Source organism: Triplophysa dalaica, chromosome 19 (assembly GCF_015846415.1).
Source record: "Triplophysa dalaica isolate WHDGS20190420 chromosome 19, ASM1584641v1, whole genome shotgun sequence".
Lineage (NCBI taxonomy): Eukaryota > Metazoa > Chordata > Actinopteri > Cypriniformes > Nemacheilidae > Triplophysa > Triplophysa dalaica.
In genome coordinates, this window is record NC_079560.1 from 15,283,058 (window position 1) to 15,386,846 (window position 103,789).

Consider the following 103,789-nt stretch of genomic DNA (forward strand, 5'->3'; position numbering starts at 1 on the left):
CCCTCTTCTGAATATCAGTTGAATACATTTACTCACAGCCACCACAGTGAAAATGTTTTCAAACACAGCTTTGTAAAGTGAAAAGGTAACATCTGTCTTTGGATGCCACGGTCACCTCCATCTTGTTTTGTTTTTTATGTCTCTTTGTTATTTACTCAGTCAGACTGGGAAATGAGCTCAGATACCACAAAGTAAAGGAGAACACCCAATGCTCCCAGTGTTTTATGTGACAGTCTAAACTGTGGGCAGCTGTTCAGACAAAGGATCTGAGTAGGATCAAGAACATTACAGCAAATGTAATTCAGTGTAAACAGTCCATGACAGAGACAATTGTTTCCAGCTTGGAGGTACAGTATACTGTAACAAAACTCTGTCGCGATGCCACGCGGGGGCCGCCGGAGTTATCCGGTGGGCAGTGTGCCCTAGGGGGACAAACCCTACTCACAACATATCAGAGAACAGCATCAATGAACTAGACCAGTGTTTACTTCTAATTCTGCTGATTGGTGTTAAAGGGCATGACTGAGCTAGAAACTTTAGACTGTTTTCAGGGTCATTTGGTTTCAGGAAACAGAGACGTTTGTGTGCAATGTGTGTCCTCTTGACTATTGACTAGTATTTACATAAACTAACTCAAAATAAATAGTAGATTTGACTTGAAAACAAATAAAGAGATTAAAAACATTTGCAAAAACAGTTCAAATGTTGTTTTTATGTTATCATTATATTATTGTTTAAGTTATCACGGTAAAAAACATAATATTTCTATTTTTTTAAGATTTTCCAGGTATAAACTATCATTCTGTGGATGTTTTATGTATTTATGTATAAAGCATGTAAAATTACAGAAAAATAACGCAAACTCACGAAATTCTACAAGAAACATTATTTTATATATATATTTTATTTTACGGTTTGTTTTTTGCGTCAAAGCATCCAGAAAATGTTCCAAGAAATGTTACGGTGTAGCTGCATTTGTTAAGTTATAATTACTTAATTAAAATAACACAACTGCAGTTTAATTGATATTAGAATGCACAACAAAAAAATATGATTTTTGGAAACTAACTCTTCAAATAAAACCTTACAGTAAATTTAAAACAAATTCAGCAGAAAACACAAAAATAGCATTCAACTGTAACATTCAACACTAAATATTTCAAGTGTAACAGGGTTGGAACAAAGCAGACATAAAAAAAGGTTGCGAATTACAACCCAATAATATAGATTTTTCTTTTAATTTATATGTTAGATTTTCATATTTGCATAAAACTAGAATTTAACTGAAAACTATTTATGTACACACTTGACTTCATTTACTTTCATTTGTAGGCTAACAGTGACGGAGTTTAAGTATCTCATTCTTCCTAAAATTTCTTAAAAAACCTGCTTTTGGGAGGAATTGTTATTGCTTATGCGTTCTATTATAGCTTTGAAGATATGGACATCACAAGCAAAATTTTCAATTTCCTTCGCATTTAATCGCTCTAAAGGACAATAGAGATACAAATGATTTTTTTTGTGACTTTTTCTTTTATATGGGCTCTATAACAGAGGCTGCAAACAAACACACATGTATATTTAAATGTCTTATTTATTGGAAATGCAGGGGTCCAGGTCTACTTGTTAGGTTTTATGAACGATAATGGATAGGGTTTGTTTATTCAGCTGACGTTCTCATGGCAGATGTGGTCCAAATCACAGTGCACGGTCACGGACATGCGGTATGTTCTCCAGCTCTCTACTGTAACAAAACAAAGCTGGAAAATGCATGAAACAATGCACAATTTCCCATTGTTCTTTGTATGCATAGCCATATGGAAACAATTCCCTTAAATTCTGTGGGCCAGTTTGTGTGTCTGTATTCTGTTAAAATGCAATGCAAATGACGAAATTTGTGTCTTGTGAGTGCACAGTTATGCCATATTGACGTTTTGCCCTTTTATTGGCAGGTTTGCAGTTACTCTTTTCTCTTGCAATTTTTTCACTGTTTATGTTTTCTTTATGTCATTTCTGACCACAAGCAGACCTAAAGGTTTCTTCCCAAGCAGTGTACATTATGTACACCCATATGCTACAATTCAAACGTTAAGGGTCTTTTTATTTAACCTTCCAAACTAAAGTCGTTTGCCGGAAAGTTTGAGATTATGTGGAGAAACATTTCATCATGCATATTCATTTCTTTCATACCAATAATGTATGGCTTAGAGAAAAATAAAGAAAAAGCAGCCAATAAGAGCCCAAAATAGATGAAAAGTTAGAACTGAATAAATCGGCATCTCAGGCTGAGGGATCAAAAAGCTTTTTGATAAAACAACAAGAGTAGATTTTTACAACTTCTAGGGTGACAACACTGAAGATGAAGCTTTGATTTATGTTGGATTATTGTAGTCACATCATAGTTATTTGTGTTATTGAAGATGGAAATGATTAATGTGCTTTGTGTAAATCAAAATACCATAGTGTAAGTATTTATTTAAAACAAGGGCTAAAATAGATGGTAAATATGTATGTATGTGTCATGGGTCAAATTTTATTATGTGAAACTGAATAATCAGCAGGGACTTGACAGTGGCATGGAACGGTTGTATGGATATTTGAGGTGCCATAGTGCCCTCTGTTGGGGAGTTTAACCCCTGTGAACAATTTAGACCTCACAGCAACTGAACCCTTATAAACCAATACAATTTGAGTGAAATTAAGAGCTTTTAAGCTTTTTTATTTGTTGGATGGTTACCCTTAAAGTGGTTACCCTAAAAGTAATAAGAAAAATTAAGAACTAATCTGATCTGAGCTATTTAATTGTTTCTCGAAAGTGGCATCATTGAGTCAAAATCTAATGATACTCCTTTTGACAATACAAAACTGAAAGATTATTTCATTCATATGATGCATAATTGCATAATGTGGCTATTGTATTTCAGAACAATAAAATGTCAAAGATTTAAACCACCTTATTCAGTAAAAAGTTGTTAAAACAATTCTTAGAATGTTTAAATGCATGTATTACATTATTTAAGTAACGATTAGATAATATAAATAAATTGTATTCAGTAAACAAATTGTATTTCGATAATTATATTTGCAGTCACATAAATAATTGAGAGAACTTGTCAAAATTTATGTATTTCCAGTTATTCTGAATTTACTATTGAAACATGTTTAAGTAAAATTATCATTTTCGTTTCAAAGTGACAACGTTTACATTCACATTTAGTCATTTGGCAGACGCTTTGACTTACAGTGCACTTATTACAGGGACAATCCCCCTGGAGCAACATGGAGTAAAGTGTCTTGCTCAAGGACAAACTGGTGGTGGCTGCTGGGATCGAACCAGCAACCTTTGATTTACCAGTTCAGTGGTTTAACCCACTAGACCACCATCTCCATTTCTCCCAAATTCCAAATAATATTATTTATTATTATATATTTGTAGAAAATTGAAACAGGACAAACAGACACAAAAAACAAGTTCACATTCATGTTTAAACAGCACGAATCTAATGTTTGTTTTCAACGTATTTTAGGATCAGTAAAAAAAATGAATGCATGATGGAATTCATAATTCGTCGATGCATCTGTCAGTCCTTCACATTGCTGTTGGTTGACTTTATGTCATTACTGAGGTTTGTTTCTGTTGAAATGCAACAAAACACTGGAATTGACACAAAGCATGCAAAAATACTAATTAAAGGAAATAGTGATCTAATTCATTTTTTCTTTTAATTTATTTATTTATTTTGTCATCCGTTCATTTTTACATGACTGTATTTCTTGTGCAAAAAGGTCTACCAAGTTGTAAACCGATGATGATTTTGGTTACCAATAAAAGTGAAGTATACTATAAGGTCTTTACGTTAAACACAGTTTAACATTGAACAATTGAACATTTTTTAACATTTCACAGAATTAAAAAACTCGATGTTAGTACAAAGTTGATCTAAAAAAAACTTAAAGGATTGAGGTTCAAGTAGTAAAGGAATCTGTTACAGTAAACTGGAACGTGGCTGTAAATGCTCACGCATTTTCTCAGACATTGGGCTTCACGTCTAGCATGCTTGCCAAGGACATTATCACTTTACCCCTCCCTATGGCCACACCACTCCTGCATACTTTATTAACAGCCACAAAATAGCCTCAGCTGTCAATCTCTGCCACTTCTGTTAGTTAAACTGATGAGATGGTTTCTGAGTGTTCCTGATTTCCTGTTCTTTTCATTTCAGTACACAATGGCCTCTCAGCTCCCAGGAGTGCTAGACTTTGAGAATGTTAAGTGCCGTCTTGTGTCTGTTGTCACTCCGGACAATCAATGTAGTTTGGCTTGTTTGATTGTCATCAGGTTAATGATTTATTTATACAATGTGTTTATGTGAAAGGTTGCCTTTTTCATCTCAATCTAAATCCATCTTTAAAATCTCAGCATTTCACCGGAATTCACACAGGACACAGGCTCTTGAGAAATGGACCCTGTATTGGAGATGACATCAGGAAGCCAGTGGTCTTATCTACGCTGATGTCTGCTGTCTATCACATAGACAAGTATGATGGATCTAGGATGGCAAAGTGCTGCAGGATAAGCAGACTTCCAAGGACGCCTCTTTTTTGCCATTTGGACTACGACAGATCGCAGTGTTTTCTCAATGCGTTGATGTTTTTGTCTGCAGTTGTTGCACTTGTTTGTCCTCACAGTGAAGGGAGGACTGGAAATGTGCATTAGGTTTTGACAGAGACATTGCTTATAGCCAAAAGACAAGTTAAAAGACGGAACTACTTTCTAGCAACTCACAGCGCAATGCTACTTTAGCCACAAACCCTGTTTTCCCAAGAAAGAAAATCGTATTGTTGTTTTTAAATTGTCAAAGAATGTGAATTTTATTCATTCATTAATTTTTCTGTCATCATTTAACCCCAAATTAACGGGTCCAGTGTCATGGTCAAACCATCCATCCATCCATCTATTTTCTACCGCTTATCCGAACTACCTCGGGTCACGGGGAGCCTGCGCCTATCTCAGGAGTCATCGGGCATCAAGGCAGGATACACCCTGGATGGAGTGCCAACCCATCGCAGGGCACACACACTCACTCATTTCATGGTCAAACATTCATCAAAATATCTTCTGTGTTCTGCAGAAAAAAGTCAAATGAGTAATTTTTCAATGCAATACAATTAAAGGCAAACAAATTAAATTAAATCTCAATATATTTGTCAGATAAACAGTACTACACAAGATAGAACTTGTTGTCAAATATAGGTGTATTAAAGGATAATGATGACAGATAGACACAAATATGTATAATTGTATATGATATTATATACAAATATAACCATTACTGTTGTTCTGTTACCAACATTCTTCAAAATATCTTATTCTGTGTTCAGCAGCAGAAATGCATGCAGGTTTAAATTATGTCAAGAGAGTGAGTAAATGATTCAAGAATAAATGCTTATTTTTATTGGATCCTTCACAGGCTTCAGGATTTGTCCTTGATTTAAGATTTGTTAGAATCTCTTAAAAACCACGTTTCCCATGATTCCGTGCAGGACGTCATGGCCGCGTCTGCGCATCCCCTGACGCACAATACGCGTCACCGTAGCAACGGGCCGATCTGATCCGCTGTTTTCCGCTCGGCTGTGTCGATCAGCGTTTGAGAGGCGGAAGGGGGGATTCTGTTATTATCGGTAACAGATATCCGAGTCGACCTGCGGACCGGGCGACGCGACATTGAGGCGGAGAGGCCCTGCTAAAGCGCCAGGATGTTGAATATGTGGAAAGTCAGAGAGCTGGTGGACAAAGCGTGAGTATTTTGCTTTCTAAAGAGCTCGCGCGTCGGTGCGGAGGCCCGTTAGTTCTGTAGGTGCGGAGCCTGTGACGTCACACCCTCAGCTGATCGCGAGCTCTGCACGATTATATTTAATACCTTTACCGTACCCTTAACGATAGCATCTTCATTTTAAATTTTGCTTATTGAACAAACAAATAAACAATTTCCACATTGTCCCGGGTGGGTTTCTTTTTGGGAGGTGTCTCAAAACCCATTTGGTCTGCCTAACGATATCTAGAGATCATCTTTGTGCATTGCAGGCGCGTGAGGCATTATCGGATCTTATAGCCTTACCCGCCAAAACTATACGCGCAAATCAATGATAAGAAACGCCGACTAGGTCAACAGTACACTAGGGTGTGTGAGAAGGGGTTTCAAAAACACTTTGGTCTGTTCTCAACTGTGGTGTCCCGCTAAAACGTTGCACCAGCTACACGCAAACAATGAGGCTCACTGCCAGTGTTTTCGTATTGTGCAGGACAGTTTGTGTCCAGTTGCTTTATTTGTGTGTGCGTGTATAATGTGGTAAGTGTTGTCAGTGAAATGTTGTTCAGTTACAACAGCTCGCAGGGCCCGTTATTGATGCTAGCTAATTAGCCTGTTAGCCTATCCCAAGTCACCATGCTAAAGTTGTACATCAGGAATTATTAACGGCATCACTTTACTTTCTCGTGTTAGTGTCATCACATGAACTCTCCGTGATATAAGAAAAAGACAACTGACTGTAAACCCTAATATTGCCTTATAAAATTACCACAGTATTATTTGTAGGCCTTGTTTTGACTCCAGTGTTCTTCACTTCATTGGTGGTCTTTTCACTCCATCCATCTTTCAGTCCAACATGTTTAAAAACGCTCTTTTGGTAAAAGGTGCAACCTAAATATTTCTCAACAACATCAATATCAGTTTGATTTGTACTAATCCCAAATTAAATTGTTACAGTCTCCAGTAAGTTAATATAATGCACATTAGATGGTCCTGCACAAACCCACAAAATAAATTTAGAAGAATGTTGGTAACCGAACAGCATTGCACCCCATTGACTTTCATGATATGAACAAAAATCATTCAAAATATATTATTTTGTGTTCTACAGAAGAAAGAGTCATATCGTCTCATCGGAATATAAAGTTTTAAGGTTCTACCTGCAGTTTTGAGATGAGAAGCTTCACACAAATTGTTGCATTGCATTTGATTTTGTACATAAAACCTTTGTTTTGAAGTACCAAAATGTACACAAAGCATAGAAAAAGCATCACATATCGTAAATAAGTTGTCAATAACAATGTGTGTATCGCTTAATAGACGAACCTTATATTTCCAAGGCTACAAAATACACGTTTTGACAACATGTTTATTTTTGGATAAACTATCCCTTTATTGGTTTGCTTATCTATAGCCAAATTGATATTTGACTGATGTTAAAGCCACAATATGTAAATTTGGACCGCTAGACGGTGCACTTTCAAAACAGCAACAAAAGCGCAGCTATATGCTGTATAACCACTTCTGCATTTGCATGTTGCCGAAGTTTCTCTAACCGGAAACTGAGGGTATTGCGGAGCGCCGGATATTAATATAAAGTCATTTATATGCGACCAATACAAGGGAGACAAGGGACTGGCCATTATTTTAAATATTTAAAATTTCTCTGGATTTGCACATTCTTGGGATCATTAAGGAAAATGTAAGTACACAACTGCATGAAATATTTCACATTGAGCGAGTGATTTGGGGTCATTTCGCAGTAAAATTCTTGCATATTGTGGCTTTAACATTACTTTTTTTATCGTGTATGTGGAGGTTTTGGCTTACAGGGACTTTGTTGAAATTTCTGCTGTAACATTCTTGCAACTCATTGTTCATGAATTCCAATGAACGCAGTTTATAAAGTGTAAAGGTTGTATAAAGTGTAAAGGCCAGTGAACATTTTAACTTGCCTGTCACTTATTCTTTTTACCCCGTTGTGTTAGTTTGTCCCATTCAGTGACACATTTGTGTGTGATTGCTACTTCCCTTCATCAATGCTGGCATTATACTTGAGAAGCGTTGATTCAAGTGAAGTAACTTTTTGCAAATTAAGTCTGTAATGCAATTAAATACACAGTGAAATCCAATTCAAAATCCAATTTACTCAAACATTTGAAGGCATACAGAAATTTGGTTGTTTACTGACAGGTTTTTGTGTGAACATTTTCCAATGATACACAAATGATCTGAGCCCTCCTGCGCAAGTGGCCATTCCACATGTTAATAGTTAAAGTTAGTTGTGCTTACCTGACATTTATGTACAATTTATGTGATGTAAATATCAAATTCTAAAACAATGGCAAATGTTGTACTAACGCAGGCTGCATTTGACTAGGGTACCTTAGTTCACATAGGGAGGAAAATGATTTCTTTCTTTCATGGTATCAAGTAGGCTTCAGAGTCTCTGCTCCTCTGCGTGCCTGTTGCACAAAACAAGTCCTGAAGTCGAGTTACTGTAATGGATGCCACAACTGAAGGCATGAAAGCATGCATGAATTCAGCTGAAAGGATTGGTGGATATTGATATAGTTGCCCTTCTCATAGGCATTCAGTGTCTTATGTTGGGTTTCCCGTCTTCGTATTTTCCTTCAGTTAGCAGTGGCATCCAAGGTAATAAATAAAAGAAGAATCTCAAGTTCATTACACTTGTAAGCTTGGCGCAGCACGTGAGATAGTTATTTCTGCAGTTGAATATTGATTGATTTGAATTCAGGTAGAACTGCGTAAATTTACTGTGATTTTAGTTAGGTTACTTACTGCATTTCAGTAAACGAAATGTTAGGGATTTCTTACACCATATTAGCTTGTCAACTGAGCTATGTTAATTGTCTATGTGAATGCACCAGATGGATGAAAGTAGTTAGTAGAATTGTTACCAGTATAATTTCACATAGTCAAAATAATACTATCATCTCCTAGAGCAGGGGTAGGCAATTCATTTTCCTAAGGGACCAAATGAGAAACTGGCATGGTTGTAGAGGGCCGGACCAATACACTTAACTCAGTTCTGCCCATTACACATATCCAAAAACTATACGCTCACAAGGTCACGTCACATTTTTTTTTTATTTTGGGGTGAACTATCCTTTTTATGTCATTATTTCCATGTCGACATGTCATGCTTGTCTCGTGACCCACCGCAACATCAGCTCTGTACAGTATAGTTCTCAGCCTCACACGTCATGCCCACGGACAGTTGGCTTAAAGTCAGATGCATAAGGAACACATTTATGGAAACACTTCAGCATGTTCAAAGTCCTCATCTGATTGGTTGAATTTCACAGGATTTCCGGGAGACGTGCCTGTGCGTTCTTTAACGGTCCGCCTGGAACCTGTCGTGTTTACAATGGTTGCAATAGGAATTCATCACAATCGACTAAATGCTTAATTTTTTTAAGCATGCGAGGTTTACAGCATAAGCGTATAAACATTCTTGTTGCTGTTAACTTTTGACACGTTCGTACACTGGTCTGTTACTGTGGGGATATTTCCACACATCTAAACATGAAGAGGCACAAAATGAAATGTGAAAGGTTACTTTACCTGTCAGTCATATGGGCGCTTGGCCAAAAAAAGCGGCGAAAGGTATACGGTAAACGGTATGAGATAAATAATGTATTTGGTTGTCTAAACACCTTTTTATAATGATCTTTAATCAAACACGATGGGTGTTTACAATGCAATGGTCGAGCCTGTACATCTGCACTTACTTTATTGCTTACAGTTTGTAATGTCTTCAGGTTATTGAATTTTTTTTAGAAGTTAAAATTTTGTTAAACTTAAGAAAATCCCTCTGTGATTTATGGACCACATCATCTTGTTGAATGTGTCAGATTATGTTGCCGTAGATATGGGTTTGCTCTTTTGTTTAGCAGTCAGGAGGAACTTTATTTTTATGGTGGCATCAAGATTCCAACCACTTTACTTTACAGATACAAATAATAAATGAGGCTTTAATCCCCCCAGACTAAATCCAAGTGTCTTTTTAGCAAAAACAAAAACGTTTTTCCATTTTTTTGGTGGATTTATTTACAGAACTGCAATTTAATATGCATTACTATGTGTTCAGAGGTGCATAATGAAGTGTTATGTTGTTAATCATTTCCATATCTACATACACCGCGGGTCCCCTTACATGGAAGTCACTATGGTGTTTCTACAGTAGCCCTAAACGGACAAACTGCTTTACAGAGTGCGTTTTGTAAATACGGTATCTCCCTCGGCAAAGAAACAAAAACATGATGACATCTTAGTTCTGTGTCAGCCACCGTAGTGCTTCGGAAGGGGGAGCAGTGGAGTGAGCCATTGGTTGCAATATGCAGCCTCACCACAAACTTTTCTAAATTCTACAACTGACCTTTACGTTGAAAAAAGGATCACAATATATCGATACATGATCAGTATTAGTACAGCCTAACCCTTGAGTTTGGTTTTTTTGGAATGTAGTGGTCCTGCGAACTTGACGGCCAGCTGAACAGATCCACCAATCCTTACTTACTTATACACACCAATACTTAGTGTAAAGTCAACAACAGTCAATATATCTATCTGTTGCTTCCTTTTGTAACACTTTGCTCTAGTGAGTGACATTTTGAGTTCTCCCAGAAACCTCAAAAATCTCCAGCCTCACTGAATTTCCAGTACCTCTTTTATGTACTTTTTTTTTTTTTTTCAAGAAGGACCCAGTGGTAGCCCCAACTTGGAATCACCCATCTCCATAATTCCCTTCTCCTGGGATTTTATTCCTTAGCAAACTTTCCCTTGTCCAGGTATTGTGCCTTTCATCTGTTTGCTGGTGCTTACGTTCCCTCTCCATCATACTTATTATAAACCACCACCATTCTTATCCTCATCTCCATCGCAAAGCTTCATCCAGACCTTTGCTTCCCTCTGAAGCTCTAGGTAGTCTTTTTAGTCTGAGGTGGCGGAGCAGAGAAGCTGAAACCACTCGGAGAGCTTTCATGTTAGGCTTCTTGAGTGTGTTGCAGGCTTTTTTTGCAGGCCATAGCTCCACACTGAATGTGTAAGTACGCCCATCCATTGCCAATGAAAAACAGCTAAGAAAAAGAAGTGGAGAGTAAATCTCGGCAGGCCCATAGAACAAAGAGGCTGCGGATGCAAAAGATGGCACGACGCCCCTACGCCTGTCTGTGCCCCCTTCTCTTTGTGTGGAAGAAAGCTTGCCTCTTCTTCTTTTGTCTTTCCTGCATATTGAATATTCTATTGGAATATGCGTTGCGCGGTACACAGTGCTGTACGTGTGTGTGGAATGTATTTATGTCGGTGTGGCTGCTCACAGACCGTTTGCTCACATAAACCGACATCATTAATTATTCAGTTGTATGAGGTTTTCCCTGTAATCTTGGGCCAACTTTGCAGCGCAGTTTCATACGTGCTCTAGAAATGCAGCGATTGTTGTAAACTCTTGTCTTTGAAATCTACTGTCAATAACCTTAACTTTTTGGATCTTACCTAACATGTATGTTCGTGACCAAGATAGTAAATGAGGTGTATGTTTAGCTGAAGTTTTTAAGGAAATATTGCTGTTTAAATTTTTATTCAATAATTTTTTTATTTTTACTTACTTTACTTTATTTAACTTACTAACATTGTAACTTTATAAAGTAGGTAGAATTTGATTTTTTTTATGTTCGATTTTATTACTTCGTGCACTTAGCCAGTGTGGTGTGATTTGCAACTGCGTACAACTGATGTGCAGTCGTCATCACTGTACTGGCCACAATGCAGACATAAAAACTGAAAAAATATAATTTATTTGAGTATTATTTGAAAAAACTTGAACTAAACACAAATTAGAATTGAAATAAATTAATTAAATCTATAAAGTAATTCGGAAGGTAAATAGAATGGCAAATGCTTGTATTTTAATTAAAATATTTTTTTAAATAATTTGAACATGAATGTATAATTTTAAAATATAAATTGAAAGACAAATTTTAAATATTAATAAAACTACCATACAATTAAAACAAAAAAACTTGCTGTTGACGTCTCGAATTTTGGTAACAACGTTGCAATCAGAAAATTAATGTAAAAATAGACTCTCATATAATACTCAGTTTGACCATGTGAAATTCAGCATCTTCTTTACCAACCATTTGTTGCTTAAAAAGTACCCTAATTGTGAATACCAGTGTAACACTTGTTCTTCCTTTTAAAGATAAGCCCTACTCCCTTTAAGTCAGGGGCGGTGGAATCAGAGTGGCAAATGAACGGTTATTCAAACAAGATTTAAAAATAAATTATAAATATTATGTTTGCATGATGTCCACCGAGGCGAGGCATACGGCATGTTTTTTTTTTCAATTGTTTCAAATAGAAATGCCTTGTTTTTTGAAAACGCGAGTAGCTGGCGTTTTTTTTACGCTCAGCGCCGGTGTTCTGACAATTTATACTAACCTTTCAAATTTTGCTACTCCATACAAAACAGGACTAAACCCTCCCTCAACCCTTACACCTAAGTTACCCAATCACAACACGAGGGTAGCAAAATTCAATAGTTAGCAAAAATCGACAGAACACCGCTGCTCTGCGTTTTTCCCACGCTCAGCGCCGGTGTTCGACCAGGCGCCCAGAGTTGAAAAATGCTCAACTTGGGGCAGAATGCTGTTTCAGCAGCTCAAAAGCGCCCCGATGGACACAGCCTTTAAGGGGCTGCATGTTTTTTTAACTGAATAAAAAACTAAAGATATTGACCCGTGTCCTGTTTACTATCATGTGTCATGCACGTTCATGGTGACATAACATGAATGCCCACGCACCAGGGTTCAATAGAATCAAGCTGAGACACAAACCAATGCTGAGAGGGGCGTCAGAACAATCGCACTCTGATACACACACATCACATACTACAGTGTTTTATTCAGTGTTACCGATATTAGCCAATGCGAGCTGCCAGTCTTCCTGCTGCTATCTTAGTCACGTTGTTCTTTTAACCTTAGAAATTTCCGTGCTCCACTATTGTACTTTCTTTCGGACATTTTGCCGCTATGTGGTCTAGCATCAGCAGTCATGTAAATAAAAATGATTGACATGTTTTCGCCTGCAGCTGATTGGACAGATGTGACCCAAATGTCACATCTATCCAATCACCGGCTTATTATAACGGGCCAATGAGGGTCTATTTTTTGTTCCCATTTACATCAATATAAAAAATAAAAAAAATAAAAAATCTTGACAATCAGAGGCCTCTAAACAGGTGGGGCCCCTAGGCTGCAGCCTAGGCATGCCTGTGCATTAAACCGAACCTGCTTTTAGTCTAACCATAAACTCTTTTCTGCCAAGATCTCATCCTCCGAAACTATTAATAAACAACATTCTCTGTAATAATAGGTCATATGTCTTAAAGTTGACATTTTGGCAAGCTTCTTGTTTTCTTTATCTGATACTTACACACGGTTAGTCTACGTGATTTAACAATGTCTGAGGTATTATACCAAAATCTGACGAGAGATCATTTCCAGATACACCGATTTCTTCCAGTTTAAAACACAGACACATTTACTGTGATGAAGCTGTTTGTAAAATGTCAGTGTGCCTTTTTATAGAAGAGTGCTAGTTAGGCAATGTAACATCCTTCCTTGCCAGCTGCCACACAATTAGATCCATCTTTTTACTCATCTACACCATATGTGGAGCATTGGCCCTTTGTCTGAATTGCCTGAATAACATCAGCAAGTTTGAAGTCTTACTTTGGAAAGTGTTTACATTTGTATTTGCTCTACCATTAACTCGAGCTGATCTTTCGAAAAGAGCAAAAACTCGATAGTTGCACAGCTGAGCTGGATTTGTTTCCTAGTCCTGTTGACATAGCTAAGCCAGTTGTGCTGAAGTCACTGATTTGGCTCAGACGTCCTCTCTTCGAGTGATTGTGAATCAGCTGTGCTGTCTTCCCAGACCACCTGCTTTCACGATCCAGCGGGGTGCATGTCGCCCACCTGCCAGCATTTCTGTTTTTATCACATTTCAACCCAACAAACTGCCAGTAATAACTTAGAAAAATTATATTTATCTCTTTCTATTTTGGGAATGAAATGTAGAGAAGGAAGCCTCTTTTTCACTTTAATAATGATTAAGAACAATCCCTCGCAAGCTGTTATTTCTGTCATGACAACTCTCGGAGGGTTAAGCATGGTAGTGTTCATGACATATACATGTTTTTGGTCTTGCAGGAATTAGGGCTGGATGATATGGCCAAAATTAATATTGCAATATTTTTCTTCATTTGGGTATAATTCCAATAACGATATGAATAATATTTCCAAAAGCAAAATGTAAGATATAATTGGAGAGTAAAATGCTGATCAAAATCATTGTAGATGCCAGGATTGTGTAAAGCTACATAATAAATATGATTAAAATATAACCTTTTAATTATCAAATATAAGAACCATGTTACCAATTAAAGAGAGAATAACTTTTCTAAACATAATTCCATAACTTCAAAATGTGCTTTAAAGCATATGGGGATATCTTCAATTCTCTACTGGGGCACAGACCTCCCATTACTTCAAACTTTTTTCTTGAAAGCCTGCTTTTGACATATTCATCTAAATTAATAATCTTAATTTATTAAAGTGGCCATGACTCAGACAGTTTTTGCATAGACAGTATTTACAGAATAGCATCTTAGTCTTAAATTTGATCACATTTATAAAAGACAAATACAGCGGTAAGATTATTTCCGAAAACATTTGACATATTTAAAACAACTCAAGGGTCAGTAAATGATGACAGAATTTGTATTTTTGGTTGAACTGTCCCTTTAAGTCTGCTTTTCAAACTGTTTTTCATGCCTCTGTCAGTTCTCAGAAGTGATTTGACATTAACAGGGTTGTTAAAATCAGTTAAACAATAAGCAGTATTTGTCATTTGTTTTCTTATGCGGTCGGTCAGTTGTCATTGGGAGTCATAGCCCCACGATTCATTTTAGTCAACTGACCAGAAAAGATTTTCAGTTTCTCACTTTTTCCCCATTTGATTAAGACTGAATGACTAGTTCTGCAATCCTAAATAAAGGCACATTGTGTCCTTGTCTTATCCTGCTACGCTTCCTCACATCTTAGGTTTTGAGGAAAGCATGATAGGAATTACATGAAAGGTTAATGATGCATCCTTCTATGCTTTGAAAGTCGACATGAAGTACATTTGGGAAATGTCCTGTGTTGCAATCTCTTTCAAAACTTTCAAACTAAAGGCTGTTTTGATTTTTTTCAAATAATAAAACCAAGTAAATAAAACAGGCAAAAGTAGATTAAATGGCAAAAAAAGATATACTTAAAATAAACTGCAACCTAAGACTGGTGTTGTTTGACATTTCAAACTGTTTTTCAAATATGAAATTTTATACAGAAGATTAGTGCTGAACTGAACCATCATCGCCTCTTTCTCACACAGGGCTGCATCTGAACACATTTAAACCTTGGCAGTCCATTTACCCCAGTCAGTACAAAAAACAGACCAGAAGTTACAGTCTTAAGAGTCACGCTCAATAAATATAACGAATTTTTGAATGCTTTGCCTGTGGTGATTTTTTGTGGTCATTACTGTTGTTTATTCCTGTTTTTTTTTTTTCATTCTCAGCACCAACGTTGTAATGAACTACTCTGAAATAGAGTCCAAGGTTCGAGAAGCCACCAATGATGACCCATGGGGCCCGTCCGGTCAGCTGATGGGGGAGATTGCCAAGTAAGTACTTATTCTCAGCTGTTCTTCAATGATTTTCCTAAGAATGACCCAAAAGGGCATTGTGTAGGGTAGTTGCTTCAGAAATTTATTTTGATCTCATTATTGATAACTTACCAGCATTGCATCAGGCCTGAGATTTGAGATCTTCCTCTGACAGCTTTGAATTTCCTTTCTAGAAAAAAGTGCCATAAGATACACTTTATTAAAATCTGTTTCATTGCCATCTCTGAACATCCTGCAGGACAGGTTAAGAAGGTTTATCGCATTAAAATTATAAGCAGCATAGCAACTTGACTTTTCCCTTCATTCATCCAATAGATCCACATTCATGTATGAGCAGTTTCCTGAGGTCATGAACATGCTCTGGACCAGAATGCTCAAAGATAACAAGAAGAACTGGAGAAGAGTTTACAAGGTACAGTTTACTGCTCATCTAACATCACCTTCAACTTTATTCGTGTTTGGTTTTTCCATGTCAATTTCATTTCAAATTACACATCAAAGCTGTCTTTCTTAACCTCAGATGTTCAAATTTGGAAGTGGAAAAACAATACTTTAAAAATGATTTAATATTGTGTTGTCAAAGTTGACAAGCACATTTTATACTTTTTTTTGGTTATATACAGTATTTGCAAAACCCAGTGATAAACATAAAGTGTGACAGATAATAAGGATTTAAGGCAAAAATAAAAATATACAATAAATTTATCTCCGTAAATAAATGAATATCTCTGTAAACCGTCTTGGTTACGTATGTAACCTCAGTTCCCTGATGGAGGGAACGAGACGTTGTGTCGAGAACGACAGATGGGGTTCGCCCTTGAGAACCAATCAACTCTGACTACTATAGAAAAGGCCAATGAAATTTGGCGAATGCAATTTGCATGCCGGGCTCCGCCCCCGGAAATCCGGTATAAAAGGAGGCCGGCGTGCAGCATTCACTTACCTTTGTTCTGAAGAGCCTGAGACCTCTCAAACTGCAGCAGAATACGATACGTGTTCGTGGCATAAGGGACACAACGTCTCGTTCCCTCCATCAGGGAACTGAGGTTACATACGTAACCAAGACGTTCCCTTTCTGTCGGTCTCTCGACGTTGTGTCGAGAACGACAGATGGGGTTGCCTCTGGAAAACGCTACAACGCTGTATCGCGTCACAATCTCTAGCGAAGCGACGGTAACAAGCCTGGGCGTGTCATCTCGAAGCTTTCGTGAGACTGTAACCTTCCAGTGTGGTGGTCGGGGGGTTCCAGAGCTTTCTTGGAGAAAGATGGGTACAGCCCTGACCGGTAACTTTCACGGACGGGGCCTTAGCTCTCTATAGGCGAGAGGCCGTCCAGATCAGTTTACACCGGGTAAGCGCGACTCTTAATCAGAGAAGCGCTACAGAGGCCACCTCCTACCCGTGGGGAGGAATATGGTGGATATAGGTATGGTCTCGTCCTTGGAGGAGAACGCATGGAACGTGCGGACTGAGTAGTTAACCGCGAGGTGGAGGCCCACCTGGGGAAGCTCATGGGTTACCAGGAGTGGGAACCATTCTCATGAGGATACATCAGACGGAACAGCCCACGGAGGGGGTGTTACAGACGTCCGGTAGCACTAGGTCCGGTTAGAGCTATCTGTGATAGCTCACATGGTATCCCGGCCTAAGGGGGAAGGCTGCTCTGCCCAGCCAGCCCCCAGGGGGTGCTTGTTTGGTGATGGATGGAATGCCTATTCTTAACCAGTGTCTGGGTAAGAAGGGAGGCTGGTGAGGTACCAGTTTCTTAGCGATGTGTTCGGGTAAGAAGAAAAGGTAAATAGCACACTGACCCAACCTGTTAGAGGGTGGAAAGGTGCTTTCGCAGGCATACGCCCCCCCGGATGCAAGTCCTACATGTCGCCACGCAGGACGTGGGCTGACACCGGGTTTACGCGAAGGTTGTTAACCCTTGCGAAGGTGTTTGGGCATAGCCCAACCCGCAGCTCTACAGATGTCTGCTAGAGAGGCGCTTCTGCCAGTGTCCAGGAGGTGGCTAAACTCCGTGTGGAGTGAGCCCTCACTGCCAATGGGCATGGGAGATTCTGAGATCGGAATGCCGTCGTAACGGCGTCCACGACCCAGTGCGCCAGCCTCTGTTTGGAGACAGATTTCCCCTTCTGCTGTCCTCCAACAGACACGGAGCTGGTCAGAGCTTCAGAGCTCTGCGTGCGGTCCAGTACGTACTGGACACAACACTAATCGGGTTGGGTCTTCCTCCCCTATGGGGAGCGCCTGCAAGTTCAACACTTGGCCCCGGAGGGAGTAGTGGGAACTTCTTGGGCACGCATCCGGGCCTGGGTCTCAAGATAACGTGAGAGTTTCCAGGGCCGAGTTTAAGGCAATCCAGGGACACGGAGGATGCTCGGTGGTCCCCTACCCTCTTGAAGGAAGTGAGCGCCGTCAGGAGGGCCGTCTTACTCTATGAGGAAGATCGGAACCTCCGAGGGGCTCTTTGGGGGGCCCTGAGGCTCCCCAGGACCACTTAGGGTCCCAAGAGGGTATGGAGCGGAGATGAGGCGGATTCCGCCCTCTCGCTGCTTAGGAACCTGGTGACCAGGTCGTGTTGCCCTAGAAACTTTCCACCGACTGAGTCGTGATGAGTGGCAATAGCGACTACATACACTTTCAGTGTGGAAGGGAGATGTTAGTCTCCAGTCTCGTGAGGAGGGGAACACAATCCTGATCAAGCACCTCAGTGGGTCTTTCTCGTTGAGAAAGACACCAGGACGAGAAGAGGCACCGTCTAGAGGCGTGTAATCGCCTAGTAGATGGGGCCCTAGCCTGGGTGATGGTCTCAGCCGTATAGGGGGAGTAGCCATCTTAGGATCTTCTCGTCCCGTCTAGAGACCAGACATGGGTGTTCCAGAGGTCTGATCTGGGATGCCAGAACGTGTCCTTCCCCTGAGAGAGCAGGTCCTCTGTCAGGGGAATGGTTCAGGGGGAGTCGCTGTCCAGAGCATCGGCTCTGAGGCCAAGTGCGGTTAGACCGGTGTGGTGTAACCAATAACACTTGGTGCTCCTGCTCCCTGACCTTGCACAGAGTCTGTACAAGAAGGCTCCTGGGGGGAAGGTGTGCTTCGGCCCATCCCGCGGCCAGCTGTGCGCAAGGATATCCGTGCCGAGGGCAGGGACTATCAAGCGGGCAAATGGTGGTGTTACGGGAGGTGAACAGGTTTTACCTGGGCCTACCCGAACAGCCTCCAAATGAGCTGGACTGCACGGGGGTGGAGTCGCCACTCTCCACGAGGCATAAACTGGCGAGAAAGCACGTCGGCTGTCTAGTTCAGTTTGCCCGGGGTGTGTGGCCTGCAGGGAACGAGTCACCTGTTGACTCCACCGGAGGAGGCGTCGAGCAAGTTGTGTTTAGCTGCTGTGTGCGAACGCCACCCTGACGATCTGTATTCGCTACAGCTATAGTGCTGTCCTCGGAACAGCACGTGCATGTCTCGCACGAGAGGCCGTAGCCTGCTCAGTGCAAGTAGCATAGCCCACAACTCTTGGCAATTGATATGCCAGCGCAGGCGGGGGTTCGTCCAACACCCCACCTGCGTGCCCGTTGCACACTACACCGCACCCCTGCAGGGAGACTTCAGTCGTCACCACGACCTGCCTCATAACCTGCTCAGAGGGACCTGAGTCCGTCGAAAAAGTCATAAAGACTAGGGGTTATGGTGCGTCGGCATCAGGGCGGCATCACCATGCGCCTGCTGCCGGTGTGCCACGCTCTCCTCGGAACTCGACTCTGAAACCAGTGTTGGAGCGGTGTCATGTGCATCAACTCGAGGGGTATTAACCCGCGAGGACGCCATGTGTCCCAGGAGCCTCTGAATTGTTTCAGGGGGACCGCTGTCTGCCTAAAATGTTCATTTCAGACAGTTCAACACTGGTTGGGCACAACTGCGGACAGGTGTGCCGACATGGTGACAGAGCTGAGTTCCATACCGAGAAAGAGGATGCTCTGCACTGGGGAGAGCTTGCCCCTCTCTTGGTTGACCTGGAGTCCCAATCGACCTAGGTGCCAGGGGGCACCAGGTCCCTTTGTGTGCATAACAGATCTCGCGAGTGTGCCAAGATAGGCCAGTCGCTGAGATAGTTTAGTACCCGCTCGCCTTCCTCCTCTCAGGGAGAAAGGGCGGTCAGGGACAGACCGAAAGGGAGGACTCTGTACTGATATGCCCGCCTCTCGCACGCGAACCGTGGGAACGGCCGGTGTCGAGGAGGATCGAGACATGAAAGTAAGCGTCCTTCAGGTCGATTGCCACGAACCAATCCTGACACCTCATAGATGTCAGGACGCGCCTCTGTGTGAGCACCCTGAATGGCAGCTTGTGAAGGTGCTCTGTTCAGGGTACGCAGCCTTTGGGGGCAACCCGCCGTCTTTCTTGGGAACGATGAAGTGCGGGTGGTGACCCACTGAACATCTTGGTTTTGAGGGACGAACTCGATGCCTGTTTTGCCAGAAGGGTGGTGACCTCTACCCGAAGTACGGAGGCGTCCCTGCCTCTGACAGAGGGAGAGATGATGCCCCGAAACTTGGGTGAGTCTCTGGCGAACTGGATCGAGTAACCAAGACGGACCGCCCTCATTAGCCAGCGAGACAGTGTGGGCAGCTCTCGAGCTCCCAGGGACTGTGACAGGGTGACCAAGGGGACGGTCTGCTTCATCATTCCCACGGGGGGTGGTTCGTCGGCTGGCGGAGCTAACCATGTCGCGGGGAGTCCCCGGAGGGAAGGTTTTTGCTCCGCCTGTTTACCTGCCTGGCGGGACAACGGCACGCACTGTCGGTTTGAGAGTGGTGACGGCTGTCGTATGTGTACGACCTCACGCCTCGCCAGGGTGTGAGGTCGGTTCGCCGAGCACAGTCCAGTGGAGTGTGCGATCGGCTGCAAGTAAACCCGGGGAGAACAGAAAACTCAGTGAGTAAGTGGGCGCCAAGCCCTAACAAGGGCCCGGCTTTGGTGACGAGGCAGGAGTCGTCCCGTACCGACCGATCAGAGCCGTGGCTGTGAAGGTTCGGGCCCGATGTTGTTCTCCCTGGGGTCTTCCCGTCAGTGTCCCTTCTCGCGAGGAGGTTGCTGACGGGGTGGAGGTTTCCCCCTCGACCTCTGCTTCCGGGGTGCCGCCTGTGGGGGCACAGGAACCGGAGCCGATGTCGAAAGGGTCCTGGGTTGCAGGGAAGCAGACGTCACGTGAGATCTCGGAGGCCTGTAGGCGGCCGAGTCGCGGCGTGAAAAAAATGTGGTTAATTGCCACTGTCTGCTTCGCCGTCAAAAAACTGCTGAGCGCAGTCCTCGACGGTGTTACCAACAACCCACCCTGCGAGATGAGTGCATCAAGAAAGCGGACTTCCTTGCTGTCACTCTTCTGCACAAGGTATAGCCGGGGGTGTCTCTCCTGGACCACTACCGTGGACATCGTCCGACCCAGGGCCCGTGCCGCCGCCTTAGTCGCCCGTAGAGCGCTGTCAGCGGTGGCACGGAGATCCTGCATTATACCCGGGTCGGCCTTACCCTCGTGGAGCCCTCTCAACGCCCTGGCCTGGCGGACCTGCAGGATGGCCAAGGCATAGAGAGAGGAGGCAGCCTGGCCCGCAACATCGCAAGCTTTCGACACCAGTGATGCCGAAGTCTTACGTGCTTTGGACGGTAGGAGTGGTCGATCCCCCCCCAGGTGGTAGCCGTCCGCGGCACAGGTGCACCGCAGGCGGACGTTCCACCCGGGGGATCTCGACGCAGTCCTTGGCTGCCTCACCATCGAGGGAAGTAAGGGAGCCGGAGCTGGTTTCACTGGAACGGTCCGTGAGTGGAGCGTTCCAAGTTTTACACAGCTCCTCATGCACCTCCGGGAAAAACATGGCACCCGGGGTGGGCGCGGTTTGCACCGCGCACCGACCTCGGGAACCACGCATCCCCGGGTTAGCACGGATGACATCACTTCTGCTTCCTCCTGAACTCGACCGCTGGGGGTGGAGTTTGGATTCGGCAGAGTCGGATGCCAGTCTCCCTCCGATGCTGCGAGCGACATCTCATCTACGTCACACATCGTTTCCGAGTGTGTGCGTGAGGATCCGGACGGTATGCCACCGCCGGTTGGGGAACGTTCAGAAGAGCGAATCGGGGTGCGATCGGCCCGTGAGCACTTGGCTGGCGGGTTTACGTTCGCAGAGTTCCCCGTATCACTAACGCTGCTAACGTGGGTGGTCATCGGGGCCGTAGCCACAGATGTCACAGCCCGGGTAGCAGACGAAATGGTGGCTGGTTCCCGTAGGAAGACAGCCACCCGTGACCGCAACTTCTGAATGACAATCTGCCCGCAGTGCAGGCAGATGTGTCAACAAACGCTGCTTCAGTGTGCTGGACGCCCAGACACCTAATGCAGCGATCGTGTCCATCCCCCTCCTCGATGAGGGTGCCGCACCCAAGAGAACAGCGGGACATGCCGCGCTGGAGAATGCTCAGTCAGTCCTGAAAAGGACTTTTAGAAAAAATCTCTAACACCTCCGGAACCGCCGAGACGCCCAGGGGAAGGTCGCTGCAGGAAGGGACGATCCGCTGTAACACGTCGTAGCACCAGCGTGTAGTTGTAGAGGATTGAATCCTGAGTTGTACTCATGAGCGATGGCTCTGAAGAACAAAAGGTAAGTGAATGCTGCACGCCGGCCTCCTTTTATACCGGATTTCCGGGGGCGGAGCCCGGCATGCAAATTGCATTCGCCAAATTTCATTGGCCTTTTCTATAGTAGTCAGAGTTGATTGGTTCTCAAGGGCGAACCCCATCTGTCGTTCTCGACACAACGTCGAGAGACCGACAGAAAGGGAAATACATTTACCGAGATACAAGGTTTCAGAAGGACAGCAGTGATTTGCTGATACAAATATCTAGTGAACTGGTATATGCCGAAATATACAGTTTAATTCATGCAGGAAAACGAGATGTCTTTTTAATATGTTAATAAAATAAATAGCCTGATTATTGCATATTTTTAATAACATTTATCAAAATTTGAAATTGAGATGTTTTTTTCACCAGTCTCCCTTCTATATGTCTAGACCTTGTTACTATTAGCGTACCTCATCAGAAACGGGTCGGAGCGGGTGGTCACCAGTGCCAGAGAACATATCTATGACCTGCGGTCTTTGGAAAATTATCATTTTGTAGGTAAGTTTAAAAAGAGGGTATTAACAGCTTAAAAAAAACACAAACAGGATTGCTTATTAATTTGTAAAAGGTTGTTAAGTCTTGATGTTCAATCGGTGTGTAAATGGACGAATATCAGCAAAAAGATTTTAATAGTGTGGCAGTGGATGGGAGTTTTCACTTGTATTTGTTGTAACACTGTCATTTCAGCTGTAATTAAAAGGCAAATGTGTGCATATGGTTCTTAGCTGCTACAAATGTGCAGTTTTTATAATGAGGGAAATATTTGACATCTTGCTGCAGATTCATAAAGCAAATCTGTAAGCATCTGTATGTGATCTGTTGTAGCCTGCGGTGCTAGCCAGATGGCATTTCAGTGTTTAATATCGAATAGCACCAGAAACATGTAATGATTTTCAGACATTCTTGACATGTTGCTCATACTTTTCAAGAGACTCAGCATTTCCAATTCATACTTGGCCAGACCGTGTTTTTTGTGTTGCATTAAATCCCAGTAAATAAAAAAAATTGGGAATGAAGAAAGGGGTTTTGATGTTTTCAGAATTATAACAAAGGGAAAAAGATGTATAAGATGTAAATATTTTAGCTGACTTTTTTCCTTTTTTGGTAGATGAAAATGGAAAGGACCAGGGCATCAATGTACGGCAGAAGGTCAAAGAAATGGTAGAGTTTGTCCAGGATGATGACCGGTTACGTGAGGAGAGGAAAAAAGCCAAGAAGAACAAGGACAAATACATCGGAGTGTCTTCAGACAGCATGGGCGGCTTCAAACAAAGTAACTGTAAGTGATAACATAACGCAGATTTAGTTCAGACATGACTCTATTATGATGTGTTTGCGTTGTCATATATGGTCGATATGCAATTTAATGTCAGCTAAAGAGAAGTACACAAAATGCTTCCGGTTGTTTCATCATTTGGAAAGACGTGTCGATCGTGAGCCCACCTGTGTAGGCTTTATGTGTGTCATAAGTCAACTATAAGGGTCACGCGGCACTGATGTTTCCCGCTACCATTGCAAACGCGCACAGTTCAGATCGTCTATCGGCCTAACCCTAATTTATTTAATATATGCATTATTCACTTAAATTACATTTTGGAATTGAGATGACAAGAGGTAGCATATTCATTAATCAGCCAAACAGCCATATACAGTAATTTTTGTATGTCTGTAATCGTGGTGACTGGTCCACTCGGTAAGTTTTTTTTTGTGCTTTAACCAAATCACACACAAATTCCCTTTAGTGACAGGTCACCTTTCGGGGTGTTTTTCATCTGTAGAAACTGTAATTTAAACCAAAAACTGAGATACTTTGTTTCACTAGACGTCCCACAGGGATTTGTCTTAGACCCTCTGAAGATGTTTCACAGCGTTCAGCGATCCAACAAATTCCCAACGGATTCGCTTCTTCCCACAGCTGATCTTTTGATTAGAGCTGTTTTGATTTCAGGGCCATCACTTTTTCAACTTTGCTCGCTGCCTCATTGGGTGATGCTCATAATCACTTTCATGCAGAAATAATCAGATCTCTGCTTTTTGTAATGCAACATGTTGTCTCTCAGATCTGTCTAATCAAGAGAAGATGCCATGTCCCTTGTCATGTCATTAGTGTTGTTGCTCAACTTGTGTTGAGAAGTCAAGAGATTGCTCTTGGTTTCTGCTTTGATTTAAGTCACATTTGATTTGGTGCTCTGATTTGTCACTTTATTATCTGAACTACAGTTTTGAACTGCCAATTAACGCTGCCGTGCCAACGGTGGATTTCTGTTGCAAAAGATATCAGAGGGGGCGGAGATCTCTTTTATTTAGTTGAGTTTTTTGTAAGGTGTGTTTTCCAAATTTTCGGATTGTTTACCAACATATGATCAAACCTCATCAAGTCCGTTGCAAGTGCTTTAGATAACCTGCCTATTACACCCTAACCACCTGCAATCTATAGCAACTTTTTCACTGGTATAGCGCCTTGTCATTAAACTTGTTACTATATATACTGAAATAAGTTATTGCTATTCTCGTCATAGTAGAAACTTTTTATGCAGACAAGGCAAATTCTCGAGTGGTTTTTATATTCATAAGTCAGCACTGTTTGCCTGCTCTTAGAAAAATCCCTTTTGGGAATCAGGTGACCGATTTCTTTCGCGGATCAGGTGCCTGATCACTTATGTTAATCATCAGGTGCTGAATCATTCAAGACTGTACATACTAATATTTGATGCTATTGGTGGGGTTATTCATTGTCAATTTTCACCCTTTTATGTTTAATCTGCACAATAAATGAAGTGACTGATTTAAATTTACATACACTTTTTCAGCTGGAGAGAAATTTGACTCTGAATCCAAGAACAAATGGGACGAGGAATGGGACAAGAACAAAAGCACCTTCCCCTTTAGTGAAAAGCTCGGTGAGATAAGCGACAAAATTGGCAACACCATTGATGACACCATCAACAAATTCCGTAAAAAGGAGAGGGATGACTCGCCTGACAGAGTCAGGTAAATTCACGTGTCCTTTCTGATATTGAGTTTCTCAGTCCATAGAATTAAGCTTCATCTAAATAATAAATGAAAATAACGGCTCATATTTTTAGCACATTGATATTGTATCTTTATGTAAATCTATCTATCTATCTCTGTTTGTTTGTTTATTTATTTACTTAAATTTATTAAAGGCATGGATGTTTTTTCTCTTTTTTTTTGTGCTACAGCTAATGTATTCATTTTATGTTACTGTGTTGCTTCACCCTGTAGTGACAATGAAGAAGACAAAGTTTCACGGAACGGTCGACCTGCAAAGTCAGAATTCAAAGATGATGAGGAGACGGTAACAACAAAGAGCGTCCAGATAACACAGACCACAGATACTAGCACCACACGCAAACGCGGCGGAGTCCCGTCCAAAACCGTCGATCTGGGTGCTGCTGCTCACTACACTGGTGACAAAAGCAGCCCGGATCATGACATCACAAAGGTGCAATACATATCCTTTGGAGAACCAGAAGTCACTTTTTTTAATTCGAGCAACTTTAGGAGATAATGTTAAACAGGATATTTCAATACCTTACAATATACAATATACACAGTTATGTCAATTTTGGGCTGAACCTCATATCTCCATTTTCATGATTCAATTTTTTTTAATAAATCATTTATTTTGATCGCCTTCATGTTTGTGGAGGAAATGGACACAGTGTTATTTTCCATTCATCCATAAACTATAAACGGGCCATGTTTCAATCATTAAAGATCGTCATGCAGAATTTAAACGATAAAAAAATCTTTGAAAAAACTTAATTTAATTATAGATAAAGAAAGTGTTTTTAATTTCTTTTAAAGTGGCAGTTTTGGAAATACAAGCTTTCCAACTGACGGTCTTAAAAAAAAAGTTTTCCTAAAACTATACTATATAAGACATTCTTATATTTGATCTTCTTTGCAACAATACCTGATTTCTTTAACTTTATTCAAAATGAATCCCTTTAACTCAAATATGTCAAGTGACTTTTATCATCCAGCCTTGATATGCTTTTCCAAAACATGTCTTAGTTTATTTGCCTTATGTCTCTTAGATATGTCATATGTAGAGAAAATCTATTTATTTATTATCTGTCTACAATTTTTTTCCGTACTCATTGCTCAAGGTGATATCTTGGCATTGGCAGTTTGTAAACCCGAAAACATTTTCAAGTCTTCTTAACTGATTATGATTTGCTGCCTCCATGTGGTAGAAATGAATTGGAACATTATTATTTTCTGTTTTCAGGAGTCGGACAACCAGTCATCCAGCACAGGACTTGCTGATCTGTTGATGGTGGATTCTGCCTCAGGTCAGCCAGTGTTCAAAGGTAAATACATTCTCCACATTAACAGTATGTACTATTTGGATTCTAATAACTTTGATGCTCAAACATTTTTTTTAAGTGCATCTGAATAGGTTACATGCGTCTCCATGCATTCTTATTGAATAGACCTAATGAGAAGTATAAATGTAAAAGAAAGTTTATGTAACTTGTGATGTTTTGATGACAAAGATCATGAACACATTGTGGAGGATCATACTTGAGAGGTGTCGTCAGAACAGTCTAAGTGCCCCAGATGGGTATGGATTTGAGTGTTTATGGAATAGAGAGAGGGATGCACAGATGCTACTGTCCATCCGTATCTTGTCACCGGCCTAACAGCTGTGCTGTGTCCATGAGAATCAGTCAGGAAGTCATGAGCTGTCACGTCCTTATCGTGGGTGTTTATATACGCAGGGTCAGAAATAAACTTTATGCCACACATGGTCATAAAACTGTATTTTGCATCTTTTTCTTTGCATACTGTGTCACTCAATATAAATGAAAAGAACCGGTTTCTGTTTCTCTGTAAAACTTCACCCGTCACAAACATTTAGCACCCCATCTTGATATTGTTCCTCAATTTTGTGGATTAACGCATCAAATATTTTACATATGTTTCCCCCCAGTGAAGTTCTGGAGATGTTATACTGTGTTCACACATGTAAGTCATCATGGATGAATTTGTTAGTAGACTTATGGCTTTCATTACTCTGGTTAAAGTATCGTTCTTACAGTTTGGCCTTGAAGGCTTCATTTTGTAGTTTCTAAGACAGCTACTGGCCAAGTCAATCTGTTAAACTTGTGGCACTCAGCAAATGTAATTTTTGAAACCTGTGTGTAAAGTATGCATATGGCAAGGTGCATCTGAGTTCTATGTTTGCATCAGGTGTTATAAATGTTTGCACCCACTTATAAACACTATTGTATATAATGATTTTAGGATCTCTAACTTAATGGGATAGTTCATCGGAAAATGAAAATTCTTACATCATTTACTCACCCTCATGTTCTTTTAAACCTGTATACATTTCTTTCTTCCAAATGTCTTTCTCTGTATTTATTGAAACAATGTTAGCAATTTTTAGTTCTGGGGCATCAGCTACTACAATGGTAGGACTTTTATTCTGTTGAACAAAAAATTATATATTTTGAAGAATTTAGGAAAACAAATTGTTCTCGGGCACCTCTGACTACCATTTAATTCTTCCTACTATGATGGTCAATGATGTCCCGGAACTGAAAATTACTAAAATTCTTTCAAATATCTTTCTTTGTATACAAGAATGAAATTACATGAGTGTGAGTAAATGTTTTGGATGAACCATCCCTTTAATGTAGTATTCATTCGTTTTTGGAAAGCTGTAATGTCATTTGATTTAATGACTCTGAAAATGGTTAAACCAAGTTAAAAGTTATATATTTTTAAACTTTTTAGAAAATATGTATACAATCAATGTGAATGAAACAGCTTTTGAGTTTCAACAAAATCAAACCTCAGGAGTGACAAAGTCTTCCAACAACAATGTGAAAGACTGACAGCATGACAAGCATATAAAAACTGTGATAAAAATCAAGGTCATCACATTAAAAATATTTTGGATGTTTTCCTAAATACATGTAATATTGTATTGCTTAAAAGTGAATATGAACTTGTTTTCTCAGAATGAAACAAAAAAGATCGGTTTACCTATACACATATCTATAATATATACATTTAGAATGTACATTTACTAAATACTTGTTGGTAAAATAGCCAATTTATGGTAATTTTTTTAAATACATGAACATGTCCCGACATCATGTCATTGAGCCATAAATAATCTGATGCACTGTGGATTTCTCAATATCCTGGTTATTATTATCACATTTGGATAATTGCTTTCATAGGAGTGCAAATTTGTCATCTAACCTTGTTGATGGTTTGCAGGTGGAAGCTCAGACCTCATCGGTGACTTCGCAGATTTTTCATCACCTGCCGCCTCTGCTATTCTCCCTTCAGCAGCTGGTACGTGTGAACAACCGCACGTCACACTTCATGCACAATGCTAATGTGCCAAAGGAGCCAAATTGAAGCCTTGCCAGTCGGGTTGAATTGAGAGAATTGAATTGAATTGTGTATTTCTCATGCAAAATGTATAGTTCATTTAATGCTCGAAAGATGATCTGATACTGGCCAGTCTCTGTGGAATAAATAATGTTAATTAAATATTAATAATCATTAATTATCATTATTAGTTTCTCTAGTTAAATATTATGTCAAACTTCGTTACTTTTTCACAATTTTTTTACAATCTCCAACCACTTGTACCACCTAGATGTTTTCAACTTCTGCCCTCACAAAAAAACATTCAGAAATAGAAAACATGTTCACAATGGAAAAGATGTTTTCTAGGATTTTTTTATGTAAATCACATTTTATTGTCATTTCAAAAAGTCGCTCATTTGGTGCTTGGGTGTTGGATCTGCACTTTTCTATTTTGGATTTCCAGAATACTAATATTATTGCAGACTTTCCAGAGGGAAATGGGTAGGCTTAGGTAAACCCTATCACGTTCTTCAGCGGTCTGGTGTCCTCGTGTTCTCGCTCTGCGTCATTAATAACAGTCAAAGTCCTGTTCAAATACTCAAGAACAGAGACCGCATGAAAATACCCAGGTGTGTTCTCGATATCAAGGAGGCATCGAATGCAGCCTTGCACGCATACCTGCTTGAAGTCCCAGAAGTCACTGCGGTGCGTCCATCCAAGTTTGTTCTTCCGAGGCTGCCTCGCAGGACTTTTTCACAAGAACACAGGTCCGTTCTATGCGTTCTTGGAATAGAAAAACGGCAATGGTCTTCTCTCTGTGGGCCTTAGATTAATGCTGTAGATGGGCAGTTGGACAACAGTTCTGTTGACTTGTCTGATGTACGATTGGAGTAGCAGCGTACACACGAAACAGTGAAATATTGATGAGCGACTGAGGCGTCCAGATGGAGCGGCTACCTGCTGAGTGTTATGAGCACAGACACACGTCAGCTCCCATCATACATGCCCCATCTGCCCTGACAGAGACACACTCTTTAAAAGAGCTGTGTGTGTGTGGATCCAATAATAAGAGCTCATGGACAGTCATGAAGAAACGGGCTGTAACCTTGTAGGAACTGACACAAGTCAATAACAAATGTATCTTTGTGGTATTGTAACGTCCAGTGTCACAAAAAAGATTGTGCATTTTATGATGGCCAAAGATTAACAGATAAGCACATCGACATTTTCTAAAGAAACTTTAATTTTATACAATTCTTTTGATGTTGGGGCACATGCGTGTGTTCATTGGCTTATACAACAGCTTCAAACTATCTTGTCCTATACGATTTTAGATCCACAACTGTTGTTTGTAACACATATCCAATGTATTGTTTTGTTGACGGTTGTCTGTATTTTCCAGGTTCCGTGTCCACTGGCAATGGGGAGTTTGGTGACTGGAACGCCTTCTCCTCCACCAGTCCCCCTGCCTCCAATGCCCAGCCTGCAGTCTCAAACCTGTTCATTGATGTCAACATCCCGCCTGCCCCAACATCCAACCAACCGCCTTCCGCTGACCTCTTTGACCTGATGGCCAGCAACAACAGCAGTCTCAGTGCGTCCCAAAGCATGACCTTCAACATGTGCTCGCAGACTGCAGCCATGTCCAGATCGCAGGTAAACTGCCCCCTCCTACAATTATTTAACAATTATTCATATAATTAAGTTTAAATTATTTTCAGAGTTGTTATCTTTGTCATTTTTGATTAATAGTGATGTTGTTTTCATTCGGGTAACTAATGTGTTCTTTATATTTACTAACCATCTTCAGAATCATGTCACAGTACAGTGAAGGAACTCAATGTAACTGCGTTAAACAAAAAACTGGATATTACAGCAATTTATTGATTTCTCTTTTATTTGCAGACAATAGGTGGTCCATTATTGCACCAGCAGATGGGGCTACAGAAATCAGGAGGAAGGGTTTCCATGCCCGCAACCTGGTCAGACCCGAGCGTGAACATTAGCCTGGATTTCCTTTCTGCAGGCTTGAACCCACCAAAGCCCTCACAGCCCACACTCAATACAATGATGCAGCAAGGTAAAAAACATTTTAAGGGAACAGCTCACAAAAAATGAAAATTCTATTTTCTTTTACTCACCTTCAAGTTCTTCCAAATCTGTATACTTTTCTTAGTACTGATTTGGGAAAAATGCTAGTCACGAAACAGTTCTTGGCCACAATTGACTACCATCATATAACTATATATAACTATGACATGCTGTTAACAGCAATAATCTCATGTAATCTAAAGAATTAATTTGTTTCTTATCTAGGTGTTCAACCGCCATTAAACATGGTAACCCAGAATTTTTCCGGAATCACACTTAATACCCAGCCATCGGCAGCTACTGCCATAGCAGGAATGAACCCCATGATGCCCGCAGGAGGAGCGTTGGGCATGGGAATGCCCCCTACCATGGCAACAGGCGCTATGGGAATGGGGTCTGTGGCCATCGGAGGCATGCCTGCCAATCAAGGACTAATAGGTATAAATATGAACATGGCACCCACTGGAATCGGCCTACAAGGTGTGCCCAGCATGGGTATTGGTCAAGGTATGAATCCCGCCCTGGTGCAACCTAAACAAGATGCCTTCGCAAATTTCGGCAACTTCGAAAAATGAAGGATGATCCAATTCCAGGGGGTTACCGGTCCAAATACACCTTCGCAAAGAAGGAGCTGCATCCAGTAATATGGACAAAACGGACAAAACGAGCCAGTGACACAACACTTCAATCATTTGTCCTTATACATTAACAGATAACCAGAAAAAAACCAGAATCAACTTTTCATTCCTGTTGGGTTGGTAATCGAAGGGCGGATTTTTTTTGTAAATGGAGCATAGCATATTATATACTTTAAAATACGGCTGTATACAGTTTGGTACGTTTTCCCACTGTCTAGAAACTACATTTTTGGTCACGGCCCCCTTTCATCATTTCAAATACGATTGCGTTCAGAAATTACCTCATAATTTGAATTATTCATGCTGTGATTTTAAGACTTCTAGTGGTTGACGTTGTAAATATCTTGGTATGCAGAAAATAAATTATTTTACTCTGTTCTCAGATGGTATGAAATGGGACAGATTACCACAGGTCCTTAATATTCATTTGTTTTTATTGTTTGGTTGAGTTGTTACCGTTTGTCTGAGTCACTCCTTAAAATCCGTTACCACTCCAACTTCTTTTTTCACTGAAATGAACTTTCCTCTGGCATCATTCTGTAGATATAGTTTCTGATTTTTTGTGTAGCAAGACCGAGAATGAAAACGTGTCTGAAAGTGCAACGGCTGCCTTTTAATAAAAATGATGGATGTTAAGGTTTTAAATGTTCTTGTAAACAGAAGCGTCACTCTGAAACTCATTTGGAATCTCAGAAGATGTGTTCGATGAAAAGCGCACGATGAATGATAGGGCAGAAGATACAAAGGTGCACTTAATGCTAAGATAACTGTGAGTAAAGCTGAAAACAGCACGCACAACTGCGTGCATTGGCAGTAGCAGGAGTGATGTCACACATTTCCAGTAACTACTTGAATTGGCTTTAATGATGCCTCATAATAATTGTCATATCTGTTATTGTTTTCTTGCATGAATGAAGTGTCTTACTTTAATGATGAAGCATTGTTGCGGATCAGTGTTACATTCAGTCACTGGATTGGGTGATGGCTCAATGAAGGCATTGTGAACCCCAAATGAAGTTTACTGTCACTTTTCTTTTAGTTTTGTCCATTTTTCCCATATGCTGCTTCAAACGAACACTAACAGGGGGCCCTCCATCAGGCACCGGGGCATTACGTCCAAAACGACCAAATCTTTATTTTAATACTGTTTAGATTTGTTCCATAGTGGTTTAGTTTCCTATTTTAATACGTAACATTATACAGAGAGATCCTGTGCATATATACTGTGTGTTAGGCACGGGTGAATGATTGAGGAAACTTACTAGTTTATGCAAATGTAAAGAGAATCATACGATCAAGCGCCTCTTTCATTATATGTTCTTCTCAGATTTAATTCTGTTGATTTTATTGTACTCGAACACTTTGTTTACCATTAAACAATTTCATCAAAAAACTGTGAACGGAGACTTTTATCTGATGGTGTTTTGAGTTTGATGGGCAGAAATTCACTCCTACTGACTTGTCTATAATTCAAGGCTGGGAAATGATTTTTTTGCTTCTCTATCCTTAAATCTGTCATTTTCAGAGTAGAATTGTACTCTGTTTACCAATTCGACTCTTTGATGTGTTGTCTTCTGTCTCCCTCTTGTGGATATTTGGGTGGACCTCACTTTAAAAGGTAAACGTTTTTTTTATTTGGTTTTATTTAATCCAAAACGAGCCAAATGACGGGCGAATAAGCTACAATGTGAATTAAAACGTTTTAAAAATATAAGAGGACCTTTTAACAATTCACGATTTCCCAGCCAGTTCTATGTCAATTGTGTCTCGTGCTCTTGTTTGTTTTTGTTTTCTTTCAGAGCTCGCGCGTCATAACTGCCGTTACTATAACAGAGTTGAGACAAATGGATAGACCTCCCAAAAAGAGGGCTTTGGCTTTGTTCTACTCTGAACAAGGTACCACCGACACGTTAGAAAATAATCCGAAGAAATCCGATTGTCGTGTCGGGACCAGTGCCGTCCTAAATCAGCATGACGTCAGCGGTAATAACAGTTGTGAAAAGTACAACGCAAGCGACACGTTTCTAACGCCGGACGGTTGGATTGAAAACAGGGGTGCGGGTGACAGTATCACATGTCCACCTGTTCCTTCAGTTCAAGATCAGACAGGTAATTCAGAAGATGTATCAGGACGTGTCACTTTTAGACTTTTTTTTTAAAACAATAAGTTGCATTAAATTGGGAAGTAACAAGCCGAGGATTTAACTTTTAAAGTGAGCGCTCCCAAAACAATTGTTACATTTCACATTATTTCAAACACGTGTAAACGTCATTTGTGGAACACAAGGAAATAAAATTGTATTAAATGAACGATGGGACACATCTTTTCATTACTGTAATAATAATTTATTCATTCGGTTTTGGAATTATGTAAGGATGAGAAAATGAAACCGAATCTTCTTTTTAGTTAATCAGAAAATAAAAGAGGACAAGCAGAAGCAAAACCACATCAAAAGGCCGATGAATGCATTCTTGGTGTGGTCAAAGATGCAACGGCCCATCTTTTACAAGGCCAATCCCAATGCTGACATGACCAAAATCAGTGTCCTGCTTGGGTTAGAATGGAAAAAACTCTCTGAAGATCAGAAGAAGCCGTTCTTTGATGAAGCACACAGAATCCAAGCACAACACAGGCAGATGTACCCAGGTAAGCTATGGAGGGAGTCTAAAAATGGGCATACATAGAAACTCACAGTAGAGAAGTCATAGTCATTGTTTTTATTTATTTTCTCATTGTTCTTTGTTAACCTAGAATGGGTCTTTAAACCAAAAAAAAAGAGTCACGGTCCAGGAAAACCACCTGCCGTCCCTACCTCCCAAACCTCTTTACCCTCCAGAGTGACATCTGCACAGAATTCAGTGCTTTACTCAGTGCCCCAAACATACATAGAGCAGAGCAGACTAAACAATTCAGGTTCGGTGCAAATCTTTATAATTTTGCTCTAATATGGAAAGAGTGTTTTGAATGGTGCAATTGAATTCCTTTTAATTTTACTTAAATTAGTAGCAAACCTTTAGAAAAGTTGAATGTATGCAAATATATTTTTGTCATTCAGCTGTGACAAACTCATGAATTATTGAATTAATATTAAATTATGAATTATTACATGTCCGTGAAGCAATGTTACTTCCCATGCTAAAATTCATGAAACATTCACAATACAGCCAACATTAACCAAGCCATGGAGGAGCAGCAAGATGTTCCAATGCCTGGCCCTTCCCATCTCTATCCACCAGAATCAAGAATACCCACAAGCTGTTTCCTCTGTGATTTTTACTTCACTGCCTATCCACACTATTACATAAGAGAACCCCAGTTCAACCCATCAGTGTAAGCTTTGATATCCTCTTAAATCCAAGTGGAATGTTGAATGAGAAGCAATGTGTAATGCTGAAGTACAAATATGGACCGTTTTAAATGTATTTCCTTTACAGAGTCATTCCCGGCTCAGGCTGTTGCTGCCTGATGCCATTCTCTGAAGACCTGAGGATTTCCCCTGAATGAAGAATGTAAACTATGTGTCTATTGCTATAATAGGATGAAAATCCACTAGAGAATGTGATGCATATTAAGCTTGTGGTGTATATTGTGATGTATTTATTGGTATTCTAAAGTGTCTTTGAGAAAATAAATAGTGCTGAATTGTTGAAATAGTTTGCATGTTGTTCATACATTGAAAACAACAACTAGAAGGATTAATTTACTTTAAAGGCACAACATAACATTTTTGCATTAAGATATCCGAAAACCACTGGGCCAGTGTTGTAAAGTATATTGTTCAATTGAGTACTTACATTGTCCCAAATTTTTCTAGCTGTTTGTAAATTGTGAGAAAAACGCTTTTTAACCAAGGACACGGACTGTGTCTGGGATTTGCCTGTTTATTGCGTCATAACTGCGTTACCAAAGACTCTAGATGGAAAACCTGCAACCTTTAGCCAAAAAAACTTAACGGCTGAGAGGCTGTTATATGACTGGCTGAGGTGCCTCACGTGATCCATGTCAGCCGTTTCGCTTTCTCCGATACAGACCCTTACCTCTCCCTAACACAACATGATCTCTGGCGGTACATTCGGTTTCTGATTTTACTGCCGTAGAACCCATGACAACACAGTCTTGTGGACAAATATGAGTCCACTTCTGTTGTCGCCAGTGCCACTTGTAGCTCGTCTCTGTATTTGTGTTGTAAGAATTTGCAGCGCATTTCTGTATTTGTTTGTTTTGCGAGAATTTGCAGTGCACCTGTCGCCAAACTAATAAAGATACTTTCTGAATTTGATGCGTTTTTTTCTATTTGCATGTGTTTGTTTCCATTCCAACGTGATGACACATGGCGGCAACCGTAAAAAACCCATTCAAAAAACCCATAAGTTGTGTCCCAAATAACATCATGCACTTAAACTATGTAGTGTATGAATTTTAGAAGGGTAGTATCTTCTCAAATGGTATACTAAACGGTTTTATACTAATCCGAATTACATCGGTTTCCGCGACGGGTGCAAATGACGTTAATCCTACGGCACAATGCAAAAATTTCAAACATTTAAAATTTATTTTTAACTTTTGCATTTAAAGTCCCTGTGAACCGGAAGTTGCGATCGTGTTTACTTCCGTAAAAGGAATTTCGAATGATAAAAAATGTGGGTGTGGCTTGATTTTACCTGCGATGTGATTGGATGTATAAAAACACCCGTTGCATTTTAAAACGGAACAGACTGACAGTTGAAGGGGAGGAGTTAACAGATGCCCCGCCGACGCCGTCTAATTTACGTCATGGATGTGATGGATAGTCACCACAGGACGGAAGTGCATTTTCAGGTTTTATGAAGGCACATGAATTTTAAAAAGAGAAGGGCCCATCTTGGTAAGCCATTTACAATAAACTGCAATATTTCAAGAAAAAAATGGAATTGTTATTTTTTATTTCACAGATATGTAATTTTACTAGCAAAACAAGTCATCATCAGATTGAAGCGTTACCAAAAAAAGCACTTATTTTTTGAGAATTGTTAATGTGAACGCACTGCTCTACTTATACAAAGAAATGCTGTAGAATAGTGCATAAGTGCATAAGTGCAGTAAATCCAGCCAATAATGTGAAACGGAAGTGGGAGGAACTTTGTCTCACTTGCAGGAAGTAGAGCTTGTGTATGTAGTTTGGAGAGTGATGGCGGAGAACATAGATGGAGAGAGCGCTGGACTTGGGGAGAACAGGTAAAAATGCATAAAAAAGGTTTAATCGTGATTCCGTGGAATCGTGTGGAATACGGTAAATGCTTTTTATAAAATGCACATGTCTACGTTGCAAGCGCACGACAATACGAGAACTATAATAAACCTCATCCAACGTTCAATCAACTTTTGCAGTGAAGACAAAATGAATAACTGGAAACATTGTAGTTAAGTTGAACATTTGGACTTTATAAAAAGGTTTATAATGGATGTGTGGATTTGTTTTGTTAAGCCAACTTATTCCTAGATCCTACGATGCACTGGTTAGCATAGTTAGCTTGTTTCCTAGCCTGGTCGCTCACAGTCGTCATATGCGTGCGCTCTTTTTTATGTATTTCTTTAAATAGTTTGCATTTAGCCAAAGTTACGGCAGAGACAAAACTTGTACTAAAGGACAGTTTAATATATAGACATACTGGTCAAGTTTTCTCTATTGCTGACGTGTTTAACTAGCTAACGTTAGCCCTTAGGCATGTTGACGACAATATATCAATTTTTGGAAATATACGTACAATTACTATTTGTTCTTAAGCTAAATAATTTGGCCACATTAAAATATTTGTAAGGTTTTAAAGTCTTGTAGTACCATGTAAATGCCACGAAACATCAGAATGGTAATAAAGCAGTATCTTTGTCTATATATATATATACATATTAATTGCCATTGCAATACTGATGCCATTACCGTAAAATACTTTGTAAACTTCTTTGGTTTAGCAGTATACTTGTATAAAACAACAAATCATAATTGACCATAATCACATATGGTTAAAATCATAATTGAAGTTGTCATGTATTTCTCTTCAGGATGGCGTTGCAGCAGGCCATACGTTTCCATGGCCCTACTCCACCTCCCAGCACAGTGTTACTAGGACCCCCTCCATTACTAAGACCCCCACCTCCACCGTTCGGCATGATGAGAGGACCCCCACCGCCCCCCAGACCCCCTTTTGGACGACCACCCTTTGATACCAGTATGCCTCCTATAGCCCCACCTGGAGCCTTGCCTCCACCCATTGGTCCCCCACACCTTCAGGTACATACTGTGATGATGAGTGCCTACATAGAACAAATACCCCAGTATATGACCAATGTCTATACGATCAAAGCACATATGTGACTCTGGACAACAAATCCAGTCTTATGGGTCAATTTTTCGAAATTTACATTTTTAGAGCATCTGAAAACTGAATAGTTAAGCTTTCTATTGATGTATGAGTTGTTAAGGATAGGACAATATATGGAGATACAGACATTTATAACTCTTGAATCTGAGGCCACTAAAAAATCTAAACATTGAGAAAATCGCCTTTAAATTTGTCTATCAGAGGCACTGTAGCAGGCCATCCACTAACAAAAATAATGTTTTTAAGTATTTAAGGTAGGAAATTTACAAAACATCTTCACGGAACATAATCTTCACTTAATTTTCTAATGATTTTGGGCATAAAAGAAAAATTGATAATTTTGACCCATACAATGTATTTTTGGCTTTTACCAAAATCGTTTCCGTGCTTCTTAAGACTGGTTTTGTGATCCAGGGTCACATATGTGATTCAAAATGAGTTTTTTGGTCATGGGTTGGATCCTTAATAGTGGTTATGAAACAGTGCCCTACCTTTGGTTTACTTAGTGTCAATAACCTAACAAATAATAATGAGAAATTTGCTGGAATGATTGTAGACTATTATAACACTACATTATAAATTCACACAGCATCCAGTGATGTGGTAAAAGCGGTCTCAATATCTGTCTTTTTTCCTCAGAGGCCACAGTTTATGCCTCCACCCATGGGTAACATGCCCCCTCCTCCTGGTATGATCTTTCCCCCCGGAATGCCTCCGTCACCAGGTTCTGGGGCTGTTTCAAGTATGCCCAGTGATGAAATCTGGGTAGAGAACACCACGCCAGAAGGAAAAGTACGTAACACCCATTTTAGATTTGCTTGACATTTTATTTTAAAGTTCTATTCTGCCTACAAGTCAAGCAACCTTTCTTCTTTACTCTTTAAGGTTTATTACTACCACGCCCGAACACGGCAGTCGGCCTGGACCAAACCAGAGGGAGTAAAGATCATCCAGCAGTCGGAGCTCCATCCACTGATGGCAGGCCAGTCTGGAGGCACTTCGGCATCTCCGAACACCACTGTAGCTAGCAGTAGCACAACTGTGCCTGGTTCAGTGTCAACTCATAGCTTATCCCCCACCCAAACCCTCAGTACCAGCCCTAACCCCAGCACCAGCCCGACCCCTGCTGGTTCCCAGCCATCCACCAGTGAGTATTACGCACAGAGGAGGGTCCGATCACACCCATTTTAATGAAACTGTGTAATTTTAGCATCTCTAGTTTGAGGTGTGCATTAAACCTAATTGCTATAATCACAGTTCCGTTCATAGTTCATATAACGGTGAACATCCTTCTTTTTTTCCTGCAGTGTCTAATGTTTCTGAAATGCCTCCAGTGGTCTCCACCCCTCCTGCTAGCATTGGTGTGACCCCTGTTGCTGTGGTCAGTGTTCCTACAGTAACATCTACAGTCACAGCTGTCCAGACTATGCCGCTGTTGCCTCAGAGTCTCCCTCCAGGCCTGCACATGGCCCAGCCACCTGGAACCATCCCAGGATACCCCCCCATAATGGTGCCACCATTCAGAGTGCCTCTACCTGGCATGCACATCCCACTGCCTGGTATGTAATTATTGCTTTTCTAGATATTTGATTGTTTACCCAAACAATGAATATTGTGTGGAATACATAAGGAGATTAGTCTCAATGACTAATAACCAGTGTTGAGCAAGTTACTTAGAAAAAGTAATTAATTACTAGTTACTAATCACATATTCAATGGTGTAATTAGATTAATGTAGAAATTACTCTCTCCAATAAGTATTTCATTACTTATTACTAGGGGTGTAATGATACCTCTCATTACGATATTTTGCAATGCAAAAATGTTACGATGCACTTTACCTTATTTCATTCTTTTCTAAAACCCTACCTAGTCTGCACCAGCGTGTCACGTGTGCTTATCTTTAACTCACACATGCGGTAGAGAGAAGTCTCTGAGAGAAGGGGAAGCACAAGACACTGAATCTCCAAGTGGTTTACAAAGCGGCATAATTTCCTTCACAATCGCCGGTAAAACACAGCAAGCTTGAAGCGTGACTTCACTGGAGTCAACCCGAAACTCATTACAAAGGCAGCACAAACGTTTTTAAATGCTAATGTTAATTTATCCACTAATGTGAGCTGCTGCATAACGTGATATGCAACATAGTCAGTCAAAAGAAACCAGCGCTGTTCCGATCAGAGAAGTGATGAAGTGAGTCGTACTGTATATTAATTGATTGAATGATATTCGATTTATGAAAAGTTTATGAAATATGTCTTTTCGAAAGATTTTTCTCATTCATTACGGTCTCAAGCAAAGACAGCGCAGCTTCAAACAGACATGAGCCAATGTCGTTTGAGCGTGAGCTCTGTCAGAGTGTTTCATTGGTTGAATGTACTGAATGAACACGCCCTTCACTGAACGAACGAGTCAAAATGAGACTGAATGAACTCCTACATGTTGTTCATGGTCTACCATTCTCTGTGTCACAACAATGCATATCCAGTAGTTACTCAACTTTTCTGAAATATAAAGTTAATGACCTGGTTTAATTTAATTCCAAGGTAAAGTAAACGATGTCGAAGCAGTTTAACATTTAATTACACCATTTAAATGAGTTAAACCAGATAGATTTAAGTAGACTAATATAATGTAGATTCCGTCGACTAAAACTATGATAAATTGGGATGACAAAAACTAAGCTGCATTATAGTCTTGTATGTGCAACAAGTTACTGAAATGTAAATATTTTGAAAATTAAATGTTATTTGAAAAATATTGGGATGTGTATCATATCGTGAACCCAGCATCGAGATTTGTACCTAATCGTAAGCGGAGTATATCGTTCCACCCCTACTTATACCTTGATTAGTCAGTGATTCATGGAAAGACATGAAATTTCTCTTTTAATCAATGCAAATAAATCATATAAAATTACATATAGTATTATTAACTGAGCAAAGTATTACAATATTATACATTAAAAGCACAGGTTTTAAAGTTAGACTTTAAATTTTGATGTCAATTTGACTATTGCTCACACATATGTTACACAAAGAATTTAGTTGAATTATATCAGAAGAAAATGTAAATTAATGATAGTGATACCTAGTGTTGGGTACCGTTCACATTTTAGCCGGTACCGGTACATGGAATTCAGTGCCAGGACCTTTTTTCGGTACTTTACCCTCTGTGTAATAAAAAACATTTATTTCAGTGAAGAAATTCCAAACCTCTCAATTCAAACATCTTGTTGAAATTTTACACAAAAGAAATAAAGACTAGAAATAACTACAGCAATATCATTACAACAAGCTTATTCTATTTCCTTGTCACACATAATCATTTATTTATGAAGTGTGATCATTTACCTAAACCATGAGGCCTCCACCATTAACAGACCATTAGAAAATATAGAAAAACAAAACTTGAAAATGCTACAAAAATATTCTTAATCGTATCATTACTGAAAATAACAGATTGATTTGTAATATACATTTTTAACAGAGATACTGAAATATATATATTATGTTGATCATACAAAAATACATAATGTAAATGTGCATCAGTCTCCTGCTGTGCTGTTCACAGCTTCAATCTGCACCATGACGGCCTCAGTCACCTCTTTCCATCGACTGCTCTAATCTGTCACTAAAAACTTTGTTTCAGAAAACACAAAGCGTCATAACATAATGTTCAGCGCAGTGTTATGTGTGTGCGTGCCGGCTGCGTCTGTGCACCTATTTCCTAAACGTGATTGTGTGCTTCATTTTCTAAACAAGAACAAGTGAAATAAATATGACAACCATATGTAGAGTCGAGTGTTTATTTTAGTTTTTTACGTGGATTAGGACAGCCTGCTTTATTAATTTTAGTTTCGCTTTAGGTGCAGTATCATTCTCACACACGCGCACACACGTACCTGCACACGCGCAGTACTCGATGCATTCACAGGTACCGAAATTTGGCACCGATTGATTTAATGTGAATCTATACTCTGTAGTACTGACGTAATTCCGTCACCCTTAAAAGTACAGAGTCTGGTACCCAACCCTAGTAATCCTTACTTTACTTTTTTCAATGGAAATGTAATCATTTAGTAACTAGTTACACCCAACAGTGCTAATATTACACTCACAAATTGTTGTTTCACCCGCCCTTTAAATAGTTCTTGTACAATTCTGTGGTGCTAATTATTGTGGTAATATTTATTTTTACAAATGCAGATACCCATAGTTTGGAATTATTGGCCGCTAAATTGGTCGGGCTCTAGCTGTTACACCTGGGGTGTGCATTAACTTTCGATAATTGAAAGGACAAAGTCAACTATTCCGTTTATACCACGGTTACCACATCACAAGTCATTTTTCAGGTGTTTTATTTCAAGAGATGTTTTTTCATGTTTTTCACCTTCAATCTTGTCTAGTTGGGCTTCATTGACCGTTTTATGATGTTTGCTAATGCTGGCTGCCTTTGATAATTGCTTTCTATTTTTAATCTTCTGGACTGTCAAGTAATGTTACAGCTTTCGCCCAAATTTTCTTACTTAAAAATATTAAGTTATTTCTGTAAATGTAAATATTGTTTGTGGTGGCTACAATATAAATCTTTTTTAACGGTTAAACCTGGCGCAGTGATATCGAACTGTATTTCGGTTGACAGATCTGGAACTACTTCATAGGTGTGCGTTTGACTGAAAAATAATGCATACCTGTAGAACTTTTGTCAGCCAATCAGAATCAAGCATTCCACAGCCCCGTGGTTTAATAAGCTCTAGTAAATTTCTGCTTATATCATTAATGGAGATATATCGGTATATTGCAAATAAACAAAATCTGTACAAAATTTCACATATTTTAAAATGTATTTTCCAGTTGTCACTGTCAGAAAATTCTAGAAATTTCTGTAGCACAGGGAAGGTGGGAAGAAGCGATGATGGATGAATACATCTGGAACTTGTTTCGTGAGGACGGTATTAGTCATAAAAGACAAAAATGATCAAATGTACACTTCTGAAGTTCTGGTCGACTCATTTTTAGTAACTCTTATGTTAAAATGTTGTTTGAGTATTATGCCAGTACCTTGTTATAATACTGAATGTAAAAATATATATATATTTTGTTGAGTACCATCAATGATCATTTTTTACATGATTTTCACATTCAGCATGTTTAACTTCATAAAGAACAGTAAATTCAAGTGAAACACAAAAAATGTGACTTTAAATTTTTTAGTAATTCCGTGACCAGTAGATGGCGCCCTTGTACTGTGTTATTCAGACTTGAGAGCAGACATGCTACATGCTCTGTCTTCATCTGTGGATATTGACTGCATATTTATTTTTTGTTTTAGGTGTGCTACAAGGCATGGGTCCTCCGTTGGTACCCATGATGCACCCACAATTGGCCATCACTGCAACTCCTGCTTCTCTAGCTGGAGCACTTTCTCTTCCTGAATGGACAGAGTACAAAACAGTCGATGGAAGGACTTACTATTACAACAATCGCACTCTGGAGTCCACTTGGGAGAAACCACATGAACTAAAAGAGCGGGGTATGCCAGCTCAATATCTTAAGATTGTATGTGGCCTATGCTTTAGTGTCGTTTTAAAAAAACATGCTTGTTTTTGTCTGAGCAGATAGAGAGAGTGACCGGGCTAAAGATGGACAGATTGGTGATGCTTTAGAGACTAGGGATATAATAATGAGAGGCAAAATTGACAGTTTCGGCGAATCCAAAGTGGCAAGTACACAACACTCTGCAGTTTATACTTCTTGAGCATTAAGGAAAAATTATTGATTTATTCTGTTGTTGTAGTTTCCAAGAGAGGAAGAGATGACAGAGGAGGAAAAAGCAGCACAGAAAGGCAGACCTATAGCCACAAACCCAATTCCTGGTACTCCCTGGTGAGCTTCTTCCCTTTCTCTATTTAATGTTTGATTGGGGTTCACGTACTCTATACCCTTCTTCAGAGTTTACAGTAACATGTTTGTGTTTAGGTGTGTGGTCTGGACTGGAGATGATCGTGTGTTTTTCTACAACCCAACTACAAGACACTCCAAGTGGGACAGACCCGAGGAGCTGGTGGGGCGCTCTGATGTGGACAAATACCTTCAAGAACCTCGCCACAAAAGGGGTCAAGATGACAAGAAGATAGGTGAGGGTCTCTATAATATGTTTTGTGATTTGAACTGCGGGATTTAATGGGTCTTGCGAAAAATGGCATTACATTAAACAACATTAAAGCATTGCACAAGCATGACTTCCTATTTTATTTGCAGGAACCATAATCTCATTGTCCTATTCATTACATAAATATTCAAATTGTAATTTATTCTGCAGAAATGAGCAAAGAGGAGTTTGATGCAGCAGAGGATACACTTGAAGATGAGCCTTCTAAGGCTAAAAAGAGAAAGTAAGTACCAAACCAAGGAATCAAAACGGGCCCAACACTCACCCTTGCAGAGCACCTAGTTATTTAATCATGCACATGAATCAAGAAGCAGCATTTGACTTCTCTTTATTGTCATATGAAGAAAAGGAACGGCTTTCGTACATACCCTGACCAAAAGATAAATTGATTGGACCATTAAATGTCAGTTTTTTTTGACGAGTTTTAACACGTTTTTTTACCAAAATGCACCCATTGCTAACTTTTCTTAGCTCTGGTAGTCTTTAGTTTGGGTCTGTTAAAAGTGGTGACTCCATATCGTTAACCAAATCAAATCAGTCGCTGTTTCCCATCAGTGCCCTTCACGCCTGCCTCCCCCTGACCCCAAACAGTGGTCCTGTTGCACTGGGGACTATTTTTCAGGGAACGCTTCTAAGCTCTGGTGATGCCAACATGGGCCTCCAAGGTAACCCACCTTGCTTGACCTCTCTCTAGCCTCCATTAGGAAAACCCCAGTGAACTTCAGCTCCTCATTGATGTCTATTGATGTGTGATACAGGTTTGAGAATGTGGTTTCAAGAACAGAAAGGAAAAATGGTGTGTTGCTCGTATCTGTCAGTCTATTGAACGATTCAAAACGCAAAATTGTCAGTTAATGCAAGGACAATATGTATAAAAATATATCCCAAATCATAGATTTCGCACAAACAAACCATTTCCATTTGTAACTTAATTTGTTTAATTGAAACTTGAGGTTCTACAAAAAGAAAAGGGGGTGATTCTACCCCACCCAAAAAGAGCAGGTGCATTCCAGAATGGTTTTCTTATTCTCTTGTCCTCTACTTTACAGGAAGGACGATGTGAAGGAAGCTGACGCAGGAAAAGATGTGGCCGTGGAGGCCGAGCTGAAGGCTGCTCGCGATCGGGCTCTGGTGCCCCTGGAGGCCCGAATGAACCAGTTCAGGGACATGCTGCTGGAGAGAGGGGTAAAACACTTGAATCCAACGCAATTCTCTAAGCAGCTCTGTAATGTTAGACACATAAATCTGAATGGAAGCCCACCAAGGTACAATCTTAAGTTCATTCTTGTTGCTATCATTCAGTATATTATTATTATTATTATTACAGCTTCAGTTCTTCTCTGTTGTCTGTCACTTTCTTACCTGTGAACTGCTCTGAGGTTGTGTTAGATAATTTGTGCTTTGGGTGAGTGGCCAGTATGACCAAAAGTTTTAATAGTCCAAAAATCTAGTCCAAAAGTGAGTAATAAAGGTGAGTGATTTGTTATATGTTTAGTTTTCAAAGAATGATAATTCCGTTATAAATGATTCGCCTTACACCGTAATACCGGCATTCATATTCAGAACACAAATAATGTTGAGATCCGACAGCTTTCTGCCGCCCAATAGACAGCATCACAATGTATAAACCGCAATAAGTTAGTAAATGCATGTAAGATATATAAATTGGTGTAAATTGATCAATATAACTTCATGTCAATAGTAAAATAGAACATTAATTTTGCCCTTGAATACGCAAATCAGCTTAAGCTGCATCAAAGCTTCGCATTTCTAAAAAACATAACTACGAAATATCTCGAATTGTAATAAAACTCTTAACTCTTAACGTTAGGTTGTGTATGTCAATTGTTTTGTGTATGTGCTGTGGATTAACACATGTCTACTGTGGCAGGGTTTATATGGTCATACTGCCCAGCTCCACCTGACAGCAGTCTAGCTTCTTTTATACCTGTTCATACTAGAATTTCTAAATCTGTCTGTTAATTGATAATAGATTAACACTTCAGTCTGAATTGTTGCATGTTATGACAAAATAATCTTTTTTAAATGCCGTAGGAAATGTAGTTTATATTGAATTGTGTGTTTAACTGCTTTCTATTGTATTTGATGGGTTTGACATGGAAACCTATTTGCCTGTTGTTTGATTCAACAAGACCCCACTCCACATTGACATTCATCAAACTATTACAAAAGACAGAAATATATGAGACTTTATTAAACCTGATAAAGACCACTGTTTATGGGTTCTGGGTTCAATACAAGACGTGTATAATTGCAAAGTTTTGATCGCTGTAATGCACATACAGTGGTGAAAATGGAGGTATAATGTAACAAGATTCAGTCCGATAGTTAGCCCTATACAACAAAGGATTGATGTAACTTAAATATCATGTGTTTGAAAGCAGAAATGTGGAGTTTAAGTACAAACTGATTTTGTTTTGCTCCATAGACTTCCTTTGTAAGTGCATTACTAAAAATACTGTTTCTTAATCTCAAAACGAAGTATTTTTCAGGGTGATCTGCAGCATTTTGCATGTTATCTTTATTGAGTTTATCCTGAAGTAAACCTGGAACATTAAACATTGTAAATTTGAAGAATTGCATTTTTCATATACTGTTTAAGGTCTAATTTCTAGACTAAACCGTTTCTCTGTAAGTCATGTCTGTTCACTTCATACCTGCAGGTTTCAGCCTTTTCCACATGGGACAAGGAGCTGCACAAGATCGTATTTGACCCGCGATATCTGCTGCTCAACCCTAAAGAAAGGAAACAGGCGAGTAATACAGCTTCCTTCAGGCTTGTTTGTAGAAGCTCTTATTGTCACGAAAGTTTTTGTGAATTCCCCTTCATTTGTCTGAGCAGGTGTTTGATCAGTATGTGAAGACCCGTGCTGAAGAGGAGAGGAAGGAGAGGAAGAATAAACTCACACAGGCTAAAGATGACTTTAAGAAGATGATGGAAGATGCCAAGCTTAACATCAGGTCTGTTGAAGGACCAGGCATTAAATTTTTAAAAGTCTTCAGAGAGATAAACATTCTACCATATTATTTTGATGGACTAGAACGTATATGTTCCCTGCGACTCGTAGGACCACATTCAGCGAGTTTGCGGCAAAACACGTGAAGGATCCTCGCTTTAAAGCCATAGAGAAGATGAAGGACAGAGAAGCCATTTTCACAGAGTCCATGATAGCGTTGAGAAAGAAGGACAAGGAAGATTCCAAGAACAAAGTTGAGAAGGTCTGTTAGTAGCATCGCACAGAACGAGCAGCGTTATTGTTTTGTCTTGATGATCAACGTGTTGCTGGATTGGGGCTTTTCCAAGTACATTTAGTTGACATCATGAGACAAAGACAAGATCCTTAACCTTAAAAATAAGCGTTGTTTCATACACCACCAAAAATATTTTGGAGCCCCAGCCGAATATTGGTTCAATCCGTCAGTTTCTCCTTTCTGCCCACAGGTAAAGCAGGACTTCTTTGATTTACTGTCGGACCACCATGTGGACACCACCCAACGCTGGAGCAAAGTAAAGGACAAGCTGGAGACCGACCAGCGCTACAAAGCCGTGGAGAGCTCTGCTGCTAGAGAAGAACTGTACAAACAGTATGTGGAGAAACAGGCAAAGGTTAGACAAACATAACTCTACCATATACTCCTGTAGCTTTGGTACTTTTCTCTTGACTCAAACCTGTGTTGTGTAGAGCGTGGACGCTGAAAAAGAGAAGGAGCTGGAGAGGCAGGCTCGTGTCGATGCGAGTCTGAGGGAGAGAGAGAGGGAGGTGCAGAGAGCTCGATCTGAACAGACCAAAGAGATCGACAGAGAGAGAGAGCAGCACAAACGTGAGGAGGCCACCCAGCACTTCAAAGCTCTCATGTCTGATATGGTCAGCGCCGGAACACTTGAGTTTCTCTTCTTGGCATTTCGTTTTACTGTTTGTGTTTTGATTTTATGCTTTGTGTTTGCACATAGGTCAAGTCTACGGATGCTACATGGTCAGAAACGAGACGCAGTCTGCGTAAGGACCACCGGTGGGAGTCGTCATCTCTGCTGGAGAGACACGAGAAGGAGAAACTGTTTGAGGAGCATGTGGAGGCTCTCACTAAGAGGAAGAAGGAATATTTCAGGCTACTGTTAGATGAGACCTCTATGGTGAGGCTGGTGTTCAAGACAAACACAATACATCAGTATAGGTTGTATGGAAGGCTAAAAAACTGATAGATCATGGTGGTAGTAATATTAAAAACTTGAGCTAAGTTTTTATGATCTTTTAGTTCAGCCAAAAATGAAAATTCTGTGATGAACACGAAGGAAGATATTTGAAAGAACGTCAGTAACCAAACTGATATCATCCCCCATCCACTGCCATAGCAGGGAAAATAAATACTGTTAGTAAGATGTGTTTGGTTACTGACTTTGTTCTGATGAACACAAAAGAAGATATTTGAAAGAATGTCAGTAACCAAACAGATCTTACTAACAGTATTTATTTTCACTGCTGTGTCAGTAAATGGGGAATGAGATCTGTTTGGTTACTGACATTCTTTCAAATATCCTCCTGTGTATTCATCAGAACTGTATACAGGTTCGGAACAATCTGAGGGCGTGTAAATGTACAGAATCTTATTTTTGGATGAACTATGCACGCACAATTTTGGACCCAGAATGCCTCTCTGAGTCAGTGAGTGGTCAATTGCGAAACTTATTATGAATCTGTTTGAAAGGTAGAGAATAAGTATCTGCTGAATTGTGCAGCCAGTGGACACTTCTATCCCATAAGACCATCAGAACAAAATATTTAATTGGTTTATTGTCTAGTTATTTATTTATAAAATGTGATATCAGATTTACTGGTCAAAGCTTTCATTTGGCTGGGTTTATTTCTGCAGAAAAATATCATGTCTATTCACATATCTTCATTTTCTGAAGTATTAGTCGTATGTGGTCTTACTCTCTGTTTACCGATAGATCACACTGACCACGACATGGAAAGAAGTGAAGAAGATCATTAAAGATGACCCACGCTGCATCAAGTTCTCCAGCAGTGACAGAGTGAGTGTAATAGTTCCTTTTTCAATATTAAGCTCATTTTATCTTTGTATCATCATGATAAATTCCTGCTCTGCATTTCCCTCCGTGTCTAGAAAAAACAACGGGAATTTGAAGATTATATAAAGGACAAATACATCACAGCCAAAGCTGACTTCAGAACGCTCTTGAAGGAAACGAAATTCATCACGTATCGGTATGTTGCACTTGTTAAGAGAATGCCACACCTGAAATCATTCGCTCACCCTTTATTGTTGACAATCCATGTGTCAAAACCTAAATGTGTCATGACTTTAAATGAAAGCATAGCATATGGACTACTCTACTAAGTATTTTGTGCTACGCTCAAATGTTAGTCAGACATGTTTGGAATAACATGAGGCAAGCAAACGAGTAACATTTTTATATCCTCTGTCTCTGAATTATTTTTGGTTGAAATGCACCTGGCCTTATCATATCGTATTATAGTCATTATCGTCTTGTAGAGCAATGATGAGTTTCGTCTTTCGTTCTCTCTCTTTAGATCACGGAAGCTGATCCAGGAGTCAGACCAGTACTTCAAGGACATTGAGAAAATCCTCCAGAACGATAAACGTTACCTGGTCCTAGACTGTGTCCCAGAGGAACGCCGCAAACTCATCACGTTCTATATCGAGGACCTGGACCGCAGAGGACCTCCGCCACCACCAACGGCTTCAGAACCTTCCCGCCGCTCTACGAAGTGAGGTCAAAGGCCTTCAGATAGTCAGACTTGCGTTTGTCACCGCACAGTGTTAAAGACATTGTCTAACTTTGAAACGTCTGTGTTATCTACTGTGCAAGATGATTCCCTGTTCGCCCACTACATGTAGGCTAGCACAATGTTGCTGTCAATCTAATAAATTCAATCATCAGGTGGGTGCGTTTGTACATGTCACACTTGATACTGATGTGGATTATCAATGGCACTAGGCTGGTCAACAATAATGGGAAAGCCTGCGCCATCCAGTACATTATGGTTATGTAAAATATTTCTTAAAGCGGTTTGATTTGATCGTTGCTATATTTCTGTATGCATTAACTGGAAATAAATGCAACTTTTTTTGTTTGGTTTTATGATAATTATCTTGTCATTTTCTGTCAGATTATAAAGCTAAAAAAAACGAAATTTGTTCTTCCTCATTTTTATTATGATTTTTCTTCCATTTTTCTTTATAAAATTAGAACAAAAAGCATACCGTTAGGACATTTGCTACATTGACAGCATTCCTATGTTTGTTGCATCAATGAACCAACAGCTGGATTCAGAAATGATGCATGCACCTTCATGGAGTAAAATACTTAAAAGATTAAACTGAAAAGTTGGCCAATGCATGGTCATAGCCATCGGCATCCTCAGTTCTGCCACAATCCTAGAATCAGACGGTGGCTGAATACTGTCCATCGAAACATTTCCTGTTGTTTTGATAGGTATAGTTTACCCATATTTGAAAATTCTGTAATTATCAAAGATGATATTTTGAAGAATATTGGTAACCGAACAATGGCGGTATCTATTCACTTCTATTGTTTGGACACACAAACATATGTAATTCAAAAGGTACAACTTTTGGATTCTCCTAACAACCTTCTTCAAAATATCTTTTGTGTTCTGCTGAAGAAAGTCATACAGGCTTGAAATGACAAGAGGGTAAGTAAATGATGACAGAATTGTCATTATTGGGTGATCTACCCCTTTAAGACTCTTTCATGTGACTCGCCTAAGTGTTTGTACTGTATTTGATACTAAATTGTAAGGTACAACATCTGTCCTAGGTTAAGTTCAACTTCAATGCCCGGTTTCACAGAGCTGTTTTGGGCCCGATTCACATTTCACGTCTAAAACTGCGCGGAAAACGTGAGCTACACGATGTTCTCTTTTTTTCCAAAGCAGCCGTTGAGTTCAGTTATATGCACCGAAAATATGTTGCAAAAGTCTGCTGTGATCATCTTTGTCTCCATTTTCATTGAGCTTGTCTATATTGGCTGTTTGGTTCTTGTCGCATGACTTCCATTGCGCTTGCGCATTTCTGAAAAGCTGAGAATCTTGATTCAGCGCTAACGCTCATGAAAGAAAGAGCGCATCACACCACATGCGAGTCGCGACCACGTCGCCACCTATTTCCACGTGGCTGCAGCGTGTCTCCATTTAAAATAACGAATATGTGCGCGGAAAAGACGCAAAATGTGAATAGGGCCTTGCCCAGCCATAACTTCAAATGTCTTTGCCATTGTTTTGTCTCAAGATGCACACAAGTAATGTTTTTATTTAAGGCATTTTATTAAAAGCCACTTAAATATCCTAATTTTAACAAAGGCGTAGTCTTTGCTTCGGCTAAGCTTTGTCTGTGAAACCGGGGCCATGACTTCTGTCAACCAAAGATTACAGGACAATTAGCAAGACGTTATATGTGGGCGGTACCTTGCTCAATCTACAATTCACTGCGGGCCTTTAGGGTTAAATGTTTTTGAGAATAAAGCTTCACACATTTAATTTCCTGGTAACTACAGCTTTCCTGCAGAGGCCGGGTGAGTCACGTGGAAGGGCCTTCGGTAACCTGAAATGTAAAAGGATAGTTTCGCTGCATAACCACCAAAAGCTACAGCAAGGGAGAACATTGGTAGAGAAATAAAAGCAGTCCAGTGTCATTGTCCGTTGTTTGCAGTGCACCATCAAGTTGTACATTTGGTAAGATTCAATGCAGTACAGACAGTCTGCTGTGAAGGCAAAGTCTGCTCTCTTGAAACTGTCCATTGTTTGGAGTCCAAATTTCATAGGCCAAGTCTTTAACGCCTCAGGATGCTGTGGTTAGACATCCGAGCTACTCGCTAGTTGACCTTGTCCTGAAATATATAGAGGTTGTTGGTGGCGGCCACAGCGATGATGTTCTCACTGGGGTGCCAAGCTGTGTGAAGGATCTTCTTGCTGAAGTCCAGGCTGTCCACGCTGATCTCATCTTTGCGCCGTTTCCCGCCGACACAAACTTTGCGCGGCTTGAGGATGGCTCTGGGTTTGCTGTTCTCCCGTGAGGCCTCCAGCGTCACATCACGCTTAGTGTTTCGATCAAACATACGGAAGAAGTTGTTATAGGAGCCTGTCATTAGGACGCTAATAGGAAAAGGGGAAAGAATAACATTACTTGATGATTTGTCGTTCTCTGTTTGGTAGTAGCTCAGATTTAGGGCTGTCACGATATTAAGCTTTTCACTACACGATTATAATTCACAATAACTATCACAATAAATAATAGATATCACAATATCTAGGGAAAGGTTTTGTAAATACACAAGATTAATGATGAAATTGACAATGGGTGTTCATGACTTCATGTAATATGTTGTTACGTTGAAAACTTGTTCAACTTGTAAACACAGACTAGGGTCTTCCTCCTACGTCAAAGCGTGACCTTTTTAACGTTATTACATATATTGTGAAGTCATGAACGTGCATCGCAGAACAAGGCGAGTATTTGTGTTTATAAAGCATAAACATTTTTAAAAAAATATGACCGATCGTTTCATTAGATAAGACTTTTATTCATCGTCTGGTATCGTTTAAAGCCCTTTGAAGCTGCATTGAAACTGTCATTTTGACCTTCAACCGTTTGGAGTCCATTGAAGTCCACTATAAGGAGAATAATCCTGGAATGTTTTCATCAAAAACCTTACGATTTAAGAAACCAATACACGGTGGTGAGTAAATTATCATAAAATTGTATTTTGAAAGTGAACTACTCATTTAAGCCAAAACTGTAAATGGCTGCTACATGATTTACTATATTGTGGTATGTGTAGAATTAACATTAATATCCATAAATGTGAATTTTTTTATATCACGGTTATTGACGGTATATCGTGGCCCCCTTAAACTGTGGGCTGTTCAGAATAATGATCAACAAAATCTGGTGTGATTGTCTCTGTACCTGTCAGTCCCATTCCAGACACATTCAAACTTGTCAAAGATGCAATCATTCTCATACAGTGAGCACAGTTTACTTCTCAGGTAGTCATGGACCTGTAAAAGAGTACACAAGATCAGTTAGAAAGCTTGTATTGTTCAGTCCTGTTACAGTTCTTAACACTGACTATAACATTTTCTGGTTCTAATAGTGCATGTAGATGGCAGCTCTCTTTGATGTTTGCATTTATATTTAGTTAGATTTAGATTGTTCTCTTCTATTGTAACAAGATCTATAATATTGATCACTGGTTCATTTCATCACCCTATACAACATAGCTTAAGTTATACTCGTGCATAGGACTTACACAGAGCCGCGTACCCTACACCGTAGCCTGACATGCACCTCTAGAAAAATGTAACAACGCGTCAACTCAGCACGGACCGCAAGCACTGTGATTGGTCTGTTTGAACTCCTCCCTTAGGTAAAAAAACTCTGCAAAAGCATCATGTTTACTCAAACGCATTTCCGAATGAATTATCTAAGTAAACTATTTGTGCTTCTGGATTTAACATCGCAAGCTGCAAAAAAAGTGACCCGTTACTTGACGCTATCACTCCTAAAGCTTCTCAAACAAGCTCATTCTTCTTCGGCTCTTGTCTTAGTTACACAAGTAACATGCATGGGGCACTGAAGCCTAGTGGTCATTGCCTGTCAACGTGAAATTTTTGAGTATTATCTCAATGCTTATTTTGTGACATTAAAGTGCTGCTACATTTGTTCAAGTGTTGCATTAGGATAGGTCAAAATGATGTGTGGAGTCGGTACCTGGTAAGTTTCCAGAGGTTTGTTCTCCATGTTGACGTCCCAAACCTTCACTGTGAGGTAGTCGCGGGTCATTAAGTAACGTCCGCTGTGGCTGAACTTTACGTCTGAGATGGAGGAGATGATTTCTGAGAAGAATGAGCGATTACTGGGGTCTTCTGGTTCCTCGAACACTGATGAAGGAAACAAGGTGTGTTCAGTCAAGAATACTTCAAAGGTTTGATTTCGTGGTCTTGACCTTGACAACCAACTCCAACCACATAAAAATGAGTTTTGCCTAAGTTATTATTTTGTGAACTTTTCTTCTAGGTATGGGTTGTAGTGGGTCTCTAAAAGCGCTTCTCAACTAGGAACCGCCAAGGTTCCTTATTGATCAATTCTCCCGGAAAAGCACACCCACAGCAAGGCGAAAGAAATCGCCTGCCCACGCGTCAACCGACAAGCTATTGGAAGACCCGCTTACCATTAAGATTGGCTGCGCTTTGGGCCTGTAGCTCTTTACTCTTGAGATAGTGAGAGAAGTTGAGGTGTGTTTGTTTGATGGATTTCTTTAAAAAAAAAAATATTCAATCCAAAAACCGCAACTGAACTCACATTTGGAGTGGTTGTCACACAGTGCAGATTCTCTCATGTCACACAGTCTTATGGAGCCCTTGCTGCTACTGTACACAAGTGTGTTACACTGGTTGGGATGAAACTCGGCTGATGTGATCACTTCCGTCAGCTCTTCCATGTTGGCCGGCTTTATGTCCACAATGTCTGAGTGAGCAGAATCAAGGACCCACAACATTTCACACCTCTAACATTTTATACACAAACCAAATGAAACCCTAAAAATCCTCATCGATCCCTTTCAATAACTCATGTTTGATGAATGTGTATCTGTAAGATCTGGCCCCAGACGACATTTGGCTTCAGATCACCCATATTTCCTAAAGGACAGAGTAAATCCATAATTGAGAAACTGTAGAAAATCGAATCATAAAAAGAGATACTGTGGCCATAAAATAACCACACAAATCTGTTGGTGTTGGCAGTGTGAATCCATCATAAGTGCGAGAGCTTTGGTTAACAACAGGCTTTGTCCATCCAGATCGAGCCCAATAACAATCTATATGGACTCTCAACATCTTCTCATTTCAGCTCTGCAGGGTCCTACACAATGGAAATCAATAATGATCGATTAGGAGCGTGTGATCGTGTAAGGCAGACACTATTTACCCTTGAGAAGGCATGGCAGGGGTCGTGATTAGTGTCGGACACTTGATAAAGGGTTATGGATGTAATGTACATCACAGACATGTTATCTATCAGAATTAAGTGACAGCGCAGTCCACCGGTGGTCTACTTGTTTTCATTGTTGGTTTAGCCAAATCCTTTGTTCTTGGCTTAGTAACAGAAGTATTCCAGTATTCTTTACATCTAGGTAGAAACTGACTCGGCCTATAATGAAAACGCTTCAAACGTGGCTTACCCAATTAGAATTTACAATCATAAATATCAGTTTTACATGGCAATTATATGCATTAATCCAAATTTTACTTCTACGAAGACAAAACAGAAAAGACTGTCTTTCTAAATTATGAAAGGATACTAAAGCTTTGGTTTGTGATCTCCAGGTTCCATAGGTTGATCCTCAGGTCATCTGTGGACATGTACGTCTCATAGTCGCTGTTGACTGAGATGGAGTTGATATGATAGGTGTGTGCATTAGAGAAGATGCGGCGAGGTGTTGCATCCACCATCAGGTCCATGGGCGTCATCACAGGTACCTGACAGGGTACAAAAAAGACAAATAATTCATTTTAAAAAATGCAAATACTTGAAAAAACACTGAAATACAGCTCAAGGCAATATGTTGTTAGGCAATACATAAGTCACAAGTGGTGTTCAAAATAGTGATTTTATAACTACAGCTACAATTTAAGGTCTTCTTAGGCTTTCAAAGCTTTATTTGATAGGGTAATCAAGAGAGCCAGGACTCAAACTCAGGTCGCCCGAAGCACTTTTGCACAATATTGTGACCCCCATAATAACTGATATTAATAATATATGATCCAAATTTATTGAGGTATTCTTTCGCTCCAACACTTGAGCCATGGTATTTTACACAAAGCTCTTACCACATTACACTATATTATGGATGTATTTCTAATTGGCTTATACCCAGCTAGCACACGTATGTAAGACGTCTGCTAAAGATCTGGAAAACATCTGCAGTGTATAAGAATCTGCTGAACATCTTAGAAAGAGCCGTTTTACACCCATTTTAAATGATAAACATCTTACAGACATCTTCTAGAAGTCTTTATGACGTCTCCGAGAAATATTGCAGATGTTAATGGGGACATTTAATAGACGTCTGCCAGATGTTTGTGTGCATTTAGGGAACATTGTTCTGACCAATCAGCATCCGGGACAGGAGCTATACGTGACTATATAACAAAAATTTTGATAATACGAATTGTTAGGTTAAACCCACTGTAAAAACAATAAGTGCAACAAAGGATCTACACATCAAAGAATGCCCACTTTGGCAATATAAATACTCCTTCATTCTCTCATCACCTCACCTGCATCCACCATATCCCAAAACTACACAGTCAAGACCTGAAGATGTGTGGAGTCCCACAATGCACAACAGTAACAGGAAGCACAGGTCTTTACTCATGACTAATCTAGGACCGGCGCTCTTACATGTGCTTCACGGCAGGGGCGGTGCATGACGTGCTTTAATGACAGACACGGCATGGCGGAGCGTGTCCTGTTCACTAAAGACATGATGAACGCTCATCCACCAGCGGTGGGGGGTGGAGGAGGAGGCAGGTCATTATCACATCACACATGGGAACTCCATCCTTATTTCCATGTGAGGCGGGGGTTGGGGTGTGGGACAACCTATTGTTTATGTTTACGTGCTTATTTCAGATTTTACTGCTTTTACTACCACATTAATTATTCTTGAGTCACATTTTTACGGCAGGTCATTACTTTTATAGAAATGTAATGGAAAACATAAGAATTTGTATACATTCGTAAAAAAATGATATACAACAAATATACATTTAATTCAAAACAGTAGAAGAACTATTACTGATATGCATTCTTTACAAATGTATTTTATAAAGGAGTTTTTTTCTGAAAATAATTTCTCTTTAAAGCAATTTGAAATGCATAATGCTAATCTAAATTAAATTACTATAGGTTTAAAAAATAAATCTTTTACATTTTACCGTAAAACATATTTGTACTGCGTTTTCTTTGCTTATGCAGATCACTTGCATGTATTACACTGCATGTGCCTTCTGTAATAAAAGTGTCCCATTGAGCGTAACGTCATGAATTCAGTTGACAGGTGCGATCTGTGCTGATTGAAGCTATTATTTCTCAATCAAGCATAGATTAGTTTTGACTGCTGAGATGTTCAGACATTCATGTCACGAGGGGGGCTGAATAAGTGCCACATTACATTTACACCAAATACATCATTCATATCTTCTGCATTGCAGATTTTTCATATGAGATATGACAAATCGCATTGAAATTCATCACATTATCATAAACCAACATGGGTTCTGAGCGACTGTGCGAGCAAGAAAATGTGTATTTATGCATTTGTGTGTCAATGAAAAATACACATATACCACAAATCTACATCCTCTTTTGTTTGTGGTGGTCCAAGCACAAAATGCACCTATTGTTCTAAAGATATCTAAAATTTCGTTTTATTGGTAACGACAAGCCCCTCCGCCGGCAGAAATGATTTCCTGGGTGAATTGGTCTGTTTGGGAGGCAGTAAACACGGTTAGCCCCTTCTAGTGCTGGTGGTGGGGCAGATGTACCCTATGGAGTGCCTGTGAGGGATCCACCCTCTTTATCTCAGTCTCCTCTCTGCAGTGCTCAGTGTGTGTAAAGTGATGAATGCCCTGCTTTTGCACACACACACACACACACACACACACACACACACAGACACACACACGTGGGAGTACATTTCAGGCCCTCCAGCTTTGGTCTCCTGTGGGCTGAATTGTTAGTTAAAGAGAGAAGTGGAGTCTTAAACACAATACAGTCGTCTCTGAAACACTGCTAAATATCATGTAATACCACTGTATCATGTGAAGCGGTGAGAAATCCATGCTAAATGAATATTGATGCGGGACTAGATACCTGGATCTGAATATACCTGGATATCTACCATATTTACTTCTTTACTGCACATTTTGGGTCTATTGGGCAGGTTTTAATAGAGTGTTATGACTTGTTTTGGTCTTATATCAGTATACCCTTTGATTTTTTAACGCTTCTTCTTCCGGCCTTCCCATATATACAGTTTCATCGGACAAGCGTGTGCTTGACCCCCAGTAAACTTCCGGTTTTTGTTTGGCTAGTGTCTAATAATATAACTATTTATATTTAATTTGAATGTAAAATGTTAATATTGATTTATATTATTATTTTTATTTATAATAATTGAATTAAATAAACGAATTGTTGAATTTGGTTGTATGTTCATTTTATTAAATAAACAATTTGTTAAATGGGTCCTGTAGTTTTGTCGCATTCAAAGAAACCGTATAGACATCTAGCGGTTGGGCTTGGTATTGCAGTCTAAATTCAAAAATTGATGGAGAGGCAAGCGGTTTCTTTTGCTAGTTATCGAAAATAATTTACAGGCACTCTATTGTTTGTGAATGTGTCCGGAAGTTAAGGGCAGTCCACGAATGCGCGCAAGCGCAGTAACGTTTCTTTATGTTGTCACTTTGAAATGTCTATAAAAGAACAAATTTCAAGATTAAATCATTTTTGTGATGGACAAAATCAAATCCTGCCATGTATTTGTGTGTGCTACTTAGTGTGCAACCAAACAGAATCTCAAGATAATAAAATCAAACAGTTTCTGTTTTCCGAATGCTAAATACTGTCAAATAATCCCATCCCAACCTCACACCATTGACTGATACAGTGCAAATTATAGTTTTGAATAAAGATTTAAGACCATCCCTTTTCCCTTAGAAAAACCTATCATTCGTCAATTCAAGCTGAATAAAGATAAAAGCTTTAAAAATGACAAGAGTACCCCGAAGCAAACGTATATGGGAATATACTGGTAAATAGATTAAATGACATATTAACATATACTGGAACCAAGTGCTTATATTTTTGAAAAGCGGTAAATAATTGCGTATTGTTCTATAAATTCTATGTGACAACATACAATAATGCATTGCTAATGTTAATGTACAGTTCCAGATAAAAATTAAGAGAGCATTTTAAAGTTACTTTGAGGTTTTCTCAATTTCCTTTTTATTTATAGGTACTGTATGTGTTTAAGTAAAACGATCAATTTGATTCTGAAACCAGCTTACAATATTTCTCTCAAATTTCAAATAAAAATATAGCTTCTATTTGCATGTATCTGCAGAAAACGAAAACTGGAGAAACAGAAAACAACAAAAAATATGCTCTGTATTTTTTCAGCCCTCATATACTGCAAAGAAAACAAGTTCATATTCACATCTAATCAACACGAAAGTCATATTTCTACATGTTTAGGAAAATATATAAAAAAATATATTTTATGAACCAGGATTTTTATAACAGGTTTCATGTGTCTTGTCATGCTGTCAGTCTTTCACATTGCTGCTGGATGACTTTATGTCACTCCTGAGGTTTGATTTTGTTGAAATTCAACAGACACTGGACTGGAACAACATTTCCACAATGCATCTAGAAATGCTGATTTCATTTGAAAATTTCTTGCGACTACTATATGAAGGGTAAATACAGGAAGGACACATTCAAATCTTACAATTGTCCAGAGAGACAAGCAGAGTATCAAACATTACATGAATATCTGACATTTATCATCTGCCCACAGCTATAGCAGCAGGTCACACCTGGACACATTTCACTTTCACGGTGTGAATCCACACGGACAGGTGCACAGGACTCAAACAACAGCAAGGGACAATCAAATATTTCAAGACCATGCACAACACTACACCATAGCCCATTCCCCGTCAGCTGCATCTGGCAAGATATGAAACTCACTCCAACCCATAATCCTCCTCTGGTGTGCAGGGAATAGCCACGTTCACATTAACAACAAGCTATAGCTGCCAAACTACATCAGAGCTTATTTTTGTTCACATACTAGAGCCAAAAGATTAAGACGTACTTTACCTATTCTCCATCTGCTTAAAAGTGCATTGCATTAGTCTTACATTGCCAGGATGTTTTGTCTGTGGTGGGTTTGTCATAAAAATAAAAAAATAAGTTTAAATGAAGACACAGTCTTACCCTCAGAGCCGTGATGGTGGAGGGGTCCCGGATTCGTCCTTCTTCATCCTTCAGGTTGTATCCCTCCGGTCGTTTATCTCGCTCGCTAATTTTCCAAAGCTTCACAGTTTTATCTGGACAAGGAGATGAGTGCCAACATGGCAAAGAGGAATAAGTGTGTGTGATGTTAGGATCAGGGAAAACTTTGCAATCTGCTAATTCAATGGAAACCCAGCAGGACACAAAACAGACGGGAGATAAATCAACAACTATCAATGTCTCACAATTAACCAGATTAATCCTGCTATGGGCAATATCCAAAAACCTCCAACAACCTTCCATTGCAGATAACTGATAAAAGTTTGTGTCTTAGGAGCTTGCTCTCAAATCAGTTTACACTTGAAATATTCTGAAATTTATATTATTTTCCTGCGAATACAGACCAATTTAAAACTAAGAAAAGTCACTTCTCACGCTCACTACTCAATGGCTCTCAGTCACCAATTCAATAATAATGATATCCAATTTAATATGAATTAAGCAAATGGATCACCCAAATATGAACAATCTCTTGTTTTATTGAGAATTCCAATTATTTTTAATATTGTTTAAAATCGGCAATTAAAATGTTGAGCTTATTTAGCAAAAAGTTAAACGCACATTGAGATCTGAGTGCTAAATACAAATATGGGAACTTTGGGAACTTCCATATTTCTGGTTCTCACATCATGACTACCTGTCATTAAACTCGTCTCGTCACGAGCGATGAAAACTAACAACATTTTAAGGCCCGATTCACATTTCACATATTTTTCACGCGAAAATTGTTATTTGAAAATGTAGACGCGCAAATGGGGTCGTGACGTGCATGCAAACATTTTTCTAGGCACGTCGGCGCATCAATCCAGATGGAAATAGTTCAACTTTTCGGAGTGTCGTGCGCGCACCACTCACTTTCTTCCAAGCAAGATCCTTTTTATTCCTATTTTGATCAAATTAAGATGTATCGTACAGCTCCAGGTATCCACATACAGCAACAATGATTTTGTCCTCCATTGTTGTTTCGGATTTTTGCCTCCGCTCGCTACGTTTAATCACGACACTACTAGAGCAAGCACCTGATTGGTTAGCGCGGCGCATTTTTTTTTCCAGAGTTCAGATTTTTTACTTTCTGATTTTTTTTAACTATCGAAACGTTCAATTTGCATCATATCATTCGCCCCACCTCATTCGCGCAGGATGTCCTATCGCTTCTTTGCAATGACTCACGCTCAACGCTTCATTCGCGTTTGGTGGGAACACACAGTAAGTAAATCAACATTGACATTTTTTAATTTAACCCTTGCATTTCTTTTCGAAATTTCTATTTTGTTAAATAAGCTCAAATGTTCATGGTTTTCTCTTCATGTCACAGGACATTTATTGACCCACTGGAGTCATGTAGATTAATTAAATGATGTAACTATTATGTGAACTATTCCTTTAAATAAACACATTGCTTGGTATGCACTTAAATATCACTGATGAGGCTGTTGAGGTGCAAGACAAAACATCATGTACTGAAGACCACGATCCATTTTTAGCATGAATGTAACTAGCAGTAGGAAACATTGGGTTTGCTCACCGTTGGTGGAGAGGAGAAAATACGCAGCATTCTGTTGAGGCAGCCAGCGGATCTTATTGATCTTCTCTTCGATCTCCAGACTTTTCAAGTAGTCGAACTCCGGCTCGTGGCTCTGAAAGGTGCTGTAAACATTGTACTCGCCTCGCCGATGAGGCTGGTTCTTACTCTGCAACAGAATAAAAGTGAAAAACAAGACAAAAAAGTCAAGAGGGACGATGCAAATCAAAAGAATAAAAACATACAGTATACTACGGTCTAAAAGCTTAGTTTCGCTAACTTAAGCTATATTCGTTTTATACGTTTTTTTTAATAATAGCAAACCCAACCAATCTATAAAAATAACACAATAGTATGAAATAATGTGTTAATACATATTTTGTTCATTAAATAAATAAAAAAATACAGAAATTAGGTTAAAATCAATACTTTGTTAAAATTTCTGCATCTTCGAAGTAGCCTTTTGAATATAATTTGTATTTTATCAATCACCCTAGGATGCTTTTAAAACATTACTGAATGAATTTACATCTATTCTGGCCTCCTATTGGTTTTTCATCCCACGTTATCAGCTTCTGACATTACATATACATGTATTTGCATAATACCTTACATATACCTATTTTATAAAGTGTATTATAATCTGTAAATTGTGAATTAGGGATAAGTAAGGAGATGGGTTTGAACACTGATCTTTGATGTAAAAAAAATAAAAAAATGTAACCCCAAAACGTTCTGGATTGTACCATTAATCACAACCTTCTATTACATCCCTATGTTAGCATCACCTGCCATAATTCATATTTTTTAATTTTACACCTAAAATTAATTCACGCTTAAAATTATCCGATTCTATCCCTTTTCTTCGTTTCTGAATGCCTGACGTATACGTGAAACAGGTCGTGATCTCAAAGCACAAAGGTGGTCCGGGGTAAGAGGAATATCTCAATAGCAATCTTTAGGGCGAGTTCTCACCTCGGGAGGCATCTAAATCAATAATCCGAGCTCAGGCCGAGAGAAGACGGGGGTATTAATGGAAACAGATTTGCCCTCTGTGGGAGTGAGGGGGTTAAAGGGGGTCTGATACAGACTGGGTCATGAATCATGGTGTGAGGATATACAGACACTGTGAAATCTCTTTAAATCTGATGCCGCTGTGATAGGAGGAGGGGTTGACGGCAGGGTTTCACACGTTTGTGGTGCTAAACAAAATATTGCCTGAAACAAAAATCTGAGTCTCCAGACGCAACAGACGATCGTATAGCCAACGACAAAAAACAAAGTCGTACAGAAGATGGTATAGGACCAGAAAATATGCAGAATAAATAGCACTCATGTTCCAGAAATTCTAGGGCTAAACGCGATTCTTTTGTCAGTTCAGAACTTTTTTGTTATTTCACTTCAGCATGTTTTATTAGGCCTATAGTTTACAGCCAATTTATATGTTATAATCTGCAGCCATTGAACACTTCAACACTGTATTTCAAAGCAAGCAATCGATCATCTAAACACTCATTCACATTTTGTGTCCTTTAAAATGAAACCAAATCCATTTTTTATTTCTTGTTTTTTTCATAAATCATTACTATCACCTTTCATGTTTGTCTGTAGGTTTTGCAAAAAAACTATTTAAATAGTACAAATGCAGTGAACAAATTTTGTGATTTTTTAATTCATGGAAAGTGTCAGTTTAAAAGATACAAGCTTTGCTGTGAATTTCTGACATTATGGGAAATTGTGTGCTTGCTTTTAAAACATTAATATCACAACGATTATGCTCAGTTAATTGTGGGAAGCATAAATCGTTATCACGATTAAAATATCATTAATCCTGCAGCCCTAATAAATTCCAGAAAGAACGACTAAAACTCATCCATGAATAAATCTTGTTTATGGTAATTACACCAAGTAAAATATTTATTTTGATGGACATGGATTGTCATTTTTAATTTTGAGGTTGTGTTCAGGTCTGTGGGACCACAGAGTTATGGTCTTAATTGTTATTTCAACCTCAGATATTTATATTTATTCCAGATAAACATGTTTTCATTTTTTAGATATATATATATAATTTTTTTTTACCAAAAACGAATAGCACTTTTCTTTTATTAATTTAATTTAAGTTTTGAAACGCTACCTATCGCGTGTGCAAAGCCGCAAACGACTGCCTGTGGTTTGCCGATTATAACATTGCAAATAACATTAAGTTTCTGGGACAGACCGATCAAATCGCTTTATAAGACGTCAATCGTTATGTACAGGGGGAATTACTTTAGTGAATGTAGCAGCGTTTTGGACTTAAAACCGTCTCAGGACGCGAATTTCTAAAAGCACACGGTTCTTAAAGTCTCTCCACTTATTTGAAATGTGAAGGCGGGCCCGCCAGTTGACTAGCCTTGCTGTATGCTCTTTTATACCATCAGATTTAAGAGCCAATGTCACATTTGTATGTTACAATTAGTATGGTGTTGAGTAACTCCATAACTCATCAGATTCTGTGTACACTAATGTCTACTCAACGTTACCTCCTGCTCTCTCTGGAAGACCACCACACGTCCACCTTTGTCTCCAGTGGCCAGGAGCTCTCCTGTAGAGTTGAACTCAACTGTTGATATGATGTCAGCTGTAAAAGAGACACAGAAGATGATATATTAAACCTTCAAACATTTCATCCTAAATATTCGGTTGGTTATATGTTGTTCTAACATTTGTGTAGTATTAAACAATTGAAACAGGTGCTTCTGGAGCGGTGTCTTAAAAAATATTTGATATTGATGCAATCAGAATTAAACAAAAAAAATAAAAATCGGAGAATTAAACCGAATCTGAACCTAAAAACTCATAAAATGTCAAGGAAAACCTTTCAAACACACCCCCACCACCAGAAAGCCCACCTGATCTCGCCACCACCCCCATCAAGTCTCAATTGATATGTAAATCCCATCAAATATCATCCACCAACATTATTCCAAGCATTCTCTTTGAAACCAGTAAGACCGAAGACCTTTAAAACGCAATGTAGCGCAAACACAGAGAGATAGTATCGGACAAGCAGCAGACAGCATGTCAATATCGAATTGTGTCCTGGGGATAAATGCACGACATGAGAAGCGGAGAGATATTTCAGAGAACGGCCGTGCACTGATCCGAGATTGACCAGTGACACCAGTGAATCCTTTACGCACGCTCACGTGAGATGTTATTGAAGAGCAATGCACACAAATCAGACACACAAAGAAATGAAGTCTTGCTCATGTCTGCAAACACTACGGATGCACCGAAATGAAAATTCTTGGCCGAAGATGATGTGAAACGCTAGACAGATTAATACTGAACATGTTTTTCTACATTTCTTCTATTTATTAAGCCATTTTTTTCACTATTGCACAAACTGAATAGTCAAAATGTGCTTTTTAAAATTTATAATTTAATAAGTTTCAATAAAATACAACACAACTTAATATAAAATTGAGCAAAACAAAGTGAATTAAAACATAAAATTGCACCCTCTCTCTTCATGAATAGCCTATATTTATTATGTCTGTAACTGACTGCTAAAATAATGTAAGTTACTCTGTAACCGTACAACATAACAGGTCACTAAAAGTGTCCTTCCACATTAAACCAATAAACTAAAAATATGAATAAACTAAAATGGTTGGATTATTATAGGCTACATTCCAAAATTTATTTTACATTTAAAATCATCCAATGCAACCAATTTCTGACTGATGCTGACTCACAACCATATCAGTTCACGTCTGTCCTCCAAACTCCGGACACAAAAGCTGACTGTTCTCTCAGACGGTGTACTCAGAACATACTTTGACAAGTTGTTTAGAACACTTTAGAAGTCGTTTAGAACTGTGTGCACGCGACCACTGTATGATGTCAAAGGATGTCACGAGGGGCGGGGCTCCTGTCAGACAGCCGCTTCCGTCTGAAGTAAAGCTACCGACCAGTTAAGACGCTTTCATTCGGAAATGTAGTTCCGTGAGGCAATCCCGTTCTGTGTCTTTCTCTGACACTTTAAAATGCTCCACACGCACACACAGCCAAAATGTTGGCGACAGTAGGCTAATAAAGCGCACGTCTCTCTCTTTCTATCTGCGCTGGTTGCTGCTTGATCGTATCACGAGTCATGTTCTGTAAATATGATTCGGCCATTTCACATTTTCGGTGGCCGAACATTCGGTGCATTCCTATCAAACACAGATAAGATCCTCACAGTGATGGCACTTCAGACTATACTGCATGTGGATCCAAATGTATGGGCAAATGTTGGCTTTAATAATAAATCAATTAAATAATAAATACTTTTATTAAATAACTCATTTAGTTTACTAACAATTGAATAAAAATACAACATTTAATTTGTGAATCTGTGCTATAAGGTCTCCTTCCTCTCCAAATACCCAGCATGCACTGAACTGTATGTGACCCACATTCAGACGTACACAGACGCTTGACACTACAAAGAGCCTCATAGCGGGATGAGTCCCATTGTGAGATGATACTATGTCTAATCGGCCGCCCACCGCCAGGAGAAAAGTGGGCCAGGGTGGGACGGTTCATTAATGCGACCCACCTTACAATAGAAACCCCAAAGAAACAGCCGATCTCTGTTCTGACTGTTTGTTGACATTTGTAAGTCAAACACATCACCGTTGTGTCCATGCATTGTCAAAGATTTTATTTGCTAAATAGATATTCAGAACTGACAGTTTTTTTAAGTAACATTCCTTTTCCTTACAAGCCACGTTTTATAGGTTTTCAGACATTTGTAGGTATCTCGCATCCAAAGCTAATGTTCAATAATAAACAGCAGATTTAACCTCATTCTGATCCAGCTAACATGCAACAATTATTTTAGATCATACGCACATTGTCCTCAGATGCCGAATCGATGCGCTCACACAGACATGCGTGAATGGCACAAGACGCTACAGCTTAAAGTTCAATAGCAAACGCTGTTTTTACTCCCTCCGCTTCACAGGTCTTCATCGATTCCTACCTTTGACACAACTGCCTTGGTCTTCCTCAACGAGATGCATCTGTTTCTGTGGGATACAGATGTAATGTTGCTATGAGATCCTTATTGTTGTCTGTATCTACTGGGCTGACTGCAGCTCTCTCTCTCTCGCTCTATTGCGCAGGTAACTCTATTTTATGGTACTGTATCGCCATTTCGACTCCACAAACACAATCCTAAAATGAGACGAGTGCCCCCGATACAGTCTGCAAACAGTCATTTGCATAAGTTCCAAACAAAGAAATGACTTATAAATATTTGCCTTATCCACTTCAAGCACTGAGAGAGAGAGAGAGAGATAGAGATAGACATGGAGAGAAAGAAACATGGATAGAAAAGGCTTGGTGTTTTTCACCCTGCTAGACCTCCGTGGGCTTTTATATCGTCTGCGCTGAGAATTTAAGTGCAGCGTTTCCATGACAACCCTTCTTTGGACTAAAACAAGAGATGTGTGCGATTCTTGTGTAGACTTTGTTCTTGTGGTGTGAACTGGTAGCGAAGTAAATTTAGGGCACAAAACATGATGAGAAGCAGGTCACACATCAGTGCAAAAACAGGAGATTTTTTTGTATTACAAGCATTTACTCTACAATGTATAAAAATAGATATTTTAACATTGTAAAAGCTTTTATGATTTTCAACTTTTGAATAAAAAATGTGTAATATTTTTTAATTAATAATTCTATTTTAATTTAATTTAATATACATTTTAAATATAAACGTGTTTTATTCAGTAATAATATATACAAAAATATAGTTTATATGTAGTATAAGAATATAATAGTATGAGAATCATCAATCATCAAAAATAAAACAATTAAAAACTTGAGGTATTCAAAAAGCCAAGTTCTTAAGTAGCTAAGCTCCCAGCGTCATCAAGAATGAGTAGAGCTTTGAAAACAGAAGAGCTTGTTTGCATGACAGAAGAGACTTTATGTTGTTGAAGCAAACACTGGCGTTCATGACAAAATCAGATTCATTGTGATGAGAGTTAATGGGCGTTTCTTTTGAAACTGTCAAAGGATGTTTACAGCAGCACTTGAGTCTTAGAGACACACTCGCTGTTAGACACAAACACATGAAATTCAAGCAAAAGGACATTTTGTGCGTTCCAATGTGCCTTTGAAAATCACATCAATGGCAAAAAGCTTTTCTGTACACAACAAGTGAGACTCACTTGGACAGATGTCTTCACATAACATAGACACATGGGCTGAGACATGCTCACTCATACTGCTGAAACAATATCACACAACCATACCACAGCACACAAAGCATCATGGGGTAGAGTGAAACAAGAAGCGGTGGCGTTTGGGGGGATGGAATAATTACATTGACATCATAGTGAGATTCCTTGCGGAAGCAGAATACTGAATGAGCTCTCGGAGACGCAAAACATGCTGACCTAATTAAACCCCTGGAGAAGACACTGTTTTCACCTCCTGTCTCCAACCTTCACATTCCTTTTATTTAGCGAGTTAAAGGATTTTTACAGCATTCATGGTCAATGTATTTCTTTAGAGCTGCACAATAAATCACGATTAACAATAAATATCACGTAAATCGACCTGTCTAGAGTAATTATGATATCGGAAAGTATGCAAATACACAATGTAACAAATTAATTAAAAGGAGTTTTCATTGTGAAGTTTAACATGCTGAATTCGAAAATCACATTAATGTTTTTACCATCGAAGGTACATACAAAAAACTAAAACAATTTCACACATTTCGGTATTACTATTCATAGGCAGAGATGTCAAGGTACTGGCACAACACTGAGCTCAAAACAACAGTTTAACAAAACCGTTACTAAAAATGAGTCGTCCAGAACTTAAGAAGTGTACATTTGATGGTTTTTGTCTTAGATGACACATACTGGTTCCACAAACCAAGCTCCAGATGTAGTCACCCATCATCCCACCTTTCCTGTGCTACAGAACTTTCTAGATTTTTCTGACAGTGACAATTGGAAAATATATTTTTTAATATGTGATATATATATATATATATATATATACATCGTATTTATACATACCGATATATCCTAATTAACGATATAAGCTCAAAATTTACTTGAGCTAAATATACATTAAAACATTGATGCTACATGAAATTAAATATTACCCCAATAAATAGCATCACAGAATTGCACAAGAACTATAAAAAGGTCAGACGAAACAACAAACTGTTACACTTTGGTAAGTTTCATGCGCAGTTTGTCTGTGAAGCAAGGCTATGTGAACGGTAGTAAATCCTGTCCGATCTGAAAGAAATGCGATATAGACATTTCCTGGAACTACGTGTGTTATGATACTTCTTCTGCGGCGTATATTTTGAGTTTCAGTGCAAGAGCTGAAAACTGCTCAAAAAAATAAGAATCGCAGATAGCCGCCAAATCGTGTGCAATTAATTGAATTATTCAATTTATTTTTAGATTAAGCGTGCATCCCTAGATTAAAATTCTCATAATATACTCCAATCATGCCATTTAAGCAGTTGTCGTTTACATATTGTGCGTTTCTGTTGTCGGAAATAAAATAATAATTGCAGGTAAATACAGCAACACTGGTTTATCCGTGCCTAGTTTGAGTCTGTTCACGTGGCGCAGGGGTCTAAAGTAAAGAAACATGCTAAGCAGATGCAGAAACAACGCAGCAAAACAACTTTAGTTAGAATCAAAGGTTTAAAAAGATTTTTGGTTCTGAAACTGGCCGAACTAAATAGACTGTTGCGGGTTAACCTCACCCCAAATTACACCATTGGTGGTTAATGTGTTTGGCGGGCCGGGTTAATCAAATTTACAGACTAATGTTCAGAAAATGGAACAGAACCAGTGTTTACACTTTTTGGTGAATTCAATTTATGAATATCTGATACAAGAACATATTTTGCTATCTAAATTACGTATTTCATTCTTAATGTGTTTTTTAGTTGAGTATGACATGACATGAGCAGAGGTCGTGCTAGACTTTTTCATGGCTCGTAAAAAAGCGAGAGAGATTGTATTGGTTCGCATAATAGTGAAGGAGATGTGCGAATGGCTGAGAAACACACAGCACTGGTGTGGATTGGCATATAGTAGGTTGGCAGCAAACGTGTTCCTGAATGCTCGATCCAATTATAATTTACACAGAAATCTATGGAGATAAACGGAAAAGTCAATTAACTTAATGAGAGCTCAGGTTTTTGTTTGTGGAATATGTGGTTGTATGTGGTTATATAATCAGGTAAACATCATCTTTTCAACAAAGAGTCATTTGGTCTAGTTGTATTTCAAGATTCTCAAGATGTCTCACCAGTATGTTAAAGAGTACCTAGCATATGTTTTTTTAGGCCCTACTTTGGTTTATGGAGTGTCCAACAACGAGTTTATGTAAATACAATGTGTTTAAACACTTTAATGTCGTGTGATATATCGTGAATAATAGGCAGTTATTCATACTTTACTTCTTGACTGTCTCTCAAATGATTTGTTCCGCGATTCATCCGTCTACCCACTAATCTTGTGTCATGTGATTGGTCAGATGGTGTAGTGTGTTGTTATTGGTCAAACACGTCCATCATTTGGCGGAAATGGAACCCCACTACCATCATTACAGTATTACGGTTTACATGTGGTTGGATGTCATTTATATTATATGTGAAGCTAGAGATGGCGCCGATTTTACCGTACCAATTTGAGCCCGAGTCTGACGAGGAAGCATCAGAAGACGCTAATCCACAACAAACTCCACCACAACTGGAGCAGGATGTTTGTCAGTGGCAAGTGACAACTCTTGTCATAAAAACACCCAGTGTGACAACATGCATGTTGTGCTTTTGCTCATCAATGAATTTTTCTATTTTTTTTCTTAAAATACTGTTAATACGTTAGTAATACTATTATTTCGTCTTGACTGTGCGTTGCCATGGTACATAGAGCATTTCAGAAAGTCGACGTTATAAAAAATTATTGTAGTATCACCCAAATATTTCTATATAGGTGCACATACGGCAAATGTGTCAAAATGCAAAGTTAATAGCGAGATAAACAAACTATAACACCCCAGAAATAACGCTACATGCTAATGTTAGCATTATATGCATAAGCTAAACACAGACATAAGGTACGAAAATATTTCTTTAAGTTGAGAAAAAAATGAATTCACAATTACAGGTTGTGATTCAATGGAGCTAACAGGTCCAAATAGAGTTTGTATTCCCCCTCTTTCAAGGATAGTCGTTTCACATACCCAGCATTGAATACGCCAAAATTATTAAAGCAATCTTCGGTGAAATGACGCGCGCACAGTTATACCCTGGGGTTATACTCCTTTGGTATCGTTCGAAAAATGATTTGTAACCATTTTTCCCTCAGACGTTCTTCCTTTGGTAGTTGAAATAAGAGACCGACTTAGTTTCACACCGTAGAACACAGGTTCTAGACATGATACACACGCATCACGAACGAGCGACAGTGTTTGGGGGAGGAGTCAGTCTCAGCAAAACGTAGGAGAGGACTATGTATGCTGACGTAGATATGCCGGTGTACTAGTTCACGTCTCGTTTGTGTGATTCAGAGTCGACTCCCATTTTTACAAGCAAATAACTTTGTTCGGACTTACAACTTGGCAGACAGCTTACTTTCAAACACGGCAACATAACAGACTGCATGAAATCTCATTTTCATGATCTCATGCTACCTACTCTTTAAGGCTAGGTTTTGCTGGAAACCATCACGTTTTTCTTCCCATACGGTGAAAAGAAATTTCATTTTCCTTATATTTATCAATTTACCACTAACTCTATATTGTCTGGTGGCTCTAAAGCGAGAAAATAAATCAAAAAGCCAATGAAGCCCATAAATACAGCCAGGGTAAAGGTCATCATATACCGTAAAAGCAGTCTGCCCCAAAAAATAAATCCTTTTTGGTAATAACATACAGAGGATTGCGCTGAAAAAACAAGTTTCCCCCTCTAACCCATAAGCAGCCGCCGTTCTCTTTCATATGATTAAACATACACGCAGGATATTGGATTTACGGTCATCTTTGACTCCCTGATTGTGTCGAGATTGGATCTCTCTGTCTGCGGAGCTCTGATGATGAAACTACAACATTAGCATAGAGAGGATCCAGATAGTGCTGGATTCAAGGCCAGGATGAAATTGAGGTGCAGAGGGTGACCAAAAGTAGATATAGAGGTTTCGTTATAAAAAGCGGGTGGCTGAATTCATTTCGACCTACATGCATCAGATCATCACTTTCCAAAAATACATATGGGACAGCATACATGTTGACATTTCTCCAGCCGGGATTTGGTAGATCAATAAGATATTGAAAAGAAAAAGACTTTTCAATGCAATTCAAAATAGATGCTTGGAGAAATATATATAAAATGCATTGCATACATACTCATGGTCACTTGAGTCAGTTAATGGATACTTTATGCAATATATTAAATTCTGTTCCATGCAAATGTTAAGATGAAAAAAGTTTTTAACAGATTTTCGCCACACTGATGGCTCATGTATTAGAATTTGGGGTTTAGTCAGTTTTTAAAGCCTAATTGCGTTTGTAAAGCATAGTTTTCCATAGTCAGATCAATGAAAAAAGGTTATGTGGTCTATGAAGAACCTTCCCTTCTCCATTTGTTTGATATTATTGGTTCTGGTTTGTACATTTTAATTCACAGAAATCCTACAAGGCATGTTTTTTGCCTTTTTTGTCACATCAATAACACGTGTTTATTTCCCTCTTTTGAAATATAAAACTCATGCATACGCTGATATTTTGCTGATGTTTAGACTCTATCAACAGTGGTTGTGCTAAATATAAAAAAAGATCCAATATATTGGTAACAAATACTTTCTCTGAGAGTTTATAATTCAAGCGTTTACTTCAAATGTCTCCTCCATAAATCCGCGGTCAAACTTGATTGACATTCGATTGACTTCCATTCATGCGAATGCGACAGCCCGGAAACGCAAGCCTGTCCGAAGAGATATTTCCCTGCATAGCAAAGTTCAAGTTTGGTGCACTCTGGACTGCGAATTCACATCACATGAGTGCTCGAGACCAATAGAAGATCAAAACGTCACAGCGTGATATCTCGGTACAGAAATGTAAAAGATGGAGGAATCGCGTCCGCCCATTTTCGCAGCACCATCTAAAAGAACTTTGCATGCTAACTGCGGCATAATGCACGGCAAAAACTCATGCCTTTCCATATAAAACATGCTAAAATTCAATCAAAAGCTGATTGCATGAGCCAATATACAGGTGATACTGTCAAGAAGTGAGAAGCAAAGGGATGACAGCCTGTAGCTTTGAATACTAAACAAACTCGTGTGTAAGAGATCAGTGTTGTGAGGTAGTACTGTACGTCCGTCAGTGGATAATCTAGCGAGGCTGCTTTTAAGTACCTGAGAGAAACCCTGCCCAATAAAAACCTCCAGATATACAGTACTAATAGACTCTTAACCAATTTAACCTCACTGCCTTCACAGTTAGATGGTGTGTACTGTGCATGTAGGGCCATAAGGACGTTACAGAGGTATTCATTGTTTGGTGTTCAGCCGACCTGCTGAGTGGTTTAAGCAGCCGGTGCTAATCTTGCTTTCCTAAATTCTCTGGTGTATAAATAACTGACCCTCACTAGCCCGCGGCCATGTCACAGATCACTGTAGGCACGTATTGTTCTCAACTGTCTGATCCAAACCTGAATTCAATTGGTCAGGCCAGATAGCATTGATCAGTCGATATCCTTCCTTTCAGATAAACAGGTCTCTCTCAAATGCACGTTGTTTTCAATAGATTAAATCTGAAGACCAAATAATGTCATTGTTAATGAGGCTACATTACAGAACAAGTCCAATGCGAATTTTATAATTATTCATTTAGCAGACGCTTTTATCAAATATATAAAATTAATATTTAAATTAAATACGATTTTTTTTTCTAATATTATTACAGCTCTAATTCTTTTTTGAAAACATTTAATCATAGTAAGAAAATTAAAAATAAATACAAAAACGATGCAAAATAACTTGTGCACGATTGTTCGACTATGTGATCTGTAAATACTCCGAAAAAAAGCTATTCAAATAAGAAAAAACCCTCCTTCACCACAAGGTGAAATTACCGCTACAGAAGGCCTTAGAGTTGTCACGTCTTATTTAACGCCACTTCACTTCATCTGTAATGCTTTTATAATATACAGAAAATATTTGTACGTGTTCCTAATCTTTGTTCACTCAGATCGCAAGCTAGATTAAATATTTATCTAGTATAATTATATTTTATAAGTTTACACACCGGATGCCCGGATCCTGTGTAATGCTCGGCTCACATCACCATATTGAAATGTTTTAAAACTGGTGAGCCACAGAGTTTGTTAACTTTACTGACAATAGGTATAAAAATACCCAATTATATTTAATGATTAACAATAATTAACTATTCTAAATATCTAATCAGAACGGTTATTCTTTGTAAATTCATATTTGTTTGTTAAAATATGATAAGTAATGCTAATCTCAACAACTTGAAACGTGAAAATGTACATTTCACTGTAACTAATGTTAATGAATTGGCATAAGACTGGTACCTTTTTCCATACCTCAAAGCCTGAATTTTCCGTCTTACAAGTTCAAATAGGGTCTTCGCCTTCACGTTACAGCCTGTAGATAAATGTGCACGGATGCTTTTTATGTTTGTTTTAAAACGCGCTGCGCTTCCTTGGTTACCTTAGTTGAAATAAATAGGCCTACCTTATTTATTGATGCAAATGCAATGCAAAGCTAAACAAGAGAGACACACACTGACCATGAACGATAAAGAAAACAATATTTTTATGCAATGCTGATCAGCTGGATTACTACATATCTTCCGCAGATGATGGTCATGTAATAAGCAGGGAAACAACCACTTCAATGGCTCCGTCTTTGATGAGGGGTATTTTTGGGATCTTAACAGTCACCATGGAGTTATCAAGTCGGTTTACTTTATTTATTATCAACTTTATAAACAATAAAGCCAAATATTCTTGTCAAATCTGGGTTTTGTTATCGGGACTTAGAAGAGCAGCTCGTTTTCTCCGCTGTCGGCTTGTTAACCGGCTGAGGAACTTTAGGCCTATATGCTTGTTTTTCTTATCAAGAACATGTCGAACCAAATAAAAAAGATTGAAAATGTCCATCCCTAGAATAACTATCACTATATACAGTAAATATATGAGATGCACCCATAAATCGCTCAATAATCGGAATTGAAATTTTCACACTACAAAATAGGACAGGAAAATGCAATGAATTTGTGCTCTCTATATATGGAAAATGTTAAGAAACAGTTTGATGTTCAATATTAATAGTCTTTATATTCATTAAAAACATTATTGGCAGATACCACTCTGAATAATTGGCTATCGGTGGAGAAATGTTGTATCGGTGCATCTTTACTAAATATATACAGTAAATCAAATTTGCCTCCTTATAACCCCCCTCCCCTCCTCACTGTTTTCTACTGTACTGTTGAGCCAAATATATGGGCAGATTTACTTTGGGAGAGAGGAATACAGCCCTGGGGGCCGAGGCTAAAATATTTCGCTTCATGAATAAATTGCATGGAGCAGCCAGGGGGTGTTTGGCTAGGCAGCCATGTTTTCTGAGCAGCAGTCAATAACAAACGCGCCCCGCTCTGAATCCAATGATCCAGAGAGATTACATGCTAACCTTGATAGAGCAGTGGACCGCTAGTTTATTTCCTGCAAACCCAGAATGCACCTCTCCAATTGAGACAAAAATCTAAGGGAGCTCTTATATGTAGGTTAAGTCAGATTTACTGTTACTGTGTGTTAACCCCAAAGCATTGCATTCCTCGCGCATCCGGACGTGTCATATTAGTCAATCAGCTCTTCACGCGAATATGCCACTCAAGTTGAACCTACGCGGAAGCCACAAAGCAAATATTGCGCTTTCATAGCAATCGCGTCGACCAGTTTGTGTCATTCACGACGCCTGGCACGAATAGGGTGATATGCATACGGAGCAATGACGTACTTCTGCTAAATTCTCAGCCAGCTAATTCACTTAAACTCTCATTGCGCTGAGGTCATTTTTCATCAAGTGATAACGGCTGACCGTTGCTATATGCCTTTGCCATCATGCTTGGAGTAAGTGCAAAAAATGACTTCGCTTTTTTCATATTTGTGAATCTATCTTGAAACGGAAAAAAGCCGAAAGCGCTTGGTTGTTGATGTATGACGTAGTGTTCAGATAATTTGACTGAAGTCGTTGACCGTTACCGTATGTGCATCTTGAAGCACCCGAGTGAAAAACTCCATTGTTTCCAATGGGCGTTACGTGTGCCGGATGTAACAGTGCTGGCTGAGATTTTAGCGGTCATACGTCATCGCTCGTGTGCATAAACCCCATTCATGCTGTTTGGGTCAGTCCACCCATTGAAGTCTTCTGTGCTCAATTTGATTTTCATTTTACGATAATCGCTTTAAACACATATACAGACAAGCCATTTGTCCTGGTCCCCTGTATTGCTCTCTAACCATGTAGACTGCAGTTGGCCATCCTTTGTTAAATAATGGGGGACCTGAAGCTCTTGTTGGGGAGGCTTGATGCTGACCAGGGGATTGCAGTAAATATAAAGTGGCGTTTTGCTGAGCTCAGGTACTGAAGCAGCACTAGACTTCCACTGCAGTGGTGGAGAAAGACCAGGTCCACAAAGATACATAAATAGGCCCATAGATATCAATGTCAAATCCATTCCGATTTAAGATGCAGAACCAAGCCAAAAACACAAATGATAAGGGTTAAAGACAATTTGGGGGTAAATAACTAGAAACAGCGATACTGCAAATTTGACAACATTTCATATGCATGGCTGTCGTTTGTAATATGTTTCTGAAATAGTGTGTAGTTTTAAGTGTTACTAAGCAGTTGAGCACATGTGTGAATGTGACATCTGGTCTGCATCAATGGCTCTGGTTATTATCTCTCGCTTCTACATCAGCATTTGGTGGCACCCCCCGCATTGGCATTATTTGTCTTTATTACAGGCAACATCTGCGACCGGCTGCACCTAATACGCTTTTATTGTGCCTGGACTGTGTAAATGGAAAGTGTTTTGTATCGGGCAAGTGAAACACAGAAACACAGGTGTTTTATACACATCACTGTGACAGATTTACTCTATACTTCCAGTTTTGGGGTTGTAACAGATGTGCCGCCCTCCTGACGTCTCACAAATGTCACACAATAACCAAGCTGTATACCAGCAGAAATATATTCTGCTAGGGTTCTCCTGATATTTATTTAATGGTCTCATGTGTATGTGCGATCCTTCCCTGAGAATTTCAGCATGTGAAATTCAATAAGATAAGCACACTGACTTCACCAACTGAGCAAAACAGCTGGGGAAGACATCATGAAATTATAAAGACTTCATCACACCTATGATGTTCTCGTAATGACACAATGAGTGTAGCAGCAGGTCAGACTGTTAAATGCTTTGACACATCTATATGATTTTATAACAACCTGAAGAACAACTAGAAAAATATTCCGGCACCTTGAGCCCCTCATGATCTACAAAAGAGTATGGGAGAGGAATAGTGTTAGATGAAAATTAGACTATAAATGTGTATGCATCAAAACTGGACCAATTCAGGAATTACTGAGATATTAGAAATTAGTGAACAGAACTGAAATATTGAACGAAAATAAAACACAGCATGACTGTGTGTGTATTGTGTAGTAGTACAAAACATTACAGTGAAAAATAACCAACTGTAACAACTGTAGATGTGAGGTATGCACCAAATGTTCGGCAACCAAAATTATTCGTCCGAAAATAGCAAAAAGGCATTTTCTTGTTTGACCAAATAGCCAAAATGAATTTTAGGGAACAATGGCTTTTACATCTGCCAATTTTGAATGCGCATTTTGGAATAGCGCACGTGTAAATGCTGGATGGAAATACAAAGATGTGCATAAATTCTGAAAATGCGCATAAATACAACTAAGTAGGATAATATTTATTCGCTAGGCAGAACTGCGCATAAACCAAGATGGATACACATTTACAGAATCAAATTGTTGATGTGCATCACAATAGTGATCATGTGAAAACAAAATGGCTTTGCCTACTGCTGCAACTTCTGTCCTTCTCAAGTGTTAATTCCTGCCAAATGATCAGTAAGTTACTACTGATTCCACTACTATTCCAGTTTTGCGCATTATTTAAATGTACAGGGTTGGTAGGTTAACAACACTGAATTTGTGCCATCCCTGCATGTGTTGACTTTAAATAGAAAAAGCTTTACCTGAACAACAGCGTAAAGATTTTGTTTTATGAAAATATTTTCAGGTTGGTTTTGAAACCAAGATGACCGCTAGGGTCATATTTGTTTATATAATATATGTCTGTGCAATATGTATATTTATTTACTATTTATAAACAAACATATTTAGAAAATATCTGCATGCATGTATTTATATATAATTACATTTTGCTGCTTGGCATCCTTGGACATTTTCACTCGATTTTCAACCTCTACTGACTCCATTAGCTGTTAATTCAATACTGAGGGCAAAATTCAATCTTATCGACCTCTAATAACCATCAGGATTGCATCTTGTGTCAATAGAAGATGTCCGTGGAGGTTCAATGAAGAAGCATCATCAGTAATTTAACATGTTTTCATACAGGTTACAAAGCAATTTTCTTGCGAGTGCAGTCGTCGATAATGCGCTGACTGCTAGACTTCTACCAATTCAGTACAGCACTGGAAAAATCGTTCATATGACCGCTTCTGTTAAATGGTGGTCAATAAGCATTGGGACACATTCACTTGTCTATCACCCACCATGAAAGAAGCCGACCACAGTGCAGATGGAAGAGTAATATGGAGAGCAAAATAACAGACAGGCTTTACTCTCGTGCATGTGGTAAATGTAATGAGAAGTGTGTGTTAACACCAGAATCGCAGGTACGGCAGTGTAAACACACACAAAAAAATGCAATAACTGGTGTTCAGTGCCGCAGGGCATATGACAAAGAGTGAGAGGTGTCAAAACATGAGGCATCAGCAATCTCAATTTAATGAGCCCACGCAAGAGGGTACAATTGAGCCCAGAGGATACCCTGCTGGACGACCTGCCCCATCCCCCCCCCGGTCCATCGTTTACAGCAGAACGACACATCAGTTAGACTAACGTAGGGTCAGAAGGTCTGAAGGGCATGTTGCTAGCCTGTGACAGTGAGGTAATAAACACCCGGTGTCCAGAGACATTGTCCTCCGCACAAATACACAGCGAATTGGGTTTCTGGACCACTCCATCAAGAGATGGTGGAAAGATGGAGGGACTGCTGAGAGGAGAATACAGGCTTAGCTACAATAACTACCCTATAATAGGTCACTATATCATTCCTGTTTCAAAAGCACAGAAGTCAGATACTGTTGAACAAAGGTTTGTCCAAGCAGCATAAAACAATGGCTTTTATTCTACTGTATGTGGTACCTTGTAGGACAAGGGAAAAAATATATCTATCAACCAATCAGATTTAAGGGATAGGGAACGCATTGTTGAGTCATGTTGAGGTTAAAAAAATTATTTGAGGGTCTATCTTCTTTCGGATTATGCTAATGCGTTAAATATGCAATCCGTAACTTTTTGGTAGGGCTATGCAACATATCGAAATATCACAAATATTTGTATCACAATGGTTTGCAATAAATGAGCTATTTAATTGTTCGAAAAGTTATGTATGGATCTAATTATTTAGCATGCATAAACATTTTCCCTAATATCGCACAGTCCTACTTTTGGTTAAAAATAATTGGTCACAATCCAGTATAGGGGGCAATTCCGCTATTAACAAACCATGAACTACGACTTTTTCCCCAACAAACTCTTATCTATTGTTGTTAGGTTTAGGTAGGATTAGAGATGTAGAATTAGATCATGCAAAATTTGTGCTTAATAAGTACTAATGAACAGCTAATTTGCAAATATTAGGCATGCTAACAACAACTTAAGAATACGACGGTAACTACATCGAGTGCAAGCCCCTGAAGCGTTGGACACTCTAAAGTGATTTCAGGTAACCGCGACTTTCATTAGATTTGTAAGATTAGTAGTTAGATTACTGAGGACTAGCCTGTAACTCTGTCTAAATTAATCGGCTAAGAACACTTGATATGACAGTAGGCCTGGGCAATTGCAATGTGGATATGACAAAGTAAACAAGCATAATATTTTTTAGGTCTTTTTTGCATTTTTTCATGTAACCTCTAGCTGAATATAGCAAATCTATGCACATCATTTAAAAGTGGCATTGGATGAATGTGATCAAAAAGTTATGCTTGTTGTCTGTTAATTTTGTTTACTCTTTTATCCAAAGTATTCTGCAAGACATAAGCCATGTTGATCAGAACATTTTATGTCCATTTTTCTTTAATCATGTAGATTATGTAGATTAACAAACATGTAAAATGATTCTCCATGTTTATTAGGCTTCTGGTGCTGCTTATGTTAGAGAAATCTAAATTGATTTTAATCAATGTATGTACAGTTGAGGGGCCTAATAATTGATGTTATGTCTTTACAGCTAATTATGAAAAGGAGAAAGGGGCCGAACACACAGCCAGATCTAGCCAGACAGCACCTCCTGGAGAGAATGAATATTTGTTGTGTTCTTGTATGAATATGAATTAACAATTAATATTGATGTGTATTGTTGTTTTCTCTCGTATTCTGAAAATAAATGTTTATGAATATGAATGAAGGCTTATTAATTATAATTGTTTTCAGTGAGGTACCATGTGTCTGATGCCCATTCCACCTAAAACAGTACATTTTCATGATTTCATTTGAAACAAAATTCTACCTTCTATTCAAATTTCATGCAAATATCTGATAAAATAAGGAAGTTACAAGCAAAAATGTGTGAATAATAAGCATTTTCGGTCACACGACTTCTATTGTAGTTAATGTTAAGTGTTAACTATTTTACTATATTCCTCGGTATTATAAATATCATAACTTTTGCAATCCTCAAATGATTTTCACAATTCAGGTGTCGTCGTAAAGGGAATTTTCATCTCTGTCTAGTCATGTGATCCATTTTGATCTTAGGGGTGTTTGGATATTTTGTCATCATACCTAATATAAGGACTCAATTTGAATTTACCAAAAAAATGCTATTTTACGTCTTTCTGGCGTAAAGCTACCTTTTTTCCAGATTTTTTTACAGTTATCACTTTTTTCTATTGTGCATTGTTTAAATGTTTCTGTGCCACTGTAAAAATTACTCTCTGGAAATCTCTGACCTCTGTACCTTACTATTTACATACAAAGGCAATAAAAAAGACACAACCCTGAATCTTCCAACGAACAACAGCTGACCTCTCTGCTCATGGCCATTCACTGCCATCCTGATATTGTGACTGTTGTTTATAAGATAGGCCATTTCAATGCAGCGAAATTACTAGTTCACATGTCTCAAGAACAATAGCATTTGAGTTCAAGAATTAGCTAACAATGAAGCTGTAACAGATGCGTGTCCTTACAAATAGAAAGGTAGCACTTCAGTATAGGGAACAATTCTCACTATGAACTAGTTGTTATTAGAATGCCTAATATTGGCATATTGCCTGTTTATTAGTACTTATAAAGCACAAATTCTGCATGACCTTACTATAAATCCCTAATCCTACCCAATTCCTAAACCTAACAACTACTTTACAAACTATTAATAAGCCACAAATAAAGAGTTAAATGGGGAAAAGGTCATAGTTAATGGTTTGTTATTAGCGAGAATTGCCCCCTACACTGAAGTGGGACCAAAAAACTATTCAAATACATCTACGGGCTAGAAAATCATGGCTTGCGTCGAGTGTGAGCCAAGCTAAAATGTTGGCTGAGGATTTACGTGATTTCGTTAGGTGAGTATTGTCTTCCGAAAGTAGGCGACGACCTTATAAAGACGCCAGAATTGGACAGCAGTGTGAGTAAATAAGATTATGGGATGAAATCAGTTGTACCAGTTGATTATTTGTAAAATGCTGGTGTCCACAAACACATGTGCACAAACACCTAGACATCTTGCCTTATAAACAAGATCCAATTAGTGTCACTCATATGCACAAGTATGCATACGGTTTCTTGTAAACACAAATTAACTCCTTTGAGGCAAAGACATACTAATAGTGCCAATGAAAGAACAACAGCACTCACATTATATATTTTGCAGGGTTTATCCTACATAATCCAAAACACAAACAAACACACACTTAACTTACAAACTGTGCTTCTTTGTGTTTGCCAAAGCAAGAATTACTTAGGGTAAGATTAAGAAGTATATTCTAAGCTCTTACATAATTATTTAACTTTGGCATGTTAATTTGCTACGTTTCCTCACATTGTTTACATACGAGCCACTTAGAGCGAGAGCTGCGATAACAGAAGCAAAACATTTTCGCCAGTCGCGTGATTCATGGAGCATTCAGATTTGTTTTCTTTTAATTCTTTATTGCTTTCATTTTTTATTCATTAAACGATTTACGTTTTTGAATGGGTTTAAAGTTCACCTCAATAGGTCTGTTTTGCTACAATTCTGTGCATTACTAGTAACTTTAGGGACCTATTGATGGGCTCCATGAACCGTCATTGCTGTGAAAAAAAACTTTTCCAAAGGCATCTATGGAGTTGATGCAACTTTCTCTCTCAATGGCTCTGGTTTACATAGTTTGGCCTTCTAAAGAGTTTCCATAATTCTGTCATCATTTTATCTTTATAAAACCTGTATGTGACTTTTCCTTGATGATATTTTGAGAAATGTCACAGCGGTTTTGTGTTCATATAGTCAATTATGTTATTCGGTTATCAACATTCTTCAAAAACGTATTTTGCGTTCTGCAGAAGAAAGAAAGTCTTACAGGTTTGAAACAACATGGGGGTGAGTAAATCCTTAAGTATTTTCATTTTTGGGTGAACTATCACTTTAAGCAACCATCTTTAGCTTTGGCATGGATCACTCATATTTAGATTTTCTGAAACATCTTCATGGACACTATAGTGCAAAGCATGATTTCTAAACCAGTCAGAATCGCAGTCAATAACTCATCTTATTGCATTTATTAATCCTCGGAAGGAAACACCCCCTCTGTTTTTCACCATCTCTCTTTTCCCTTTTGAACTCGTAAGTGTCCCAAAGGAAGCAGCCCTATTTTAGGCATCTGCTGGAGGAGGGGAGTCGGTTCAATGTCTTTAAATATCCTGCACAAAATCTATTGTACTTGTTGTGGTCTAAACTGGAACTTTATTTTTTCAGCGTTGGATAAATGAGCAATGTTTGGGCAGAAGCAATGTTATTGTGATATATTAAATGTGAATAAAAAGACAACTGAGCCAAGGTAAGAAAATATCACATTCAAACATATTTCAAATGAGCTTAATAAGCACAGCAGTACACATCACTAAATTACTGTTGAAGGTCGATAAAACATCTTTCCTTAATTCTCAATGTAAAAAAATCATTCATGCTCGCCAAAAATTCTCAATAGGCACCTGGAGGGAAGATTAGGAGCCAGATAAGATTTACGAGATCAGATTAAAGAAAAATCTCTCAGCAAGTGACCCAATATCCCCATCAGTGCACCTGTCTGATTCTCACCTGCTGTCAACAGCCAAACCACGTTAAGTTTTCCATCTTACCTGCATTCACTAATCATCACATCATCAACTTTAACAGTTCACGTTTACTCTCAGAAACTTCTTGGAGTTATTTTGGTTACACTTTACCATAAGGTGCCATTAGTTTAAATTAGTAAATGCATAAGCTAGGGTTGGTCCGATAGACGATGACATCGTCCATCGCCCATGGCTCACAGCAAACACAATGTTGGGCCGGCATTGTGAATCCCCTGTATGACGCAATTTCGTAAATTATCGTAAAATATCTCCATTTCTCTACAATGCGCATTGTAACATTTTTGAATTGCGAAATATCGTACTGAAATATGGTTACAGCCCTATAAGGTAACAATGAAACATAGCATTTATTAATCATTGACAATGCTAGTTCATGTCAGTACAGTTATTCAAGTTAGTTCACGGTGCATTAACTAGTGAAAACGTTAGATTTATTTTAGGGATGCACAATAAATTATTGCCATATCGATATTGGCCGATAAATAATCATTTTAATGTTATCGATATCGGCCGATAATAAAAGGGACCAATATATTCTAGTCGATAAATCATAAATCACTTCCTCTAGTTAAACTTCTTCAGCTGTATGCTGCTCTGAGTTAACATACAGTACAGTAGGCTACAGTCTTTATGTCGTGATCATACATATTGCTTTGGTACATGATTTTCAAGGAAAAGAGAACTAATGGTTACCTTGTGTAAAATAAAAGCAATTGTCCTCTTTTTGCCTTTTGACTTCTGTCTTATGAAATTTTATATTAATATTTAGATACTGTATATCGGTTATCGACTTCCAATGTTAAAGAATTATCGGTTATTGTTATCGGCCAAAATGTACATATAGGTGCGTCGCTAATTTTATATTTATATGTATTAGTAAATGCTGAAATTAACATGAGTTAATATGATAAATGCTGTATTAGTTTTGTTCATAGTTAGTTCATGTTAGCTAAGGCATTAACTAATTGTTAACAAATAGCACCTTTTTGTAAAATGTTACCGTTATTTTACTGCAGACTACACATTTCCAGAGCCGAACTTTGATTCAGATAACATTGGACTTCTCTAAACACCTTGGGGTCAAAGGGTCTTCAATGTCAACCATCCAGCCCATGCTTTAGTTGCACCTTTGTCTCCTCTCTAATGACTTTAATGATTTACTGCATATACGATCTGCTGTTGTGCACCAAGATGATGATATAAGATTGTGGACCAGAGCGTGGCAGGGGTAAACACTTGTGCATTAAAACTGCTTTAAAAATGCATAAGTCATCATTTATTTATCTGATGGTCAAAACCACATCGCCATCAGTGGCATGATGGGACACAGCTCAACCTGTGAGACCTACACATCTCAAACCATTGTTCGCAATGCTTTTGCAAACTACGCAACTCTCTTGCACGTGAAAATTTGAAGCTTTTTTGCATGATTGGTGTGGGATGTGTTTAGCCCCATGTGTTTTTGCACCACTAATAATGCTCCCTCCAGTACATTTCACTGATGGTCAGACACATCCCACTCACTGTATTAAAGGCTTATAGGTTTTTCTTGGCTTATAACATGCTATTAATAGTCTGTGACTTAATCATTTGTCTGCCTTTTATGTAAGATGGTAGATTTGGCAGGCACATGCAGACGGCATGTTCAACAGTGGCTGAAGGTTTCTGATGTGATGAATGGGAGAGGAACATTTGCATAATTCACAGAGAATGAACGAGGGGAAACGAGAAGCGGAGTGCAGGACATTCTTTTCTCTGGATGAGAGGAGGTTAGCTCAGGTCAGCAGCCATTAGCCAAGTGCACAATCAACACTTGGCACGCTCCAAAATGCCATTTGCCTCAAAAGGAACCAAGTGTCAACGTCAAAATAAATAAAAGATGAATATGAAATAAGAAGCCTTCTCAAGCATTAAGACTTTTCTATGAAATACAATCATAGATCGTTTCTTTATGAAGACTGTGAAAAGCCTGAAGTGTGGATTTTCGCTGCTGGGATGACATCACATCTGGCTACGTTTTCTCTGGCTTTAATCTTTGATTTATTCTTTCTCTTCCCCTCACCACCACATCTTTCTCCAACCAACCCCCATTCACGAATACGGATTTCAAGGCTTCTCGTCTGAGCATGAGGCTTGTCTGGCTCGGTGAAACTCATCAGCTGTCTATTGTCAGGAGGAGAAGAATGCCTTTACACTGTCAATATAATCTAGGCCCTGGAAAACAAGCAAGAACTGTGTACACACACAGTGCAAAATGCAACTGTGTGGGGAAAAAACAACATACTGATTTCCACTGTAAACACTGCATAGAGATGAGAACAATTCCAGGAAAACTCCTGCTTGACATTTTGCGTTGACGTTAACTCTCAGCTCTTAAGGATTGAGCCATACCAGACAATCTTCTTAAGGTGTTAGTCTGACTGCTCAGCTATTTCAGTCCAAATAAAACACAACAAGCTTGTATTTCACGTTAGAGCATCTATGCACACCATAAGGAAGAGCCAGCATCACTGACACACTCACAAATGAAGTAATAAACATGCATCTGTCCCTCTAAAAAAAGGATTCCCATCAACAAATTGAGATCTTTCTGGACAAACTGAAATACATATTTTCTCTCTCTCTCGTAATTATTCATATGTCACAATTTAATACAAATCATTCGTTCAAATTTTCATTCATATGCAAGTGCCCCTGCGGAGGGGATGGAGAGTCTGATACCTTCAGTCGCATAGTTGTGGTCTCGGAGGAAGCTGTTGTTAATCTTGCGGGATTCTATGTCCTCATCCATCGAGAAACGCGCTGGTTACACTGAGAGAAGAAGCAGAAAGGCAACGCGCTATCCATGATCCGCGCTCATGCGTTCAGCCCAGAGTCCGCCGCGCGACACGCGGACGCGCAGTCATGGTGAAGAGAAATGAAATCCCTCAATAAGCAAACAACCGGTTCACTGTGTCACAGGGCTGCAGGAGAGTGCGTCATTTAATGTAAACACGAGCGTCATCCGAAGTACAAGCCGCGTCCTCGCTTTCAAATCAGCTGTTTGAGATGCCTCAGGTAACCGGCTCGCGTTCCTCTCCGTCTCGCTGTATGAGCGCGGTAAAGCGCTGACGCGAAGCTCGTATCGACGCGCCGCATTGGACTGGCGATGCTGCGGTTCGATTCGCCGGGCGCGCTCGGTGACTCCTCCCGAGAGCGCGCGCCACCTGCGTCAGCATCACACCGGCGTGAGCACGCAAATGAGCGTGATGATGTGAAAAGCAGTTAATTAATGTATAAATAGCTCATTTGTTTTTACATTCAAATATCTTCAACATATTTAATCTAGACAACATTAAACTCCTTTTAAATTGTTAAAATTTTTAGTTTATCAAGACTGTGCTGGTTTCAACAATATTACGTATATTTTCATAATAACGAGTTTCTTGTATTTTTAACTCATTTTAACGCAAACCTGCATATAGTTAGATTCTAAATTCATGACTGTTTTATACATTATTGTGTGCAAATAATGCAAAGTAATGCCCGTTTAGACTTACTTTACATTTCTTTGACATTTACTTATTACATGTAATGTAATAATAATATAAACGTATAATACAAGTGGCTTTGGATAAAATGTACATGTTTGCATTTGGCAGGTGCTCTCATCCAAAGCAACTTAAAGTGCATTCAAGCTATATTTGATATTAAATACGTTCGTTCTGCAAGTACTCTCATTCTAGAACATTAACAGACTGGACAAGTAATTTAACACATCGGTGCACTTGAATTTCACTCAAAATGAATCAAATCCCTTATCTGAAATCCTCAACAATACCCAGTTTTGAAGAATGCACCCCAGCTCTTTTCTTACTGTTAACCATTTAAAAATCCCTGCGTCCCAAATCCTATTATGCGACACTAAGTGCAGAATGATCAATCTTCTCTACCTCAAATCCCTTTCATTATGAGATAACAGGGCACGCCAACCCCCTGGACTACATCTTGATACCAGCTCTGGTGGAATTACCGATGACTCTTTCTGTTCACTCAATAGAGGTTTAAACTTAACTCATAGGCTTATAGTAGAAAACCTGATGATAAGTCATGCACTTGTACTATTCCAAGTTAAATATTTATTTATTATTATATTGCAGTGTTGAATAGAATATTGAGTAATTTAGACCACTGGTGAATATTCATTTTGGCATTAACATCTCCTGCTTTTGTGTTTCAATCCTTCCACAACTCTCTCTGTCTCTATCTCTCTCTCACACACATTATTATGAGGTTATTGGGGCGTGTTGGGGGAAGCTGGAGGGGGCTCAGATCAATAGTGTTCCTGCTTTAATTAACACTCCTCCATTCAGGACACACAGACCGGCAGCAGACTGCCAACTCTATCATGAAGCAGTGTGTTATGCGTGTGCATGTGTGAGCGAGGAAAGTCCTTAAATCCTCGTGGCCTCAATTTCTCCCCTTAAGGTTTGATGTCAATATAATATAGTCCTTATAATTGTCCTTATGTTGTTTTCAATTGCTTCCATTGTTAACCTCATTTGTAAGTCGCTTTGGATAAAAGCGTTTACTTAAAAATGTGAATGTAATAGCTAATCGTTGCATGCCAGATTAGACTGAAACGTGTGCTTGTCCCTCTTTAGCCAGAAAAGCTGTTGTTGACTATTGAGCTGAGCCATTTCCAAAGCACAAACGATATCCATTGGGACTGAGCCCTAGGTTTGTCTTCGTGCCTTAAACCCTCAGGTGCTCAAACATTTGCACCTGTGCAGTGGCTTTCCTAAGAACGTTATTCTTCAATCAACAATATTAATTTAGTTTCACTTGAATATACACAGGCACAAACACTTATACACAACATAAAATATATTCACAATATATAATAATTTCGATCGTTTTATTACTGTAATATATTTAGATAATTTTTCTCCAAGAGGTCAGGGAGAAGAAGACACTATTGTCTCACAATATAAAATGTTACAAAACCATCATGCCACGAACAGTTTTATCCACAATGATCTCCGTATTGGAGACATTCTCATATTAGAAATATATGCATGTATATGTAAAGATATGTATAATGAGATGATAAAGAATAATAAAACGAAGTGAAAAAAAAGTATGTGCATGTACTGTAAATTAATAACATGTAGTTACAACTTTCTTCTTGGTGCTAGTAACATAAGGGTTTTGATTCCCAGGAGACACACAAACTGATTGAATGCTCTACAAGTCACTTGGGATTAAGGCGTCTGCTAAATGCAAATGCCAAACACATAAAAACAGAAACAAAAGCTTCAGTATGAATTGGTTCTGACCGGCAAGATACACTTAGGTAGAAAATACATCCAAACATTATATGGATTTTTTTGCTTATGTGAATAATATGTTACGCACTCTGCATATTTATGACATGTTTTATTATGTTGAGCTGCATGCAGATGTGTACAGTGCAGAAAGAAAGAAGATCGAACTGTTTAGCCTCCATGTAACAAAAACGCTGAACCGTATGTCCTGAACAGTCACAGTCAATATGTCTGCTTATGGCAGACGTCACTGACACAAAAATCCATTGGCTAGTTTTCTTTTAATGTTAATTCAGTCAGGAAAATCAATGGTCAGAGTTTGGCAGACATCTGAGTTTTGCCAGCAACTGTCCATCACCACTGTGATAGCCTGCTTTTACGTTTAGAAAAACTACATTTAGCAAAAACACAAATACATTCAATTCAAATGCAGACCGGGTGCATGGTCAAGCAAAGTGAGTTGTATGTAAATATTGTAACTTTCCCATATCTCTATCTTCATGTCGTTTAAAGGTCCCATGTATAATTTTTTGGAAGATGTATAGACATAAATGCAATATAAAGTTCACAACTGTGTTTTCAGAAGTGTATAAAGACCTTACATAATGAGGCGTTTTGTTTTTTATGACCTAAGAATGAGCTATTTCTATAAATACACCGCTGATCCCCTCACATGGGATTCACCATGTTGTTTCTACAGCAGCCCTAAATGGCAAACAGCTCTACAGAGCGTGTTTCATAAATACGTTATCTCCTTCAGCAAAAAAGAAAAAACGTGACATCTAAGTTCTTTGTCAGCCACCATTGGAGTGAGCCGTTGGTTGCAATTCCCAACCTCACCACTAGATGCCGCAAAAATCTCCACATTGCTCCTTAAAAATCTGTAAATGAGTGTTGGAACATTCATTTCATGTCATACACTTCCTAACCTCCCAAAAACCTCCAAAACACCATATAGTTCATTCAAGGTATAAATTCCTTGAGATTCGAACCCATGACATCAACATGCTCAACCAGTTGAGCTACAGGAACAGGTCAATGACTAAGATCAAATCTGACAGTGTGGGCAGTATGGCAGAGATGCCATATGGCTCGCCTCCATTGCTTTTAAACGTTGACCCGTTGTCCTCAACATCCGTCACGCTTCACGCAGAGAAGGCTTTCCGTGGATCAGGCAGACAGCTCATAGCAGGAAACTCCGCTCCCCGCCAGATACACTGAGTCTGAGCCAGTGTAACCATGACAACGAGAACACACATCTGTCCATCATTAAGCATTCATTACAATATCCTCAATATTAATCCATTCGTTCAAACCTTGACGTCTGAGGGTTGAATAACTGGTTCAACTTAAGAATCCTGTACATGACTGTTGAATTATTAATGGGAGGAAGCATCTTAACAAGGCACTAATGGTGATTAAATAGTAATGAGGTGACCTTCACTATTTTCAGAATCAGGTGGCATTAACCTAGAGGTGTGGGGTCTTCGACTCACAGGTTTTTATGACTATACATGAATTGCCCTTCACCAGACGTTTTTATCCAAAGCGACTCTCTAGGAATGGATCTCATGACCTCTTCATTGCAAAAGCAACGTTGTACAAACTGAGCAACAGTTTGTGACAGGCAGCAGCAAAAAAACTAAATGTTCTAATGTTCCCATTGGGTTATTATTTTTTTAAATGTTTTAAACATTACACTAACAATGGACGAATGTTGTTTTTATAGCACCCCATGATGTTATTTAAACGCTTGTTTAATATTACTGCAAGAACGTTTTTGTAACTTTGAGGGAACATTGAAAGAACGTTCACTGTTAGCTAAGATGTCGTTCTCCTTTGCGGTTGTCATTTAATAAGAATAATAATGGCCATCTGTGCTGCGAGATACAGAGGATGTGACAGCACACGTTTACACAAGCTTGCGCGAATGCAAGTGTCTCATTCACGTCTTATGAAGTTTCACAGATCTGGCAGTCCAAATGTTTATTCAGGCCTAAAATGACAGGAGTTCATGAAAGAGGCGGTGATGCAGAAACACGACCATCTGGCATCCCACACTTCTGTCCATCATTACAGTGCCCTGCAGATAAAACATTGTCAGCTGGCGCCCTCCAATGGGCAACTCTACACATTACTCCCATTGTCGATTGTATGAGTCTCATGTATACTGTGGATATATTAATTCTGATGATGCTGTCTCTTCATGATCTCATTATGAATTTTTCTTACAGCATATTCATTTTGCTAGCAGTACAAATGGTAGATCTGTGCTTTTTCTCTCTATGTAGTTTTACCTGGGTCTTAAAGGGAATGTTAACCCACAAATTGAAATTCAGTGACTGTTTATCCACCTTCGTGTCATCCAAAACCTGTATATGACTATTTCTTCTGTGGAACACAAAAGAAGATGTTTAGAGAAATTTCTCGGTGGTTTTGTGTCCATACAATGGAAGTCAATGGGGGTTTGGTTACCAACATTCTTCAAAATATCTTCTTTTGTGTTATGCAGAAGAAACGCTTAAAAGGTTTGGAATGACATGAGGGTGAGTAAATGATGAAAGAATGAGCATGAGTACATTGCTTTGTACATAGAAATCCCAAATTTCAAAATCAATTACTGAACCAAATCAAACTTGTTCCGAAACAATACTGAATCATGTTTTGTACCTCAAGGCACACAGAATCAGGGGGAAGACGCATTAATGTGTTAGACACTTAATTACTATAAATGGCTCAGCGGCAAACATGGATTTGATGGCAGAACTGAATAGAAAATGAGTTTCTGAAATGAGGCATGCAGGGAGACTACCTGCTGCTGTGGGGTTCAGTTATTGATGGACCTCTACAGATCTCTGTGGAGAACAACAGCAGTCAAATGATAACAGCTCATTTTCTGTTTTCCCAAAAAGCTAGAAGAATATGACTTTGTCACTCCTGAGGTTTGATTTTGTTGAAATTCAACAGACTGTAATAGCCACAATACATCTAGAAATGATGAATACATGAAGATTTCTCTCTTAATTTTCTTGCTGTTGTATATGTGTAAATTTTAGATTGTCCAAAAACCCAAATGAGCCTAAATAAACCCTTGACAGCTTGTTTTCGTCATGTCTATCCATAATCGGTTGTCCCTCATGCATATATAATGCCAACCAGATGCCCATCTAAATGCAGGCCAAATCCCTCGATTGACCCCTGCTCGTTCAACCTGACCCACATTTACACCCCATTACTGTTCACACAGCTACATCAAGGGATTGTGATGCTTCACTGTCCTGTGTTAGCATGGATGCATAACAATTGGTTATCAGATGCACATCGTAACTGATGAACAACATACAGCATTAAGCAACGGAGCTGTAGTGCCCATTGTGTGTCAGGTGTGCGGCATAACCTCCCTGCATACATGCTCAATTAAAATCTAGCTTTAGGTCTCAATGAACATGACACTGCCTCTAAAAGAGCCTGTTTGATCAAAAGAGCAATGATTCAGCATCGAGACCGTCCTTTGGGGTCCTAAACCAGACATGTACATATCAGTGGCCACGGCAGCCCAAACTATTGAGAGCTTGCAGAAAGAAAAGCCAAAGGGATTGTCTAGACAGCAGTCCTGCTTTTACTGTGCCAACAAAAACCCAAGAGACCAAGAAGATCTGACAGACTCCAGATCTTCACAAAAGCATCTTATGGCTGGAGGAGTCAAGACGCCATAAATTCCAAGGGACCTGATCGTGCACTGTCAGCTTCACACGGCACAGATTATGTTCTTGAACTAATTCATTGACTTGTGTGTTCTTAATTTCTCTCTAAAGTTCAAAATGTTGACTTATGAAAAATGTATGTGGGCTAGAATCCAGAAGAATAAAATATTTGTAATAATAAACATCTCTAAAAAAAGTGGGGAACATTTTAACAGCATTTAGCAGAAATTAATTGTTTTTAGTAGAAAATGCACACATTAAAGTGTCATCTCCAGATGTTTGTGTCATAGTAGGGAATAGACAAAAGGTACATTTCATGAAATGGCTTTATACAGCTGTTATGATACTGGATTCTTCCCGCATTTTGACTGTTTCGCATTTAAATCTAATCTTTACTGATCTTTTCTGAATGTTACATCAAGATAAACAAGTTTGGTCTGCATGTTCAAAGCTGCTGGACCCTTAAGATTCACATGCAGCCATGCAAGACTAATCCATCTATTCTTAATCCTTTGTCAGGGAAAACAACAGAGCCAAACATCACATCTTTGAATGTCATTGCATTAGATAAGAAAACATCAAAATTTAATGACAAAAAATCCTATCTATCTTTATAAATGTGATCAAACTTAATACTATTCGAAGAGAGGAGGTATGCATTACTACTCAAGATTAACATGAGATTGGCATGAACTGGAGATCTGGAGTTCTCAGTTGTGTGTCAACTAGGTCCCTGATGTTTCTCCTATATCATTGCAAATAAAAAGAGAAAATAGACAGGTTTGAGCTCTTATATTTGACTTTTGATTACAGCCCTTTTACATTGTTGATGACTTTTGAAACTCTCATGGACACATTTGTGAGACTTATTGGCCTAATTTTCTAAGGTGAAATATCCGAAACACAGGAGACTTAAGTAGAAGTTCTCCTTTGCTCTCCATTTAATATCATTGATGTTTACTAGTAAAGTAATATAGAAATGTCAGATCTGTTATTTTTCTTTCTTACGGGTTATGTAATGCAAAGTCAAGAGTGCCTTCAATATTGTATCGCATTAAAGAAACAGTGTTGCTATCTCTCACTCTCTGTTTGTTATGTGTAGAGATTGAGTGTGATGAATCTGGTGTATGGCAGCTTTCCATTATGTCTTATGGTTTCCATTTGCAGACAAGCATAAACAAAATGTACAAATGGATATTATGAAATACACTTAACATATCACAGCAGACAGGGCAGTCATTTACAAAGCCAACACAGATCAGCAAAAGCCAGAAGTAATCTTAGTGATTGCCAAAAGATTGCCATAAACATCAGCTTAAAAAAAAGATGTTTGTTTAAAGAAGGTATACCATTATGGGTCTACCGCTGTTTAACAAATACTATGCTCAGATATTTGTACTAAATTAATTACCAAGTCAAATCTGAACCCAGAGATCTGAGACCCTAAAATCAGTCTGTTTAATCCTTGAGCAAATACTTTCTCATGAACAATCCTACTCCTTAAAATGTGTAAGGCCTTAATAAAGAGTCAGACCTATTTTGCATAGGAAGTTGGAAAGATAGGTGCATTTTTGTAAGTTGTTTGCCAGCCTTCGTTTAGGTTCAGTAGCATATTCGAAAAATGTTTTTTTTGCACAATTTAAATTACGGTACAGTAATCTCTGCTTTAATTGTTGATCAAAAACATGTTGTTTAATTTTAATTTATGCCAGAGATTTTAGAAATATCTTTCTTCCCCCATTCAAGTAGATAGGACTATTCAGTGTTGCAAACATGGCTGCCGTGTGGCACGACTTCTGTAAACGGACGTTGGTAACAGTTAGTTTGAGCTTTTGGTTCCTTATTCAAAGACAAAAGAAGATTTGCACTTCCAGCATGGCAGTAAAAATAGTGTTAAACTTTAAGTTCAGCTGAGCTTTGTAGATTTTCCACAGTTTTGCTGACTATACATGTCAGGATTTGGTGAGTGAGAACCCAGGCACAGGCAGTTAAAGAGTTAACAAAAACTTTTATTAATAAAAAAATAAAAACACACGATGTGGAAAACATGACTGCCTGGGCCTGGGTTCTCACAAAACAAGAACTCAAACTAAAACTTCCCAAAAGGGGGCAAACAAACAAGGTCCCAGAAATAATGTAAATAATAAGTTCACAAACATAACTGGGTACAGGAACGGAAGACAGGAACAAGGCAATCCCCACGAGAAGACACAAAGCAGGGTACTCCAATGGGGAAGCAACAAGAAGGTAAACAATGGACCGACAAGGGATAGTGAAAACAAGTGAAAACACTAACTACGGAATAATGACAAATGGGGGTTGACAGGCAGGTGACAGGAATGAAACACTAAGAGAAACTAACGGGAAGATTACACGGGGCAGGTGAGGGGAATGAAACACTATTGGGATGCTAACGGAGAAACAAGGGGGTGGGGCCGAGAGACGAGACACTGGAGAGAATGCATGGCACGTCAAAACAATGCAATGTTCCTTTCCACATTAAACACATGGGTCTGTCATGATCCTGCCTAAAGACTCGAGAATCATGTCAAGGAGATACAGGATCATGACAATACAGCTTTATGACATTAGTTATGTGTTACAATAGTTTAAAAAAAGTATGAGACGTAATGTAGTCACTGTAGTTTTTTCATTCAAATTTTCTTTGCAGCAATTTCTCTCTTTTCATCAAGAAACTATTCATTCCTGAGTTGATGTATTCTACTGGAGTTTTGTACTATTTATTGTAAGCATTTGTATTTGTTGGGATTTCATTGTAGGTATTTCAGATCGCTGTATTTTTTTTTATTGTTTGGTAAAGAATCAGTGATGTTTCCTTATACACAAAAGGAACTTGGCATCACATTTGCATCATCAGATTTTATGATGCCATTTAAATAGGCCCATGATAGGCTGACATTGCAAGTGCATCATCAGTCTGCAGCCCAGCACAGCATCATGAGGAGTGACTGTCAAACATGTCCCTAATAATCACACATTCACACTCACACATTCACAAACGGCCACAGATTTCTCTGACAGATCTTGTGAAGATAGCATCTGCGTGTGATTGCTTCTGATGCTCACATCTCATGAAAATAAGCTCAGCACTTATCGAAAATTTGAGCAAATATTGTGAACATGTTTTGTGATTGTCTTTCCTCTTCTCCAGTCCTTTCACATTTTTATTCTTTTTTTATTTCATTATCTACTGTCCTCCAAGGCTATGTATGTGTGCTGTTACACTCACTGAAAAATATACTTTTTGTTTTATATACAAGTTACGTTTCAGGCATTGTCAAGGTCTTCATCAAACATCAGAAAAATGATAACACTTATAATTTTATACAAACTTACAATCAGAGACAAGTCTTTTCTACGTAAGGGATAATGTACAGGCAGCCGGTTGTTATCGCAGAAAAAAGCCTCGATGGTGTGATCAGGATCTCATCTTATATTTCGCGAAAACAACCTGCTGCTTGTACATTATCCCACTTATTGAACGGTTACTTGCCACATGATAAGAAAATCTGGACATCAAATGTGAATTGGAAATATTTGATTAGCTCATTTTTACCGAATGCAGACCTTCCGCGAGGAAAAGTCTGTAGAAATCTCCAGTGTCTCACCTTAAAGCTAAGCATTTATTTGTTTGTTTATATACTTGCATACAAAAGCTACATGTCCTATCTTGCATCTTTGATCTCGCTCTGACCTGTGCTGTTTTCTGCCCTGGTTTCTCCCAAAGATGCTGAAACTGCTAAAACGTGTCCAGTTCCTATAAATGATTTGGTTTGTCCTACCTTATTTCTTTAACCCGTTCTCCCTTCCATCCTTGCACTCCACTCCATTCACTCAGTGTAGGAGAGTGTGATTGACAGCGTGATTCAATCGCTTTCCCCTTACACATATGTAATAAGAGCATATAACATGATGTCTAAATGTAGTTTTTGGCCTTTCTGAAAGTTATGATGAGAAATGAGGATTCACCCTCACACATAATATAAGCATAAAACATACTGTGTATTGTGGTTTAATGATATCAGGGTAAATCAGTCTTCAATTTAAGATAAACTATTATAAATCCTTTAAATGGGCTTTTGTGTTTTGGCCCAAAATCACAAAAGGGTATTTTTTGGAAAGTCAGAAAGATTGGAAAGATTTTTGGAAAGATTGTTTAAAACACTTTAGACATCACTTCTGGTAAAATTGTTTTTTTTTTCACATGTCCAATTATGTGGATTTTGGATATTAAGAATGCATTGTCACTTTTATTGAGCGTGAGCAGCACAGAAAAAAAAGACTCGCCAAAACCATCGCTGCACTGCACGTGAATGCTCTGTTAACATGGGATCCAAAAAAATACAGCTGACACTTACTGTGTGAAACAGGAATAGTTCACACTAAAATGAAATTTCTCTCATCATTTACCCATAGTACTTGGCAAATGTAGGCAGGTGAGGACACCACACCACCCCTGTGATGTTTATGTGATGCTTTCCAATTAAACAGAGGAAACATGTTTTTCCCACTAATAGCAGAATCCATAGGTCAATCGATATTCACTTCTCTCATTTGTTCTCTCAACACTCAGTGGGGAATTCTCTGGTGGGCAGACAGTTGTGTTTATTTTGCCCTACAGTACCTTATCTGCCTAAATCTGTCAGTGTGCTCTGTTCTGTTTCTTCCAACTGTTTCCAGTTTACAAGACTAGGTTGTCAAAAACTCCTTTGGTTCGTCCCTTTTTGACGCAATGATGCACTCTAAAAATGTTGGAAAGACCTAATTGTTGGGTTAAAGTAACCCAAAAACTGTTTATATTTGGCACAACAATTTACAACCCAATGATTGTGTCCGTTCCCTTTTGACCTATTGGTGCATTTAAAAAGTGTTGGACAAACACAGTTGTTGGGTTAAATGAACCCCAAACTGTTTATATTTGACCCTACATTGGGGTTAAACAACCCAACTGTTGGGTTTGTTCATTTTTTGACCTGGCGCTGGGTTGAAAATAATCCAATTTTTTTGAGGTCTGCCATATTGAAGCAATAAACTCTACTATATGTCCAACAGTTTGTGAGACAACTGGTTTGATGCCTGACTCGCTGTTCGAATTGTATTCAAGCCTCTTAAACAAACAATCAAATTGCAATTTCATTTGGCGCAACAAGGGTTAAAAAATATAACCTTCCTATTTTTGAGTGACCAGTGTTTTTTTTTTTTGCACTGCTCTTGATAGAAACAGACATTTCCTCGGCCATTTTTTCGAAGAGGCGTTCTACCTTTCAACATTGTCATACAGAATGCATTCATATTTCTTTAAAGTCTTGAGTCACAAGTGCTCCAGGGAAGAACTTGCAAGCTACTTGTCTCATAAAACACAGCTCACTGGCACCACGACGGCCTTGAGAAAAAACATAAACTGGTAATATGGTTTCATAATACCGTTTAGAATACATCATTGCCATCGAGGGAAGTGTAACCTTTTAAGATCCGATCGATCAGGTCTGAGCAGCACGCACAGATGAAAATAGCATGAGAGAGAAACAGAATTGTGCATGAAGACACAAATATGAAAGCAAATATTTTATAAGACTCTGATAATGTGTTGTGTGCATTCTCAGGAACAGACCGATCAAAAGTAAGGAGGTAGAGGAATGTGTATGAGAATATAACACAAACTGAAGGTGTTTTATTATATTACAAGTACAATACAGTATGCCAGCTACATGAAGAGGTTGTTCTGGGCTTTAAGATGAAGTATCTGTGTTCTCACAGACAATCAGGGGTTATAATATTTTGTTACATTTATATAGCGCTTTTCTGGGCACTCAAAGCACTTTACATGGAAGGGGGGATCTCCTCAACCACCACCAAAGTGCAGCATCCACCTGGATGATTCAAGGGCACCCATATTGCGCCAGAACGCCCACCACACAACAGGTTATTGATGGAGAAGAGACAGAGTTACGAAGCCAATTTGGCAAGGATGCCGGGGTTACACCCCTACTCTTATTCGAAGGACATCCTGGGATTTTAAATGACCACAGAGAGTCAACACCTCGGTTTAACGTCTCATCCAAAGGACAGTGCTTTTTGACTGTATAGTGTCCTCCTCGCTAAACTGGGGCATTAGGAACCACACAGACCACAGGGTGAGCATCCCCCGCTGGCCTCTCCAACACCTCTTCCAGCAGCAACCTAGTTTCCAAGCAGGTCTCCCATCCAGGTACTGACCAGTAGGCATGGGCCAAAAACCGGTTCCACAGTATACCGTGGTTGGAAAGAGTCAAGGTTTCAAAACCACAAAAAAAAATTGTGATACTATTTCGAAGGTATGAGCTGTGTTTACATAAAAATACATAATTAAGTCATGTAATGCGATGTTTGATGTTAAGGCCTAATATATGGGACAAAAAATAAGTATTATGATTTTAAGGCATTATTTTTACCTGACATAAACATTGGTTAAAAATAAAATGTATTTGTGTCCAGTTGAAAAGTTGTAGTTTGTATACACAGACATTTGTAATTGCAATACTGTGAAACCGCGGTAATTTTGCTAAAGGTTATCATACCGAAAAAAACGGCCCATGCCTACTGACCAGCCTCAACCCTGCTTAGCTCCAGTGGGCATCCAGTCTTGGGCTATAGGGTGATATGGGTGCCGGCTATATGGCCCTGTAGAGGTATTTCTATACATTAGTGGATGTACTGTCACACAAGCAAAGTATTTCCCCTGTTGGTTCATTTAGTACTAGATCAAGATAATAGATAAGTATGAAGGTAAGTAATATGAGACTGACTGCCTGGTTGCAAATGTAATTTAGTGCTTTTATAGTGGAGGTAATCGTTTGAATAGGTTGCACTGTTTACAGCATTTCAGTTTTCATGCCTACGTGGATTCAAATGAATGCAAAGAGAATGTAATCAGCATGTGTGCGTGAAACAATATGAAACTGAGCAATAATCATATTCACAATTGTGCTGTTGTACTTAATATCAGAACAGCCGTGATTGAGACACAGGTAATGACAGCTATCTAAATATTTCTACAAAAGAGGTACCTGGTCCTTTTAAACAACCATTCTGCATACAGGGCAATGTCAAGTAACTAACATTTCCGTAATATGTTGTCCCTGCAGGTGGTCTACTACTAAAATCCTACTTATATGTGTGTACAGTAGAATGTTCTGGGTTAATGTCTAAATAAAAAGTTATGAAAATTAAAACTAAGGCCATGACTTGGTAGAGTTGTGGTGCACAATGATTACTTGCTAATCCACAAAATTCCGTTATGAAAATCTGGTTTTACTACCGTTACCACAGTTTAACAATAATAATGGCGGTCAAACCACAAATTCATCATTGTTCCACTTTAATAGGGATAATGTAACCATGATATTGCTATAGTAAAACTATGATAAAATAAAGAGGTTATCAATCGACCCAACATTATACTTTTACTATAATAAAACCGCGGTTAATATTCAAGAGAGTACATTAAATGAGTATGTTGATTTAGTTATTGTATATTCTCACAATAATAAAATTATGTTAGAAATATGAAAATCTAGACATTATTTCCTCATAGATGCAGCCATTCAAAAAATGAACCATGGAGTAAACATATGGTATTTGTAGTTTTGTGTGATCTTGCTTGTTCTATAAACACCACGCACTGTGCTGAGTTTTACCTTTGTGTTATTCTGTTATTCCTGTTTGCTCCTGTAAAGCTGCTTTGGAACAATGCACATTGTGAAAAGCGCTATATAAATAAACTTGAATTGAATTGAATTGAATAGCTGAAGGGGTAATTCACCCATAAATGATCCAAACCTCAAATTGATCCAAACCTGTCACATTTCTTTGTTCTGTCAACCTCAAAGAAAGATGTTCAGAATAATGTTAGCAACTGATATTTCTGAGGCACCACTGACCACCATATACGATAAAATTAAAATGGTGGTCGAAGGTGCCCCAGAAACGTTTTGTTTTCCTAAATTTGTCAACATATCTCTTTTCTAGTCAATGACATCTCGGAAATCTAGTTGCTAACATTCTTCCAGGTATCTTACATCGTGTTCAACCAAACATCGAAATGTAAACAGGTTTGGAACAACTTGAAGGTGAGACAGAATTTTCATTTTTGGGTGAACCGTCCCTTTAAAGGAGATTTAGATCAATCCACCAAAACGCAGAACACTTGTGGTTACAACACTTCTACTAACCTATATATCATAGATTAAAATTTTCACAAGTTTTAATGAACTGTGGTATTTAAAGCGGAAACCACAAACTTACTGTTTTCATAACGTCATGTTTACAGGTGAACACATCAAATATCACACAAAACCCTGGAAATCACAATTATACTGTTATCTTGCAAATATAGTTCCACCATGACATTTGAATACTAATGCAAATAATAATCCAACAAGAACTATTCTTAATACACTTTTACTATTATAAAAACGAGTTCAGCTCGTGATGGGCCAGGCAAACATGTTGACAGTCTACATTTTAAACCACAGTTTCCAATGTTATGCAATCACAGTGTCCGACAATGTGTGTGGAAATACTCTCCTCATGTTCTCTCCTTCCACTTTGATTCGACACTATAGCGTCAGTCCGTTTCCTCAATATACTCCGAGAGTGCAAAGGTTTTAACGCATCACTACTCACCCTCAGTGTGACAGCTGGACGAGAGGATGATACTCGGCGGTCTGAAGATGTAAGGCAGGTACCGGGAAAAGCATTTCATCCTGTGACTGGATTCAGTCTGCGCATCACTTTATGCGGTCCTCAGAGCAGCTCGTGAACGTTAGGGAAATGCGATGACATGACTTCAGAATCATGATTTCAGTGTTCTTTGTCGGAGGAGGACAGGGGAAAGATCTCATACTTGTGTTTGCTGTCGTCGCGAGGATGGCTTGTTTTGCCCCGCTCTGGTGGGAGGGGTGTGATGGAGGGGCACCTGCCGTGCATCTGTCCTCCTACTGGTCGACGTTGAATTTACTGTAAAAAACCTAAAGGATGACATCAGGAAAATCATTTAATTAATTCCACACTGATGGGAAAATGTCACAGAAATTCTAATAGTTTTACTGGTTTTTATAGGACTTAACAGAAACTTCAATTGGTAACGTGTTGGATTATATTGGGGATGAGAACTATTAAAACGTCATTACATCACCGGAATGTGACCCAAAACACAGTTTTTCTAGTGTTTCTATTCTAACAGTACTGTAAACTTCCAATGGTTCAAAATGGTATAAAATTCTCTACAAACATCATTGTTTTTGTGATTTATAACTTAATGTATTGTTCACAATATCAAACTTATGAAAATGATTATTGTATAACAGTTTGAGTAGTCATAGATACATAACAGCCTAAACATATGGATTTTGTTTTGTTAGACACAAGTTTTGTTGAAGGAGCAATGTGGAGGTTTTAGCGACATCTAGTGGTGAGGTTGTGAATGGCAACCAACGGCTCACTCCACCCCTCCCTTTCGAAGCACTATGGTTGCTGACACAGCACTAAAATGTAGTCACGTTTTCACTTCTTTGGAGAGGAGATAACGTTACGAAACGCACTCTGTAGAGCAGTTTGTCCCTTTAGGTCTACTGTAGAAGATTCCATGCAAGAGAACCGGCGGTGTTAACAGAATTAGCTCATTCCAAGGTAATAAAAACATAACACTTTATACTTTAACGTCTTTATAACTCGGAAGGCATAGTTATGTGTATTATTTTGCATTACAGTCAATAGATCCTCCAAAAAATACACACTTGACCTTTAAAAAGTAACATAAATGTCTTTTATACAGGCAATATTGATAGAAACAGTGATACTTTTATACAATTATTACACGTGCACTCAAGCAGCTGTGTTAAAATACTGTAAAACAGTTTTTAGTTATTAAAGGGACACTCCACCAAAAAAATGAACATTCTCTCATTAATAACTCGCCCTCAAGTTGTTCCAAAACTGCATACTTTTTTTTCTCTGTTGAACACAAAGAAAGATATTTGGAATAATTCTAGCAACTGACCTTTCTGGGGCATCATTGACCAACATAGTAGAATAACATAACAATGGAAGTCAAAGATGTGTTAGGAATCTTTGTTGCTAACCTTTTTCTAAATATCTTTCTCTGTGTTCATCAGAATAAATAAATTTACACAACTTGAGGATGAGTAAATGATGACATCATTTTCATTTTTGTATCCCTTTAGGTCTTATTGAGTCAAGAGTTCCCTTTTTCTTTAAGGTGAGTGTTGTTGTTAATGCAGTTTTCATCATTTACTACATCCTGCATTAAGGAATGGTTTACTTAAGCTTTGCTTTATAGAAAAAAAATTACAAAAATTTCAAGAATTTGAGAAAAGATGGATTACAAAAGATACATGTGGTCAAGGTCAAAGTTGTAAAAAGTAATTAGTAATGAGTAATTACTTTTAGAGTAAATAGTAATGAATTACTATTTGAAATTAACTTACCCAATACTGATTATACAAACGTCCTCATGGTGGCACTCTTGTTGTGTGGACGGTGATTATAAAAGCTATGCTAAAGTAATGTGTATATCTAGAGTAAAGAATGCAAAGATTCTCTAACTATGATATATAGCATATTGATCTCTTGAAAAAGTGGCAAATACGCCCAAAATAAATCAATAAATATGATTAACGGAATCTATTTAACTAATTACACTTTACATAACAATGTCCATGTTGAACAAATTACGAATGGAAATATAGTTTCTTTCACATTCCAGATTTATGAATATAATTTATGAAAAATTGCAGATTTATTAATATTACTTAATATTATTATAATACTTTAACATAGATTATATGTCATTTGTGACCCAAATGTCTTATGCATAGGTTATAAGTATGAATTTACTTTCTACAAGCTCTTAATCATTTATATTTGGATACGTTAGTGAAAGGTGGATTACACTCCTGGTCCTGTTTATCAGTGTGCATTCTGACAAAAGACCCTCTTTGCAACAAACCAGATTTTTCTTGCACGCAAGAACATGACCTTTGATGAGGTCATAGCCAGGAAGTAGCGATTCACGCTCATCTTACAGTATTTCCTCTTTGTGATGAATGCGATGTGGTGTCTAAGCCGAGGCCAAAAGGAACCTCACTATGTCAACACAAAAATGCAAAAAGAACATCGAAATTTCAGCCTATTTACTGGATTGCATATAGCTAAGACTTCATGCCGGCTTTCCTTCACTGTCTGTGGTGACGTCTTATATGTAATTATGTCTTTTTAATAGCTGGAGTTTAATCAATAGCAGGTCCCTGGGTATGAGGATAAGGGGCCATCTGTGCATCTCACGGATCAGCATATGAAAAGACTAATGCCGGTTCTTCCCCTCTGTGCTATCACAATAATCACATGAAAAATGAATAAATGTAAATGATGCTTTCTGATGCACATCA

The 103,789-nt window shown here is 38.8% G+C and overlaps 4 protein-coding genes across 7 annotated transcripts; 3 read left to right on the forward strand and 1 right to left on the reverse strand.

Annotated features, from left to right (window-relative positions):
- Nucleotides 1-5,604: 5,604 nt before the first annotated feature.
- Nucleotides 5,605-31,750, forward strand: clint1b (clathrin interactor 1b). The gene is made up of 12 exons (XM_056731595.1): nucleotides 5,605-5,798; nucleotides 15,459-15,563; nucleotides 15,882-15,978; nucleotides 22,637-22,745; nucleotides 23,356-23,526; nucleotides 25,058-25,238; nucleotides 25,494-25,713; nucleotides 26,506-26,587; nucleotides 28,512-28,589; nucleotides 30,013-30,266; nucleotides 30,516-30,690; nucleotides 30,927-31,750. Exons 1-12 carry the CDS (start codon nucleotides 5,758-5,760, stop codon nucleotides 31,274-31,276), a joined length of 1,863 nt encoding a protein of 620 aa, XP_056587573.1. The 5' UTR covers nucleotides 5,605-5,757; the 3' UTR covers nucleotides 31,277-31,750.
- Nucleotides 31,751-32,819: 1,069 nt separating this feature from the next.
- LOC130408126 (sex-determining region Y protein-like) lies at nucleotides 32,820-34,991 on the forward strand. 2 transcript variants are annotated; one of them, XM_056731597.1, is made up of 6 exons: nucleotides 32,820-32,957; nucleotides 33,139-33,448; nucleotides 33,747-33,986; nucleotides 34,092-34,253; nucleotides 34,505-34,670; nucleotides 34,775-34,991. In XM_056731597.1, exons 2-6 carry the CDS (start codon nucleotides 33,184-33,186, stop codon nucleotides 34,842-34,844), a joined length of 903 nt encoding a protein of 300 aa, XP_056587575.1. In that variant the 5' UTR covers nucleotides 32,820-32,957; nucleotides 33,139-33,183; the 3' UTR covers nucleotides 34,845-34,991. The 2 variants fall into 2 exon arrangements, with proteins under 2 accessions (XP_056587575.1, XP_056587574.1); XM_056731596.1 differs by having other exon boundaries at nucleotides 32,820-33,448.
- A 1,415-nt stretch (nucleotides 34,992-36,406) lies between these two features.
- Nucleotides 36,407-50,018, forward strand: tcerg1b (transcription elongation regulator 1b (CA150)). Its single transcript, XM_056730644.1, has 20 exons — nucleotides 36,407-36,554; nucleotides 37,380-37,608; nucleotides 38,339-38,491; nucleotides 38,585-38,846; nucleotides 39,007-39,258; nucleotides 43,034-43,234; nucleotides 43,320-43,423; nucleotides 43,499-43,587; nucleotides 43,681-43,838; nucleotides 44,024-44,096; nucleotides 44,923-45,058; nucleotides 46,558-46,647; nucleotides 46,737-46,855; nucleotides 46,963-47,113; nucleotides 47,337-47,501; nucleotides 47,578-47,760; nucleotides 47,847-48,026; nucleotides 48,843-48,926; nucleotides 49,019-49,119; nucleotides 49,447-50,018. Exons 1-20 carry the CDS (start codon nucleotides 36,508-36,510, stop codon nucleotides 49,646-49,648), a joined length of 2,979 nt encoding a protein of 992 aa, XP_056586622.1. The 5' UTR covers nucleotides 36,407-36,507; the 3' UTR covers nucleotides 49,649-50,018.
- Nucleotides 50,019-50,064: 46 nt separating this feature from the next.
- ppp2r2bb (protein phosphatase 2, regulatory subunit B, beta b) lies at nucleotides 50,065-101,415 on the reverse strand. Of its 3 annotated transcripts, none has more exons than XM_056730645.1 (9): nucleotides 101,007-101,415; nucleotides 64,094-64,191; nucleotides 61,572-61,737; nucleotides 59,969-60,081; nucleotides 55,260-55,437; nucleotides 54,260-54,424; nucleotides 53,669-53,838; nucleotides 52,865-52,956; nucleotides 50,065-52,050 (listed from the first exon to the last, which is right to left on the reverse strand). In XM_056730645.1, the coding sequence occupies exons 1-9, from the start codon at nucleotides 101,083-101,085 to the stop codon at nucleotides 51,771-51,773; spliced, it is 1,341 nt and encodes a 446-aa protein (XP_056586623.1). In that variant the 5' UTR covers nucleotides 101,086-101,415; the 3' UTR covers nucleotides 50,065-51,770. The 3 variants fall into 3 exon arrangements, with proteins under 3 accessions (XP_056586623.1, XP_056586625.1, XP_056586626.1); XM_056730647.1 differs by lacking the exon at nucleotides 101,007-101,415 and adding an exon at nucleotides 86,033-86,467; XM_056730648.1 differs by lacking the exon at nucleotides 101,007-101,415 and adding an exon at nucleotides 66,583-66,646.
- Between the last annotated feature and the right edge of the window lie 2,374 nt (nucleotides 101,416-103,789).

What these genes read in the sequence shown, in the direction of transcription:
- clint1b (XM_056731595.1), top strand. Translation starts at nt 5,758, where the DNA reads ATGTTGAATATGTGGAAAGTCAGAGAGCTGGTGGACAAAGC. An exon ending in CTGATGGGGGAGATTGCCAA is followed by an intron (nt 15,564 to 15,881) that starts GTAAGTACTTAT and finishes TTCATCCAATAG; the next exon opens with ATCCACATTCATGTATGAGC. An exon ending in CAGCCATGTCCAGATCGCAG is followed by an intron (nt 30,267 to 30,515) that starts GTAAACTGCCCC and finishes TTTTATTTGCAG; the next exon opens with ACAATAGGTGGTCCATTATT.
- LOC130408126 (XM_056731596.1), top strand. Translation starts at nt 33,184, where the DNA reads ATGGATAGACCTCCCAAAAAGAGGGCTTTGGCTTTGTTCTACTCTGAA. An exon ending in TTCAGTTCAAGATCAGACAG is followed by an intron (nt 33,449 to 33,746) that starts GTAATTCAGAAG and finishes TCTTCTTTTTAG; the next exon opens with TTAATCAGAAAATAAAAGAG. An exon ending in ACACAGGCAGATGTACCCAG is followed by an intron (nt 33,987 to 34,091) that starts GTAAGCTATGGA and finishes TTGTTAACCTAG; the next exon opens with AATGGGTCTTTAAACCAAAA.
- tcerg1b (XM_056730644.1), top strand. Translation starts at nt 36,508, where the DNA reads ATGGCGGAGAACATAGATGGAGAGAGCGCTGGACTTGGGGAGAACAG. An exon ending in GCTGGACTTGGGGAGAACAG is followed by an intron (nt 36,555 to 37,379) that starts GTAAAAATGCAT and finishes ATTTCTCTTCAG; the next exon opens with GATGGCGTTGCAGCAGGCCA. An exon ending in AAGCTCTCATGTCTGATATG is followed by an intron (nt 47,761 to 47,846) that starts GTCAGCGCCGGA and finishes GTTTGCACATAG; the next exon opens with GTCAAGTCTACGGATGCTAC.
- ppp2r2bb (XM_056730645.1), bottom strand. Translation starts at nt 101,085, where the DNA reads ATGAAATGCTTTTCCCGGTACCTGCCTTACATCTTCAGACCGCCGAGT. An exon ending in TTTTCTCCTCTCCACCAACG is followed by an intron (nt 60,082 to 61,571) that starts GTGAGCAAACCC and finishes CTCCTTGTCCAG; the next exon opens with ATAAAACTGTGAAGCTTTGG. An exon ending in AACCTCTGGAAACTTACCAG is followed by an intron (nt 52,957 to 53,668) that starts GTACCGACTCCA and finishes ACTCTTTTACAG; the next exon opens with GTCCATGACTACCTGAGAAG.